General features: G+C 36.6%; 1 pseudogene; it reads right to left on the bottom strand.

Annotated features, from left to right (window-relative positions):
- Positions 1-106,741: 106,741 nt before the first annotated feature.
- LOC140498473 (GTP-binding nuclear protein Ran pseudogene) lies at positions 106,742-107,394 on the bottom strand (annotated as a pseudogene).
- Between the last annotated feature and the right edge of the window lie 36,785 nt (positions 107,395-144,179).

Raw genomic sequence — 144,179 nt, 5'->3', positions numbered from 1 at the left:
TGGAGTAGTTTGTCATTTCCTCATTTAAGAGATGGTGAACTGAGACAAGCAGGGATAAGTGACCTGTCCAATGTCACACATCCAAGAACTATGTGAGGTCAGATTTGACCTAAGGAAGACAAGTCTTCCTGATTCTAAGCCCAGTGTTCTCTACTCTACTCCACCTAGCAGCCCTTTCTGATCTTGTTATTAGTTCAGATATAAGACAATTAATCTCTCATGTCCACACATTTTTCTCTGGCTACTTTCCATGCCTAGAATGCTCTTCCTTCTCATCTCTTATCTCCAAGTTTCTCTGAATTCCTTTAAGTCCCTGCAAAAAAATCTACCTTCTATAGAAAGCTTTTCCAATTTCCTCTTAATTTTAGTGCCTTCTTTCTGTTGATTACTTTCTATTCATTTGAAACACAGGCTGTTTATAGATATTTGTTTGTATCCCCCTCCAACCGCCATTTAATTATGATCTTTTTGGGGGCAGAAAATTCGTTGTAGATTTTTTTTGTATTTCTAACCTTACCACAGAGCCTAACACACATTAGCTACTTTAAAAAAACTCATTAAGTAACTAATGAAAAGTGTAGCAGAGAAAGAAGTTCTGGCCATAGAGAAGGCAAATGTCATCCAAATTTTGTAAATATGAAAACTGGATATAATCTACAAACTACGTTTTGATGAGCTTTAATTGTATTGCTGACAAAATTGGAGAATACATCACCATTTTCATCATCACCAGGTTCATGACCATTAACATAGTTACACCTTATATAATAATTTAAAGTTTTTCAAATCATTTTTCAAAGCACAATGGATCTTATTCAATCTTCAAAACAACTTTGATAATTAGGTGCTATTACTACTCCCATTTTATAGATTAAGAGATTGATGCTGAACAAATATTAAGTGACTTGCCCAGCTTGTAAATGTCTGAGGCAGGATTTGAACTCTGATCTTTCTAGAAAGGGAAATAATGAACATGTATGTCTAGCAGGGCTCCATCAATAATAACTCACAAAAGGGAATGAGAAAGATAAGGGTAGAATATAGTTGTTATGAAAAGGGTCTAGAAGTTTTAATGGACTGCAAGCCCTATTTGATGAACAGTGTTCTAGGAAAGACAAAAACAGAACCAAAGGAAACCTAATAAAAAAAGAAGCAAAACAAAGATGACCTAATAATATCCTAGACTGTATTAAGAGAGATATAGTATACAAAATGCAGGAAGTAATAGTCTGATATTGTCTGCCTTGCCACATCTGGGATATGGTGTTTAGATCTGGGCATCACCAACTTTTAGGAAGGACAGAAAAGGTTAGTCTATCAAAAAGAGACCAAAGGACTGGAAAAGATATTATATGGGTCATTAGGACAAAGTATGAATGCTTATGAGAAAACACACAGCAAGAAAGGGTGTGGCAAATTTCCAACCCAGGACAGACTGGAAGGTTGACAGGAAGGATCTATTGCACAAAGGACTGGAGGATCACATAGCACAAACTGCACAGTGCACAGGATGCACAAGTACAGCCCCCACCACAACAAAGCTAACCAGGAAGCCCAGGGTGGTCTAAAACAGCAGCAGCACTGAGGAATCTCAAAGATATTAGCCCAGAACTGGAGTCCAGTGGAACTGAGCAAATAACATTCAAACACAGAACCTCAGGTAACTGCAGCAGCCACTCATGAGAATAACAGCCCACTGACTAAATGTCTGTAAGTCACCTACTTGAACTTTGGGAGAAAAGATGGCAGAGTAATCTGTAAATGCTCTACCCCTCCCCTTGTTGACCTTGAAAACTCCAGAGACTATATCCCCAGGAAAAATCTTGGAACAGTGGGATCAGCTGAAGAGGTAAACAGACTTTTAGCCAATGAGGTTAGGAAAATCAAAAAGGGGGGTCCGTCTTGCAATGGCTGAAGGAGACCAGTTGAAGACCAGAGCTTTCCTGCATAGCTCCACCTCAGCAAACTGGGAAGAGATCCTGAACCCCATAGGAGTGGAGTCCGTAATCATCAGCATGAGAATCCCAGCCATGCCTCAGCACAGCCAAGGGAATTGGAAAGACACTAGTGCAAATGGGGTTCACCAACTACTGAGTCTACCTGTGCTCAGGAGAGACCTCCTATGACCAGACCACCCCTCCACCACACTTAATGCACCTAGCTTCAGGGTAACTCTGGGGAAACTTAGAAACACTTCTCTTAGGCTCTGTTTTGTCACACCAGTTAACTCAGCACCAGGTAAGCTGCTACAGCATTCTAGCTTCTAGGTGAAAGAAGCAGAGATCACAATACACAAAGCCTCAAGTTTTACACACAAGAACAATGGGACAGAACCCCCTGAGCCCCAGAAGCAGGGATCCACTTTAAAAAACAGGAAAAGAGTGATTATCATGAGCAAGAAGCAAACCAGAAAAGATAAGACCAAGAATCTTTCTATGGGGACAAGTACCAGAACATGAATACCAAAGAAGTCAACATTGAGATTGTACTTTCATTTGAAACTTCAAAAGAGAATATGAACTGGTCTCAAGCCCAAAGGGTGTTCATTGAAGAGCTCAAGAAGGATTTTAAAAGCAAAGTTAGGGAAGTAGAAGAAAAACTGGACAATGATTTTAAAAATATGAAAAAAGAAATCATGGAAGAATTTAAAAGGAAAATTGGACTAATAGAAAAGGAAGCACAAAATTAACTGGAGAAAATAACTGCTTAAAAGGAACAATTGGGGTGGGGCAGAGCCAAGATGGCAGAGTAGAAAGACGCACATACACATAGCTCTGAACCCACAACCCATAGAAGATCTGTAAATAGCAACTCACTACGAATTCTGCAGCACCAGAGGCCACAGAACATTGGAGCAAAGGTGATTTCTGTTCCAGAGGGACCTGCAAACCTCTCGCAAAAGGTCCATTGCGCCACAGACTGGGTGCAGCAAACTGGGAGCCAAGGACAGCCCTGCTGCAGCTGCGGCACAGAGAGGAACAGATCCAAGCAGGCTTCAGGGATGGGATCTCCAGTGGCTGCGTGGGTCCCTCCACCCACAGGTGACAGGGGTCAGTGAGAGAGTCTCTTTGGCGGGTCGAGAGGGGAGTGGGGTGCCCCCATAACTCAGGCCCCCTCGGGAGGAAGCAGCAGAGGTGGGAGCAGACAAGGGCTCCCTAAGCAGGCAGGAGCCTGGATCCATTGTTGAAGGTCTCTGCATAAATCCCCTGAGGGAACTGAGCCCGTGAGGCAGCCCTGCCCTGACCTGAGCAACGGAACTTAATCTCACACTGAATAGCAGCCCTGCCCCCGCCAAAAGCCCTGAGGCTGGGGAGCAGCATTTGAATCTCAGACACCAAGCACTGGCAGGGCAGATTTGGAGGCCAAGTGGGTGTGAAGAGAATATTCAGAAGTCAAGTCACTGGCTGGGAAAATGCCCAGAAAAGGGAAAAGAAATAAGACTATAGAAGGTTACTTTCTTGGTGAACAGGGATTTCCTGCCTTCCTTTCTGATGGGGAAGAACAATGCTTACCATCAGGGAAAGACACAGAAGTCAAGGCTTCTGTATCCCAACCCACTCAATGGGCTGAGGCCTTGGAAGAGCTCAAAAAGGATTTTGAAAATCAAGTTAGAGAGGTGGAGGAAAAGTTGGGAAGAGAAATGAGAGACATGCAGTCAAAGCATGAACAGCACGTCAGCACCCTGCTAAAGGAGACCCAAAAAAATGCTGAAGAAAATAACACCTTGAAAAATAGGCTAACTCAATTGGCAAAAGAGGGTCAAAAAGCCAATGAGGAGAAGAATGCTTTCAAAAGCAGAATTAGCCAAATGTAAAAGGAGATTCAAAAGCTCACTGAAGAAAATAGTTCTTTCAAAATTAGAATGGAACAGATGGAGGCTAATGACTTTATGAGAAACCAAGAAATCACAAAACAAAACCAAAAGAACGAAAAAATGGAAGAGAATGTGAAATATCTCATTGGAAAAACAACTGACCTGAAAAATAGATCCAGAAGAGACAATTTAAAAAATATGGGACTACCTGAAAGCCATGATCAAAAGAAGAGCCTAGACATCATCTTTCATGAAATTCTCAAGGAAAACTGCCCTGATATTCTAGAACCAGAGGACAAAATAAATACTCAAGGAATCCACAGAACACCGCCTGAAAGAGATCCAAAAAGAGAAACTCCTAGATTCATTGTGGCCAAATTCCAGAGTTCCCAGGTCAAGGAGAAAATATTGCAAGCAGCTAGAAAGAAACAATTCAAGTATCGTGGAAATACAATCAGGATAACACAAGATCTAGCAGCTTCTACATTAAGGGATCGAAGGGCATGGAATAGGATATTCCAGAAGTCAAAGGAACTAGGACTAAAACCAAGAATCACCTACCCAGAAAAACTGAGTGTAATACTTCAGGGGAAAAATTGGTCTTTCAATGAAATAGAGGACTTTCAAGCATTCTTGATGAAAAGACCAGAGCTGAAAAGAAAATTTGACTTTCAAACACAAGAATGAAGAGAACCAGGAAAAGGTGAGCAGCAAAGAGAAGTCATAAGGAATTACTAAAGTTGAACTGTTTACATTCCTACATGGAAAGACAATATTTGTAACTCTTGAAACATTTCAGTATCTGGGTACTGGGTGGGATTACACACACACACATGCACACACGCACACACACATAGAGACAGAGTGCACAGAGTCAGTTGAAGAGGATGGGCTCATATCTTAAAAAATGAAATCAAGCAGTGAGAGGGAAATATATTGGGAGGAGAAAGGGAGAAATGGAATCGGGCAAATTATCTCTCATAAAAGAGGCAAGCAAAAGACTTTTTAGTGGAGGGATAAAGAGGGGAGGTGAGAGAAAAACATGAAGCTTACTCTCATCACATTCCACTAAAGGAGGGAATAAAATGCACACTCATTTTGGTATGAAAACCTATCTGACAATACAGGAAAGTGGGGGAGAAGGGGATAAGCAGGATGGGGGGATGATGGAAGGGAAGACATGGGGAGGAGAGTGCTATTTGAGGTCGACACTCATGGGGAGGGACAGGATCAAAAGAGAATAGAAGTAATGGGGGGGCAGGATAGGATGGAGGGAAATATAGCTAGTCTTATACAACACAACTATTATGGAAGTCATTTGCAAAACTAAACAGATTTGGCCTATATTGAATTACTTGCCCTCCAAAGGGAAGGGGTGGGGAGGGAGGGACGTAAAGAAGTTGGAACTCAAAGTGTTAGGAACAACTGTCGAGTAATGTTCTTGCCACTAGGAAATAAGAAATACAGGTAAAGGGGTATAGAAAGTTATCTGGCCCTACAGGACAAAAGAGAAGATGGAGACAAGGGCAGAGAGGGATGATAGAAGAGAGGGCAGATTGGTGATACGGGCAATTAGAATGCTTGGTGTTTGGGGGGGAGGGGACAAAAGGGGAGAAAATTTGGAACCCAAAATTTTGTTAAAATGAATGTTAAAAATTAAATAAATAAATTATTATTATTATTTTTTTTTTAAAAAGGAACATTTGGACAGATGGAAAGGGAGATGCAAAGCTAGTGAGGAAAACAATTTGATAAAAATTAGAATTGGGCAAGTAGAAGCTAATCACTCTATGAGACATCAAGAATCAGTCAAATAGAATCTAAAGCATGAAAAGATAGAAGAAAATGTAAAATATCTCATTGGAAAAACAATTGACTTGGAAAATAGAAGTAGGAGAGAAAAATCTAAGAATTATTGGTCTACAAGAAAGTCATGATGAAGAAAAGAGCCTAGACAATGTCTCCAAGAAATCATCAAGGAAAACTGCCTGGAAGTCGTAGATCCAAAGGGCAAAAATTGTCATCAAAAGAATTCACCTTTCACCTCCTGAAAGGGATCCCAAACTGAAAACACTAAGGAATATTGATGTCAAATTCCAGAACTATCAAGTGAAGGAGAAAATACTGCAGGCAGTCAGAAAGAAACAATGCAAATATCGAGGAGCTACATTCAGGATCACACAAGACTTTGCAGCTTCTACATTAAAAAATTGTGGGGATTGGAATATAATATTCTGAAAGGCAAAGGAACTGAGACTGCAATGAAGGACCAATTACCCAGCAAAATCAAGCATAATATTTCAGGTGAGGAGATGGACATTAAATGATATAAGGGATTTCCAGACTTTCCTGATGAAAACACCAGAGATCAATAGAAAATTTGATCTTCAACCACAAGTGTCAAGAGAGGCATAGAAAGGTAAACAGAGGGAAAAAACCTTGTTATTCAATATGAGAAAGCTGTTTGCATTCCTATAAGGCAAAATGATACTTCTAAATCTTGAGAATTACATATTTATTATGACATATAAAAGGGATATACCTAGATAGAGGGAGTGGGTATAAAGGAAATGATGTGATGATAAAGTTGTGAATTAAGGGTATGAAGGGACTGTAACAGAAGATGTGGGAAGGAGAAGGCAGAAAAAGGTAAATTATATCATAGTAAGAGACACAACAACATATTACAGTAGATGGAAAGTAGGGAGAGAGATGAGCATTATTTGAGATTTATTCTCATCTGATTTGGTTCAAGGAGCGAACAATAAATTCAGTTAAGTATACAAATTGAACTAGCTATATAGGCAGTAGGAGGGGAAAGGGGAAAGCAAAGGGAGGGGAGGCTAAAAGGGAGGGAAGAAGTAGTAAGGGAAAAGGGAAGTAAAAGGTAGGGAAGCTGAAAGAAAGGAGGGAAGACTGAGGGAGGTGGTTGTCAAAAATTAAAACTTTAGGAGGTAGAGCCAAGATGGTGGAGTAGAAAGATGCACATACTCTAGCTCTTCCTCCACAGCCCATAAAATACCTGTAAAAAATGACTTTAAAAAAATTATAGAGAAGCAGAAGCCTCAGAATGACAGAGTGGAGGAGATCTCCAACCCAGGGTGACCAGGAAGGCCAACAGGAAAGGTCTGTCACACCTGACTCAGAGCAGAGAGCAGCCCCATCTTGGCTGCACAGTACTGGGAGGAGCAGGATGAGAGCAGGCCTCAGGTGCAGAATCCTCAGCAGCAGTGAAAGTTCACAGATCCATCAACCCACAGGCACCAGAGGAAGCTTCAAAGGTAACTGAGAGAAATTTTTCACCTCTGTGACAAAGGATCAGGGTCCTTCCCTAGCCCCGACCCCAGGTGGTAGGAGCAGCAGTGGGCAGAAGTGGGCAGCTGGAGCCCTGGCAGGCAACAGCAGGCCTCCATTTCTGGAGACCTCAGCATAAAGTCCCTAGGAGAATTTAGCAGCTTATCTGAACCTCAACCCTGAGTGGCAGCTTGGCCCCTGCCTAAAGGTCCTGGGAGAACTGAGCAGCTGATCTGAATCTCAGTCATGAGCCAAGCCAGGAACTAAACTCCTTTCCCTTGATTGTACCACCTAGGAAGAACTGAGATCTTACAGGTCCCCAGAGTATACACTGCTCTTGACAAAGGACCCAAAATTCAAGTAATTGGTTGCGACAATGCCCCATAAAGGGTAACAAAATAAGAATATAGAAGGTTATTTTCTTGGTGAACAGGTATTTTCTCCCATCCTTTTGGATGAGGAAGAACAATGCTTACCATCAGAGGAAAATATAAAAGCCAAGTCTTCTGCATGCAAAATCTCCAAAATAAATATGCAATTGTCCCAGGCCATGGAAGAGTTCAAAAAGTATTTTGAAAATCAAGGAAGAGAGGTGGAGGAAAAACTGGGAAGAGAAATGAGAGAGATGCAAGAAAAGAATGAAAAGCGGGTCAACACCTTGCTAAAGGAGACCCAAAAAAATTCTGAAGAAAATATCATCTTTTGCAAATCAAAACAACTCTGAGGTACCACATCACACCTATAAGATTGGCAAACATGACAGAACAAGGAAATGATAAATGCTGGAGAGGATGTGGTAGAGTTGGAACACTAATTCATTATTGGTGGAGCTGTGAGCGCATCCAACCATTCTGGAGAGCAATTTGGAACTATGCCCAAAGGGCTACAAAAATGTGCATACCCTTTGACCCAGCAATATCGCTACTAGGACTATATCCCCAAGAGATCATAAAAATGGGAAAGGGTCCCACATGTACAAAAATATTTATAGCAGCACTCTATGTAGTTGCCAAAAACTGGAAGTCAAGGGGATGTCCATCAATTGGGGAATGGCTGAATAAATTATGGTATATGAATGTAATGGAGTACTATTGTGCCATAAGAAATGATGAACAAGAAGACTTCAGAGAGGCCTGGAAGGACTTATATGACCTGATGCTGAGTGAAAGGAGCAGAACCAGGAGAACTTTATGCACAGCAACAACCACAGTGTGTGAGAGTTTTTTCTGGTAGACTTAGATTTTTGTAATAACACAAGAACTCCTGAAAAAAAAAAATCCCAATGGTGGACCTCAAGGCAAAATGCCTTCCACACTCAGAGAGAGAAATATGGAAGTCACTCACATAATGTAGCAGATCATGTTTGTGTATGTGTATCTGTTTGTGTATCATGTTCTGATTTGTTATACGGATTCTTTCATTTATCTTAGTCTGACTACATAGCATGACTATAGTGAAAATATACTCAATAGGAAAGTATATGTAGAATCTATACAGAATTGTATGCAGTCGTGGGGAGGGAGGGAGGTAGTGGGGGGTGGGTGGGGAGGGATAAAATCGCAATTGTATGGCAGTGATTGTCAAACATTAAAAAAATAAAAAAATTAAAAAAAAAAAATATCATCTTTAAAAATAGGCCAACTCAATTAGCAAAAAAGATCCTAAAAGCCAATGAGGAGAAGAATGTTTTAAAAAGCAGAATTAGACTAATGGAAAAGGAGGTTCAAAAGGTCACTGAAGAAAATGATACTTTAAAAATTAGAATGGAACAAATGGAAGTTAATGACTTTATGAGAAATCAAGAAATTACAAAACAAAACTCAAAGAATGAAAAAAATGGAAGAAAATGTGAAACATCTATTGGAAAAATAATTGACCTGGAAAACAGATCCAGGAGAGACAATTTAAAAATAATGGCACTACCTGAAAGTGATGATCAACAAAAGAGCCTAGAAATCATCTTTTATGAAATTATCAAGGAAAACAATATCATTACAAAACATATATGTTCCAAGTGGTATAACATCCAAATTCTTAGAGAGGTTAAAAGTGTTACCAGAAGAAACAGAGAGCAAAACTATACTAATGGGGGACCTCAACCTTCCCCTCTCTGAACTTCATAAATGTAACCTCAAAATAAACAAGAAAGAAGTTAAGGAGGAAAATGAAGCTCTGGATAAGGTAGATATGATAGATCTCTGGAGAAAATTGAATGGGGATGGAAAGGAATATACCTCCATGGCACATATACAAAAATCAACCATACACCATGGCATAAAAACCTCACAGTTCAGTACAGATAGGCAGAGGCAGTCAATGCATGCTTGTCAGATCATAATACAAGAAAAATTATATGTAATAAAAGGCCATGGAAAAATAAACTAAAAGTTAATTGGAAACCAAATAATCTAATTCTAAAGAAGGAGTGGGTTGAACAAGAAATCATAGAAAAAATCAGCAACTTCCTTCAAGAGAATGACAATAATGAAATAACCTACCAAAACTTACAGGATACTGCAAAGGCAGTTCTTAGGAGAAGTTTTATATCTTTAAATGCCTACATGAATAAAATAGAGAAAGAAGAGATCAATGAATTGGACAAGAAGGTGAAAAAGCTAGAAAAATAACAAATTAAAACCCCCAAGAAAATACTAAATTAGAAATACTGAAAACGAAAGGAGAGATTAATAAAATTGAAATGAAGAAAACTATTGAACTAATGAATACAACTAAAAGTTGGTTTTATGGAAAAACCAATAAAATTGTTAAATCTTTGGTCAATTTGATTTTAAAAAAGGAAGAAGAAAATCAAATTACCAAAATAAAAAATGAAAAAGGTGAATTCACCTTCAATGAGGAGGAGATTAAAACAATAATTAGAAATTACTTTGCCCAACTGTATGCCCATAAATTTGACAATCTAAATTAGATGTATGAATATTTTAAAGAATATACGTTGCCAGATTAACAGAAGAGGATGTTGAATACTGAAATAACTGTGTCTCAGAAAAAAAAATTTAACAACCCTAGGAAAAAATCTCCAGGGAGAGATGGATTTACAAGTGAATTCTATAAAACATTTAAAAAACAGTTAATTCAAATACTATGTAGACTATTTTGGAAAAATTGGTGAAGAAGGATTCCTACCAAATTCTTTTTATGGCACCAATATAGTTCTGCTACCTAAACCAGGAAGAGTAAAAACAGAGGGAAAAAATTATAGACCAATTTCTCTAATGAATATAAATGCAAAAAATTAAATAAGATATTAGCAAAAAGAATACAAGAACTAATAATGAGAATAATACATTATGATCAAGTAGCTTTTATGCCACTAATGCAGGGCTGTTTCAAAATTAGGAAAGCCATCAGCATCATTGAACATACCAGCAACAAAACTAGTAAAAACCACATAGTTATCCCAATAGATTCAGAAAAAGCCTTTGACAAAATACAACACTCATTCCTACTGAAAACACTGCAGAGTATAAGAATAAATGGAGCTTTCTGTGAAATAATAAGCAGTATCTACCTAAAGTCATCAGCAAGCATTATATGCAATGGGGATAAGCTGGATGCATTTCCATTAATATCAGGGGTGAAACACGGATGTCCATTATCACTGTAGCAATAAGAGAAGAAAAAGAAACTGAAGGAATAAGAATAGGCAAAGAAGAAACTAAGTTGTCACTCTTTGCAGATGATATGATGATATACTTAGAGAAACTCATAGAATAAAGTAAAAAAACTACTTGAAATAATACACAACTTTGGTAAAGTTGCAGGTTACAAAATAAATGTACATAAATCACTTGCATTTCTATATATTACTAACAAAGCCCAGTAGCAAAAGATAGAAAGGGAAATCCCATTTAAACCTATGGTAGATATTATAAAATATCTGTGAGTCCAACTGCCAAAACAAACTCAGGGACTGACTATATGAACACAATTACAAAACATTTTTATGCAAATGAAGTCATATCCAAGTAAGTGGAAAAATATCAGTTGCTTGTGTGTAGGCCAAGCTAATATAATAAAAATGACAGTCCTATCTAAATTAATTTACCTATTCAAGGCCATACCAATCAAACTACCAGATTATTAGTTTCTAAAGTTAGAAAAATGATATCAAAATTCCTCTGGAAGAACAAATATCAAGGGAATATTTAGGGAACTAATGAAAACAAATGGTATGGAAGGTGACCTAGCCCTCTCAGATCTCAAATTGTATTATAAAGCATCAGTCATCAAAACTACTTGGTACTGGCTAAGAAATAGAGGTGTACATCAGTGGAATAGGTTATGTACTCAAGACACAGTATTCAATGAATATAGCAATCTCTTGTTTGATAAACTCAATGACCCCAGCTTCTGTGATAAGAACTCACTTTTTTGACAAAAATTACTGGGAAACCTGGATAACAGTGTGGCAAAAACTGGGCATAGACCAATGCCTGACACCATACACAAGAGTAAAGTACAAATGGATACAGGATGTAGGTATAAAGACTGATACTATAAACAAATCAGGGGAGCAAAGAATAGTGTATTTGTCAGATTTATGGAGAATGGAGAAATTTTTGACCAAACAAGAGACAGAGAATATTATGAAGTATAAATTGGATAATTTTGATTACATTAAATTGAAAAGGTTTTGCACAAACAAACCCATTACAACCAAGATTAGGAGGGAAGCAGAAAACAGGGAAAGAATTTTTGCAACCAGTGTCTGTGATAAAGGTCTCATTTCTAAAATATGTAAATGATTGAGTCAAATTTACAAGAATACAAGTCATTCATCAATTGATAAATGGTCAAAGCATGTGAACAGGCAGTTTTCAGAGGAAGAAATTAAAGCTATCTATAGTCATATAAAAAAAATGTTCTAAATCACTGTTGATTAGAGACATGCAAATCAAAACAACTCTGAGGTACCTCATCACACCTACCAGATTAGCTAACATGACAAAACTGGAAAAATAACACGTTAGAGAAGATCTGGGATAATTGGAACACTAATTCATTGTTGGTGGAGCTGTGAGCTAATCCAGCCATTCTGGAGAGCAGTTTCTAACTATGCCCAAAGGGCTACCAAAATATGCATACCCTTTGACCCAGCAATACTGCTTCTAGGACTGTAAACCAAACAGATCATAAAAATGGGAAAGGATGCTACATGTACAAAAATATTTATAGCAGATCTCTTTGTGGTGGCCAAGAACTGGAAATCAAGGGGATGTCCATCAATTGGGGAATGGCTGAACAAGTTGTGGTATATGAATGCAATGGAATACTATTGTGCTATAAGAAATGATGAACAGGAAGACTTCAGAGAGGCCTGGAAGGACCTACATGAACTGAAGTTCAGGGAAAGAAGCAGGGTCAGGAGAACTTTGTACACAGCAACAACCACAGTATGTGAGGAATTTTTCTGGTAGACTTAGCCCTTCACAGCAAGTAAGGACCTAAAACACTTCCCAATGAACTCTTGAGGGAAAACATCTTCCACATTCAGAGAAAGAACTATGGAACTGGATCACAGAATGAAGCCGACCATTTTCTCTTGTGTTATGTATTGTTTTGTTTTGTGTTCATGGTTTCTCTAATTCATTTCAATTCTTCTATACAACATGACTAAGGTGAAAATGTATTCAATAAGAATGCATGTTTAAAATGTACATAAGATTGCACCCCATCTAGGGGAGAGAGGAGGGAAGTTGGGGAAAGAAAGGGGAAAAAATCTAAGATATATGGAAGTGATGGCAGAAAATTAATTAATTAATTAAAAAAACACACATACATTTTCCTATATTTAAATATTTGAAGAGTTATCATATCAAGTAATAATGAGTGCACATTTATATAAAATTTGTGAAGTGCTTTACAGATTTTATCTCATTTTATTATCACAAAACTCTGAAAACTAAGGGCTGTCATTATCCACATTTCACAGATTAGGAAACTGACATTGATAGATTTTAAGTAATTTGCCCAAGTCACATAGCAAATGCCTGAAGCAAGATTTTAATTTGGACCTTCTTGATTTCAGGGTCAGCAGTTTATCTACTTAGTCCCCTCCCCTTAAGGAAAACAAGCGAATAAAAATTTAAATGCAAGATTCCTACTTCATGATAAAATTATGGATTTTCTATAACATTCAAGCAATTAATTATTCAAAGATCTCCTTACATCTTTACTTCCTATGGTTCTCTGTGTCTCTGTGTCTCTGTCTCTGTGTCTCTCTCTCTGTCTCTGTGTCTCTGTCTCTGTCTCTCTCTCTGTCTCTCTCTCTTTCTCTTTCCCTTCTTTCTCTGTATCTTTCCCCATTCCATCATGTTTCCCATCTCTTACATTACTTTACTTGGTTTCCTTTATTTCTCCAATCTCTCTCATTCTATCTCCATTATTTACAGGAACACTTTCCCAGTCTTCCTGCTCTGAAGGTCCACATTAATTTTCTGTAATCATTTCATTTTTATGATAACTTTTAACTCCTATAAGTTTCTTCTGGGTTTGACAAGCTATATGTTGTTCTTTCCTTCAAGACAAGATCGTTCCTTGCCTTTCTGCAACCTTTGATCTGCTAGCTTTTCTTTTCAAATCATCAAGTGTAGTGTGTGTATATGTGTTTTAATATTTTAAATGGCTTTCTTAACTTAATTTATCTTCATTTTTTTCCAACTGGGTGATAGGGCCTGTTTTTAAATTTCTTTCCCATTTTACACATTTCATAACAGCAGCATTCACAATAATTCAAAGAAAGCATATTTCATTTCCTCCCTAAAATGGATTTTTATTAAACCATCATTATATTTTTTTCATCTTTTTCTCTCCCATAACTTAAGCAGTATAACTACTCAGGCCTATATAAACAACAGTCAGTGAGAAAATGTTATTTTATTTCCTATTTGGCAAAAAAGAAAAGTGCCTGCCAGAATCTTCATTTTCAAATTTTATTATTTTTCTTGTTGTCCTGGGTTTCCTGTTTATCAATTATATGGTATCACTAATCAAGAAATTGTGTGGGATATTTGACCCATAACAACCCAGGATAAGAAATATATTTAGAATGGGCCAAATTCTTTGGTAGGAAATAAGACCCTGACCTCCTCTGCACCCTGTCCTATTGTAGAATAAAAGCAAAGAGCAAAAAGCAAAAAAAGATTCCACAATGCTGGCAGAAAATATCTGAAATAAACCTTAACTCAAAAAAAAAAAAAACTTTCTCTAGAGATGTGGAAAGTGAGTTTCCATAACATCATTATTTTATCTGCACTATGTGGTTGCCACATTACAAATCCCGTTTAAAGCTGCATGGGAACAGAATGGACCTTTTTATGATTATTTCATCCAGGCTGGGAGACTGTGGCTCAGAAGGAAGTAAAGACTGGCCTTAGGTAGCCAAAGGTATGCTCCTCTTTAAGGAAGGCATTCATTGAAGAGTAAGAAAAATGGAGAGGATAAGTCACAGGTGCACTGTGTTATTTTTTTAATTATCTTCCCTGAGAGGCTGGGTTGGAAGAGTAGTGTTGTTCTATCTGCAGAAAAGTAAGCTAGTAGGTGACTTCATCATATTCAAATATTTTGGAGCTCTCAATATGTGGAAGATTGCTAAATTTGCTTTCTGTAAGAAGTAGAAAATTGTAGTTAGCCTCTAGGGGCTTACAGTCCAGTTGTGGGAAAGGGTATATTGAAAAAAGACAGTAGTATAATGCAACATGCTCTGAGTCAAATGATTGGTTGAGGTAAATGCCCCCCAAAGATCAGAGGGAGCGTGGCTAGATAGTAAGTTTTACCTAAAGGTGGTTTTTAAAAATAAGAACAACTCTCCTAGATCATCAGTTTTAACTAATGTTGATTTTTAAGAAAAAGGAATGATTCTAAGTAGTTATGTTGATTTTCTGTAAACTATCTGTATGTATACATGTGTTTGACAGGCAGGAAGAGAATCAGACAGAGAAAAAAAAAGAAAGAATAGTATAGAATAAAGATAAATTAAAAAACCAAATCAACTTAAGCGGATGCCTGTGTTTGAGGCTCTCCTCTGATAGAATCTGTTTAACTTAGTAGAGGGAGTTTTCTTTACCGGGGATATTCCTACACTGATAAGCTTATAAGTATATACACACAAATAATATCCTGAGTTACATAAGAAGAGATTTTTGTCGAATTTAAAACTGGAAAAGACTTTAGAGGTCATATATTTCATTGACCTGGTTTTCTTTTGGAGAAAACTGAGGCCCAGACAGATGTTAGTAATGGTAATAGTAACAAAGCTAAAACCAAGAGCCAAGTCTCTTAGTTTCTTTAAATCTTAGTACAGTTTCCATTCTATTGCGTTATGCTACCTCTCCTTTTATTTTGACATAGGTAAAAACTCCCGACTTCAACTTACTTCAGCAAATATTTATTAAATCTATGTGGTACACTTTGTGAGTCACTGTAGATCTGATACAAATAATCCAATCCCTGTCTTCAAGGTGCTCCCATTCCCCTGGAATTCAGGAATTGCTGGAATGTGCTATGAAAGGAATCTAAAGAGCCATCATCTCAGATGTTTAACAAGAAAATAACAAGACAAACGGAGGTAAGCTAGTCAAGGTAACCTCTTAGGTTCTCACTAATTCTAGCATTCTATACTTCTAGATTTGGTTTATGCCTGAAAGAATTTCTGTAGCACTGGAATAGTAAAGCAGTAGGCACTAATTATTTCTCAATATCTCCAGATCTCCTCTATTCATATAGGCTCTGATTATGACAAAAACTAGAACAGATCTAGAGAGGAAAATGCAAAAAATCAGCACATACAGGTTTACATGGTTGCTGGGTTTTTGTTTGTTTGCTTGTTTTTAAAGATGAAACGTGTTCTGTTAGCTTAGATGGCAAAGTTTGACACTGATACATGGAGTCTTAGCTAACGTGTCCATTATGCTTCCATAAAACAGGTACTCACACACAGGCTTAGGCCTGGTTCCACATAAGCAGACTTTACTGACAGGGACTAGCAAGTTTCTTTATTTGGTTACAAGATGGGAAATACTAAAAGGTAATACCTGCAGTATTTGGGATTATAGAGCAGAGACTTTTCTTGTAAAAGTTTCCCCTTCATCCTGTTTTCTCTGCCCAAGAGGCCAACGTGCTCTGATGAAGTTTATAAATTCAGGGACAAGAGATAGCAACAATTCTTCTCCAATGAATTTTCCAAAAAGTTTGCTCCTTATAAAATACCATCATCTTTTTATCTTAGGATTTCAAGGTACTACTCCCAGGGAACCTTATAACTCCTCTCCTCATAAAAGCATGCTCATTGCCAGTGCCATAAACAGAAGGATGGCTTTCCCTTAGGAGTTAAAGAGGTAATTCTCATGCCACCTGGATCAAAAGCACGTGCTTGTCCAATTTTGTTGTCTCCCCATTTTCACAGACTGCTCTCTTCATTGCCACTATTCGTGATTCATCATATCTTAGGTCTTCAAATGCTCATCAATTATCTTGGCTCAGAATGAGAGCTGAAGTCTGGCTCCTGAAGAGAGTGTTCTCATCAGCAGAGGTGACAATAGGGCCTCCTAGGATAGGAGACTGCCACCAAAGTCACTTTCAAACTTGCAAATGACATCATTTAGAACTGTAATGAAGAGAAATGCTGCCAACATGTCTCCTTGGAAGTAACCCTGCCGTGGACCCAGTGAATCCTCGAGACAGATATCAGTTTCTAAACACTGGAAGAGTAGCAGTAAATCTAAAAGGCCAAATAGTTTGGGTTATTAACCATACATGATACAGAAAATTCTCTACCTCAGCAAAGTCAGGAATGATGGCTTAAAAGATCTTATGAAACAAAGCAAAGAAGTGAAGGGACTGATGAGCTGGGTTATATAATAAAAATTATAAGAGTTAGCTATAGAGGCCAATACAATTCTTGTCATTCAGGTTATATGATTGAGATTGTGCATATTCTTTCTCCCTCCCAGAATGCTCCCCTCCTTTCTTCCCTCAGCTCTCCAATTCTGATGCACAGGCTATCAGTCTTGCTCAAAGAGTGGAAATATGTCACTTAACTGAGATTAGGAAAATAGAAAGTTAGGGAAAAACTTACAGCTGAATATGGTGCACAGAAGTAGTTAGATCACTAGAAGGAAGGAAAGAGCTGAGTGCTTTGGTGTAACAATCAATCAATGAATACTGCATGTACTTATATCTCAGTTACTGAACTATGGGACATGGCATTAATTAAACAATCTTTGCCTTAAAGGGGCTTATATTCCCTTGGGGAAAGAATATATGTACATAGTTTGCTACAGTCTTTGTTTTCTCCACCTAGGTTGCGGGGCAAAGCCTAGAATCCCAGGGTGTATGCTTCCCTCTAGGTTTCTGATGAATTCAATTCAACATGTCCATGAATTCAAACCCCACTATGTATTCAGTACTGTCCTGGGCAGAATGCTTTGTGCTGATGAAAACCTGTGTTGCATATCATGTTTCCCTTAGTGCTGATGAAATACTTTGTTACATATCATGTTTCTTTGCCCCCCCACCCCCATCCCAGGGATGAAATTTATTTTGAAGATGCTTTGTATAGTCTCGTGTGTTCATATGCATGTATGAGTTTGCCTCTGTATGTTTAGTATGTCAAAAGTTTAATCTGGTCGACACTAGAACTTTTCTCCGTGTTGAGCTTACTGAATTAAAAGTGAGATTGAACTTGTGACCCTGATCTCTTTATTATAGTGCTTTAGTCAACTGAGCACACATACTCAGACTTAGACAATTCCCTTTCACTTGAGGAAATGTATCCATTCAAAGTATTTGTTTATGGAATGACATTTTGAGTACTTTGAATTCATTCACTCCTTTGTTCTTTTGTTCTCCTCACAATCTATCCTGGACACCACCACCAAATTATTCTTCTTAAAGGAATGTACAACCCAGGGATGGGGAACCTGCAGCCTGTAGGCCACATGAGGCTTCTAGTTTCTTGGGTGCATATTTTGACTCCGTCCCAGTATTACAGAACAAATCCTTTTATTAAGGGGATTTGTTCTATGAAGCTTATATCCAGTCAAAGGGCCACACATGAGGACCTAGAGGGCCATATGTGGTGTTGAGGCCACAGTTCTCCACTCCTGGACTATAATTCTTATCCAAAGCCCATTGCTATGGAAGCTTCTCCTAACAGACAGAGATAAATGCCTTGCCCTATATGAGGGACAGGGCATTCCTAGTAAAAGGGAGAGTTTCAGTTCTCAGCACATCCTCCTATGATCCCTTTTCAGAACTTTCCAAGTGAGAGTCCACTTGGGTCTCCCTTTAGAGACTTTCATTTTGAGAGTCTTCTTTGAGCAGCTAGATGGCTTCTAGCTTTGAGTGAGATGAAAGAGATCAACCTCATTTCAAGTGACTGAAGAAAAAGGCTCTGGGAAGACATGAGATGAGTGGGTAGTCTCCATATCTCCAGCCTGTTTTCTACTCTAGAAAGTTCGGGGAGTTTCCATTTGGGTGAGATCAAGGACACTCTCTTGGTTAAGATGAGTTATGTCACCACCAGTAGTCAAACTTCTTCACTCTATATTGTTTGATAGATATCCTTCTATGTATACCATCTCTGATTTTTGTTTTGCTATGATGTGGAGAAATGGGTTTCTTTGCTATTCTCTATGTGTGTTTATCATGAAATTGGTATTAAGTGGGAAAAGGTCAAACCCCTGATATAGAGCTTGGAATCTCCTTTTTCTCCCTAGAAAAAACAAAGCAACCAAAAGTTAGATGACCCTCAATCATAGTCCTAGATAAGTAATATTTAATGGAACAGATAGATAACCTTCTGTCCTGGTACTCTCTCTCTCATTCTGAGGAGAACTGAGTAATGACCTCCATCCCCAATCTCCTGTTTCCCTTCCTGGCAGGAATGAAAGTTACCCTTAAAGAAGGGTAGGGGGAGAACAAGGTAGAGATGTCTATTTTAGCTCCTTTCAGTCCAAAAACCATGATATACCTTTTGCCACATAAAGGTTTCTACACATGTGAGATCCATTCTCTTTCTATTGCTATACGTTTTCAGAGTTTTATTTCCTTGATAAAAGAGGTGTCAGTGGTTCACCATTTATGCACAATAAAATCAAAATTCCTTAGTTTATTATTCAAAGTCATTTATGATCTGGCTCCAGTCTAGTCCTATTCTTCCCATAATTCAGTCTTTTCCTTCAGCAAAATTGATACACTCTCTGTTTCCAACTCTATGTGACTTTACTAGGACTGTTCCCCCTGTCCAATATGTATCCCTTTTCCTTCCCCATCCTTCTTTCCTCCTTTCTTTTCTTCTACTCCCAAATTCGATTTATCTCCTAAAGCCCCGTTCAGGTGACCTTTTTCTCACATGTAGTCTTCCCAAACCATTCTACTTCCCAGTCATCTCTGTCTCTTCTGAAATCAGAATACCACTTAGGAATAATTGATCTTGTAATACCCATTGATGGTTTCACATCATTGTCTCTATTTGATTATGTAACTCTTCATCTGTGGTTATAAGTTCCTTGAAGGTAAGGATTGCCGCTTTTTTTATACCTCCCACAATACATAGCATTGTATATTGTGCAATTGGTACGTGATCTAACTGAATTTTATGAATATATTTTAAATGAGGTTTAAAAGATTAAACAGCAATGAAGAAATACTGTCTATATTTAATGTAATTTGTCATAAAAAAGATCCAATGTTGCACAGTGTCCTATTTTATGTTTTCAGACAATGAGAGAGAGAAAAGCCAAATCCATAAAGAACCCATCATTCTGTTGACTTATATAATTTGTGTAATTTGTTTTCATGTGTACATGCTATACTCCTTTTATATTATGAAATCTTTTACTTGGAATTTTGAAGACATACATATGTATGGGAAGGATCCAAAGTTTCCCTATGTAATCAAGAATAAATTGTTTATACCTGTCATCTCAGTGCATATAAGAGATAGTGGTAGAGGTAATGGAGATTGAATAAAAGATCTTGAAATAATGATAATATCATAAATGTGCATAGTACTTTAAAGTTTAACAGGTGTTTTCCAATGCATTTTTTCATTTTATTGACTTAATATTCCTGTGAATAGACAGAACAGATATTATAACCTTATTTTGCAGATGAAGAAAATTAGAAAGGTTCAGTAACTTGCCAACAATAAGTAAATATAAAGTGACAGGATGATTGCCTAGGTTCCTTGATTCTTATTCTTATTCTTTGGGCATCTGCATCTAGTTTTTATTAGTGGAAAGGTTTAGTGTTAAATAATTTCTTTGTTAGGCCAGGACTCCTGTAAAAGGTAGATATCATATGACATACTCTTAATATCACCCTTAATACTAGTATCTTCTCTTTGATACACTACTTATATACTCAGTATTTAAGGACTTAATTTGCAAAAAGGTAAGAATCCGAATTCCTCTTTTGACACTAACTTGCCATGTGACTGAACAAGTTAGTTAACCTCTCTGAACCTGAGTTTTCCCATATGTGAAATGATGACATTATTGACCTCAATTCATAGAGCTGTTGTGAAGATCAAATGACATGATGTTTGTAAACTCCTGTGTAATCCCTAAAGAATTATGTAAATGTCGGTCTTCGTCATTATTACAAATCATCACTATCATTATCTTAGTTTTCTTATCTTTTTATGGGAGTCAGTCAAAAATTATAGAATGACAAATCATCATGCTGTCTTGATTCTTTTATATTTAGTGTCTGACAGACATTTGGAGAGGTAGATAAAAATGACTCTGGTGTGTTGTTGAATAAATGTATTACGAGGTGAGTTCATATATTGTAGGCTCATTTCAAGCATCCTCTATGCAAATCCAGTAGGAGACAGAATATTGAGAACATATGGATCTCATCTTGTTATTAAATTATTTAGATCTTCTTTGCTGTCTTTATGGTTTGAAAGCTTTTTATTCCATTTAGTTTGTAGATTATGATTAATTGATATGATAATTTCTGTTAAAGGCAATGTTGTTAAGATTTCCCGCATCAGTGTTGTGCATGATTATAAGCAACAATTCACTCTGTGAAAACGCTACTATTCAAATCCTTATGACATATAATAATCTCTCTTCATAGCATGATAACTTTTGTCTATCCATCAAAGAAAATTGTGTGTTTTTGATGTATAATTCTTTTTACCTCAGTCATGTTTTACTAGATATCGATTAGATGCTAAATGTTTATAGGCTAAAGCTATGTTTTGTATATCTACCGTTCCCTGGCATAATATATATTGGCTGCTCAGTCTGGTTTCTTGTCTCTTTCTATGGCAATGATTTTGTCCTGAAATGCCAACATAAATCACACTTGTCCACAAACGTATTCAAATTACTTACTCATTTATTGTTTTTGGTGATATGACATTGACTGAGTTCATGTAGATATTGTCCATGGAGAGCCTTGAAATTCATGTTTTGAGTCTTAGCCATTTCATGGGGGAAATTCAAAGACAGACTACTTTCAGTTATTGGAAAATGCAATATTATATATCTGTTTTTCATTCCTTACCAACCATTCAGTAAATTATGCCTTTTGGTTCCAAAAATATTATATAGGTCTATCAACACACTTTGTTTTTTTTTATTGAAGTATAAATCTATAGCTACCTTATGTTGACAAGTTCTGGGTTTTGTTAGTACTAAACAGTTTCTGGTGAGGATGTTTTCTAAATTTGATATGGTCCATTTAACAGATATGAAACTGTACAGTTAGATGGGTACTGCTTAACTCTCAACTGCTTTAAATGTATTCTTCCCTTTCAGCTTCTGTTTCAAAATGCCAGTAATTCACTTGTCATACGCAGACACAGCTTTTTCTTTGATAGCTTTATTAATATTGTATGTTGCCTGGGGATGACCAGGATCCTTAAAGGTAACACCTTCATTCATTGGCTATAATTTGACCCCTGAATTTCCTTTGGTACATACTGCAGTGTTTATAGTTATTGATTCCAAGGGATTTATTTATGTGTTGGCATAAAGACTTCAAGAAATAAGATACCTGTCTAATGTATTTTTCAGTAGATTCCTATACTTTGATGTCATCTATGTACATTAAGTGATTAATAAATTGTTTTGGTTTTACTCTCTCTTTAACTTGGAAATAATAACTAGTTCTATTCAGGAGTGATAGTAATAGATTCAAAGCCAGAAAGAGGCATGCAAGGCTTTATATACATCCCCAAAAATTCTTCATGTCAATTTCTTTTGACATTATCATGTTAGTGTTCTCTTCCATGTGTACATGAGTCAGTCAACAAGCATTTATCAACAACTACTATATGACAGGTCCTAGGATGTAGAATAGAACACAAAGACAACAATAAAACCATTTGTGTTCTTAAGGAAATTGCATTCTAATAGGGCAGAAAACATGAATTCATATAAAGTTACATAATATTTATGAAATTAATTCAAATTGGTCAGAGAAAGGAAATACGACTAGAGGATCAAGAAAGGATTCAGGTAGAAAATGGCACTAGAGCAGAGTCTTAAAGGAAGCTAAGATCTCCAGTATGCAGAGGTAAGGAGACAGAACATTTCAGTCTTAGGCGGTGGGCAATTTAAAGAAAAATAGAGATAGGAAGGAGATGGAGACATGAGGAATGGTAAGTGTGCCAGTATATTTGGATTACAGAATGTATGTAAAAAAGTAATGTGTGAGAAGAATGGAAAAGTAGGAAGAGGACAACTTTTAAGAGATAAATAGAAAACAGATTATGTTTGATCTGTAAGGCAATATGGGGATGCTGGGTTTTGTTGAGCAGGAGTGATGATAGATAGGGTCATAATGGTGCTTTAAGAATATTAATTTGGTGACTGTGTGAAGAATAGATTGAAGTGGAGGGAATTTTGAGGAATGGAGACTATGTAAGAAAGTATGGCAATCATCTACGTGTTAGATGATGAACAACTGCTACTAGCTCCTTGAACATAACTGAAAAAGTATGCATGAGAGATGTTATAGAGATAGAAGCAAAAATATTAGGCAATCAATTGAAAATGTGTGTGAATAAGAATGAATTGACTGAGAAAAATAATGGCATTGAAGTTATGAACCTGGATACTTGGTAGAAAGTTGTCCCCTTGTTTTTTGTTCACCATTCTCGAATCTCTTTCATATATTTGTACTAATTGAATAAGCTGTGAGTACAGAACTGAGTCAAAGGCTTCATGATAATCAACAGAGACATTACAAATGTAATGACATTTTTAGATAGCTTGATTAATTCTCACAAAATATATTTTGTCTTCAATCAATATATTAGGAATTTTGGAAGTGTTATAGAGTTTTTGAAGGATACAAAATGTGAATGTTCTATATATAGTAAGTATTTCATCCAACTTGTATTTTCATTATATTTGGATTTCTTTCAAGCATATAGACAAACAAAAATGTTTCAAATCCATCTTCTCAGTGGCTTCTCTCTTTTAATTTCTTTGTTTCTTAAGTCTGTATAATTATTTTGAATTGATATTGAATGGTTGGTTTTATTCTTTGTACCACCTTGACTCTTTTTTGTCACCTTGATGGGCTTTTCCTTTCAAATACTGATTGAGGGTATCAACAACTTGGATATACTTTTATTTTTTTCAGATTCCATTCTATAGGTGTATTTTTCATGACTTTTAAATGGGCAGCAGTATGTTCAGGTTTTCTGTTTCCTTTATAGGCTAAATATTGATATAATGTTTCCATGTCTTTCAGTTCATTGATAGCATTCTTAAAACACTTTTGCCGTGGTGATACAGTATTAAATAACTGTTCTTGGGCACATAGCTCTACTATAACAATTGCCATGGGCAGATAATATAATGTTTTTATATCCTCTGTTAAATATTTTTGAATAATACTTTTGTTCAAGATGGTTATGGCAAATTCATTCTAGTTTGAATTACTTAAGTACCAATAAGAATTAATAATGAATCCCATGAAGTAGTCACATGTATTTGAATATATTATAACTATATAAAATATGGTCATTTGATCTAGTTAAAATAGAAATGTGCAGTACAAATTCAAATGATGATACTCTTTCAGAGAATTTATCATTCTTCTTAATTGGATCCTACATGTGGATCTATTAGTTGGATTTGTTTCATCAAACTTCAAAAGGGCTTTCCAAAATTGCATTCTAAGCATCTCTCTCTCCCTTTGAAAAACATTTATGATATGAGCATTCTTTTGTCATTGGTTTCATAATCTTGTAGTGCTTCTGTAATTTGTATTAAGTATAGCTTTCCAGTGCCTTCAGGTTCTTCAGATCCCTTTGAATATTTGCCTTTTAACTCTTAATTCATTTAGTATATAGTTGGGAATGAAGCCTGTTTGCTGATCTTTAATACCTTATGCTATAGCTTGGAACTGAGTGTATTTTGTCCCCAAAGCAATACTATAGTCTACTAACATCTTTTTTTTCAAATTTTGTCACTATAGTTTAGTACTGTCTCATACCTAACCATTCATATTTTCACTCAACTTACGAACACTTCTGGGTTATTGATTTTAATGATTAGTATCTTTTTACTGAGGCATTTTCAGGAAGTAGGATGTTGTTATTTCTGATTTGTTCCAAGGGATTTTTGTGGTGATAGAATATTAAAGAGTATCAATGACTCTGCTATCCTCCTTGTTTAGTAGATTATCTCAACAGTTTTTAGAAAAAGTCTGTAATTCTATTCATAGGATCATAGATTATAATGTTATGGAGTTGTAACTGGAAGAGATCTCAGTAGACATCTGATTCATGTCCCTCACTTCACAGATGAGGAAACTGAGACTGAGACAGGTTAAATGAATTCTCCATGGCCATGAAATCTAGTAAGTATCATGGGCAAGATTTGAGCACTGATGTTGCTGACTTGAGGCCTACCCCTTTAGCCACTACACCATATGTCCTCTATTCTTATTGAGGTTTGTTTTTTGTTTGTTTGTTTGTTTGCTAAGAAGAGTTATATCATATCAGTCAAGGTAATAACCCAAAAAGTAATGTCTCCACAGAGCAATTAACAAATGTTTCAGGGTTCCATACTGGCCTTTATAGATACTGTAGTGATCTCAGGGCACACAAAGTATCCTTATATATAATGCTGAATGATTTTGCTTCACTTAGTCTTTGTTTTCTCTTTTCCCCAATGACATGGATTATGGGATGGACTTTAATGTGGTTGATTTTATCATCATATCATCATTATCATCATCATCATCATCATCATCATCATCATCATCATCATCATCATCACCCTGACTTTTACTATTGAGAAAGTAAGATATTAACTACTTTCTGAAACTAAAGAATTTTCATCGTTCACCTTGTTGATTCTGTATTTTCTCTTGCACATGAGCAGTGGACATACTGCCTCCCTGAAGAATGAAAGAGCTACAGTATTTGTTGGTGCTCCAGGCTGAAGGAAATTGAGATCCCAGCAGAAGATCTATTCTCCTGAGACACTAACCCAGTTTTGCACTAGCCAGATTTTCAAATAAATATGCACATTCAAGGTAGCTTTCCAAAAGCCGCAGGGGACCTCTAGGGAACTCTTTGTAGTTTTCCCCAGCATAGCTTTTGCACCTTTGTGTGTTACTGAACAAATATTTTACAGAGAGAAAAATAACAGCAATTTGTTCTACCTGAAAAGAGACTCAACCTACACTATCAAGATAGCAGAGCTTACTGGAAACTAAATATGCTTGCCTGGTTGTGGGTATGTGTGTTTGTTTTATTTTGTAGGTATGTGTGTGTATGTGTGTGAGTGAATGCATGTATATGCTTGGATGTGCATTTCAAGTGTGGCATTATTCATGCTATTTACCAGAACACTTTTAAAATGGAAATATAGCATTCAGAGTTTATATATTTCCAATCTGTTTTCTAATCAATAGTTCACTAATCCAGACAATATTCCCATGGCTTCTAACAAACAAACAATTGAAAAGTACTCTGGAAATATCAAGGACTGCTTAAATGCAAATAACAAATGGATAAATGGTAATTTGGGATAGGTAGTAGTGGGGAAATTGACTAAGTGGAGTTCACAGACCTGAAGCTTCCCTTTAATTGCCAAAATGGAACCTAGAAAATCAATCAATCATTCAATAAGCAAATATTAATCACCTAGTAGGAGTTGGAGATACAGGTACAAAAAATGAAAAAATTGCTACTTGCAATAAATTTATATTCTAATGGGGGCAACAAGACATATATGATCACATACAGACAAGAGAAATAGAAAATTAATAAATACAAATATATACAAAGTAACAAAATGTAAAGTAGTTTGACAAGGTTCATAGAATAGTGCTAAGGTTAGAAATTAAGAACCTTCAGGAGGCAAGAAGAGTTTCTCCAATTAGAATTATGAATGAATGAATGCACAAGCACTTTTTTGGCATTTACTATATAAAAAGCACTGTGCTATGTGCTGGTGATAAAAACATAAAAATAAGAGAGTCTTTGTTATCAGGGAGCTCACATTGTAATGGAGGAAACAATGTATGTATAAAGTTTCAAATACTAATGTTAAGACAACTGACTGTGCCAAGGACTTCAGAGGCAAGACCTTTCTCTTAGGGGTGTTCAGTAGCTGTGACCCTAAGAAGAGATATCCAGAGACTCTATGGGAGCTACTTCTCAGGATTATGAATGAAAAGACAATACCGTAAGTAAGACTATAGTGAACTTGTGGGGAATTGGAAGGGATGTGCTGCCACTCTTAAAACTCCTAAGCTTACTATTCATTAGCAGTTGATCTTAGCGCTAAAAAGGACTGTGGGCCCTTTTTCCACAGTAACTGATTCACTCAAAAATTGCTATGGGTTCAAAAAAGAAGCAAGACTGGTTATTTGGATGACATTATTAATTTCACGGGTCATGGGTTTAGTATCCTAGGTTATCTCTATGGAATCTGAGAATAAGTGGTCAATTTCAGGCTGGCCATTTGCCTCACTTGACACATGATGTGTCCCTTCTCTCCCTCAGGGATCTTTCTTCCTTAAGCTAGACTGGCTTGCCTCCCCAGAAGATCAACAATTGCTAGAGATGGCAGTCACTTTTTCAATAGGAGTTGCTTCCCTGAATTACGACTGCCAGGGCCTGAATAGGAAACAGGGTAGCTTGTCTAGATTTCAATCATAGCTTGTTTGGCCTTTTGAACATGGATGATACAAGAATTTGACTGTTTCACTATAGATATTTTTTTTTTATGGTAAATTATTTTATTTTTTTTATTAAATTTTTAATTTTGGGTTACAAATTTTCTCCCCTTTTTCCCCTCCCCCCCCCCAGACCCAAGTTTTCTAATTGCCCCTGTGACCTATCTGCTCTCTCCTCTATCCTCCCTCCCTGCCCTTGTCTCCGTCTTCTCTTTTGTCCTGTAGGGCCGGATAGCTTTCTTGACCCCTTAACCTGTGTTTCTTGTTACCCAGTGGTAAGAACATTACATTTGGTCCTAACACTTTGAGTTCCAACTTCTTTAGCTCCCTCCCTCTCTGCCCTTTCCCCTTGGAAGACAGGCAGTTCAATATAGGCCATATCTGTTTAGTTTTGCAAATGATTTCCATACTAGTTGTGTTGTATAAGACTAACTATATTTCCCTCCATCCTGTCCTGTCCCCCATTACTTCTATTTTCTTATGGTCCTTTCCCTCCCCATGAGTGTCGACCTCGTATTGCATTCTCCTCCCCATGCCCTCCCCTCTATCCTCTCCCCCTTCCTGCTTGTGCCCCTGTCCCCCACTCTCCTGTATTATGAGATAGGTTTTCCTATCAGAATGAGTGTGCATTATATTCTTTCCTTTAGTGGAATGTGATGAGAGTAGATCTCATGTTTTTCTCTTGCCTCCGCTCTTTATCCCACCATTAATAAGTCTTTTGCTTGCCTCTTTTATGAGAGATAATTTGCCCCATATAACTTCTCCCTTTCTCCTCCCAATATTTCTCTCTCAATGCTTGATTTCATTTTTTTTTTTAGTATATGATCCCATCCTCTTCAATTCACTCTGTGCACTCTGTCTCTATGTATGTGTACGTGTGTGCATGTGTGTGTGTGTGTACTCCCACCCAGTGCTCAGATACTGAAATGTTTCAAGAGTTATAAATATTGTCTTTCCATGTAGGAATGTAAACAGTTCAACTTTAGTAAGTCCCTTATGATTTCTCTCCGCTGTTCGCCTTCCTATGGTTCTCTTCATTCTTGTGTTAGAAAGTCAAATTTTCTTTCCAGCTTTGGTCTTTTCATCAGGAAAATTTGAAAGTCTTCTATTTCATTGAAGGACCATTTTTTCTCCTGAAGTATTATACTCAGTTTTGCTGGGTAGGTGATTCTTGGCTTCAGTCCTAGTTCCTTTCACCTCCTGAATATCCTATTCCATTCCCTTCTATCCCTCAATGTAGAAGGTGCCGGATCCTGTACTATCCTGATTGTATTTCCACAATACTTGAATTGTTTCTTTCTAGCTGCTTGCAATATCTTCTTCTTCACCTGGGAACTCTGGAATTTGGCCACAATGCTCCTAGGAGTTTCTCTTTTTGGATCTCTCATGCGGTGTTCTGCGGATTCCTTGAATATTTATTTTGCCTTCTGGTTCTAGAATCTCAGGGCAGTTTTCCTTGATAATTTCGTGGAGGATGAAGTCTAGGCTCTTCTTTTTATCATGGTTTTCAGGTAGACCCAGACTTTTTACATTGTCTCTCCTGATTCTATTTTCCAGGTCAGTTGTTTTTCCAATAAGATATTTCACATTATCTTCCATTTTTCGAATCTGCGCGGTATGTTCTGAGATATCTGTCTTTCTCGAAAAGTCCAAAGCTTCCATCTGTACCATTCCAGATTTGAGAGATCTATTTTCTTTGGTAAGCTTTTGAATCTCCTTTTCCATTTGGTTAATTCTGCTTTTGAAAGCATTCTTCTCCTCATTGGCCCCTTGCACCTCCCTTGCCAGCTGAGTTAGGCTAGTTCTCAAGGTGCCAATTTCTTCAAGATTTTTTTGGTTCTCCTTTAGCAGGGAGCTGATCTGCTTTTCATGCTTCTCCCTTATCCCTCTCATTTCCCTTCCCAGTCTTTCCTCCACCTCTCTAACTTGATTTTCAAAATTCCTCTTGAGCTCTTCCATGGCCCGAGCCCATTGGGTGGGCTGGGGCACAGAGTCCTCGATTTCTGTGTCTTTGCCTGATGGCAAGCCTTGTTCCTCCCCATCAGAAAGGAAGGGAGGAAGTGATTTTTCTCCCATAAAGTACCCTTCAATAGTTTTATTTCTTTTCCCTTTTCTTGGCATTGTCTCCCCCTAGTGGCCTGACCTCTGAATGTTCTCCTCACATCCACCTCGCCTCCTGGTCCTCCCAGGCAGCATTTGGGGACTGAGATTCAAATGCTGCTTGCCGCCTTAGGATTTTTGGCGGGGGCAGGGCTGTTATTCAGTGTTAAATTAGGCTCAGGTGCTGAGGTCAGGGGCAGGGTCGCCTCTCTGGCTCAATTCCCTCAGGGGGTTTATACACAGACCTTCCACAATGGATCCAGGCTCCCGCTCGTTTGGGGAGCCCCCGTCCGCAGCTGCCTCTCAGCCCCCACCTCCCGGGGGGTCCGAGCTATGGGGGCACCACGCTCCCCTCTCAACCCGCCAAAGAGACTCTCTCACCTACCCCCATCAGTCACCTGTTGGTGGGGGGCCCGTGCAGCTGCTGAAGATCCCGCCTCCGGATCCCTCTCAGAACTTTGTCTCTCGGAGCCTCGGCCGCCGTCACCACCGCAGGTCCGGGCTGGGCACCGTGTCTGCAGTGCAACGGACCTTTTGCGAGAGGTTTGCAGGTCCCTCTGTGGGTGGGGGCACCCGCGTGGCCGCTGGATCTCTTTCCCACAGTGTCGCTGCCGCGGCAGGGCTGCTCTCCTCTTCCCGCCCAGGCGCCCAGTCCCCGGCGCGAAGGTTCCCCCTGCGAGAGGTTTGCAGGTCTCTCCGGAACAGAAATCTCCCTCGCTCCAATATTCCGTGGTCTCTGGGTACTGAATTCGCCCTGGGTTAGTCCCCTCTGCCGTTCTGTGGTTTGTGTGTTCTGAGCTATGTGTATGTGCATCTTTCTACTTCTCCATCTTGGCTCCGCCCGTAGATATTTTCTTAAAGATTTTGTTTTTCATTTCTTCCTTCTCTCTCCAGTGGGATTGGAGGAGCAGGGAGAGAAAATAAATGCCTGTTAATTTAAAAAAAAGTTTTCAAAATATTTTTAAAAATTAAAGATGTTAGAGATTATACAGTCTAACTTTCCGTTTGACAAATGTTGAAGCTGAGACCAAGAGATATTAAGTGACTTTTCCATGGATAATAAATAGCAAAGTTAAGTTTTGAAACCATCTGTTCTCGACTCCAAATCCAGAACTCTATGCTTTTGGTTCTTTCATTTCTGAATAAGTGAAGAATTCTCCAAAACTCTTGTCCTACTAATTCCTCTTTCTGCCATCTTATTTTCCCCTTGCCCATCACCTTCTAAGCTCCTTTGAAGAAAGATATCATCCTATATGTTCACTGAAAGCACGACCCATATCTTACCTAGCATAGGACAAGATTAATAGTATGTATTTAAATGAAAACTTGCTATTTTATCCTTTAATCTCTTGTTCTTTTTCTTTCCTCTCTTGTACCACTTCTAGACCCCAGCACAAAGGAATTGGTCTTAATTCAAAATTAGGAGGGTGCATATGATATTTATTGAGGTCTTTTGTATCTGCTTAGTGACTACTCTGATCCCTGACTATGCAAATTCTCACGGATGCACCTTCAGTGCTTCAAAAGTTAAGTATAGAGTTGGAACTGGTGGAGTGGTACCCTAGAGTGGGAGACCAGCAAAGCCGAGCCAGTGAGAGCCACTGAGAGCCAGATATCAGCACAGCAGCTCCTGAGACTTTCAGCCCGCAGATTAAACATCAGTAAGTCACCTACTTGAGCTTCCAGGAGCCAGGATGGTGGAGTGATCAGTAAATGCTCTCTCCTCCCCTCTTGATGACCATAAAAGAACCATAAAATATTTCCCCAGAAAAATCCTGGATCAGCAGGAACAGCAGAGAGGGCAAATAGTCTCATAACACCTGAGGCTAGGAAATTAGCTAAGGGGGATTCCCCCTACTGTGGTGGAGACAAACCGGAAGGACAGGGGACCCAGGGCAGAGAAAATTCCCACTAGGACACAGGCAAGTCTCAGCGCCAGGACAGAGCCCCAGGAGGAGTGGCAACCTGCACCAGCATCTAGGCATGGCTCAGCACTCCAGGGGATACGGGAAGACAATAGGGCAGTTGGGATCACCATCCCCTGAGCTTGCCTTTGCCTCAGTTAAACTGAGGAGATCTCCTGTGACCAGACCACTCCTCCCCCACACTTAACAAGCTAACCCCCAGGGGTGATCTGGGAAACACAAAACAAAAACCTGCTTTTAGCTTTTTCAACACCAAGTTCTGCAGCTTCTAACTGAAAGAACCAGAAGCCACAACACACACTCAGCATCATGCATAAAAAATAGCAAAATAAGTGTGAAAAAACCATGGAATCTTTCTATGAGGATAAGGATGAAAACACAAATACTAAAGAGGTCAGTACTGAGATTGTACTTAAATCTGAAACTTCAGAAGGGACTATGAACTGCTTGCATGCACAAACAACTCTCCTGGAACAAATGAAGAAGGAAATAGAAGACAAATTGGCCAATGATTTTAAAATAATAAAAAAAAATTCACTGAAGAAAACATCTCTCTGAAAAGGAAAACTGAACAAATGAAAAAGGAAGTATAGAAGTTAATTGGAGAAAATAACTCCCTAAAAGCAACAGTTGGTCAAATGGAAAAGGAAATGCAAAACCTAATTGGGAAAATTGGACAAATGGGAAAGGAAGTACAAAAATTAACTGGAGACAATAACTCCTTGAAAGGAAAAATTGGACAGATGGAAAAGGAGATGCAAAAGTTAAATGAAGAAAACAATTTGATAAAAATTAGAATTGGGTGAGTAGAAACGAATGACTCAATGAGCCAGCAAGAATCAGTCAAACAAAATCTAAAGAATGAAAAGATAGAAGAAAATGTAAAATATCTAGTTAGAAAAACAACTGACCTGGGAAATAGATTCAGGAGAGAAAATTTAAGAATTATTGGCCTGCCAGAAAGCCATGATGAAAAAAAGAGTCTGGTCAATATCTTCCAGGAAATCATCAAGGAAAATTGCCCAAAAGTGCTAGATTCAGACAGCAAAATAGTCATCGAAAGAATCCATCATTCACATCCTGAAAGGGATCCCAAACTCAAAACCCCAAGAAATATTTTTGCCAAATTCCGGAACTATCAAGTGAAGGAGAAAATACTACAGGCAGCCAGAAAGAAACAATTCAAATATCAAGGACCTACAGTCAGGATCACACAGGACCTTGCAGCTTCTACATTAAAAGATTGAAGGAATTGGAATCTAATATTCCATAAGGCAAAGGAGTTGGGACTACAACCAAGGATCAACTACCCAGCAAAGTTCAGCATCACATTTCGGGCAAGGAGAAGGTCATTCAACAAAGGAATGGATTTCCAGACCTTCCTGACAAAATCGCCAGAACTTAATAGATAATTCGATCTTCAAATGCAGGTATCAAGAGCATCATAAAGAGGTAAACAGGGGAGAAAAAAAAAACAACTTGTTACTCAATTTGGGCAAACTGTATACCTCTCTAGAAGGGAAGATGACACCTGTTAATATTGAGAATTGTGCATCTATTATGAAATATAAAAGGGATATACGGATATACATAGAAGGAATGGGTATAAAGTAAATGTTGTCATGTTAAAAATATGATTTAAGTATGTAAAGGGATTGTAACAGGAGGTGTGAAAAGGAGGCAGCAGAAAATGGTAAATTACATCACAGGAGAAGTACAAAATTACAATAGAGGGAAAGAGGGGAGGGAGATGAGCATTGTTTGAGAGGTACTCTCATCTGATTTGTTTCAAGGAGGGAACAATAGACTTAAGTAGATAATCCTAACTAGCTCTATAGGCAGTAGGAGGGGAAGGGGGAAGAAAAGGGAGGGAAGCTAAAAGGGAGGGAAGAAGTAATAAGGGTTGAGGGGAGTAAAAGGGAGGCTGAAAAAAGGAAGGGAAGGCTGTAGGAAGAGGTGGTGAAAAGTGAATACTATTGAGGAGGGGAAGGGAGATGGGAGAGCTAAAAGCACAAATGGTGGAAAAGAGGATGGAGGGAAATACACAGATTATAATCATAACTGTGAAAGGAATGAACTCTCCCATAACACGGAGATGGATAGCAGAATGGATTAAAAGCCATAATCCAACAATATGTTGTTTACAAGAAACACATTTGAAATGGGGAGGATATACATAGGATAAAGGTCAAGGGTTCGAGCAGAATATATCGTTCTTCAGCTGATGTAAGAAAAGCAGGAGTAGTAATCCTAATCTCAGACAAAGCAAAAGTAGACATAGATCTAATAAAAAGAGATAAGGATGGAAACTATATCCTGCTAAAAAGGCACCATAGACAATGAAACAATATCATTACTAAACATGTATGCTCCAAGTGGTATAGCATCCAGATTCTTAGAGGAGAGGTTGGGGGAATTGAAGGAAGAATTTGACAGCAAAACTGTACTAGTAGGGGAATTCAACTTCCCCCTCTGTGAACTTTATAAATCTAATCTCAAAATAAACAAGAAAGAGGTTAAGGAGGTAAATAAAACTCTGCATAAGGTAGATATAATAGATCTCTGGAGAAGACTGAATGGAAATAGAAAAGAAAATACCTTTTTCTTAGCGGTATATGGCATATTTACAAAAATTGACCATGTACTAGGGCATACAAATCTCATAATCCAGAGAGGAAAGGCAGAAATAATCAGTGCATCCTTCTCAGCTCATAATGCAATAAAAATTATATGTAATGAAAGGCCATGGAAAGCTAAACCAAAAATCAGCTGGAAACTAAATAATCTAATCCTAAAGAAGGGGTGGGTTAAACAAGAAATCATAGAAACAACCAACAACTTTATTCAAGAGAAAGACAATAATGAGAGCCTACCAAGTCTTATAGGATACTCCAAAAGCAGTTCTTAAGGGAAGTTTTATATCTTTGAATGCCTACATAAATAAGATAGAGAAAGAGGAGATCAATGACTTGGGCATGCAGCTGAAAAAGCTAGAAAAAGAACAAATTGAAAATACCCAAGTAAATACCAAATTAGAAATACTGAAAACCAAAGGAGAGATTAATAAAACTGAAATTAAGAAAACTATTGAATTAATAAATAAAACCAATAGTTGGTTTTATGAAAAAACTAATAAAATTGATAAATCTTTGGTCAATTTGATTGAAAAAAAAGAAAGAAGAAAATCAAATTACTAATATTAAAAATGAAAGGGGTGAACTCACCTCCAATGAGAAGGAAATTAAAACAATAATTAGAAATTACTTTGCCCAACATTATGCCCACAAATTTGATAATCAAAACGAGATGGATGAGTATTTTAAAAAAATACAAATTGCCCAGGAGAGGAAGTTGAATGCTTAAACAACCCCATTTCAGAAAAAGAAATTGAATAAGCCATCAATGACCTCCCTAGGAAAAAATCTCCAGTGCCAGATGGATTTACAAGTGAATTCTATCAAACATTTAAAGAGCAGTTAATTCCAATACTATATAGACAATTTTTGAAAATTGGGGAGGAAGGAGTCCTCCCAAATTCTTTCTATGATACAAATATGGTTTTGATACCTAAACCAGGAAGAGACAAAACAGAGAAAGAAAATTATAGACCAATTTCTCTAATGAATATAGAGGCAAACATTTTAAATAAGATTTTAGTAAAATGAATACAGCATTTTATCAGGAGAATAGTGCATTATGATCAGGTAAGATTCATACCAGGAATGCAGGGCTGGTTCAATATTAGGAAAACTACTATCATTATTGACCATACCAACAACAAAACTAACAAAAACCACATGATTATCTCAATGGATGCAGAAAAAGCTTCCGACAAAATACAACACCCATTTCTACTAAAAACACTGGAGAACGTAGGAATAAAGGGAACTTTCCCTAAAAGAATAAGCAGTAGCTTCCTAAAACCTTCAGCAAGCATTATATGCAATGGGGATAAGCTAATTGCATTTCCAATAAGATCAGGTGTGAAACAAGGATGTCCATTATCACCACTATTATTTAATATGGTACTAGAAATGTTAGCTGTAGGAATTAGACAAGATAAAAAAATTGAAGGAATAAGAATAGGCAAAGAAGAAACTAAGTTATCACTCTTTGCAGATGATATGATGATATACTTAGAGAATCCCAGAGATTCAAGTAAAAAACTACTTGAAATAATAAACAACTTTGGAACTTGCAGATTACAAAACAAACCCATACAAATCTTCTGCATTCCTATATATTAGCAACAAAGTCCAACAGCAAGAGATAGAAAGAGAAATCCCAGTTAAAGCTAGGGTAGACGCTATAAAATACTTGGGAGTTTACCTGCCGAAACAAACCCAGAGATTATATGAACACAATTACAAGACACTTTTTGCACAAATAAAGTCAGATTTAAGTAAGTGGAAAAACATCAGTTGCTCATGGGTAGACCAAGCTAATATCATAAAAATGACAATTCTACCTAAATTAGTTTACTTATTTAGTGCCATACCAATTAAACTGTCAGATAATTATTTTCTAGAGCTGGATAAAATAATATCAAAATTCATCTGGAAGAACAAAAGGTCCAGAATATCTAAGGGACTAATGAAAAGAAATGCTAGGGAAGGTGGCTTAGCACTAGCAGACCTCAAATTGTACTATAAAGCATTAATTATCAAAATCACTTGGTATTGGCTAGGAAAGAGAGAGGTACATAAGTGGCATAGACTTGGCATTCAAGACACAGTAGGCAAGGAATATAGCAACCTCCTGTTTGATAAACCCAAGGACCCCAGCTTCCGGGATAAGAACTCACCGTTCAACAAAAATCACTGGGAAAATTGGATAAAGTGTGGCCTGAAACTAGGCATAGACCCATGCCTGACACCGTACACAAGAACAAAGTTCAAATGGGTACATGATCTAGGTATAAAGATTGATACAATGACAAACTGGAGGAGCAAGGAATAGTGTATTTATCAGATTTATGGAGAAGGGAAGAATTTTTTACTAAAGAAGAGGTAGAAAGCGTTATGAAATGCAAGATGGGTAATTTTGATTACATTAAACTGAAAAGGTTTTGTACAATCAAACCCAATGCAACCAAAATTCGAAGGGATGTAGTAAATTGGGAAAGACTTTTTACAGCTAATCTCAGGGACAAAGGCCTCATTTCTAGAACATATAGAGGACTGACTCAAATACAAAACTATACTAGTCATTTCCCAATTAATAAATGGTCAAAGGATATGAACAGGCAATTTTCAGAGGAAGAAATTAAAGATATCTATAATCATATGAAAAAATGTTCTAAATCACTTTTGATTAGAAAGATGCAAATCAAAACAACTCTGAGGTACCACATCATACCTATAAGATTGGCAAACATGACAGAACAGGAAAATGATAAATGTTGGAAAGGATGTGGGAAAGTTGGAACACTAATTCATTGTTGGTGGAGTTGTGAGCTCATCCAACCGTTCTGGAGAGTGGTTTGGAACTATGCCCAAAGGGCTACAAAAATGTGCATACCCTTTGACCCAGCAATATTGCTACTAGGACTGTATCTGCAAGAGATCATAAAAATGGGAAAGGGTCCCACATGCACAAAAATATTTATAACAGCACTCTTTGTAGTTGCCAAAAACTGGAAATCAATGGGATGTCTGTCAATTGGGGAATGGCTGAATAAATTATGGTATATGAATATAATGGAGTACTATTGAACCATAAGAAATGATGATCACAAAGACTTCAGGAAGGCCTGGAAGGACTTATATGATCTGATGCCAAGCAAAAGGAGCAGAACCAGGATAACTTTGTGTACAGCAACAACCACAGTATGTGAGAGTTTTTTCTAGTAGACTTGGAACTTCGTAATAACACAAGAACTTAAAAAAAAAAAATTCTCCATGGTTTTCTAAGGCAAAATGCCTTCCGCACTCAGAGAAAGAACTATGGAATTCATTCACAGAATGTAGCAGATCATGTTTTTGTGTATTTGTGTGTGTATTATGTTTTGATGCGTTATATGATTTCTTTCATTTATTTTAGTTCATCTACATGGCATGACTATAGTGAAAATGTATTCAATAGGAAAATATATGTAGATCCTATACAGAATTTTATGCTGTCTTGGGGAGGGAGGGGAGTGCTGGGAGGTAGGTGTGTGGGGGTAAATATCTAAGTTTTATAGTAGTTGTAGAACATTAAAAAACATAAATAAAGTAATTTTTAAAAAAAGTTGAGTATAGATTGATTCCTTGGATACCCAATCCTGCTTTCAGTGCCCTGGAAGAAATTGCTGTGTAAATGAATATTACATCAAGCTCTAATCTAAAGTGAACAGTTCTCCACTTAATTTATCTTTCTTCCAAATGCTTCCTATCTAATTAATCTGGACCACCTTGTTCTCTTCCTTTCCTGAAATCCTATAGACCTTGTTATCAACAGCACACAATCAGCTTTTCATTGCACAGTCTTTTATTGCTCCCTAACTATTCCATGTGGGTAATTGTGTCCCTCCCAGACTGTAAGTTGAGGAAGGTAGCTGCCATGCCTTTAACCTCCTCTTCCTGTATTTATTGTTCTTCCTGTATTTATTGTTCTTGTTCCTGACACACTTCTGGTTGACATTAAGTCAATGATGAATATTAGCAGCTGACAGACTGATTAAACAACATTTGCATATATCATAATGTACTTAATAGCAAGTTTACCTGTACCAAGGTACACAAACCCTTTAATCACTGACAAAAAAAGTACATCTTTTAAAACCCTGAAGGTACGACCAACTAGATCATAATTTCCCAACATTCATGCCATGTGCAAAGCCTTCAGTGTTCCAAATGAAGCTCTGTGTGTCTGTCTCACTTCTCAGCAGGTGTTACATTCATCACTCTTAATGATTCACCATTGACACAGGGATCCTCCCTTGAAATGAAGGTAAAGATAGGCTTCTCAGGATCAGCTTCAGACTTTCTCCAGATGCTACTCCCAGCTTCTAGTCTGAATTTCATGATTAGCTCTCATTCTAAGTCTGTGTTTCTTTGTGCAGAGGAAAATCAAGGTCAAAGTATGTATGAGTTGAAATATCTGGATTATGGATTCAAAGTTACATTTTTGCCTGGATGCAAATAATGATTTAAATAGCAATGCAATGTATTCATGGGGCATTATGTTATATTTTAAAGATATTTTGACAGCAATAAATCAGCAAGAATTTATTAAGTGCTTATAGCATTTACGGCATTATTCTAGGTTCTGTGGATTCAAATATAAAAAGTCAAAAAAGTGTATGCCCTTAGGCACAGAACTTACATTCTACAGGCAAAGACCTATATAAGCATATACAAAATAAAGGTAAGGAAATTAAAGACATTTAGAGGGAGAGGGAATTAGTAAGATTATCATGTAGAAGTTAGAATTTCAACTTAACAATTCTAAGAGTCAGGGGTGAAAAAGAAGCATAGGTGGGGATAGTGGGTACAAAAGCTTGGAGATGGGAGTTGGAGTGTCACATGTGAACAACAGCTGATAAAGTAGGTAGAAATAGGCAGAAATTGCAGAATAGAAAAGTTTTATGCAAAAAGAAAGAGAAAATTTGGGGATAGCCTATATACCCAGTTTATTTATGGTTGTGTGGATTTTATCTCCCCTGTTCTACTGCAAGTTCCTTGAGAGAAGGAATTATTTTTTTCCTTCTTTTCTTTTCATTCCCACCTTAGCATAGTGCTGTCATAAACTAGGTACTAAATAAAAGTTTGTTGACTGATAAACTGAAAACCTACTTTTCTACAACTTCCACATTTTTCACCTATTTGTACCCTCTGGGACTAAGCAGATGAAACATTCTCCTTTAGTCAAACCACATCTTGAGTCTTGTTTTTCATTCTTGATATCACATTTTAGGTATAATGTTAATAACATGGTTAATATCTGTATTAGAAGTAAGCCCATTTAGGAAGTCCCCAACAGTGAGAAACATGCTCACCTTAAATAAAGAACAATATTTGTTGTGAAATCAGGAAAGCCTTTATTAATCTTTATGTCCATGTCCATTCCCCCGAATGGATGAGTAGACTCCCCAGTAAGGTTACAGGAAGACTACCGCACATGCAGGAAGATGGGGCTTCTTATACTGTTTTCTGAACTTTGGATCTGCCATGACACCATCCCCTGGCCATGTGACTCCATGATCTCCTCTCTGATAGGTTCTTCCTCACATAGCTCCTTGGGCCTGAGCATTAGTTTCTGACCTCTAGTTTGTCCATGCTAGATCACAACCTTTATCACCTAGGAAGGTGGACAGCAGAACTTTCTTACTTTCCACATCTGAAGAAGAGTGACAAGTATGGTGAAAGGGCTTAAGATGATATGATAAGAGAATTAGTTAAGGGAATTGAATATATTTAGCCTGGGAATGAGAAAAGCTAGGAAAAGCATGATACCAACTTTGTAGAAGTCCATCACACACACTTCTGATCAAGTAATTTCCTTAAGCACATATGACCTTATGTCTCCTACTCAACCAACTCTAGTAAGTTTCTGTTGCCTCTAATAAGATGAGATAATATTTCTGTATGAGCTGAGCACAGCATCTGACACATAGTAGGTACTATATAAATTCTTATTCCCTTCTTTCAATTTACTTCACCCCAAAAGAAAAAAAAAATAATCTTCTGCTAAGCTTTTAAAACTTCATTTTAACTGGTCCCAGACTATATTGTTATTCATTTAGTATATGTTTATTTTTAAAATTGGCTTGCTTTTGTATTTTGAATTCCAAATTCTCCCCTCCCTCCAGTATCTCCCTGACCACCAGAGAATACAAACAAAATTATATCAATTATACATGTGAAATCACGCAAAACATATTTCCATATTAGCCAAAGCACAAAAAAAAGAAAAGAAAGAATAAAAAAGATAAAATTATATTTTAATTTTCATTTGCTCTCTTTCTGGAGATGAATAGCTTTTTTCCATGATGAGTCCTTTGGAATTGTCACAGATCATTGTAATGATCAAAGAAACCAAGTCTTTCACAATTAATCATCAATGAGGTTATTGTGCACAATTCTCTCCTAGTTCTTTTCACTTCACTTTGTATCAGTATATACATATATATATATATATGTCATATATATATATATATATAGGTCTTGCAATTATTGTTGTTAGTCTTGTTCTTGTTTATTTTCTGAAATAGACCCTCAGCTTTCTTACAGAACAATAATACTCCGTCATAATCATATGCCACAACTTGTTCATTGATTCCCCAATTGATGACTATCCCTTCAATTTCCATTTCTTTCTCACCACAAAAAGAGATGCTATAAATATTTTTATGCAGGTGGGTCCTTTTCAATTTCCTTTGATCTCTTTGGTATACAGACATAGTAGTAGTACTGCTAAATCACAATTCCACAGTTCTACAGTTTGATAACCCTTTGGACATAGTTCCAAATTATTGTCCTGAATGGTTGGGTCAGTTTACAACTCTACCAAGAAGTTATTAGTGTACCTATTTTCCCTCATCCCCTCTAGCATTTATCCTTTCTGATTGGTGTGAGGTAGTAACTCAGAGATCTTTTAATTTGCTTTTCTCAATTCAATAGTGATTTAGAGCATTTTATATGACTACAGATAGTTTTGGTTTCTTCAGAAACTGCCTATTCATATCCTTTGATGATACATCAGTTGGAGAATTGACCTTTTTTTCAAAAATATATATTTAATTTAGTTCTTACATATTTGAGAAATGAGGTCTTATTAGAGAAACTTGCTGTATTTTTTTTATATTACTTCATTGTCTATGGTACCTTTTCCAAAATGCAATTTCCCTGATTATTGCTTTAAATTAGGTCTATTTTTTGCTTTTGTTTTTTCTAAGATCATGATTACTACCCTTACCTTTTTTTTTTCTTCAGTTAAAGTATATGAGATTCTGTTTCAGCCCTTTATTTTAACTCCCTGTGTGTCTTTCTGATTCAAGTGTGACTCTTATAAACAACGTATTTTTGGATTATTCTTTCTAATCCAGTTCTGTTATCTGCTCCCATTTTTATTGCTGAGTTCATTCTAGTCACAGTCACAGTTAGGATTATCATCTATTTCCCTGCTTTCTATTTTCTTCCATTTACCATTCTCTCTCTACTTTCATCCTGTCCCACCTCAAAAGTCTCTTTTGCTTCTGACCACTGTTCCCCTTAGTTTACCCATCCTTTTATCCTTTTATCCTTTTATCAAATCTCCCATATCTCTTATCCCCTTTGGGATATTTCCTTAATATCTATACCCCAGTGAGTGTGTACATATATTCATCCCCTTTGAAACAGCTTTAATGAGAGGTAGTTCAGGCATTGTCCGTGTAATGGCAAGTAAAATAGGATCTTTTGCTGTTTTTGTTTTAGTATAATCAAGAACCATAATATCTATTTGAAGGTGATTGGGGAGGATCTTTCCTACCCATTGATGGGCCTGACCATTGTGGGAAGCTTGATTAGGGGAGTTTTTTGGTAGCAGGGTCCTAAGTACCTTTTGATTTTTCTATTGAGGTACTGGGTCAGAGGGTTAGGCCCTCTGGCTCTAAAGCAGTGTATAAAGACTCTGAAGGTGAGGTTTTACTTTGGGGCTTAGATTTTGGAAGAAAGTTTGAATGTCAGATGAGATTCTGAGAAGCTGCTAAGCAGCACCCTGGCTTTGAAAACGCAGATATTGATGTTTCCATGTTTATAGTCAGGCAGTTTGGAAGGATTGTTGATTTTTTATTTCTTTGAAATTTTGACTTTGATTTTCTCTGATATCTATGCTTGGTTAAAGTGATTACTAACCCCTCAAAAGTTGCCTTTCCTTTTATGAGTGTAGATCTAAGAACTTGTGATATCAGGTCCCCCTGTGTATGTTGGGGTGCTTGCTGATACAGCCTGCCAGCCCCTCCCCCATTTTCCTTATGATATAAAAGCTCGGCCTTGAGTGTCCCTTTTATGTGAAAAAAAATTTCTCCATTCTACCTTTCCTCTTTCTTCTAGTGTATCCCTCTTTCTAATCTTTTTTAGGGATAATCCCAATGTAATCAACTCATACTTGTAACCCTCTGCTATGTAGACTTCTTCTAACTGTCCTAATAATGATAAGTATCATCTTCCCATAAAGTAATGAAAACAGTTTAACTTTACTGAGTTTCATATGATTACTCTTTCATGTATGCTTCTGTTTGGTCTTGTGTTTGAATGTCAAATTTTCTATTCAGCTCTGGTCTTTTCATCAGGAATGCTTGAAGTCTTCTATTTCATTAAATATTATTTCCTCCCCTCTTACCCCGCCAAAGGATTATACTGAGTTTTGCTGGGTTAGTGATTCTTGGTTGAAATACTAGCTCCTTTGGTGTCTGGAACATTTTATCCCAAGCTTTCTGCTCTTTTAATATAGTAATTGTTACATCCTGTGTTCATTGTGGATCAATAGTATTTGGATTTTTTCTATCTGGTTGCTTGTAATATTTTTTCCATGACCTGGCAATGATGGACTTTGGCTATAATACTCTCTAACATTTTCATTTCAGGATCTGTTTCAGGATGTAATTGGTAGATTCTTTCAATTTCTATTCGAACCTCGAAATCTAAGATACTTGAAAAGTTTTTCTTTATAATGCCTTGAAATATGATTTATAGGCTCTTTTATTTATCATGGCTTTCAAGTAGCTTTGAAGACAGCTAGTTTTATGTTGTCTCCTGAGTTTGGTTTGGTCTTCCCTGCCTCCATGGTAGCTCATAATGGTTGGGTTTGCTTTTGGTTTTTTTTTGTTTGTTTGCTCATTTTTCAGTCTATTTGACTTTGAATTTTATCTTAAAACTCTATTCTCTTAGGTGTGGGAAGGCATGCTCCCAAGCTTTAGACTAGGGTGGTTCTAAGGCAGTATGATCCAAGGGAAGGTATTGTCACTGTTATCCTGATCTGTATTCTGGTCTTTAACCAGAAAGGGCCTCTGCTTCCCTGGGTCTGAAAGCAATATCCCTCCTCTCTTCCTTGGAATTGAGATCAAAACATTCACTCCCTTGTGAGTGATTAAAAAAGCTCCTCTTTGCCTGGAACTGTAACCAGGACCCTCTTCTTGTGGAGCCACAGGTGTTAGTGCTCCTCTTTACCTTGTAACTGCACCCAGAAATATTAATGAGCAATAGAATTGCCAATCAGTGTCAGCTGCACCCAATTTCCAGTAAAGGGTCCCCCATACCATCGCGTAACCAGTTATCCAACTCCCTGACTGTTTCTGGACTGAGAGCTCAGAAAGCTTCTGCTGTTACCAGAGCTGACTTCATAGTCTATTTATTCCCTAGATCAAGTGCTTTTAATAATTGAACACATTATCATGTCCACTTTAAGTCTGTTCTTCTCTAAATGAAACATCCCCTTTTATTTTAGTCAATGCTTGTATAACCTGGTCTTTTGTCTTCTCCACATCTGAGTAACTTATTTTAGGAAAATTTATTTCTCCTAATATTGTGGGCAAATTTTTAGCCAAAATTATTCAGCTATTTGAGAGGAAGAATGGATAGAGAACTGCCTTCAGAGTTTTAAAAACCTGGGTCAAGTTCTAACTCGGATATATAACTTTGGGAAAATCATATTCTCTCAATGCCATAGATGAGTCTCTAAGATTTCACCTGTTGAATAGTTTTAGAACTATGTTGGTAGAGGTTTCTACATTAGATGTTCCTACACCAAAGAACTAACAATTCCACTTAAAAATACAGCTGATTGTCATGCCTTCCTACTTCCCTTGTCTTATGTTGGTTGAGTTATATGTATTGAACAACCTTTTCTCCACTGGACTCAATGTATTTCCTACGGTCTATTTGGTACACAAAGGAAAAAGAGAAGTACTCACCAAGGTCTTTTTGAGGGTACCAAATTTAGATTTTTTTTCTCCAAGTCTAAAAGTTACATTTTAATTACAGTGCAATAATTTGAGGAACACCGGTAAGAGGGAAAACTTTTAGACCTTTTGTTCTTTAGTGCAGTCAAGGGAAACCTCATTAGAGAGGATTTTCTTAGTTAGCAGGGCTCTGAGGTTAATGAGCTGTGAGTGATAATATATAGTAGTAATCCCTCCTGGCAGTAACAGGTTGTATTTTATACATTCCTTAATCTCAATGGGAAAGGAGGTGATGGGAGAAGGTGAAAAGGAAAACAATTTAAGGGACACGGGGATACTCCAAAAAGCCTACTCATTGTTTAGATCTTAATTGAAAACATTTTACAAAACTTTTAGAGAAACAGAAAGATAAGTTTACAAAACTGTAGAGAAAAATAACACACCACCTACGGATTTCAGCTATTTAAAATAAAATGGTTGCCTGTTGCGATTCAGAAATTGGGGAAGGGAAAGGTCTTATTTAATTGGATTAACTTCCCATATCTTGACTTCCTTTCACTAATATATAGTTACCCTTTGTTGTAATATTAGAAGCATGTAGTATCTCCCTGAGCCAGTTCAAGGAGGTCAGTTTCCAAGGGAGGATGACTGAGTAAATCATATTAAAACTGAATATGCTTGCAAATTTCTCATGACATCATTCCAAAGGGATTACTCTCTGAAACCTATATATGTTCTTGTTAATATGCATTTCCCAAATGGTTTTGGTTCTAAATGTGCTACAATGAGCCTTTATATCTATATGTAAGCTTTTACACATGTCTTTTGGCTCTTTTTATCAGCTGTTGGTCACTCCATATAATTCAATTCCTGGTATAATTCAACTCCTGGAACATATCAAAGGTTTAAGAAAATGTTGTGTCATTTTAAACTAAATTTTGGGCTCATTTACTGATATACAGCATTTTCAGACTATGTACCTTTGATTACCAAGTCCTGAATTGGAAGCAAAATTTCAAGGCAATTTCTATACCCACGTCCTGAAAATTTTGCTAACAAGAGAAAAGGAGAGTGAAATGACCTTAGACTGAATTCAATGATTCTCCATGACCCATAGTATTAAGAACAAATTTATAGCCTACAATTCAATGTCCTGCAATAATTGATATCAATCTACAATTTATAAATTCATCTACTACTATTTTCTTTCATAAATCATCCACAAAACAAAAGCAGGTTACTTCCAGTCTTCCATGCCTATGGTCATGACACTCTCCCCTCTTAAAATACTGTCTTCTCTACTCCCATCAATCAAAATTTTTTGAGGCCTAGTCCAAATTTCAGCTCTTCCATGATGCCTTTCTTTATCACCTCAGAAGGGAGTGATTTCTTCTCAGAATTTTTCTACTACTGATTGTCTTTCCCATTCAGATAAAATGTAAAGTTTGCTGCTTTATGTTATTTGTCTTGATATTTTATATTATTTTTTAGATTGTTTGATTCTAGAGACCAGAGATTACTGTGGAGGAAGTGAAATTTTGTGCCAACTCTCTCTTTTATGATTTACATTTTTAAAGCACCTGCTTGTTTGTATATCAATTGTTCTCAGACACAGCCATAGTTGCTGAGACAGTAACTTAATGTGGTTTATTTCTAATACAGGGGTGATGTAATGGTGGGTCCAATTGCTTGTCTTCATGAAAGTTATTTTCAGTGTGGCTCTTGTGTAGCCCAAATCTATTATTTTTGTAGTCTAGTAAAGTCACCTGTAAGATAAGGGGAATTCAGAAAATTGTCCTGTATCACTTAATCCACTCTCAATAGCTGAAGAATTACTAAAAGAGGAAGCCTGAGAAAGAGGCTTCTCTCTGTGAATTTCTCCTTTCTTCTCTATCTCTCTTAGGAAGAGAAGAGGAAAGTAGGAAATATCTGCCTTCTTTCACATTTCTGTCCAAGTACTAATAGATTTATTAGAAAGTGATTGCGTGTAAGACCTGTCATTTTGACTCAAAGAAAAGAAAGTCTAAAGTTTTATCTGTCTTTCTATCTGTCATCTATAACTATCTATAATCTACCCAACTCCTATACTAGATTTCCTCCAATTTTACCTTTATGAAATAAAATTCATATCACTTTATTCCCCATATCCTGTATTTTTCATGTATTTTTCTTTAATGGGAAGATCTTTCTTATTCATTAATAGGCCCTTGTGACCTACTTGAGTCACATGGAAGCCCGAGTCACATGAGTCTGTGGAGAGAGGAGTTTGCCCAACTGGAATAGCAGGAAGGGTGGAACAGAGTTGAGAGGAAGTTGGACACAGCAGTTAGAGCTGAGGGAGAGAGACAGGAAGCAGGTAGGGAACAGTGAGTGTTTGTTTGTGGGAAGGCCCTAGCAGGAGGAAAGCTTGGGCATGGTGGTGCCCCCTGCATTGTTATTGTGTATAGAATTCTTTGCTGCTATGATGGATTTGGCTTTCTGGTATTTAAATAAATGTTTTGATTCTTTCTTCAATGTGGAGAGTCTATAATATTTTGCACTTCAGAATAATGCCAACATATTCATAGCTGCTCTAGGTGCTGTGAATATCATGTTCATGCTACAACCCCTTAGGGAACCTTTTATTAACCCATTGTATCCTTCAAAGATGCCTTGCTGTAACCTGAAAACATGAATAAAATCAGGGTCAAATGTGAAATTGAAGGAATGAATGCATATTATTTTCCCTGGAACTTTCATCCCTACTTTCATATCCTACTCTGATATCTAGAATTCCTTCATTTATCCATTCACTTCTTCAACAAAGTCTTATTTAGCACCAACTACATTCAAAATATTGGAGATACAAATTCATATACACAAAAATATGAGAATTTGCTCTCAAGTAGTCTATAATGCTGTACAAATCTGATTAACACACATGTGGTATAGAAAAAAGCAAAGCAAAAAAAAAAAAAAAACACTGGCCTGAATTCCAGAAATTGGTGTTCATGTTCTGAATTTGTCAATAATTATTTATGTGACAAATCATCTAACTCTGTGGAGCTTAGTTTCTTCATCTGGAAAATGAAAGGTTTGGGATGGATGATCTTTAAGGGTCACTAAGGTCAATTTAGATGTACTATGGAATATTTAAAACAGATTAATGTATAATAAATCTGAAAAGTTGGCTGAAGTTAGGCTGTGAAGTTCTATAAATTCAGAACAAAAGATTTTGTATTTGATACTAGGGATAATAGGGAGCCACTGGAATTTTTAGTTTCTTGAATGGTCAAATGATATGATTAGACTTGTGTTTTGGGGGTATTACTCTGATAGCAGTGTGAGACTAAGTAGAGACATCACTTGAGGCAGGCATGTGAATGAAGATAAGGGATTAGATATGAAAAATGGACAAGACCTGACAACTGACTGAATGTATTGGGTAAAGGAGAATGAAAAGTTAAGCATGATGCTGATGTTGCAAAAATGTGTAACTCTAAGTATGGTTGGTGTTCTCAACAGAAATAGGGATATTAGAAGGAGGATAGGAGAAGGGTGAGGATGGACGTGTTTGAACACGTTGACTTTAAGATATAGATAGATTGTCAAGTTTGAAATGCACTATAAGAATACATCATCCATACAGCAATGGAAATGATTTTCCTAAAGGCTAGGTCTAATCATGTCACCTCATTACTCACTAAAATTCAATAGTTCAACACTCTTTATAATCAGGCCCCTTACTACCTTTCCTTTATTCTTACGCCTTACTCTTTCAAATGCATTCTATAAACCAGGCATAATAGACTATAATAGTTGTTATCACTCACACAGGATGACCAATCTTTAAGCTCCTTTCCTTTGCCCTGGATATGCTTCCCTGATTTCAAACCCTCCAACAAGCTGAGAATGTTCATTATCAAGTCCTCTTCCAAATTCCTGATTTTCTTTATAATCCAGATCAAAAGTTCCCTTTAGCAGAGGGTCTTTCCTGTCCTTCAACTGCTAGAGTCTTCTTTAAGGTAACTTCAGTATCTACTCTGTATCTTTCATGTATGTGTGCATGTATATGTATATATGTGTATCTATACATATACATGTATATACATATGTATATAGAATAATGTGTGTGTTGTCTCCTCTCTTAGAATGTATGTTCCATGAAGAAATATATTGCATTTTCTTTTGTATTCTTTTGAGTTCTTTTGCTTTTTTCTTTATATTTCCAAAAACTAACACAATGCTAATATAGTAAGTGCATGATTATTGGTTGATAGAACCACTGTGAAAACCCAGATATTGGTTCTTACCTCTCTGATAAATATGGTCAGACAGCTGGATCTGTCTGCTGATTTGTTAGACATTTGGAAACGTCTGTTGATCTTTGATTTCTCTGTATCTTCTCCAAATTTCAGGGTGCTGACTTTTTCCCCTGAACTAAGTGAATGATACATATGCTTGATTAAAGTGATTGTTGAACCCTCAAAACTTGCCTTTCCTTTCAGGAATACAGATCTAAGAAGTTATTATAGCAGGCCTCTCTATATATGTTGGGATGCTTACTGTCACACCTTCCTTCTCCATTTATTCAAATCCTATTCCATCAGAACCCAACTTAAACCTCATCTTTTCCATGATCAGAACACCTTACCACTACCTCTTCTTCCTCTGAACCTTAGGATCTTATGATTATCTGAACTCTTCATTTGGTAATTTGTTGTGTGCCCACCCTGTGGCAAATTTTCTCTACTCTAATTTGGCCTGTTATTTAACATTTGCACTGTGATTCACTATTCTGTGTGTTTGTTTTAACTGTGCAAATAAACTGTAAGCTACTGGAAGGTAGCCACCCTGTGGCTTATTTCTTTGCATATCTGATAGCATTCAGAATAGTTTAATACAATTACCCTTCAGCTGTATATCCGGGGGCTGATGAATTTATATCTAGATTTTGCAGATGTTGCCATTCTTTCATTGTTGCAGCACAGTGTTTGAAAACTGTCACTACTTCAAGGAGAAAAAAATGCCTCTCTATGTTGGGAAACCCAAATCACCTTGAGGACAGCCCTAGGGGGATGCATGTTCTGAAATAACCCTAGCAGCAGAAACAGTATCACCTTCAAATAAGAAGACTCATTATGTCCAGTCGATATTAAGAATATCTATTTTTGGCTAATTGAAAATGGTTGGTGTACTATTTGGGGCTTCTATCATCACTTACCTGGCTCACTGCCATGGAGAAGTCAGGAGGCAGTTGACAAGAAATAAGTTTTGTATCAGTTACAATATCTCAGATGTGCTCCTAGATAGATAGAGGAGGGTGGGGAGCTATCCAGGTCATTTGAGGCATTTTGATTGAAGAATTTAAATATCTCAGATAGAACTGGTTGAAATAAATTTGAAATAAATTATAATATTACCACAGAGTCCTATTGCTGGTGACAAGAGGACAAAAAAAAAAAGAAGCAAAAACAAGGTGTGTGTGTGTGGGGGGGATGTTAATAAAAGAATAACTGGTTGGTAATATTTTAAAGGGTAACCAATGCTTCCTAGCAGCTGCAGTAAGACATTAAGTAATAGAGCACAGTAATGTTAACAGCTCTCTTGGTAAGAATGGTAAATGAAATAAACCCTAGCATCCGGTGTATCATTAATCTATAGTGAATAATGGCAGTGGTAGTGTAAGGAGATTAAAAAGGGCATTGTAAACATTTGTGGCTGTATAATATACAAATTAAAAATGTGAGAATGCTTGCAGCTGCATAATCTACAAATTAAAAAGTGTAATAGCATAGCATTAATTACTGGCTGATCAATTCCTCCATAATTGCTGGCATGTAGATGAACAATTATAGGTCCGAAATGTTATTCGAGAAAGAGACATTGACCTTGGAACTGTAAGAAATGATACTCTGTTATAAGGTAATACAAGCTCTGAGGAAATCCGGCTGGAGTATTTGCAGTTGCCGCCAGCTTTGTGCAGGCCTCTAATAGCCACACTATTTCTTCTGATTATTGTACCAGAAAGGCTAGAGCCTTTTTTCTTTTCTTTTCTTTTCTCTTTCTTTCTTTCTTTCTTTCTTTCTTTCTTTCTTTCTTTCTTTCTTTCTTTCTTTCTTTCTCTCTCTTTCTTTGTTTCTTTCTTTCTCTCTCTCTTTCTTTCTCTCTTTCTTTCTTTCTCTCTTTCTTTCTCTCTTTCTCTCTCTCTCCCTCTCTTTCTTTCTTGCTTTCTCTCTCTCTCTTTCCCTTCCTTCCTTTCTTTTCCTCTTTCTTCCTTTCATTCATTTTTTCTTACCCAGTGATTTTCAGTCTTCTAAAAGGGGATGATCAGGCTTCATTTCCATGTTCAAATACCTTATTTTTCAAATGAAAGAAAAATTTTAAAAAACAATCACTTTAACCCTGGTGGCCAAAAAACTTCATGGAAAACCAAAAAGGCAAATCTTACCTAAATACAAATGTTTTCTAGCTGTGATTCTAACTGTGAGTAAAAAAAACTGTTGTTGTTTTTTTTTTTTTTTCTGGTCTATTTGGGCTGATTGAGAAATGCTTGATAAATGTACAATATAGCCAATTGGGAACTAGGACTTAAAAGAACTACATCAAAGGCATTAATTTTGCATATTAAAGAAAGATGTTGTGTCACTGAAAGTCAAAACAAGAAGGAATATTATAAATCTAAGCTTCTCTTTTTGGATAAACTGAGGTGTGGAGTGCTTATGTATTTCTGCCTGAGGTCACATAAAAAATAATATCAATAAGTCAAGATAAATCAATTGCTATGTATGAAAATTTGTTTTCCTAGTAACTAGAAAAAATGGAACGAGGTAGAATTAAGTCAATCTGGTGGTGCAATATGGAAACAACACAGAAGCTCGAGATGAATTTTTTCTTTGGTTATTACTCTTGATGGAATGTTCCAATCATGAAATGTTCTGATAGCTATGAGGAAGGAAGTTGTGTCTATGAATCACTAAGACAATCATAAGACGATATTTGGAATGAAAATCTGTGTGTGTGCATTTGTACACGCAGATATGCATACATATATGCACATATGTATGACTGGCTATACATGTTTATATATGCTATTGTTTGTTTTTTGTGAAAAACTAAAATATTCAGCCTTTTACTGATTTCATTAAATTGACCACTCTTTTGATAGAAATGATAAAATGAAATAATTCCTTTAGAATTTGTTAGACACAGATCAGTAAGCATATGTCTATGTGTCTGTATGGATGTGTGCATGTATGTATACACACACATATAATTTTCATCTCTAAGGTTTTTACAGTCCTTAAATGTTGTGAAGGCATCCAAACAAAAGGGTTGAACTTTCATTTAATAAAGTGAGAAAGATCACAAAATACACAACCAAAGAAATCTATAAGTAGGGGGGGCAGAGCCAAGATGGAGGAGTAGAAAGACGCACATACACATAGCTCTGAACCCACAACCCATGGAACAGCTACAGGGAAGTAACTCATGGCGAATTCTGCACCCAGAGGCCACGGAACATTGGAGCGAGGGAGATTTCTGTTCCGGAGAGACCTGCAAACCTCTCACGGGGGTCCTTCGTGCTGCGGACTGGACGCTGGGACTGGGAGCTGAGTGTAGCCCTGCCACGTTGCGGCACCGAGAGGAAAAGATCCGAGAGGGCTTCAGGGAAAGGATCTCCAGCGGCCACGTGGGTCCCTCCACCCACAGAGGGACCTGCAAACCTCTTGCAAAAGGTCCGTCACACTGCAAATGCAGAGCCCAGCCCAGACCTGCCATGGCCGCGGCACCAAGAAAAGCAGATCCAAGCAGGCTTCAGGGACGGGATCTCCACCGGCCGCACAAGTCCCTCCACCCACAGGTGATGGGGGTCGGTGAGAGAGTCTCTTTGGCGGGTCGAGAGGGGAGTGGGGTGCCCCCATAACTCAGCCCCCCCCCGGGAGGTAGCAGCTGAGAGGCGGCTGCAGACCGGGGCTCCCCAAGGGGGCAGGAGCCTGGATCCATTGTGGAAGATCTGTGCATAAACCCCCTCAGGGAACTGAGCCTGAGAGGCGGCCCTGCCCCAACCTCAGCACCTGAACTTAATCTCACACTGAATAGCAGCCCTGCCCCCTCCAAAAGCCCTGAGGCTGGAAGCAGCATTTGAATCTCAGACCCCAAACGCTGGCTGGGAGGAGCAGGAGGTGAGGTGGGTGTGAGGAGAATATTCAGAGGTCAAGTCACTGGCTGGGAAAATGCCCAGAAAAGGGAAAAGAAATAAAACTATTGAAGGTTACTTTCTTGGTGAACAGGCATTGCCTCCCTTCCTTTCTGATGAGGAAGAACAACGCTTACCATCAGGCAAAGACACAGAAATCAAGGCTGCTGTGTTCCAGCCCACCCAATGGGCTCAGGCCATGGAAGAGCTCAAAAAGAACTTTGAAAATCAAGTTAGAGAGGTAGAGGAAAAGCTGGGAAGAGAAATGAGAGACATGAAGTCAAAGCATAAACAACAGATCAGCTCCCTGCTAAAGGAGACCCAAAAAAATGTTGAAGAAAATAACACCTTGAAAACTAGCCTAACTCAATTGGCAAAAGAGGTTCAAAAAGCCAATGAAGAGAAGAATGCTTCCAAAAGCAGAATTAGTCAAATGGAAAAGGAGATTCAAAAGCTCACTGAAGAAAATAGTTCTTTCCAAATTAGAATGGCACAGATGGAGGTTAAGGACTTTATGAGAAAGCAAGAAATCACAGAACAAAGCCAGAAGAATGGAAAAATGGAAGATAATGTGAAATATCTCATTGGAAAAACAACTGACCTGGAAAATAGATCCAGGAGAGACAATTTAAAAATTATGGGACTACCTGAAAGCCATGATCAAAAGAAGAGCCTAGACATCATCTTTCATGAAATAATCAAGGAAAACTGCACTGAGATTCTAGAACCAGAGGGCAAAATAAATATTCAAGGAATCCACAGAACATCGCCTGAAAGAGATCCAGAAAGAGAAACTCCTAGGAACATGGTAGCCAAATTCCAGAGTTCCCAGGTCAAGGAGAAATCATTGCAAGCAGCTAGAAAGAAACAATTCAAGTATTGTGGAAATACAATCAGGATAACACAAGATCTAGCAGCCTCTACATTAAGGGATCGAAGGGCGTGGAATAGGATATTCCAGAAGTCAAAGGAACTAGGACTAAAACCAAGAATGACCTAACCAGCAAAACTGAGTATAATACTTCAGGGGAAAAATTGGTCTTTCAATGAGGATTTTCAAGCATTCTTGATGAAAAGACCAGAGCTGAAAAGAAAATTTGACTTTCAAACACAAGAATGAAGAGAACCAGGAAAAGGTGAACAGCAAAGAGAAGTCATAAGGGACTTACTAAAGTTGAACTGTTTACAATCCTACATGGAAAGACAATATTTGTAACTCTTGAAATATTTCAGTATCTGGGTACTGGGTGGGATTACACACACACACAGGCACACACGCACACATACATAGAGACAGAGTGCACAGAGTGAATTCAAGAGGATGGGATCATATCTTAAAAAAAAATGAAATCAAGCAGTGAGAGAGAAGTATATTCGGAGGAGAAAGGGAGAAATGGAGTGGGGCAAATTATCTCTCATAAAAGAGGCAAGCAAAAGACTCATTAGTGGAGGGATAAAGAGGGGAGCTGAGAGAAAAACATGAAGTTTACTCTCATCACATTCCACTAAAGGAAAGAATAAAATGCACACTCATTTTGGTATGAAAACCTATCTTACAATACAGGAAAGTGGGGGAGAAGGGGACAAGCAGGGTGGGGGGGATGATAGAAGGGAGGGCATGGGGAGGAGAGTGCAATTCGAGGTCGACACTCATGGGGAGGGATAGGATCAAAAGAGAATAGAAGTAATGGGGGACAGGATAGGATGGAGGAAAATATAGTTAGTCCTATACAACACAACTATTATGGAAGTCATTTACAAAACTACACAGATTTGGCGTTTATTGAATTGCTTGCCTTCCAAAGGGAAGGGGTGGAGAGGGAGGGAGGTAAAAAAGTTGGAACTCAAAGTGTTAAGATCAACTGTCGAGTAATGTTCTTGCCACTAGGAAATAAGAAATACAGGTAAAGGGGTATAGAAAGCTATCTGGCCCTACAGGACAAAAGAGAAGAAGGAGACAAGGGCAGAGAGGGATGATATAAGAGAGAGCAGATTGGTCATCGGGGCAATTAGAATGCTTGGTGTTTGGGGGGGGAGGGGATAAAAGGGGAGAAAATTTGTAACCCAAAATTTTGTGAAAATGAATGTTAAAAATTAAATAAATAAATTTAATTAAAAAATAAAGAAATCTGTAAGTAATGAAAGCTCCTTCTCCTAAAATCATGAATATACTTACTTGCCTGTTCTATCTGTTCAATACAATTATGGAAATCTAAAATACACAATAGATATTTATTTAGTTTCTCTGAAAAGATATCTATTGCAAAAATTAAGATATTGGGGAAGCAAACTGGGTTGACATTTACATTATTAAAAAAATAAAAAGTATTCTTTTAGATTTTAAATTGTGATGTGCCTTACCAAAACCCATAAAACAGATACAGTACTGGAAGCAAATATTTTCAGGAGCTTCTAACAGAAACTCCTGGTTTTTGTGGTTATCAAAATAATTAGCATTTATATTATTATAGAGGAATTATGCTAAAATAAGAGTCACTATAGAGAAGTTAGTGGTCATTAGCATTTAGATGATTGGCCTGGAAAGTCCATAAAATACTTTCTGTCATAGATTGAAATACAGAAGTTAGTAAGACTTGCATTTTTGTTTGTATATTAAATCTGATTGTAACATCAAGTACTCCATAGGAAAGAAATCGTGACATAGCAAAGAAAGCACTGATTTATAGAGAGAGAACCTGGGCTTATATCCCAATTTTGTGACCTTGAATAACTTGACCTCACTGTACTTCACTTTCCCTATCTGTAAATGATGGTGATGATATATGCTCTATCTACCGCAAAAGTTCTGAATGAGGGAAGACTGGAAGATTTTAAAGTTCTACACAAATGTGAAGTAATTTTGATAATGGTACTCATCATAAAGTTAGGCTGTCCTGGATGCCTTTTAAGAAGGAATTCATAGTGTGAACCCTCTAAAGTCCTGAACATCATGGAATCTCTCATTTGCATTCTAAGACCAGCATTTTAACTTGGGTCCACTAAAAGACTTTTTATTGTTCACTTATTTCAGTCATGTATGACTCTTAGTGACCCCATTTGGGATTTTTTTGGCAAAGATATAGAAGTGGCTTACCATTTCGTTCTGTAGCTCATTTATAGGTGAGGAAATTGAGGCAAATATGTTTAAGTGACTTGTGCAGGGTCACACATCTAGTAAGTGTCTGAGTCCAGATGTGAATTCAGGAAGATGAGTCTTTCTGACTCCAGGCATCACATAGACGCCCTTAAGGTAGAACCATTTGATTTTATATTTTAGTTGTTTCATACACACCCCTCCTAATAAGAGCTAGTTTGGCTACTTCAAAGAAAATGCTTCACAAATTATTTTACCCTCATAACATCATATGAGGTAGGTGCTATTACTTTCATTTAAAGTTGAGGAAATAGAGGAAAAGTAAATTAATTTGCTCAGGGTCATACAACTAGTAATTATCTAATACCACATTTGAACTCCAGTCTTCTTGGCTCCAGATCCAATGCTCCATTCACTATTTCATCGTAGCAAGGAGAAGATTTACTGGGCAGAGTGGACTAGAACAAAAATGGTTTCCAGGAAAATGAAAGTGAAGAAATGTCAAGATATGGAATTAGAATACCTAGCATTTCTAACTGAATTCAGGTGACAAAATAAGTAATGGGAGAGGAGGGAAGTGTTTGTGATTCCTGAGTTATTCCTGAGTATTTCTGAAAAAAAAAGTGTTAAGGAGAGGAGGAGGAGAATAAAAGATTCAAGAATAGGAATAAGCAAACATTGTTCTGATTTTTTAAAGGTTAAAAAGGTGATCTTCAAATTATTAGAGGGCAAAATTGATTCTGTTTCCTAAAGAAATTTTAGAATATTTTATTCATGGATAATTTATGGGAATTTAGAAAGAAAAGCAGTCCCAATCAAACTACTAAATATTATTTTATAGACTAGAAAGGAAAAATAAAATTCATCTGGAAGAACAAAATATCAATAATATCAAGTAAATCAATTGAAAAAAGTATAGTAAGATGACCTAACCATAACAGATCTCAAACTATATTATAAAGCAGTAATCATCAAAACAATGTGGTATCAATTAAGAAATGGAGTTGTGAATCAGTGGAATAGTTTAGTTACAGAATATACAGTAGTAAATGGCCATAGTAATCTAATGTTTGATAAACCCAAAGATCCAAGGTTTTGGGACAAGTACTCAGCATTTGACAAAAGTTGTTCAGAAACCTCTGAAAAGTTTGGTAGAGAGTAGGTATAAGTCAAAACCTCACACTGTACACCAAGATAAGGTCAAGATGGGTACATAACTTAGAGATAAAGTGTGATACCATGGGCAAATTAGGTAACATAAAATAGTTTACCTGTCAGATTTATGGAGAAGGAAAGAATTAATGACCAAACACCAGATAGAGAGCATTATGAGATATAGAATGAATAAGTTTGATTTTATTATATTTTTTAAAAAGGTTTTGCACAAACAAAATTGATTCTGCCAAGATTTAAAGGAAAACAGAAAGCTGGGGGTGGGGGACTGACAACCTTTTTCACAAGTATTTCTGATAATTCATCATTTCTCAAATATATAGAGAACTGAGTCAAATATATGAGTTAGTCCACAACTGAAAAGTGGTTACAGAACATGAATAAGTAGTTTTGAGAAGAAATCAAAGCTACCTATAGTCATATAAAGATGCTCTCAATCACTATTGATTAGATAAACTAATATTGAAAGAACTCTGAGGTACCACTTCATACCTATCAGATTGGCTAATGTGAAAGGAAAGGAAAACGCTGAATGTTGGAGGGGATGTGAGAAAATTGAGACTCTATTGTACTATTTATGGAGTTGTGAACAGATTCAACCATTCTGGAGAGCAATTTGGAACTTTGTCCAGAGAAAAAAATTTTGCATAACCTTGGACCCAGAAGTACCACTACTATATCCCAAAGAGATTAATAAGGGGGCGGATTCAAAGTGACAGTGTAGAAACAAAGGACCTACTCAAGCTTTCCTCCCAAAGCCCTTAGAAAAACTCTAAAAAATGACTCTAAACAAATTCTAGAATGGCAGAAGTCACAAAATGACAGAATGAAACAGATTTCCAACTCAAGACAGCCTGGAAAGTGAAAGTTCTCTCTCACCAGGCTCAGAATGGAGCATAGTCCACTATGGATCACACCAGCACTGATGGGACTGGAGTACGCATCTGGGCACTGAATTACCAACAGCTACTTGTTGCTTCCAGATTTCTCAACCCACAAATGCCAAAGACAGCTTCAAATGTCAATGAGAAAGGTCTTTCACCTAGGTGAGAAGGCAGCATGGTTGGGCACCAGTCTCAGTCCCAGGGCTGTGACAGCTACTTTTATATCAGCAGCCACTTCCAAAGCTGTCACTCTACAAACCTTGGGGGAATTGAGCAATGGATCTGTGTCTCAGTTCTGAGTGATGGTCCTTGGGTAAGGAGGAACACTGGCTTGGCAGAACTGGTGGAAGCTGTGGAGAGACAATCCTACTCACAGATCAAGGGCATAAAAAAGTGCTTGTTGCTCACAGACCAGAGTACTGGCCCAGGGGAGGAGTAAACACCTCTCTCTTGACTATGACATTTTGGAGGAACTAAGAACTTACAGGTCTCTACAGACATTTCAGAGAACAGCTGCACAAAACCTCTGAAGCCTAGGGTAGTACGCCCTCCACTTGACAAAGAACTCAAAAGTCAAGCAATTGGCTGGGAAAATCCTCAAAAAGGGAAAAAAATAAAACTATAGAAGATTGCTTCCTTGGTGAAAAGGTATTTTTTCCCATCCTTTCAGATGAAAAAGAGCAAAGCATATGTCCAGAGGAAGATAGAACTGGAGGAAGATGGAAACATTAAGACTTCTACATCCAAAGACTCCCAAAAAATATGAAATGGTATCAGGCCATGGAAGAGTACAAAAAAGACTTTGAAAGTCAAGTAAGAGAGATGGAGGAAAAACTGGGAAGAGAAATAACTTTTAAAATAGACTAACCCAAAAAGGCAAAAGAGGTTCAAAAAGACAATGAAGAGAAGAATGAAATAAAAAGCAGGATTGGCCAAATGGAAAAGGAGGTCCAAAGGCTCACTGAAGAGAAATAGTTCTTTAAAAATTGGAATGGAACAGATGGAAGCTAATGAATTTATGAGAAATCAAGAAATTATAAAACAAAACCAAAAAAATGAAAAAATAGAAGAAATGTGAAATATGTCATTGGAAAAACAACTGACCAGGAAAATAGATTCAGGAAAGATAATTTTAAAATTATTGGTCTACCTGAAAACTATGACCAAAAAAGGAGCCTAGACATTGTCTTTCAAGAAATTATCAAGGAAAGCTGATCTGATATTCTAGAACCATAGGGTAAAATAAAAATGGAAAGAATTCACTGATCACCATCTGAAAAAATCCACAAAGGAAAACAACAAAGAATATTGTTGCCAAATTTCGGAATTTATCAGGTCAGGGAGAAAATACTGCAAGCAACCATAAGGAAATGATTCAAGTATCAAGGAACAGCAGTCAAGATCACAGAGGAACTTGAAGATTCTCCATTAAAAGATCCGAGGGATTGAAATATGATATTCCATACAGCAAAGAAACTTGGACAACAACCAGGGATCAACTACCCAGCAAAATTGAACATAGTCTTTCAGGCAAGGAGATGAGCACTTAAAAAAAAAAGGGATTTCCAGACCTTCATATTGAAAAAGTCAGAACTCAGTAGAAATTTGATCCTCAAATACAAGACTCAGGAGAGGCATAAAAAGGTAAGCAGAGGGAAAAAAATTTAAAAAAAAAACCCGTTTTTGAATATGGGCAAACTGTGTACATTCTTATAGGAAGGATGATACTTGTTAATCTTAAGAATTGTGTATTTATGACAACATTTTAAAGAGATATACAAAGATAGAGGGTGTGAGTATAAATAACCTGATATGATAATAAAAATCTAATGAAGGGTAGTGAAAGGACAAGAGAAAAGGAAGAGGTGGGAAAGGGTAAGTTATATCACATGAAGAAGCAGAAAAGCATAGTAGAGGGAAAGAAGGGAGGGAAACAAATATTGTTTGAGCTGTACTTTCATCTGATTTGGTTCAAGGAGGGAATAAAATTCTCAGTTAAGTATATAAATCTAACTTGAACTATAGACAGTAGAATGGGAAAGGGTAAAGAAAAAGGAGGGGTGATAAGAAGAGAGGGAAGAAGTAGTACGGGAAATTGAAAATATAAAGGAGGGGGGCTAATAGAAGGGAGGGAAGACTGAGAGAGGCAGTGGTCAAAAGTGAAATTCTTTGGAGGAAGGGAAGGGAGAAGGGAGAAATACAAGTGTAAAGTGGGGGCCTGAAACAGGATGGAGAAAAAGACACAAATAGTAATCATAACTGTGAATGTGAATAGTGTGAACTCTCCTATAAAACAGAGACTGATAGAAGAATGGATTCAAAACCATAATCCTACAATATCTTGTTTATGAGAAACACATTTGAAACAGGGGTTGCACACAGGCTAAAGGTAAATGGCTGGAGAAGAATATATTACTCTTCAGCTAAAGTAAAAAAGAAGCATGCATAACAATCCTAATCTCAGACAAAGCAAAAACAAAAATAGATCTAATCAAAAGATATGAGAAAGGAAACTATATCCTGCTAAACAGCACCATAGACAATGAAGTAATATCATTAATAGACATATGTGCAACAAGTGGTATAGCATCCAAATTTTTAGAGGACAAGTAAAGGAAATTACAGGAAGAAATAGACAGCAAAACTATACTACGGGGGACCTCATCCTCCACTCTCTGAACTTGATAAATCTAACCTCAAAATAAACAACAAAGAAGTTAAGGAGGTGAAGAGAATTCTGGAAAAAGTAGACCTCTATAGAAAACTGACTGGGGATAGAAAGGAATATATCTATTTCTCAGTGACACATTGCACATACCCAAAATTTGGCCATGCACTGCAACATAGAAACCTCAAAATCCAGTGCAGAAAGGCAGAACTAATCAATGCATCCTTTTCAGATCATAATGCAATAAAATTATATGTAATAAAGGTCCATGAAAAGATGGACCAAAAATTAATTGGAAATTAAATAATCTAATCCTAAAGAATTAGTAGGTCAAACACCAAATAACAGAAACAATCAGCAACTTAATTCAAGAGAATGAAAATAATGAGACAACATACCAAAACTTATGGGATGCATCAAAGGCAGTTATTTGGGGGAAGTTTTATAACTCTGAATACTTACATTAATAAAATAGAGAAAAAGATCAATTAATTGGGCATACAACTGAAAGAGCAAGAAAAAGAACAAATTGAAAATTCCCAATTAAATACCAAAGTAGAAATACTTAAAACCAAAGGAGAAATTAATGAAATTGAATTTAAGAAAACTATTGAATTAATAAATAAAACTATTAGCTAGTTTTATGAAAAAAAGCAATTGATAAAACTTTTGGTCAATCTGATTTTTAAAAAAAGGAAGAAGAAAACCAAATTACCAACATCAAAAACAAACAGGGTGAATTCACACTCAAGGAAGAGGAAAGTAAACAATAATTAGAAGTTATTTTGCACAACTATATGACCATAAATTTGACAATCTTAGTGAAATGGACAGATATTTACAAAAATATAAATTGCCCATATTAGCAGAAGAGAAATTTGAATACTTAAATAACCCCATCTCAGAAAAAAAAAATGCACAAGCCATCAATTCACTCCCTAGGAAAAAATCTCCAGGGCCAGATGGCTTTACAAGTGAATTCTATCAAACATTCAAAGAAAAATTATTCCCAATACTATATAGAATACTTGGGAAAACTGGCAAAGAAGGAGTCCTACCAAATTCTTTTTGTGATACAAATATGGTGCTGATACCTAAACTAGGAAAAGCCAAAACAGAGAAAGAAAATTATGTATCAATTTCCTTAATGAATATAGATGCAAAAATTTTAATTAAGATATTAGCAAAAAGATTGCATCAACTTAAAATGAGAATTATACACTTTGATCAGATTGAATTTATGCCAGGAAGGTATAGCTGCTTCAATATCAGGAAAACTATCAGTTTCAATGATCATATCAACAACAAAACTTACATAAACCATATGGTTATCTCAATAGATGCAGAAAAAACTTTTGACAAAATACAACGCCCATTCTTATTGAAAACACTGGAGAGCATAGGAATAAATGGAGCCTTTCTTACAATGATAAGCAGCATCCACCTAAAACCATTGGTAAGCATTATATGTAATGACGATTAGCTAGATGCATTTTCAGTAAGATCGGGGGTGAAAGAAGGATGTCCATTATCATTACTGTTATTGACTATGGTACTAGAAATGTTAGCTTTAGCAATAAAAGAAGAAAGAGGAATTTTAGGAATTAGAATAGGTAAAGAAGAAACTAAGTTATCACTCTTTGTAGATGATATGATGGTATAGTTAGAGAATCCTGGATAATCAAATAAAAAATTACTTGAATTAATGAACAACTTTTTCAAAGTAGCAGAAAACATAAACCTATATAAATCATCTACATTTCTATATATTACTAACAAAACCCAACAGCAAAAGGTAGAAAGAAAAATCCCATTTAAAGTTACTATAGACACTATAAATTTTTTGTAAGTTTATCTGCCAAAACAAACTCAGGGACTATATGAACCCAATTACAAATCACTTTTAACACAAATAAAGTCAGATCTAAGTAAGTGGAAAAGCATCAGTTGCTCATGGGTAGGCCGAGCTAATATCATAAAAATGACAATTCTACCTAAATTAATTTGGAGGAATGGATTGCAAAAAAAAGGATGTGGGAGAATCTTAACACTCAGTAACATCTATATCTGTCGGAGGTTACAGCAGAAGTCTCTGAGCTTTTAAGGAGCTACTTCATTTGTGAGAGAAAGCATTGAAAGAGAAGAGAGGATGGAGACAGAAAGATGCTGTTACTTCCTAAAGTTCTCCCAAGTTCAGAGAATCTAGTTTGGAGATGTAGACTCTGTCTTTTAGTATTCTATATCTTTTGCTCAGAACATAGCTCAGACACCCTACGTGTAGTCAATACATGATCATTACATTGATTAGGATCCATTTACCATCTAGTTCTTAGCACCTAACAGTGCTAAATTTTCCACCATGAGGAGCTGGGGCATGAAATCAACTTCCTGCTGAGTCCAAAGGCATAGGAGTCACCCACCCACATTTCTAAGAATGCTAATCTACTACCACATTGTAAGCCTATGAAACTTTCAATTCTCAAAGCCAAACAATGCTATGCACAGATCACAACCCACCTTTCTAGGCAAAATTAACACAAATGCGTATGCTGTTGTTTGCTGCTGCTTTCTGACATTGACACATATTTTAAATGCTTCCACAAGTGTTTGAAATGTGTTGTTTTCGAGGACATGAACGTGAACCAAGGCCAAGTAGCAAGTGGGTGTGTTGGCTATAAATCTACTCAAGACATAAATATATGCATATTGAATTTTTCATCAGTAGGCCATAAAATACCTACCTTGTTGAATGTGCTATTTGCAATGTGCAAAGTTCATACTGCTAAGGAAACCATAACTTTTACATTAATATTTTATTCTGTGACATACAGAAAGATGAGTTTATTTCCCCTACATTATTGCAGGATATTATTACACAAAAAAATATAGAAATGTATCAAAGGTTTCATGTATGTAATGTAATTTGTATGTAATCTGTGCAAGAATAGAGAACAGCCTATTAATCAATCAAAAAGAATTTGTAAATCACCTACTATGTTTCAGATCCTTGCAAGGAAATGGTTTATATTCAACCAATCAGCCAACCAGAATTTTTAGTGTTTATTATATATCAGGAAGTGTGGATACAATCTAACAGACCCTAGGGACAAATAAGTAAGGAACCAGAAGATTGTAGAGTGGATGAGGGCTCAAAAAGGCTGGAAAAGTAGGAAAGAATCAGGATGTAAAGAGCCTTAAATGCCAAACAGTCAAGGCATAAATTTATTAGCAAGTGTGTGTTCATCCTTCTTTGCCAAAGAAGACCATGCCATCAGAGAAATGATGACATGACTTGCACTTGACTTTGTTTTGAGTGAGGGAGGGCTATAGAGGTCACCAGCCCCACTTCTCCTCCAGAGCTGTCTGAATCCAGTGACCAGATATTCATCAGGATGACTGGAGATGACCCAGGATGAAACAATTGGGGTTAAGTGACTTGCCCAAGGTCACACAACTAGTGAATGTCAAGCATCTGAGGTGAGATTTGAACTCGGGTCCTCCTGACTCCTGCACTGGTGATTTATCCACTACACCACCTAGCTGACCCTATTTGCAAGTATTTATTAAGCAACTACTATGTGTCAGACACTATACCATTGCCTAAGGATACAAGAACAAAGAATGAAACAATCCTTTTCCAAAATGATTTTACATTCTAAGACGTATACAGAAAATTTAAATATACAACAAAAAATGCAAAGTGAAGAAATAAAAATATATGCAAAGCACTTAAATATAAAGTAGCTCAAGAGGGAGGGGACTAGATGTTAAGGGAATCAGGATAAGCTTCATGTAGAAGAGAGATTCCATGAGGGTAAGATAAGGATGAAATGGATTCCAGGTATAGAGTGTGGGCAGTGTAAAAGTATGGAGGCATGAGGAACATCTTATTGTGGGAGGAAGAGAGGCCAATGAGGTAAGACTGATGAGTATGAGAGAATGTTATAGGTTACAAGAAGACTGGGGCAAGGTTTGTTTTAATTTGTCCTAGCGCTTAAAGCAAGTCATTGCTATTGGTTGATTAAAAGAATAATATGGTTTAATTTTCATTAAGCAAAATTACTTTGGCAACAATATGTAGAATATGCTGAAGTGGAGAGACACTTGAAACTGAGAGACTTGAGGAAGGGAAATCAACTGGGAATCTGTTGCAAAAAATGTATATGGGGGAGAGAGATGGCAGAGCCAAGATGGCAGAGGAACAGCATCTATTTTCTAGAGCACTGCCCTGAAGCCCAGCCAAATACCTGCAAAAACTGCAAAAGTTTTGTTCTAAACAATATCTGGAAATGCAGAACCCGCAGGATGATGGAGTGAAGCAAATCTCCAGCCCAAGACAGCCTGAAAAGTCACTGGGAAGTGTGTATCATGCCACTCAGGGGCAGGGCACAGTCTATGGGGCCACACTGGCACAGATAGGACCTGAGCAGGCCTTGGGGAGACTGAACCTCTCACACCTGTGGTAGTTTCCAGACTTCAGGACCCCAAAACGTCTAGAACAAATTGAAAGGTCAATAGAAAAGTCTGTGAGACCAATGTGGGAGAGTGGAGTAGTACGGCCCCTACCCCAGGGCAGCAGAGGGAAAAGGGGACAGAGGAACTCGCAGTAGCCACAGCAGCAGCAGCGGCAGAGACAGCAAATGTTTCTGGAGCTCTAGACTCACAGATTGTGGGGAAATCAAGCAGTTCATAGTATATCCCTCACCCCTAGTGGAAGCAGAGATCGACCTTGACAAAAGTCAATAAATTACTGGGTAAATGAGCAAAAATCAAAAAAAGAATCAGATTATAGAATCTTACTTTGGTGACAAAGAAGACCAAAACATGCAAACAGAAGAAAACAACAAAGTCAAAGCTCCTCCATCCAAAGCCTCCAAGAAAAATATGTATCAGTCTCAGGCCACGGAAGAGCTAAAAAAGGATTTTGAAAATCAAGTGAGAGAAGTAAAGCAAAAAGCCATGATCAAAAAAAAGAGCCTAGAAATAATCTTTCAAGAAATTATCAATGAAAACTACCCCGATATTCTAGAAACAGAGAGTAAAATAAATATTGAAAGAATTCATTGATCATCTCCTGAAAAAGATCTCAAAAAGAAAACTCCTAGGAATATTGTAGCCAAATTCCAGAGGTTGTAGGTCTAGGATAAAATATTGGAAGCAGGCAGAAAGGAAAAATTGGAGTATTGTGGAAATACAGTCAGGATAACACAAGATCTAGCAGCTTCTACATTAAGGAATCATGGGTTGAGGAATATGATATTTCAGAAGTCAAAGGAACTAGGACTAAAATTAAGAATCACTTACCCAGCAAAACTGAGTATTATACTTCAAGGGAAAAAAATGGGCATTTAATTGGACAGAGGACTTTCAAGCATTCTTGATGAAAAGAGCAGAGCTGAATAGAAAATTTGATTTTCTTTTTTTATAATTTATTTCTTTATTTAACTTTTAACTTTCATTTTCACAAAATTTTGGGTTCCAAATTTTCTCCCCTTTTGTCCCCTGCCCCCACCCCAAAACACTGAGCATTCTAAGTGCCCCTATCACCAATCTGCTCTCTCCTCTATCATCCCTCTCTGCCCTTGTCTCTATCTTCTCTTTTGTCCTGTAGGGTCAGATAACATTCTATACCCCTTTACGTGTATTTCTTATTTCCTAGTGGCAAGAAAAGTACTCAACAGTTGTTCCTAAAACTTTGAGTTCCAAAATTCTTTTCCTCCCTCCCTCCCCACCCCTTCCCTTTGGAAGGCAAGCTATTCAATATAGGCCAAATCTGTGTAGTTTTGCAAATGACTTCCATAATGGTCACATTGTATAAGACTAACTATATTTCCCTCCATCCTATCCTGCTCCCCATTATTTCTATTCTCTCTTTTGATCCAGTCCCTCCCCATGAGTGTCGACCACAAATTGCTTCCTCCTCCCCATGCCCTCCCTTCCATCATCCCCCCCACCCTGCTTATATTCTTATCCCCCACTTTCCTGTATTGTGAGATAGGTTTTCATACTAAAATGAGTCTGCATTTTATTCCTTCCTTTAGTCCAATGTGATGAGAGTAAACTTCATGTTTTTCTCTCACCTCCCCTCTTTATCCCTCCACTAATAAGTCTTTTGCTTGCCTTTTTTATGAGAGATAATTTGCCCCATTCCATTTCTCCCTTTCTCCTCCCAATATATTTCCCTCTCACTGTTTGATTTCATTTTTTAAAGATATGATCCCATCCTCTTCAATTCACTCTGTGCATTCTGTCTCTATGTGTGTGTGTGTAATCCCACCCAGTACCCAGATACTGAATAGTTTCAAGAGATACAAATATTTTCTTTCCATATAGGAATGTAAACAGTTCAACTTTGAGGAGTCTCTTATGACTTCTCTTTGCTGCTTACCTTTACATGCTTCTCTTCTTTCTTGTGTTTGAAAGTCAAATTTTCTTTTCAGCTCTGGTCTTTTCATCAAGAATGCTTGAAAGTCCTCGATTTCATTGAAAGACCAATTTTTTCCCCTGAAGTATTATACTCATTTTTGCTGGGTAGGTGATTCTTGGTTTTAGTCCTAGTTCCTTTCACTTCTGGAATATCCTATTCCATGCCCTTCGATCCCTTAATGTAGAAGCTGCTACATCTTGTGTTATCCTGATTGTATTTCCACAATACTTGAATTCTTTCTTTCTAGCTAGTGGCAATATTTTCTCCTTGACCTGGGAACTCTGGAATTTGGCTACAATGTTCCTAGGAGTTTCTCTTTTTGGATCTCTTTCAGGCAGTGGATTCCTTGAATACTTATTTTGCCCACTGGTTCTAGAATCTCAGGGCAGTTTTCCTTAATTATTTCATGAAAGATGATGTCTAGGCTCTTTTTTTGATCATGGCTTTCAGGTAGTCCCATAATTTTTAAATTGTCTCTTCTGGATCTATTCTCCAGGTCAGTTGTTTTTCCAATGAGATATTTCACATTCTCTTCCATTTTTTCATTCTTTTGGTTTTGTTTTGTGATTTCTTGGTTTCTCATAAAGTCATTAGCCTCCATCTGTTCCATTCTAATTTTGAAAGAACTATTTTGTTCAGTGAGCTTTTGAACCTCCTTTTCCATTTGGCTAATTCTGCTTTTGAAAGCATTCTTCTCCTCATTGGCTTTTTGAACCTCTTTTGCAAATTGATTTAGCCTATTTGTCAAGGTGTTATTTTCTTCAGCATTTTTTTGGGTCTCCTTTAGCAGGGTGTTTATTTGTTTTTCATGCTTTGCTTGCATGTCACTCATTTCTCTTCCCAGTTTTTCCTCCACCTCTCTAACTTGATTTTCAAAATCCTTTTTGAGCTCTTTCATGGCCTGAGCCCATTGAGTGGGCCGGGATACAGAAGCCTTGGTTTCTGTGTCTTTCCCTGATGGTAAGCATTGTTCTTCCTCATCAGAAAGGAAGGGAGGAAATACCTGTTCACCAAGAAAGTAACCTTCTATGGTCTTATTTCTTTTCCCATTTCTGGGCATTTTCCTAGCCAGTGACTTGACTTCTGAATATTCTCTTCACACCCACTTCACCTCCAGATCCTCCCAGCCAGTGCTTGGGGTCTGAGATTCAAATGCTGCTTCCCAGCCTCAGGGCTTTGGGTGGGGGCAGGGCTGCTATTCAGTGTGAGATTAAGTTCAGGTGCTGAGGTTGGGGCAGGGCCTCCTCACGGGTCTTAGTTCCCTCAGGGGGTTTATGTGGAGACCTTCAACAATGGATTAGGGCTCCTGCCTGCTTGAGGAGCCCTGGTCTGCTGCCACCCCCACTGCTGCCTCCCGAGCGGCCCTGAGTTATGGGAGCACCCCACTCCCCTCTCGACCCACCAAAGAGACCCTCTCTCTGACCCCAATCACCTGTGAGTGGAGGGACCCGCGAGGCAGCTGGAGATTCCATCCCTGAAGCCTGCTCGGATCTGCTCCTCTCGGTGCTGTGTGACTGAGGCAGGGCTGGGCTTGGCTCCACATCTACAGTGCGATGGACCTTTTGCGAGAGGTTTGCAGGGCTCTCTGTAACAGAAATCTCATCTGCTCCACTGTTCTGTGGCCTCTGCTGCTCCAGAATTCGCCAGGAGTTCTTTTTCACAGATATTCTATGGGCTGTGGGTTCGGGGGTGGTATATGTGTGCCTTTCTACTCCACCATCTTGACTCTGCCCCCCAGAAAATTTGATTTTCAACGGAAAAATCAAAAGAAGCATGAAAAGGTAAGTAGGAAAGAGAAATCATGAGGGACTTACTAAAGTGAAACTGCTTACATTCCTACATGGAAAGATAATATTTATAACTCTTGAGACTTTTCTCAGTACTAGGGTAGTTGGAGGGATTATGTACATATAGACAGAGAACACAAGGTGAGTTGAATAGGAAGGAATGACATCTAAAAAATAAAATTAAGTGGTAAGAGAGGACTATATTGGGAGGTAAAGGAAAAATAGAATGGGATAAATTATCTCTCACCTGAATGATACAAGAAAAAGCTTTTTTAATGGAAGGGAAGAGAGGGGAGATGAGAAGGGAAAGGTGAATCTTAATCGCATCACATTTGACTTCAGGAGGGAATAACATGCACACTCAGTTTGCTATGAAATTCTATGTTACACTACAGGAAAAAAGGGTAGAAGTGGATAAGTAGAGGGGACGATAGAAGGGAGGGAAAATGGGAGGAGGGAATAAATTTGAAGTAAATACTTTTGTGGAGGAAGAGGGTCAAAAGAGAGAATAGAATAAATGGAGGGCAGGATAGGATAGAGGGAAATGTGGTTAGTCTTCCGCAATATGACTTTTATGGAAGTCTTTTGCATAACTACACATGTGTAAGATATATTGAATTGCTTGCCTTCTAAGTGAGGATGTGTGAAGAGGGAGGAAGGGAGAGAAATTGGAACTCAAAATTTTAAAAACTAATGTTAAAAATTGTTTTTTACATGAAACTGGAAAATAAGATATACAGGCAAAGGGGTATAGAAATCTATCATGTCCTCCAAGAAAATAGAGGGGATGGGGATAAGTGAAGGGAAGAATGTGATAGAAGAGAGGGCAGATTGTGAGAAGGGGTAATCAGAATGCATACTGTCTTGGGGTGGGCAGAAGGGAGAGAAGGGGAGAAAATTTGCAATTCAAAATCTTGTGGAAATGAATGTTGAAACTTAAAAATAAATAAATTAGAATTTTAAAAAATGTACATGGAAAGTTTTCCCTTTAGTTTTCTAGAATTTATATAATGTTTAATTAAGAGCTTAAATTGAGGTAGTGACTAGGCCAATGGAGATAAGGGCTAAGATACAAGAGATGTTGTGAAGAAGAAAATGCCTTGATTTGACAACTAATCATACATGCAGAATAAATGAAGAGTCCAAGTTAATGTGCAGTTAATGAATCTGAGATCCTAGAAGGATAGTGTGTCCTTCAATAGAAAGGGGGATGTTGGAACAAAGGAACATTTAGAGGGGAAAGATAATGAGGTCAGTTTTAGACACGGTAAGTTCAAGTTATCTTTAGAATATTCATTTTATTTTTTAATTTTATTTTATTTTCAGCTCCAAATTCCCTTCCTTCCACCATTTGAAAAAGCACAAATTAAAATACCCATTATACATGTAAGGTCAGACAAAACATATTTTCCACATTATTCATTCCCTCCCCCAACAAAAAAATGAGAGAAAATATGCTTCAATCTGCACTCCAAGTTCATCAGTTGGCTGGAGATTGATAGTATTTTACATAATGTTTTATTATTCACTTGTTTCAGTCCTCTCCAAATTCTTGTCACCTCATTTGGGATTGACTTGTCAAATATATTGGAGCGATTTGTCATTTCCTCCTTTTGCTTTAATCATAATGTCTTTGGAATTGTGGTGGATCATCGTGTTGATCAGAGTTACTAAATCTTTCCAAGTTGTAAATTTCTTTTCTCCTGGTTCTGCTCACTTCAATTTGCATAAGTTCAAATAACTCTTCTCAGATTTTTTTCCCCGAAATTATCCTATTCATCATTTCTTAGAGCACAATTAGCAATCAAACCATATTAATATACCATAACTTGTTCAACCATTCTGAAATTGCTGAGTATCCTTACATTTCTAGTTCTTTGCTGCCACAGAAAGAGGTGCTATAAATATTTTTTAGGGAAGATATTCACTTTGAAATATTCAATAAGCTACTGAAGTTGTGAAATTGAAACTCCAACAAGAAAGTAGTCCTGAATAATGTAGCCTTTGAGTCATCTTCCTGGAGATGATAGTTAAACCCATGGGAACTGATAAGGTAATCTTCAGAGAGAGCATAGAGGGAGGAAACAAGAATGCCCAAGACAGGATTTCTGGAACATCCAAAGTTAGATGATGTAATGTAGATAAATGAGACAAGAAAGGAGACTGAGATAGAGTGGTCAGGTAGCAGGCAAAACAGAAGAGAGTAATGCTACTAATCCCCAAAGAAGCAAAATTACCTGGTATTTGAATGTGCTCAATTGCAAAAGAAAATGAAGAAAAAATTGAAAACTAACCTGATAGGGATTAAAAGTAGAAAGAAAAGTCCATTGGAAGATTTCATAAATAAGAGATTGTTGTTAAATTTGAAGAAAGTAATTTCAAATGAATTATGAGGTGAGGAATGGGAGTGGAAGCAGTGGGAGAAGAAAAAAAATTCCCAAGGAGTTTGAATGAAAAAGGTGAGAGATATAGAATGATGGACTGATGACAGAGTAGTACCTAGTAAAGTTTTTAGTTTTTTTGTTTTTTTGTTTTTGTTTTGTTTTGTTTTTTGGGTGGAAGAGACTAGGAATTGATTGAAGGTAGTACATAAAAAATCAACTGACAGAGGTTGAGTATTCAAGAAGAGCAGGTGATTGGGGATTAAATCTTCTAAAGATGGAAAAGCGTGGGGTCATGTGCACATATAATAACACTACTTTAGCCTTGTGAAAAAAGCCAAATCTTTTTTGGTGACTAGGGAAAAGAAGGACAATTTGGAAGGGGAGCCAGGTTTGAGATGAAAACAATGGGAGAAAAGGGAATGGAATCATAATGTTCTCATTTTTTTACTTTTATTTTTTTGTTTGTTTATTATTATTTTACTTCTTTTCAGTGTTCTATAATCATTTCATATAACTTAGATTTTTTCGTCCTCCCTTCCCCTCCTTCCCTCTTCCCTCCCACCTCCCTCCCAGAGTCCTCATACAATTTTTTATAGGTTCTACACATAAATTCCTATTAAATGCATTTTCACCTTAGTCATGTTGCATAGAAGAAATAAAATGAATGGTAGAAATCATAAAACAAACCAAAGCATAATACAAAAGAAAATGATCTGTTACATTCTGTGATCAAATTCCATAGTTCTTTCCCTGGACGTGAAAGGTATTTTGCCTTAAGGGACCACTGGAAGTATTTTAAGTACTTGCATTGCAGTGAAGTTCTAAGTCTACCAGAAAAAATCATTGCACCCTGTGGTTGCTGCTGTGCAGAAAGTTCTCCTGGTTCTGCTCCTTTCACTCAGAATAACTTCATATAACTCTCTCCAGGCCTCTCTGATGTCTTCCTGTTCATCATTTCTTGTAGCACAGTAGTATTCCATTACATTCATATACCACAATTTATTCAGCCTTTCCCCAATTGATGGGGATCACGTTGATTTCCAGTTTTTGGCCACTACAAAGAGTGCTGCTATAAATATTTTTGTACATGTGGGACCTTTTCTCATTTTTATGATCTCTTGAGGATACAGTCCTAGAAGCAATATTGCTGGGTCAAATGTTATGCACATTTTTGGAGCTCTTTGGGCATGATTCCAAACTACTCTTCAGAATGGCTGGATCAGCTCACAGCTCCACCAACAAGGAATTAGTATTTCAACTTTTCCACATCTCCAACATTTATCATCATCCTGTTTTTTCATGTTAGTTATTCTGATAGGTGTGATGCGGTGTCTCAGAGTTGTTTAGATTTGCATCTCTCTAATAAACAGTGATTTAGAACATTTTTTCATATGACTGCAGATAGCTTTGATTTCTTCCTCTGAAAACTTCCTGTTCATATCCTTTGACCATTTATCAGTTGGGGAATGACTTGTATTCTTGTACATTTGACTCAGTTCTCTCTATATATTTTAGAAATGAGGCCTTTATCACAGACACTAGTTGCAGAATTTCTTTCCCAGTTTTCTGCTTCCCTCCTAATCTTGGTTGTATTGGTTTTGTTTGTGCAAAAACTTTTCAATTTAATGTAAACAAAAATATACATATTGTACTTCATAAGGCTTTCTGTCTCTTGTTTAGTAAAAAATTCTTCCCTTCTCTACAGATCTGATAAATACACTATTCCTTGCTCCCCTAATTTGTTTATAGTATCAGTCTTTATACCTAGATCATGTACCCATTTGGACTTCACTCTTTTGTATAGTGTCAGGCATTGGTCTATGCCTAGTTCCCACCATACTGTTATTCAGTTTTCCAGGTAATATTTATTAAACAGTTAAACAGTTAAAAAATTATTCCAGAAGTTAGGGTCCTTGGATTTATCAGACAGTGGATTGCAATATTCACTGACTACTATGTCTTGGGAATCTATTTCACTGGTCTACCCTTCTGTTTCTTAGCCAGTATGAAGTGTTTTTGATAATTGCTACTTTATAATACAATTTGAGATCTGGTAGAACTAAGCCAACTTCCCTATTGTTTTTTTTTTTCCATTAGTTCCCTTGATATTCTGGACCTTTTGTTTTTCTAGATGAATTTTGATATTATTTTTCAAGCTCTACAAAATAATTATATGATAGTTTGATTGGTATGGCACTGAATAAGTAAATTAATGTAGGTAGAATTGTCATTTTTATTATATTGCATTGGCCCACTCATGAGTAACTGATATTTTTCCACTTAATTAGATATGACTTTATCTCTGTGAAAATTATTTTGTAACTGTGTTCATATAGTCCCTAGGTTGGTTTTGGCAGGTAGACTCCAAATATTTTACAGTATCTATGCTAGCTTTAAATGGGATTTCTCTTTCTATCTCTTGCTTTTGGGGGTTGTTAGTAATATATAGAAATGCAGAAGATTTGTTTGGCTTTTTGTAACTTGCAACTTTATCCAAGTTTTATTTATGTATTTATTTATATTATTTCAAGTAGTTTTTTTGCTTGAATCTCTGGGATTCTCTAAGTATATCATCATATCATCTGCAAAAAGTGATAACTTAGTTTCGTCTTTGCCTATTCTTATTCCTTCAATTTCTTTTTCTTCTCTTATTTCTACAGCTAACATTGTTAGTACCATATTGAATAATAGTGGTGATAATAGACATCCTTGTTTTACCTCTGATCTTATTGGAAATGCATCTAGCTTATACCCATGCATACAATGCTTGCTGAAGGTTTTAGGTAGATATTGCTTATCGTTTTACGGAAAGTTCCATTTATTCCTATGTTCTCCAGTGTTTTCAATAATAATGAGTGTTGTATTTTCTCAAACTCTTCTCTGCATCTATTGAAATAATCATGTGGTTTCTGTTTGTTTTGTTGTTGATATGATCAATAATACTAATAGTTTTCCTAATATTGAACAATCCCTGCAGTCCTGGTATAAATCCTACCTGATCATAATGTATTATTCTCATGATTAGTTGCTGTATTCTTTTTGCTAAAATCTTATTTAAAATTTTTGCATCAATATTCCTTAGAGAAATTGCCTTACAATTTTCTTCCTCTGTTTTGGCTCTTCCTGGTTTGGATATCAAAACCATAGTTGTATCAGAAAAAGAATTTAGGAGGTCTCCTTCTTCCCCAGTTCTCCCAAATAGTCTATATAGTATTGGAATTAACTTTTCTTTAAATGTTTTATAGTATTCACTTGTGAATCCATCTGGCCCTGGAGAATTTTTTCTAGGGAGTTCATTGATGGCTTGTTCAATTTCTTTTTCTGAGATGGGGTTATTCAACTTCCTCTTCTGTTAGGGCAATATTTTTCTTTTAAAATAATCATCCATCTCATTTAGATTGTCTAATTTTAGAGCATATAGTTGGGCAAAATAATTTCTTATTATTGTTTTGATTTCCTCCTCATTGGAGGTGAGTGCACCCTTATGATTTTTGATATTGGTAATTGGGTTTTCTTCTTTCTTTTTTTAATTAAATTGAGTAAAGGTTTATCAATTTTATTGGTTTTTTTACAAAACCAAATCCTAGTTTTATTTATTAATTCAATTGTTTTCTTAATTTCAGTTTTATTAATCTCTCCTTTGGTTTTCAGTATTTCTAATTTGATATTTACTTGGTGATTTTCAATTTGCTTTTTTTCAAGCTTTTTCAGATGCATGCCCAATTTATTGATCTTATCTTTCTCTATTTTATTAATGTAGGCATTCAAAGATATAAAACTTCCCCTGAGAACTACTTTTGTAGTATCCCATAAAACTTGGTAGGTTGTCTCATTATTGTAATTCTCTTGAATGGAGTTGTTGATTGTTTCTATAATATGTTATTTAATCCACTCATTCCTTAGGATTAGATTGTTTGGTTTCCAATTAGCTTTTGATTTATGTTTCCATGGTCTTTGATCACATATAAGTTTTATTGCATTATAATCTGAGAAGGATGCATTGACTATTTCTGCCTTTCTGCACTGGATTTTGAGGTTTTTATGGCTTAGTATGTGGTCAATTTTTGTATATATGCCATGTACCACTGAGGAAAAGGTGTATTCTTTTCTTTTTCCATTCAGTTTTCTCCAGAGATCTATCATATCTCCCTTATCCAGAGTTCTATTCATCTGCTTAACTTCTTTCTTGTTTATTTTGAGCTGAGATTTATCAAGTTCAGAGAGAGGGACGTTGAGGTACTCCACTAGTTTAGTTGTGCTGTCTATTTCTTCCTGTAACTCCCTTAATTTCTCCTCTAAGAATTTGGATGCTATACCACTTGGAGCATATATGTTTAGTAATGAAATGCTTTGTTGCCTAGGGTGCCTTTTACTGGGATATAATTTCCTTCCTTATCTCTTTTGATTAGATCTATTTCTGCTTTTGCTTTGTCTAAGATTAGGATTACTATCCCTACTTTTTTTTTTTTTCAGGTGAAACACAATAAATTCTGCTCCAACCTTTTACTTTTGCTCTATGTGTATCTACCCTTTTCAAATATGTTTCTTGTAAACAACATATTGTTGGATTATGGTTTTTAATCCATTCTGCCAGCCATCTCCGTTTTATGAGAGAGTTTATCCCATTCACATTCATAGTTATGATTACTCTTTGTGTCTTTCATTCCATCCCCTTTCCACTTGTTTATGCTTTTGGTTCTCCCTTCTCCCTTTCCCTTCATAATAGTTTTAATTTTTGACCACTGCCTCCCTCAGTCTTCCCTTCCTTCTTTCAGGCCCTCTCTTTTTTAATATCCTTTCCCTTACTACTTCTTCCATCCTTTTTAGACTTCCCTCCATTTACTTTCCCCCTTCTTCTCCTGTTGCTTGTAGAGCTAATTGTATTTCTATATTTAACTGAGTTTGTTGCACCCTCCTTTAATCCAATCAGATAAGAGTACCTCTCAAACATTACTCATCTTCCTCCCCTCTTTCCCTCTACTGCAATATATTTTTGTGCCTATTCCTGTGATGGAATTTATTTTTTTCCTCCTCTTTTTCACATCTCCCATTACAATCCCTTTGCACCTTTAAATCACATTTAATATCATCACATCATTTAATTTATGTCCACTCCTTCTGCCTATGTATATCCCTTTTACATTTCATAATAAATATACAGTTCCCAATATTAACAAGTATCATCTTCCCTTATAGGGATGTAAACAGTTTGCCCATACTGTGTAATAAGCTTGTTTGTTTTTTCCCCCCCTATTTACCTTTTTCTGCCTCTCTTGAGACCTGTGTTTGAAGATCAAATTTTCTGTTGAGTTCTGGCCTTTCATCATGAAGGTCTGGAAATCCTTTATTTCTTTGAATGTCCATCTCCATGCCTGAAATATGCTCAACTTTGCTGGGTAATTAATCCTTGGTTGTAGGCCCAGCTCCTTTGCCTTACAAAATATCATATTTCAATTCCTATGATCTTTTAATGTAAAAGCAGTAAGGTCCTGTGTGATCCTGACTGTAGCTCCTCGATATTTGAATTGTTTCTTTCAGGTTGCATGCAGTATTTTCTCCTTCACTTGAGAGTTCTGGAATTTGACAGTGATATTCCTTGATATTTTTCATTTGAGGTCCCTTTCAGGAGGTGTATGGTGGATTCTTTCGATGACTCTTTTGCCTTCTGGATCTAGGACTTATGGGCAATTTTCCTTGATGATTTCTTCAATGATATTGTCCAGTTTCTTTTTTCATCATGGATTTCTGCTAGACCAATAATCCTTAGATTTTCTCTCCTTTATCTATTTTCCATATCACTTGTTTTTCCAATTAGATATTTTACTTTTTCTTCTATCTTTTTATTCTTTAGATTCCATTTGACTGATTCCTAATGTTTCATAAATTCATTAGCTTCTACTTGCCCAATTCTATTTTTTATCAAATTGTTTTCTTCAGTTAACTTTTGCATCTCCTTTTCCATCTGTCCAATTGTTCCTTTTAAGGAGTTATTTTCACCAGTTAGGCTTTGTACGTCCTTTTCCATTTTTCCAGTTGTCCTTTTTAAGGAGCTGTTGTTTCAGTGAATTCTCTTTTTCATATTTTTAAAATCATTGGTCAATTTTTCTTCTATTTCTCTAATTTGGGTTTTAAAATCATTCCAGAACTCTTCCAAGAAGGCTTTTGGTTGTTCCTCCCAGTTCTTATTCCCTCCTGAAGGTTCAGATGGGAGTACAGTCTCAATGCTGACCTCTTTGGTATTTGTGTTTTTGTCCTTGTCCTCATAGAAAGATTCTATGGTCTTTTCTTTTATACTTTGCTTTTTACTCATGATAATAACTCTTTTCCTGGTTTTTAAAGTAGATCTCTGAGTCTGTGACACAGGGAGCTCTGTCCTACAATTCTTGTGCCTAACACTTGAGACTTTGTGCATTGTGGCCTCTGGTTCTTTCAGCTAGAAATTAAATGCTTCAGCTTACCAGGTGCTGAGCTGACTGGTGTTTGAAAGCAGAAACTGGCTAGGTGTTTTGGGGTTTCCTGCAATTACCCTGCAGGTAGCTCATTAAGTATGGTGGAGGGGTGGTCTGGACACCTAAGGCTCCTCTGCTGAGCTAGAACATAGCAAGCTCAGCTTTCTGCGCTAGTGTCTTCCTGATTCCACTGGTGTGCTGAGGCACACCTGCCATCCTGGTGTTGGCAGTTGCTGGCTTTACCCCCCTGGTATTCAGGATCTTCATCTGGTTTGTTGAGGTGGAGCTGTCTGGGACAGCTCTGATCCTACACTGGTTGCTTTTGGCCACAGCAAGAGGAACCATCCTGAGTGATCTTTCTAGCCTCCCATGCTGAAAGTCTGTTTACCCTTTCTGCTGCTCCCACTGTTCCAAGGTTTTTTCCAGGAAATAATCTCTGGACTGATCTCTGCCATCTTGTCTCCCGGAACCATAATCCCTCTTTTTTTTTTTTTTAATTAAATAAGAAGTGGCTCTTTGGCAGAGAGAAGGGTGCATGGATAGGTGGAGGTTTGCCAGGCTTGAGGAAGTGAGTGAAAGTTTGATCTAAGTGGTAGTCAGGTAGCACTGGAATTTTTTTAAGTGAATGTGTGATTTACTCAGAAATATACCTTTGATATATCTCTTTGGCAAGAAAGAAACAAGGCAGGGAGAATATTTAGAAAACTATTGCAGTGATCTACACAAGAGGGAGTGAAAACCTGAACAAGGGTAATAACTATGTGAGTATTAAGAAGGAAATACATAGTGCTAATCATAAGATTAATTTATCATTTTATAGTATGCTGATTACCCTAAACATGGTTTTCCATTTAATTTTTTCAAATTTATATATAATACTTATAGGAATAGCAAACATTTATACAATACTTTCATATTTTAAAAGAAGTTTATATTTTTAGCTTTTTTAATCTGCTCCACATCCTCTAATGTAGTCACTGAAAAATTACTGCCTTCATTTTACTGATAAGGAAACTGAGACATATAAATATTAAGAATTTTTTCATGATCCTACAATTTATAAGGGTCTCTGGTGAGATTCAAAGTGTAGCGTCTTCTGACTTCAAATCAAGCTCTCATTTCTATGCAACATCAACTGTTGATTTTTTGACATCTGTATCCAAAGTATTCAGTATCTCCTTTACAAAGGAGAACTTGTATGTAAGGAGGCAGTGTGGTGAAAAAGAAGGAAATCCACATTCACAGTAGGAAGACAAACTTCAAATTCTAGCTTTGAGAGGTATCTCTATATGTGTTTGTTCATATATGTATACATATCTATAATCAATAATTCTAGCACCCAAGCCTAATTCAATAACAGAGGAGATATCCAAGACTGATTATCCACAGACTTTGGGTGAAATCGTACAGGTAGGTGATAAATCAGAGTACGCCCCAGAAGAAGGTTATGTAATGGTCACAGAATATTCAGAGGTAGCAGGCTGAACTTAGACAAAGTTATTAGGGCTTTGTACTGTGCATATCAGGGAGTATAGTGTAGGAGCTGGTAGAGGACCACAGGTTGAAGGCTGACTGGTCTGGAGAATCTCCTCAAGGATGAAGTGTAATCCACGTATATGCTATGTTGCGAGAAAGTCCTCATCACCTTATACTAATTATGCCTCTACCTGCTTACTCCTTGCTTGACTTTGGAAAAGCAATTTCACTTCTCTCGTCATCAGTTAACTCATTTGCAAAATGTATGTGTGAGGAGGTAAGGGTGTGCTTCTAGCTCTGTAATATCTCATGATATCATATACACTGTTATTTATGTTTGCGTTTATTTGTGAGTCTCTAAAACGCTGAAATATTAGTGACCATTTTTTAAAAATTGTTTAATTCTGTGAGACTATGACAACGAAAAAATCAGTCCAATTTCTGTTAAATACATCTTAAAGAAGTTGAACTACTTTAAATCAAGAATGGGAAAATTTTCATGGGGGATAGATGTCAGTTTCCTTTGGAGACTGGACTTTGTTTTTAGATTCTAACCTAATGGCATCACTATGATCTATCCTTAATATGAAATAACACTTGCAATGGAAAAAAAATGATGTTACTCAAGAAAGTATTTGAAGAATGAATTCTTTCAGAGTTTAAAAACAGATAATTCAGCTATTTAAAAAAAAATTTAGGGGAAGCAACGGTCCTGAATGCCAGGTACCATGTCCCTGCAGACAGCCCTGATCAGAAGATTAGTTCATTATGGGTAAAAATGTGAATTTTATATCCTTATTAAGAGTAAAAGGATTGATCCTCAGCTCAAAAGGAAGTTTATGTTGCCAGGTAAATAGGAGCTTGTTTAGATCCTCTCTGCATCAAGAGAACCTGCAATATTTGCTGTAAGCATTTTTCCACATTTGGCTATGAAAAATAAGGAAGAATAAAATGCATAAATTGTACCAGATGTTTCCTTAACTTATCCTATGAAATAATTTTGATGGGTGGTTATGAATTCATAAGTAATGTTTACTTCTGAAATGCCATAATTGCTTCTGGAACTATTTGAGGCATTTTGAATTGTGTCTGTTTTTATTGTAATATGGAATTGTATTGCTGTTTTACGAAGTGGCATCTTTTTGATGTATGGGGGTATGGGATCCATTTGTTATCCATCATGAGGAAACCAGATAAGTAAATATTACAACTATAACTGAAATGATTCTTTTTTACATGAATAAATGAAAACCATTTAGAATCCAAAAGCAGAAACACTCTATCTGCAGACTGACAAATTGTATATCGGTGTGGTTTCAAAAATCAGAGTCTGGCTCCTACAATGAGGGTGAGGGGAATGACTGCCTCTACCATGATGAGGTTTCTAGGATAGAGTAGCTATTTCCCTGCAGGTGGAGTGGAGATGCTCTGAAAACACACACAGACACACACACAAGCACACAGACACACAGACACACACACACACACACACACACACACACACACACACACACACACCCTCTATTAATGCTGATCACAATCCACCTGTATAACTGTCCCTTCATCTCTAATTCTTATCCACATACTTCCAGAAGTTCCTGATACAGAGTGTACCGAGGGGTGTTCCTTGCTTTCTCCTAATATAGGATGATAGTAATTGTCTATTGATATCCCTGAGAAGTGTAAGGACAATGATAACAAATAAGGAGAATAAGAAAACTAGATCTATGTAATCATATCTGAATTTAATTACTTGGGACATAAACATGTATTCCTCTTGAATTCTCATAACCTGAACTACTTTGCTGAATGGTAGGAAACCTACAGGACCAGTATGGTGCTACAAATAACATTGAAATATCCCCATAAAGAAAAAATCAGATTAAATTCATGGAGTTATGCCTCAATTATCCTAAAGGTATGAACTGTATCTCAAGGCTCTGAAAGCTGCTCTGGTAGAAGAAGAAATACAACAAAACTGATAATTCTTTCAATTTGTGTTCTTTGAGATATTCAGGCAGTTCTGATACCAATTTAAGGTGTGATTCTCTCAATCCATAAACTGCTCCCTTGGAAAATGTAAACTTCAGCACTGATCAGACCTCTGGTGAACTCTTACTACCAAGAAGATGTAATTGACTGAATCTGAAAGAATTAATGTTTCCCAAAGTTGTTAATGATCTGGCAGAGAAAAGTGCATGTAATATAAGACTTCATATTAGGGAAAAGTAGCCTTTGTGCTACAACCTTATAATAAGCTGTAAAATACTTTTTATCTCGGTGTGGCTCCTAACATCTACCTGCTAATGATTATTCATTAATAATTGTCCCACAATATATTTTCCAGTACTATGTAAAAAAACTTATGTAGACAGGTTAGAGTCTTATGCTAAAGAACTTTGAATGTCAAACAGAAGAGTTTGATTTGATTGTCAAGGCAATAGGGAGCCATTGGTGCTACTTGAGAAGAGAAGTAGCTCTGCCCAATCTGGGCATTCAGAATATCATTTTGGCAATAAAACACATTACTACATTGATTATATCAACAAATGTCTATCTCATTCTTCACTTCTAACCTATTATGCTTCTGTCAAGAAGTGAGAAATATTTTTCATCATTAGTTTTTTGAACTTACTTTGGTTACTCCTAATTATTAATTTCGAACAATGTTTTATTTTGTTTTTAAACATCAATTTTACAGCAGTTTGACAGATAGGGGGAACGTTCCATACAGGAGGTGGTTTCTAAACTGGACCTCAAAAAGGAGTGAAGAAATTTCAAAAGGTTGAGATGTGAATTTTGCCAATCTTAAGGAATGGAAAGTCAGACAAGACAAGATAAGATTGGGAATTGGTAAGTAAACTTCCTTTTCATGAAGGAGCAGTAGAATAAACAAGTCAAAAGGTGAGAGTAAAATAAGTTAAAGATCATATAGAATACAAAGACATAAAATGTGCTTTTATTTTTATTTTTATTTTATCTTCTAATGGGAAGGTACTTAACATGTTGGAATAAGGGAATAAAATGATAAGGAAATGAGAGAAGAACATGGAGAGAGGGAACCTGGTTTTGCCTTGTGGCTCTGTTACTTCCTGTGTGATCTTCGAAAGTCTCTTCACCTATCTGGGCTTCAGTTTCCTTTTATGTACAATAAGGACTTTGGCCTCTGTGCTTTCTGAGATCCGTTCCAACTCTGAATCTATAATTGTATAAGAACAGTGTTCTATAATTTTCAGGGAAGAACTAAAGGCAAAGAGACTATGTGGTAAACTTTTATAATAGCTTGAGTCAGAGGCAATGTGATTGTAGGCTATGTATGGTGATAGAAATAGGAGTGGAAACGAGCATAGAAAACAGATTTGCAGATGAAGGAGTGTAATCAAAGATACTGCCAAGATTTTGATCCTGTGAGCCTGGAAGACTGATATGCCATGAAGATAAATAGGGAATTTGGAAGGAAGATATGTTTTGAAGAACAGACAAAGAATTCAATTTTTGAGGATTAAGTTTGTGAGGCTGGAGTGCCATCCAAACTGAGATATCCAGTAGGTAGTTGGAGGTTACATAGCACAATAGGGAGAAAATAGAAGCCAGAGTCACAAAGCCTGGGGTAATGATCACCAAAATCTCATCCAACTTTATAACTATGATTTATGATCCTATTTGTTAGTTGGAAATGTGTAACTGGAGCCTATTGAAGAAGTGAAGCATGGGGATGTAAATGTGGGAGTAATCTGCATAGAGGAAATAAATGAAATGATTATTGTATGTGATATAAGCAAATGTGAGAATGAGGAGAGAAGCAGGCCAAGGAAAGAGTTTTGGAAGGTGTGATCCAAGTCCAGGTATCTCTTGACTCCAGGGTCAGTACAATATCCATGACACCACACAGGCTGCAGAGGTCTGGCATATGGAAAATGGAATCACTGAAGAAACAAAGGTTTTGATCTTCTGAGTATCTCAATTTATTAAGTAATGCATGTCAATTGTGCAACAAATTGGGACCAATCATTTTCATCAACTTTGGCATTGAACCTTTGGTACAAGGACAGGCAGATTTTTTATGGTTTAAAAACAACTAATTAAATAAGACCAATTAAGTAAAAGAAAACAATTAACCAAGATATAAAATTAAGTAAACTGATTTCTAATTGGAGGAAAGTTTAGGAATTTTCCAAGCTGGAAGAGTGAGAGTTAATAGGTACAATTGCCTTAAATAAGTAAAGGAGATGTCCCACTTCCCCAATTTTCTGTATTCAAAGGAACATGGACACAAGTACTGGGGTCAAATTCAGATAAGACATATGGGTTGCTTGAGATGTATAATTGTGAGAAAATGTCTTTTATCAGTTTTCAAATCTGACTAGGTTTCTAAAAAGCATAACCTAGGTCAGAAGTGGGGAACCTGGGGCCTCAAGGCTACATGTAGTCCTTTAGGTCCTTAAGTGAGGCCCTTTGACTGAATCCAAACTTCATGGAACAAATCCCTTTAATAAAAGGATTTTTTCTGCAAAATTTGGACTCAGTCAAAAGGCCACACCACATGTGGCCTCAAGATTGTAGCTTCCCCAGCCCCTGACCTAGGTCCTTAGTTAACAGTCTCCAAGCAGTAGGTTGAGGTGGTCTAGCTTTGCAGTCACACCAGGCTACTTTCAAACAGTGCAATAAGATTTTCTTACAATTCCCACAAGTGAATAAAGTTCCCTCAAAAGGCAAATTACACTCATAACTGAAAAGAAAGGTAACTGAGCTAGCTCCAGAACTGAATCACAAGATGAAGTCATTGTGGTTCACTCTATTCCCACTACCACTTGCTGTTTTAATACCCTCAGTTCTCTCATAAAAGAAATAGTGAAAATGATTGATGAAACCCTGTCCCCAAAGAGATGAGTAAAGAAAAGTTACTAGAGAAAGGTTAGCCTTGACAAGGAGGAGGTATGCAATATTTTGAGACTGGAGGAAAAGATGAGTGAATTATGAAAAAAGTCACAGTGAGGTTCTGAGGTAGGAAAGAGAGAAATACTTTCCCTTCATCATATATGAGGTCTTCAGTGTTCTCAGTAACTATGACTTGAGGTCATCTGTTGACATGTCTTTGTTGGGTTAGGGTGTGTGTGGATATGAAGAATTTTTAGGTGAGTGCTTAATGAAAGGGAAGAACGTTTACAATAACTTCCAGGGAGACTAGGAATCATGGGATAAACCAATCATTGATTTGGGTTAGAGTAGTTGGTAGAAAAAATGGGACTGAAAATAGACCCTGAATTATAAGCAGACTTGGAGGCAAAAAAAGGTCTTAAGAATTTTCTAGGTAGGTGGAACATTATGGATTACAGCTTGGAAACAGAATAACCATATTATGTATAGGGTTGTATAGAGTCCATATATGTACTGACCTCACTTCGGTATTTGATTGTGAAAACTTTAAGTAGCAAACTGAGGATTTTTAACTTTAGCCTGAAAGTAAGGGAGATGACTTGGTTTTAGTTCTCTTACTTTCACTCTCTCCCTTAACCAAGAAAACAGTCTAGGAAACTCATATAAAATAGCGTGGACCCTAAAGGGATTTTGTAAACAAGGGTAAGAGAAAGTAGGAAATGAATCCTCAGTCCTTTTGTACTCTCAGATTTTGTTTGCACAATCTCATACCTATGAAGTAGAATCTCTCCCAGAATTAGCATGGCATATGCCTCACAGTCATTGCTTACACAAGGAAATTTTATTACATTTGACAAACCATAATTCTCTCTTCTCTGTGTCTGTCTTTGTCAATCTATCTCTGATTTTCCCCTCTCCCTGTCTGTCTCCGTCTTTTTCTTTATTTCTGTGTCTGTCTGTTTTTCTGTCTGCCTCTCTCTCTCTCTCTCTCTCTCTCTCTCTCTCTCTCTCTCTCTCTCTCTCTCTCTCTCTCTCTCTCTCCTCCACTACCCCTGTGATGGTCTGTATGATGGATGCAAGGGATTTTTTAGGCCCTTAGAAGAAGGCGCTGAAAAAGCCAAATTGGCCTTAATGACCTACCCTTGGGACCTAGTAGTAGTGGTGACATTTTTTTCTTCCTGGGCCACTTTACTGAGCCCCTTTTCTTCACGTCATGATTAATATCTGCAGCTACACTTCATTCCCTCTTCAGCTCCACAAGGTGGGTAAGTTTAATATATAAGGGGATGTGATGGTGGTATAGGTGCTTTGGAGTATGAGTGTTATATGTGTGTGTGTGTGTGTGTGTGTGTGTGTGTGTGAATGTGTATGTGTATTGAGTGAAGTATGGCTTGGAAGTCACAGATGGCACATTAGAAAAAAGAAATATAGTAAAATGAGTAAAATATATTCTCATTCACAATTTCCTAGAGGCCCCTTGGTTGTTAATTGAAACTTTTGTCTACTTTATTGAACAATAAAAGTGACAGCAACTACTCCCAGGTGTCCTTCAGTATTAAAAAGAGGATAAAGGGTTCCCAGCAAAGGTGACAGAAATTAATGCGGTGAGCCCAGCTATCAAACATTTTGATATGTGAATTGCCTGATATTTCTATAATGCTGTCTTATGATTGGAAATGTTATCGCTTCTATTGAATCAATAGAAAATGTTAAAGCTCCGAGGAACCCCAATTACAAAATAAAGCTAGAAGGTTAACATCTGGGACCAGCAAAGATAGAAACAATTTCTATTGTCATACCTTCCTGACAAGTAAATGTCAGAAACATAACACCTTCCCCTAGTCTCAGTATAGAGCACATGTAAAAGAGTGATTGTAAAGCTGCCTCAAGTCAAATCACCTGTCATCCCAGCTTTGACATGGAATTACTTTTGTTTTATGCATCTATTAACCTTGAACTATCAGCATTTGTTTTAATGTTCCAGCCTGAAGTGACCTAAATGTACTTTTAAATGCACCCAGTGCAGCAGCTGGCAGCCTGGAAGGAGTAGGAAAGGGGAGGGAGTGAAGGCTGACCCCCTCATATTTGGAATTACCAGCCTTAGCAGCAGGTAGATTAGGAGGTGACCATTTCCCTGAGTACCAACTCCAGCATTTTGCAATTTGGCTTTAAAGAGGTGTGTCCTTGAATATTGGTGGCTTTTCTATCTTAAAGAAACCCAAATTAAGATGAAAACACTAATGCTTCGCACCTTGAGCCGTTGTCAAAGAACACTTTATATATCAATTCACACCTGAGTACAGATTAGCAAGAATAATGTTAATAACTCATAAGGCTTAGAAAGTATTTTCCTCACAGTTACTGTTTGAGAGCCCAATTGAATTAGCCCTATTTCACAGATGAGGAAAATGATACAACTGAAGGTGTTATGACTTTCCTAAGGTCACAATGTTAGAAAACTTCAGTCATTACTCAAATCTCTCTACTCCGAGTTCAACATGTATATCTATCTATAACATGTATATCTATCTATAACATGTATATATATCTATAACAACTTGCCATATTAAAAGTAATGACAAAGCTGAGTGGAGGACACAGGTCTCTCTTTCCTATTTTGGACTCTGTCCACTGTCTCCCCTGGGGAACTTTCACTGTACTTTCACATGCTTTGTTCATTTTCTTTCCCGTGTCTTGTGGGTAGAACTCCATGATGCATAGCCTACTTGGCATGAGGATTTCCAGGGGTGATAGGCTGATCTCTCTCCATTACCACAAGTGTACCTTACCATACAGTCTATTGAAATATCTACTGCTGTCTTCAATTGGTCAATTAGCATTCATTAAGCATCAGCTATATTCTAGGCACTGTGCTAGGAAATGAGAACATGGGGTAAAATGAAGGTATGTTTGACTTCAAGTACCCTACGTTCAGTTTATATATTAAATAAAGAGAAAATAAATACCAGGAAAAATATACACACATACCATATGTGTATGTATGTATATACGTGCCTGTACCTGTGCATGTGCATGTGTATATGTGTGTGTATATATGTGTGTGTGTGTGTGTGTGTGTGTCTGTGTGTTCTGGGAAAGGGTAGGCATTAGTAGCCAGGAAGATAAGGAAAGGATTTTTGTTTTTGAGCCATTGGGGTTAAGTGAGTTGCCCAGGGTCACACAGCTTGTAAAGATCTGAGGCCAGATTTGAACTCAGATTCTCATGACTCCAGGGCTAGCACTCTATGCCATCTAGTGAGAAAAGGATTTTCAAATGAGCTGATGAATTATAAGCTTCCTGGAGGCTACAATGATGGCTATAGCAATTTCTGAGCAGAATTATCAAACTGGCAATGTTGGTCTTCAATACACACTTCTTTTTATGAATCATTTTTCCCATTTCCCAGGATCCCCTTGCCCTCCCAGGATTCACTGTGCCCCTACTGTTTGTCAGGAGGAAAATGAGCAAATCAAAGTAATTCGTAACAATTAATAAATTTTGAAGGGGTTGAAGGGGGATACTGGGGATACTGTAACATTTAAATGAGGACCATAGGCAGATGCTAATGATTAATGCAGGAAAATTTATCACTAAAGTTAAAATTTGATTGCCTGTGTAAACTGAACGGGAGATATTAATTTCCAGTGGGGCCTTCCTTATGCTCTTCCAATTACATACACAAAATCATAGAATTACAGAATTAGAGAGTTGGAAGGGACATCAGTGGCCATCTATTCCAATACACATGTAAAAGAAGGGCCCACTCTGTAATGCTTGAAAATTGAATCTGCAACCTCTGCTTCAAGATGTCCAAAGTGAGAGAATCCAGTATCTTTGAGAATACCCATCCTACTTCTGGACAGTTCACATTTTTAGCAACATTTTCCTAACATCAAGCCCAAATTGGTCTCTTTGCAAGTTCACTTTCTCCTCATATAATACCTTTCCAATTCTTTCACAGTCTAATTACAATCCAATGTATTTCTCCCACTTCACTTTCCTTCCTTCTCCCTCATCCCTCACCAAGTCTCATTTCTGTTTCTTTGGGAGCATTTCATTCTCCCTAATAACAAAGATGAAGAGAGACATTCTTGGAGTCCCTTCACCACCTCCAGGAGGGAGACCAGCTGACTAATTACGTTAAAAAAAAAAAAAAAAACAAAACCTTTAATTTTCACCTTTACTCTGAGCACCTGGCTAAAACTTTTATAGCCAATTATCACCTCAATAACTTGACATCCCTACTCACCTTTCTTTCCTTTAAGTCTCAATCATTTTATCTCCATTTTATCTTATACTAATCTATTTGTTGTATCAATTTGTCTCACCTACCAACTGAGACATTATAAATTTGCTTTACTGCTTGTTCCATTTACATTTTCTTAGTGATCTTGCCTTTTCTTATCAATGTCATGCTTCTTTTCCTTCTTGAAATCACATCTTCAGTACGTACTGGCTAATCTTCCTCTATCTTCGTTAATCCTTTACAGTCTTCTTAATTGTCCTTGATTTGTTTTCCTCTTTCGACCCAGAAGTAGAATCTGAACTAGTGTATTGTCTTGGAATTTGTTCTCCTACAAACTTACCTGAATTTATCGCAATCCCACCCTCAACATTCAAACCCTGAGTTACTTCACTAGTCTAAACCCTTTCAAGTCACCAATGTCTTGTTCTTCTCCTTCTCATTTTGTCTTATTATACTCATTATACCCCCTTCTTCTGATCTCTCTCCTACACTTTCTCTCATAGAAGCATAACTTGTACACTCAAAGTGAAAGCTATAAGTGACATAAACCAGATTCAGTCTTAGAGTGCTATAACAACAATATATATGCATATGTGTAGTTATGCTTCTGTATGCACATAGATGGGTTTTGGTTGCAACCTGAAAACTGTTTATACATACACATATAAATGGATAGAGATCTATCTGTTCATCTCTGTATCTGTCTTCTTGTGTTCCCCTCATCCCCTCTCCAATTTGACTTTTCACTGTATCTCTCCAAGGAAAACAAGGAACCTTTAACTTTGAAGGTAGTACTCAGCATAAGAACTGTGGAATATGCCTTATTTACCCTCAACAGAAAAAACAAAGGACGATAGACATACCTGTGCCTATAGATCAGGGGTGGGGAACTTGGGGTCTCAAGGCCACAGATGATACAGTAGGTCCTTTTAGTAAAAGGATTTTTTCTGTAAAACTTGGACTCTATCAAAAGGCTGCACCCAAGGACCTAGAAAGTCACTTGCGGCTTCCTGGCTGTAGGTTCCCCACCGCTACTACAGATAGCTAAAGCTATCTGTGTTTAATATGTTTTACCCTTCCCAGGAACCTTTGTAGTTCACTAGATTCATTGTGGTACCATGGTGTTGAGGTTCCCCTTAAATGGAAGGTACCCACAGCCTTAGAGATTTGAATATTTTTGTTCCCTTTGACTAGCACAGCCCACATAAGTGACAATAGTTAAAAGCAAGGTATTACTCCTTCACAAGAAATAATGATACTCTCATTTGATACTTTAAAACTATTTCCTGCTTAGTACCTGAACTACTTCACCAGTTCAAGAAATTAACAATGTCCAGGAATTTGAATTTCTCCTTTCTTTCCAGGATGTTTCCTTTATGCTGGATGACCTTGAGTCAGAAAAATCCTCCTCTTTATTCAATGAGTTTAGCCCTGGAATTCCTACACTAGGCCAGGAATTCCTCCTTTGTTCTATTACAGACTGAGTCTTTGCAAACCATGGTTTCACCCTCTAAAACTTTATAACTGACATTTCTGTCTGTTGCAATTCCTGGGGCCACACGGTTTCCTAAGGCATTTGACTTTTTGGAGGAGCCTGCAACTCTGCATAAATAAAAATCTTGCTTAGAGATTTCTACTCTGATGTGATTTACAGACATAGTATAATGTTTTCAATATCAAACAGCTAGTGCAGTGAATCTCCAGAATTTGGCTATATCTCACCTATAATGACATATAAAGAATGACATCACAGTTTACAATTATGCTTATAAACTAATGTTCCCTGTATCATCATCATAATGATCTTCTTCTTCTCCTTCTCTTTCTTCCTCTTCTTCCTCTTCTTCTTCTTCTTCTTCTTCTTCTTCTTCTTCTTCCTCTTCTTACTCCTCCTCCTCCTCCTCCGCCTCTTCCTCCTCCTCTTCTTCTTCTCTTCTTCTTCTTCTTCTTCTTCTTCTTCTTCTTCTTCTTCTTCTTCTTCTTCTTCTCCACATCCCATTCAAACTGACTTTTGGTACTCAATTTCACCATGTACTTTCATGCTTCAATGCCTTCCTGAAGGTCACCCTCATGTTTAGAATACACAACTTCCAAATCTCTATTTAATTTCTCTTTTTGAAGGGATCATCTTAAGTGTCACCTAATCCATGAAGCTCTTACTGATAGTAAATATGATTGCATCCTCATCAAACTTGCTTAAAGTATTTGGTCTGGACAGCTCCTTCCCCCTCCCACACATGCTGTTTTACTTAGTATCTTATTTATTTGTTTGAGTGTATTATCCCATATATTAGACTATAAACTCCTTGTGGGGAGTGACTTTATTGTTTTTCAACTTTCTATTCCCCGGGTCTAGCTCTAGCATAAAGTCTGCAGTTACATACAAAATATTTATTGAATTGAATTTGTTAGATATTAGTTGATTTAATTATTTTATAGGATATTACATTAAGTTCTAGCAATTAAAAAATATGATACATGGCCTGTGCCCTAGTAAGGATTAAAATGTCTTTGAAAAGGGAGCATATGAAAAGATAGCTAATTAACCATATAAGATAAAATATTTTGAGTGGCAAGTGAATGGCTTAAAATAAAAGTTTTGAGAGAGAAGTAACAGTGAGAACTAAGGAGTTTGAAGTAGACTACATAGAGGAAACGTGTATGTGAGTGTGTGTGTGTATATGTGTGTGTGAGAGAGAGAGAGAGAAAGAGTGAGAGAGAGAGAAAGAGAGAGAGAGAGAGACAGAGAGACAGAGACAGAGAGACAGTGACAGAGAGAGACAGAGATGGAGACAGAGACAGAGAAAGTTTTATTTGGGTAAATGTAAGGAATGGTGACATTTAAGTAACAGTTCACCTTGCACAAACATGATAAGGGTGCCAGTATAGGACTGCTACATTTTTTTAAAAAAAATACATATAATTAATTTGTTTTTTTCTGTTTTCAACATTCACTTTCGCAAGAATTTGAATTCAAAATTTTCTCCCCATCTCTCCCTATGTCCCACCTCAGGACTGCATGTGCCCCATTCAGCACTTCCTCCAGCCTGTACCCCATGGTGTTACCCCCCCCTTCTTCTGTCCCCTTACCCTCTATTTTCCTGCAGGGCAAAATAGATTTCTATACCCCATTGCTTGTACATCTTATTTCCCAGTTGCATGCTAAAATACCTTTTTAACATTCATTATTAAACCTTTGAGTTCCATATGCTCTCCCTTCCTCCCTCCCCACTCCCCCCCTCCTTAAGAAAGCAAGCAATCCACTATAGGTCATACATGTATAGCCATGCAAAATACTTCTCCAATAGTTACGTTAAGAAAGACTAACCACAATTCCCTCTGTCCTTTCCTGCCTTTCATTTATTCCATTCTCTCCCTTGACCTGTCCTCCCACAATGGTGTTTGCTTCTGATTATCTCTTTCCCAAATTTGCTCTCCTTTCTACTATCTTCCTTCTCTTATCCACTTCCCTCTTGCCTTCCTACAGGGTAAAATAGATTTCCATATCAATTGAGCATGAGTTCCTCCCTCCTTAAGCCAAATCCCATGAGAATAAGTCTCACCTATTGCCTTCATCTCTCCTCTCTTTCCCTCCATTGTAAAAGCTCTTTCTTACATCTTTTATATGAGATGATCCACCACATTCTTTCTCTCCTATTCCCTTACTCCTAGTACATTCCACTCAAAAGAAAATTTTATTTTTTTGATATTCTTCCTTCATATTCAGCACAACCTGTGTCCTCTATATATGTGTTGTACATATGTATGTAGGTATGTGTATGTGTGTACTAGTGTGTGTATGTGTGTGTGTGTATTCCCTCTAATAACCCTAATATTGAAAAAGATCTCATGAGTTAGAAATATCATCTTTCCATGTAGGAATGAAAACAATTCAAATTTAATAAATCCCTTATGTCTTCTCTTTCCTGTTTACCTTTTCATGTGTCTCTTGATTCTTGTATTTGAAAGTCTATTCAGCTCTGGTCTTTTCAACAATAATGCTTGGATGTCCTCTATTTTATTGAAATTCCATTTTTTTCCCTGAAGTATTATACTCAGTTTTGCTGGGTAGGGGATTCTTGGTGTTTAATCCTATCTCCTTTGATGTCTGGAATATCATATTCCAAGCCTTTTGATCCTTTAGTGTAGAAGCTGTTAAATCCTCTATTCCCCCACAGTCTGTAAGCTAAGAGCTCCAGAAGTAGATGCTGCTATGTCAGTTGCTTCAGCCACCCTCTCTCCCTCTCCCTCTCTCCCAGGTGAAAGAGCTTTCTCACTGATCTTTAAAGCTGTCTTTGGTGTTTGTGGGCTAAAAAATTTGGAAACTTCAGAAGCTGCTCGTGATTCAGTGCCCAGAATCTTGCTGCAGTCTGTCTATATCAGCATGGCCCATGCTGGGCTCTACTCTGCTTCACACCAAGCCTGGTGTGAAAAACCCTTCCTGTCAGCCTTCCAGGCTATCTTGGTCTGGAAATCTGTTTCATTCTGTCATTTTTTACCTTCTGCTGCTCTAGAATTTGTTTAGACTCATTTATTACAGGTACTTTAAGAGGGTGGGAGGAGAGGTGGAGTAGGTCTGAGCTTCTACATTGCCATCTTGGCTCCACCCTCTGGACTGCTACATTTTAAGGATTAAGAATGACATGGGACCAAACTTTGTCAAACTAGCAACTTCCCATTACTGGCTGAACATTTAGACACCACCTAGAAAACCATTCTGAATGTTTCTGAATCATCAGTTACACAGCATCAAGGACAAAGCATTGTAGGAACTCTTGTGCAGGTAGCTTTTGTATCTAAATGATTATCCATGTCTCCAACTTACTTTGCTAAATTGAAGCTGATAGAATTAACCAGCTCTATTCAGGAATGAATTAATTCAAGAAAAGCTAGAGGAAATTTTCAGCCAGTCAGATAGTAGATTATCCCTCTTCAATGACGTATGCACATGGTAGAACAATCTTGGTAAAAAAGGGATAACTGTTTTCATTACTCTACTCTTCCACTCAGCTACTAAAGTGGCCTATAATCAAGCATGACCCAACATTTGGGGCTTGCCTTCAAAACAATCCACAAAAACTAAGATTAGCTTAGACTTGCTCTGTTCAAAGAACAAGATGGCTGATGCCTACTTCTATTAACCACAGTAACATAAAAAGAAAATTGTAGTAAGTGCTTTCATTTTTCCAAGAGCAACTATAAAAGTACTGTCCATCAGAGTGAGGACTTACTGTCCTGGTGAAATAATGCCTGTGGCCTAGAAATGAATAATTATAGCAGCACTGATTCTGCAAAATTCCCTTTGAAGTTAGTAAAAGTTTACTTTGAGTTAGTCTGAAGAACTAGAATCTGATCTTAGCAATATTTCTCTATTTCAGGCTATATGATGTTTAGAAAGATGTGTACTCCAGAAGTGATTGGATGAGTGTATCACTAGGTAAGACTGTTTCAGCACACTGTGTTGGGGATAAATGTAAAAAGACATAGCATTACTCATACGGTAAAGCTTTAATTCATATTTATGCCAAGTGTCCAGCACACCAAATTGTTTATTTTCTCTGTTATATTCTCAGATTCCTAAATCAGTGAAAAGTGAGTGTTTTCTATAGTATGAAACCCTATCATCCAAGTGCTTTAAAGCACTTGATTTTCTATGAGAGTCAGTTAAAATTAAATCAAGGCTCATTCATATGCCCTATTCTTTCATTTTTTCAACTTTACAGAATTACTGAGGACAGGTATACATATTACATATGGATATATAAATATATTCATTTCATTTAATAACTGGTCTATTAGTCATAGTCTCACAGACCAAGTCATTTTAACAGTGAGATAAAAAATGGGTTGAAAGTCTATCAGTCTATCAATAAAACGACAGTTGAAGTATAATCTAGAATCTAGGGATAGAGACAAAATATAGCAAAAGAGAAGAACAGGATTTAGCTTCTCATTTTATCCATGGTAGTCACCTCTTTTTTACTTAGGATTCCTTTATAAAATGTTCTCATCCAAGAGATACAAAGGACCTCATTATTTCTGGGGTTAAATTGAGGAACTAAGCAGAATGATTTAAACTGCTGTGCATTATATGTCAAGCAAATTGCATATCACATAAATTGATGCCTTAAACATAGTGAACATTTAAATATTTCTTGAAGGCATGAAATTCAAGCCCATTCCCAAACTTCCCAAATTATCGTTTCCCTATACATATTAGTGGTGCATCTATTAAGAGAGAGATCATATTCTAACATGTGTCCTCAGAAACATTTAAATCACAGGAAGTTCAAATATTATCAAAAATTATAGAATGTTAGGTTTAAAAGGGATCCTAGAAATCATCCATGAAATGATAGAGAACTAGATTTGGAGTCAGAACTCCTAGGTTTGAGTTCAGTTTTGTCTCCTAATTGCATGAATGAAAACAAGTAACTTTCCCTTTGGGGATCTTAATTTCATCTCTAAAAGTGATGAGAATGGAAGAGATAATCTTACAGACCCCAGTTGGCTCCATGATTTATTTTACCACTCTCCTCATATAAATTAGAATTTTAAAACCTTAAGAAATGAAACAGTTTGCCCAACAGGACATAACTAATTAGTGGTGGAATATCATGCATGTTTCCTAACTAGTGCTCGTTTCATTATGTTGCATGAACAAATCCTGTACATATCACAGGGTGGAGCTCCTTGATCCCTTCAGGGGAGATAAGCTATTGCACCCAGTCCTCTCCATCTACTCCTATCTTCCAGGATAATCTGTTGGCTACTAATATGAAAGATGAACAGATATACAGTTTACTGAAGCAGGTGTATCTAGACTGTGAAAAGCCCAGGAACAAAAGTCAAGGTCCAGATCCTAGACTTCCTCCACAAAGAATGCTGCCTTAGGGAATTACAGCCACTAATCCAATTCCAAAAACAAATAAACAACCCCAAAATGTTTTCCTCAACTCCAGTATCCCTGCAATACCTCATTCAATTCCTTAAAAGGAGCTTTTTTCAAGGAAATATTATAAAATGAAGTAAGCACTTAATATTAGTATCTTCCATAATTTGACAAATTTTATGCATCAAGAGCCTAGCCAAATAGGCAGTGAACTCGACATCAGTCTTGAGGTGCCAGTAGGGAGAGCTGGTTCAAATGTGAAAGAATTCACTTAGACCTTCTTTTTAGCCAATGGGGAACTTTATTGCTACAAAAGCACATGGACCTGACATAGCAAGGAGCTAAAGAAAGGCACTGATTTAAAAAGAGAACCAGACTTATATATGCAAAAAACTATATAGCCTGCAGGATGATGATGTAATTTTTAGGGTTTCTAATGGGAGTTGGAGATCTAGGGACAGGGTAAGTAAAACAAAGTGAGGAAGGTAGTTGCTTGCAAGATAAGAAAAGATGAATGACAGGATAGGGAACACAGATAAGGGAACAAAAGCAATTCTTTAAGTACAAGTTGCATGGCATTTCAATATAAGGGGGCAAAACCATTAGGATACCCTCAAGTTACAGGATGGGTTATGAAATGAGCCTCAAGTACCTCAGAGAGTCTGAGAAAGTGACCCTTACTGACCCTTAGGGCACTAATTGTATCCACATCATTTGGACATTAAAGTTTAATATCATACTTGTTTTTATTTTCTCCATCAGTATTCACCTGAACTTCATATTTAGATTATCTCTTGGTTCCACTTGAAGAGGGCCCCGTTCTTTTTGTTTTGTTCCAAGGTAACATTTAGCTATTCTGATAAACTACTAAGTGCCTATATGTGAAGATGTGAAGCTGTGCTAATATGCTACCCCTCTTAGATAACATCTGTGAATTTTAACAGAAGCCTTAGGAGACAATCCCTTAACCCAAAGGAGGATTTCAACAGTGATAGTTTCAGAACCTGTAGGAGAGCTATTTGGAGAGCAGGTTGGGTTTCACAGGGCCCCTCATCACATATTCAGTTATTTTGTTCTCCTAGTAATGGATGCCTATGTGGCATCATGAAGAACTTAAGTACAGTATTTGAGAGGTTAAGGGACTTGCCAACAGTCAAAAAACAAATAAGTGTTAAGGGTCAGATGCAACTTCAGATATTTCCTCATGCCAGGATCAAAACTGACCCCCGTGTATCACACTACTTCTCCAAGCAGAAGACTTGACCTAATTCCAGGTCTTTCAGTGTTTAAGTACTTTTCCAGTGGTAAACAGCAAACTAATTTAGAATGCATTATTCCACTTTGTTTCCCCACTTTATCTAGTACAGTTCCACAGGTATAGTAGTTGCTCAGTATTGTTGCCCCTGTTCTTCCTCTCTTCTAGAAAAGGACCAATGACATCATGAAGGTGATGTCCTGACTTGCCAAAGAATGGGATTTAAGTAAGGCAGAGCTACAGAAAGTCATCAGCCTCACTCTCTCCTCCAGAGTCACTGAAGTCCAGTACAAGCAAACGTCAAGAAGACTGGTGATGTCCCAGGAGCAGGGGGTGACCTTAGCCTTTCTAAATTAAGGTCTTCTCCCAGTAGCAGTTTGTCTGATGCAATGCCCATTCAATAACTAAGGGCCAGATAAAAATGGAGAAATAAGATGACCTAATTTACCATCACAAAAGAATCAATCTGAAAGGGAAGACCTTCTGAGTCTCTGGCCAAAACAGGAAACAATTGCTATCTACGCTCATTCTAAGTCATTAAAAACTTAAAAAATGATGTGCACAGTGCATATTGAATGAATGAATTAATGATGTCATCAGCACAATGCCTGGAACAATAAATGCTTATTGAGTGATCAATACAGAACTTATATAGTCTCTACTCTCTGTGCCATTCACAAAATTTTCATAATCTTTCAATATTCAGCTAAAGTCCTTATTCCCAAAGAAGCTTTCTGTGAACACCTCAGTTTTCACTGATTGATGTTTTCTCTAAAATGAGCTTATGGACTGAGTTTCATTGCTTGTTATATTAAATTTTATTTAAAAATATATATTCTGCTTACTGATCTCTTGTACAAATATGTTTGACACTATTTAACTCTTGCATAGTGACTTAATTTTAAACACTAGCACAAGAAATTCCAACATCCAACTCCAAGCATTTTTTAATGGTTATTCCTCATGTTTAGAATTATATCCTCCGTTTATCTCTACCTCTTGGATAAAACTCCCTTAAAATTTCTTCTTATAAAAGAAAGGATTTCCCCAGTCCTTTAAAATCTTAGATTACCTCCAATTTATCTTGTAAATTGTCAGTTTGTGCATAGTTGCTGTATGTAGTTGTTACCTTCATTAGATTGTAAATTCCTTAAGAGCTAGGACTTTTATTTATTTGTTATTGTTTTTTTTTTCCTGTTTATATGTCCACTGTTCAGCACAGTGTCAGGAGCATAGTAAGTATTTGATAAATATCTGTTGATTCAATTTGGCTAGAATTTATTGTCCCAATTAGATCACAAGATCCTCAGATTATCCATAAGCATCCTTACAGGTAACATGACAGTGCAGGGACAGCTGTTTTTTGAATCAGAAACACCTAGGAGCTAATCTTGTCTCTGAAATACTTGGATTGTTCAACACTAGATAAATCATTCATTTCAATCCAATTTCACACACACACACACACACACACACACACACACACACACACAATGTATTAAGCTCCTAATTTATGGAAACATAAATTCTGCTAAATTCTTGAGATAAAATGAAAGAAAAAATGGAACCATTCTGCCCTTAGGAAGTTTAAAATCACTTTGGTGGAGAGAAAACATATATATTGTGAAAAATGCCTCTCAGAGCTTCCCACAGGCAGATCTCTTCTGAAAAGTTCTTCAGGACACTACTGATACTGAGATTTCATTGGAAATTGCCCAGGATTGGGTGGAAATAGATTCTTCTGCTTAGACAGCCCAAGTCTGGGAGTGGTTTAGTTTGGTTGGGGAAGGTATTTCATCTGTTGGGAGATGGGGGGTTATCAGCCCCTGTTGAAAAGGTATTGTATGGAGGGCAGAGCCAAGATGGCGGATTAGAAAGATGCACATACGCTACCTCCGAACCCACTGCTCATAAAATATCTGTAAAAAAATAACCACCGGCAAATGCTGGAGCAGCAGAAGCCACAGAAAAATCTCTGGAGATTTCTGCTCAAGACAGCCTAAAAACCTCTTGCAAAAGGTCCCTCTCGCCCCAGACCCAGAGCAGAGCCCAACCCTGCCTTGGCGATGCTGCGCGTAAAGGGGCAGATCCGAGCAGGCTTCAGGGACAGAATCCCCAGCGGCCATGCGGGTCCCCCACCCACAGGCAACAAGGGTCAGTGAGAGGGTCTCTTCAGTGGGTCAAGAAGGGTGTGGGGTGCCCCCATAAATCAGGCCCCCTCAGGAGGCAGCAGCGGAGGCGGGAGCAGACCAGGGCTCCCCAAGCAGGCAGGAGCCCTAATCCATTGTTGAAGCTCTCTGCATAAACTCCCTGAGGGAACTGAGCCCCGTGAGGAGGCCCTGCCCTGATCTGAGCACCTGAACTTAATCTCACACTGAATAGCAGCCTAGCCCCTGCCCAAAGCCCTGAGGCTGGGAAGCAACATTTGAATCTCAGACCACAAGTGCTGGCTGGGCGGATCTGGAGGCGATATGGGGGTGGAGAGGACACTCAGAATTCAAGTCACTGGCTGGGAAAATGCCTAGAAAAGGGAAAAAAAATAAGACTATAGAAGGTTACTTTCTTGGTGAACAGGCATTTCCTCCCTTCCTCTCTGATGAGGAAGAACAATGCTTACCATCAGGGAATGACACAGAAGTCAAGGCTTCTGTATCCCAGCCCACTCAGTGGGCTCAGGCCATGGAACAGCTCAAAAAGGATTTTGAAAATCAAGTTAGAAAGGTGAAGGAAAAACTGGGAAGAAAAATGAGTGACATGCAAGCAAAGCATGAAAAACAAGTAAACACCCTGCTAAACCAGACCCAAAAAAATACTGAAGAAAATAACACCTTGAAAAATAGGCTAACTCAATTGGCAAAAGAGGTTCAAAAAGCCAGTGAGGAGAAGAATGCTTTCAAAAGCAGAAATAGCCAAATAGAAAAGGAGATTCAAAAGCTCACTGAAGAAAATAGTTCTTTTAAAATTAGAATGGAACAGATGGAGGCTAATGACTTTATGAGAAACCAAGAAATCACAAAACAAAACCAAAAGAATGAAAAAATGGAAGAGAATGTGAAATATCTCATTGGAAAAACAACTGACCTGGAGAATAGATCCAGAAGAGACAATTTAAAAATTATGGGACTACCTGAAAGTCATGATCAAAAAAAGAGCCTATACACCATCTTTCATGAAATGATCAAGGAAAACTGCCCTGAGATTCTAGAACCAGAGGGCAAAATAAGTATTCAAGGAATCCACAGATCACTGCCTGAAAGAGATCCAAAAAGAGAAACTCCTAGGAACATTGTGGCCAAATTCCAGAGTTCCCAAGTCAAGGAAAAAATAGTGCAAGCAGCTAGAAAGAAGCAATTCAAGTATTGTGGAAATACAATCAGGATAACACAAGATCTAGCAGCCTCTAAATTAAGGGATCGAAGGGCATGGAAGAGGATATTCCAGAAGTCAAAGGAACTAGGGCTAAAACCAAGAATCACCTACCCATAAAAACTGAGTATAATACTTCAGGGGAAAAATTGGTCTTTCAATGAAATAGAGGACTTTCAAGCATTCTTGATGAAAAAACCAGAGCTGAAAAGAAAATTTGACTTTCAAACAGAAGAATGAAGAGAAGCATGAAAAAGTAAATAGCAAAGAGAAGTCATAAAGGACTTTACTAAAGCTGAACTGTTTACATTCCTACATGGAAAGACAATATTTGTAACTCCTGAAACTATTCAGTATCTGGGTACTGGGTGGGATTACACACACACACATGCACACGCACACACACATAGAGACAGAGTGCGCAGAGTGAATTGAAGAGGATAGGATCATATCTTAAAAAAATGAAATCAAGCAGTGAGGGAGAAATATATTGGGAGGAGAAAGGGAGAAATGGAATGGGGCAAATTATCTCTCATAAAAGAGGCAAGCAAAAGACTTTTTAGTGGAGGGATAAAGAGGGGAGGTGAGAGAAAAACATGAAGTTTACTCTCATCACATTCCACTAAAGGAAGGAATAAAATTCACACTCATTTTGGTATTAAAACCTATCTTACAATACAGGAAAGTGGGGGATGAGGGGATAAGCAGGGTGGGGGCGATGATGGAAGGGAGGGCATGAGGAGGAGGGAGCAATTTGAGGTCAACACTCATGGGAAGGGACAGGATCAAAAGAGAGAACAGAAGTAATGGCGGACAGGATAGGATGGAGGGAAATAAAATCAGTTCTTACACAACACTCCTATTATGGAAGTCATTTGCAAAACTACACAGATTTGGCCTGTATTGAATTGCTTGCCTTCCAAAGGGAAGGGGTGGGGAGGGAGGGAGGAAGAGAAGTTGGAACTCAAAGTTTTAGGAACAACTGTCGAGTACTGTTCTTGCCACTAGGAAATAAGAAATACAGGTAAAGGGGTATAGGATGGAGACAAGGGCAGAGAGGGATGATAGAAGAGAGGGCAGATTGGCACACAGGGGAAATTAGAAGGCTTGGTGTTTTGGGGTGGGGGGAGGGGACATAAGGGGAGAAAATTTGGAACCCAAAATTTTGTGAAAATGAATGTTGAAAGTTAAATAAATAAGTAAATACAAAAAAAAAGAAAAGGTGTTGCATGTGACCTAAATCTGATATTCAAGACTCTCATTTTAACATAGCCCACCTCCCAGTGTGTTGATCAATCAGAGTTGATTGGCATCCCTTAGGAACACCTACTCTTTCAAAGGGCATGTAACTCTGTGCCCCCACTTCCCAAATTGAGCCAGTTCTGGGCTGTAACTCCCATGCAAAGCATGTCTCCAGCTTGTGAGAGAAATAAAAATGTGGACTTGACCTAAAACGTTTGTCTCTTTCTTGGAACAAACTGTTTTGGGAGTCAACAACATATATAATTAAATAGTACATATACACACAGTAATTTACAGAACTCTGGGTGAAACTATTTCTGTGTCAAACCATAGGGCAGTTAATTATCATAGCCTTCACAGTAACAATAGTATTATGGATTTAACTTTCAACCCTTTAACGAGGGTGAGAAGGGAGTTAGGAAGTATATACCTGGCAGTAGAAATATAGATGTTGAGTGTCTAGTCCTGTAGGATAATCAAGGCAGTGGTCCACAAAATACTTGTCTCCAATTCTCTTCAAGACTGACTCTCTTCCAGGTCTCACTCCAAAGTTATATTTTTCTATCATTGAATGACCAAGCTAGATAAATTTAGATGTGCTTATCTCCAAGTTGACCATAGTGATGATTCTATTTTTGCATTACATTACTCTCAAAGATAAGATAATAGGTCATCTTGAAGAAGTATCCACATCAAAGAAATAACAAATTCTTTAAATATTAACATATATAGCCATCTAAAGATATTTAAAATTCTAAGATTTTTAGAGTAGTAATATGTCACCTGATTAGAGGAAGATATTTTATTCATATTTTCTTTCAGACTAGTTCATGTTTAATAAATGTTCATTGAATTATACTCTCCTTTAGAGTAAGGACAAAGTCTCATATGCCTTGGTTGTTCTAACATCTAGTATAACTCTGTTTTTACTGAGCCCTTGACACATGTTTGTTGAATGAGTCAATGAATGAATGCATGGAAATGACCACATGTGCTGGTTTATTCCTTCCTATATCATTTTAACATGGTATCATGGAGACACAGGCTGGGATTCAACATGAGGTATTAAATTTTGGCTGTGGAGAGAAGAATTTGTTAAATGATTTCTTACACTGAGAATTGTCCAGATGAAATGAAGATGATGGTGGCAGGAAGAGAAATTACTTCAATGATGTCTAAAATTCATTTTACAACTATTGCTATCATATTTATTGCCATTTTTATTGAAAGCAATATATTTTCTTCAGAACCGACAGTACTTGCATATGCATTATTGCTGAATTGTAGAAAAATGACTAGCATCATTCGAGGATAGCCCTGGGCAAAACTGTGAAGGAGGTGAAATGTGTCTCTGGAATCCTCCTCTGGCTCCTTCTTGTGGTCCTCTCTCTCCTTTAAGTGCTATTCCTCTGCTTATCAACCAGTGAGCTAATATTGCCTGCTGACTGCTCAGAGGATCCCTCCCTCTACCAGCTTTATTCACAGTTCTCATGGATTTGAGCCTGCATTTTGACTTGGATTTCTTTGCTACTCAAAATTTCAGGTCAATGACATAATTTTTGTCTTCAGAAAATAGCTTTACTACCTACTCCACATATATCTTAGGTATGCAAACTTTCAGATTGTTTAGGAGTTCACAGTGTTCAGATCAATATTGTGGTTAATTTATTTTTCCTTTTTTAATCTCCCCAGTTCTCATGCTGAATAAAGTATGATAGAAAGGTAACACCCAGCTGAAGAAAGGTATCAAACAGCCAACCAATGAATACTAATTATTAAGTACCTACCAATTGTCTAGTATTGTAGTAGGCACTGTGATAAAAACATAAATAATGAAATAATACCTACTTTCAGGGAACTTAAATTTTGATAGAAAAGTAAGCAAGCATAAAGAGTATAAACCTAAATTAAATATCTACACAAAGTACAAGGCATGCCAGAAAGCATATTGACATTTTAATCTATTGATTTCATAGTTTAAAATAAACTAAGACTTTTGACATATCCTGCAGTTAGGAAAATTAGAGGGTATGAGGAGGCAACTAGTAGCTGAGAGATCAGGAAAGGCTTCATGCAGACTGTGATAGTTGAGATACATAAAAGGAAAGGATGAAGCATTAAGAAAGGAATACATTGCTAGCTTAGGGACAGTGAGGAGTAGGCAACCAGGGCCAATGTATAGAGATAGAAGATGTAGTACCACATGAAAAGAACAGAGAGAACAATTTGGATCAAAAAATGTGGGGTGGTGATGTGTGCTTGTGTGTGATGTCAGTCCGAACAATTAGGTTGGGTCCAGGTTGCATATGGACTTAAATAAGAAAAAGAGTATGTAGGAAGCTACTGGAGTTTATTGAGTGGGGGAGTCATACGATTAGATGTTAAGTGCTTAAGGAAAATTGTTTTGTATATGCAACAGACTGGCATGGTGATAGACTTAAGAAAGAAAGATTAATTAGAAAGTAAATTTGGCTAATGAGTCCAGGTTAATGTTGAGGTTACAAATCTGAAGTAAACAGTGGCTAAGTAACAAGACTATGGATCAGAAGGCTTGAGTTCTAGTCCAAATGCTATTAATTCCCTGGGTGATATGAAGTCAAACACTTGACCTATCTAGGTCTCTCTTTGGCAAAATCAAGGATATGCCATACATATCTTTTTAATTCCATAGAATAACTGGAGAATTATTGGTTTATTAAGAGTCTCATTGCATTATAAGGATGGCCATCTTTGTATATGTATATGTATTTCCCAATGAAAATGTGTTCCCCCTGAAAACACGAACAATATTTCTATCATTGAAAGCACCCAAGGTTTATAGTAACTGTAAGGGCTATTAAGCCAGTACCTATATGAATCCAGAGAGTGAATTGTATAAGCATTTAGAATGTACTGGTGATAAAGGGATTCATAAAAGTTGTTACGCTGATTTTATGTTGATGGATGTTTGAATATAAGGTGAATTATTAACCAAAGGCAAGTGAAGCTAATGTGTAAGTGTTATGATATATGTGTAATTGAAAGTGATTTCTCCTCAGCAAGATGGAGAATAGAGGTGAAAGTGAAACAATAAGTGAGTTCAAGCAAAGATACTAATACAGAGAAATCCATTTACCACACCCCTTTGTGTGAAGCTAAGCATCACACAATGTCAAGGGATTGAACAGCAACCAAAGTATATCTTTATTTTAAATCTACACAGGGCCTCAAACACTTTTACAAGCACCCTATTGGGCTGTCCTTCCCTTGTGCTTCTTAATTGCATTTGCACAATCCCTCTTCTTCCTCATTCTCTCCTATTATCTCAGCTCACTCCAGATTCTCTGCCCCTTTCTCTTTCCTCAAGTTATTTCCTGTTGCTATCCCTGAGAGGTGATTGGCTCCTTGAATCAATTTCCTTATAAGTGTGAAGAATATAAAGCCTTGGATCAATAGTCATGCAGCTTCATTTTACATCAGCCTCTTGGGATCAAAGGATCTCTGTGATGGAAGTTACCTCAGAAGCCATCTACTCCAGCCCTATCTGAACCATAACCCCTTCCATGATATCACTAACAAATGATCATCCAACCATTGCTTGAAAACCTTCACTGAGAGTAAATACGTTGCCACCCAAAGCAGTCCACAATCAATGCTGATCCAATGTGCAATCCAATAAGCAACTACTACATAGAATAAGATACCATGCCAGGTTCTAGGGACATAAAAGCAAACAGAATCAACAACTAAAACAACAATAACACAGCCTCTGCTTTCTACTGAGGGGGGCTGCAACACGTAAAAACATATTTATATTCATGATGGTTTCAGAACAAAGAGAACAGTAGCATTCAGGGGGTAAAGAATGGTTTCTGTAAATAGACTGTACATGAACCAAACCTTGACGAAGTCAGAGATTCTAAATGATTGAGGTGAAGTGAGAGTTTGGATCAGTCTTATAAAAGCTCAGAGGCAGAACATTAAGCCATCCTACTAGGTCCTACTTATCTTTTAACTTTCACAAAATCCTAATTGCTGAGCAGGACTGAAAAAAGGGAGAGAGACGTACATGGGAAAGATCTCAGATTTCCTTTTCTCTCATCTTAATTCTTCATTTTTTCTGTTTTTTTTTTCATCCCCTTGATCTTCATGCCAAACTGAAGCCACCTTTGCTTGTCTGAATTTCCTTAAAATGGGAGAGAATCAAGAATACTGTTTTTGAAGATGTACAAATTTCAAGTGAGAATTTAGATCCAATTATAATTTGTGTGATATTTCTTAGAGAAATTGGAGTAGACTAGACTCTGTTCCATAAGAATATATTGTTTATTTTTTCAAAGTGCCTAGTACAATGCTTTATACATATTTAAGGGCTTAACTAGGCTAGTCTTCAGATGACAGTCATATAAACCATCACCAAGATTATCCTTTAAACATCCTCACCATGCTAGGACCAACTGAAGTTTGCAAACCTTTCAAAATGCAGGATCACCTTCATGACCCAGTAATGTATTGCAAGAGAGCTTCAGTAGAATGCTGTGTATATAGCAGATACTTAAAGAATGTTTATGAATTGAATTTGTTGAATTCATGTGGTTATTTGCTTGTGAATTCATGTATTTACTGCTTTCTCAATATAAATGTGTTTTGCTTGATAGTTTCTTGTTTCCTTTTTGGTCTACATACCTTTCAACCCCAAATAATTCTAGATTGATGTGACACCTAAGATGCTCTAGTCATTGCATTTTTTGTGTGATAAGGGGGATGGGTAGAGGCCAGATATAAACTTTAGGAGTGGTAAGAGATTATTGAAGGGGAAGAGGAGAAGCCTCTCTATATTTTATGTAGTTTCATAGAAAGTAGAAATGCCATGCATAGTTCTTTATATTAGGAAAGTGACAAAATGATCCCAGCAAAGCAAAGCAGCAGGGAATGATTTAACATAAACAAGTCACCAGTTTGATTTGATTAGGGAGATAAAGATATATTCCAAACTGAGCAACATTCAGAATCTCAGCTGAGTCTTTACTAATCAACTCAGCAACATCTTGTCCTTAAATAGCTTTATTTTAAGAATTTAATAATCACTTGGGGTAAAATTACACAAGCAAGAGCAGAAGCTAAGAATAATGAATCATATTCAGAGGGGTCAGCAAACAACTCCAAAAGTGAGTTAAGGCTTGATATTAACACTGCCAATACAACTAACAAACTGCAAAAGGAGGAGGGAAGGAATGGAAAGAGGAAGGGAAAGAGGAAGGGAAAGAGGAAAGGAAGGGAAGGGAAGGGAAGGGAAGGGAAGGGAAGGGAAGGGAAGGGAAGGGAATAAATGCTCATGATATGAAATGGATGATAAATTTTTGAGTAGGACTTATTTATATCAAAGATATAAAGATCTTCTGAACTCTGTAGACAATCTCATTTTATTTTCCTTCCCTCCCTTTCTTTTCCCCATGATTGATGAAACCCCACAGTTCCTTGATCTGAGCTATTAGACTGTGTTTTGCTTCAGAGGAAGAACCCATAAAGGGTTATGCCCACCATTTAGCAAGTTTCAATGAGGAAGGTATGGAATGACCTGAGTTTCTTTGGACATCATTGCCCATCACCATTGTATCCTAGGCAAAATATGCTGAAGGAAATAGAAGAATTTTTAATAATAATAAAATTATCATTATAATTCCTGTACATTTTGACTAGATAGCATAAGAAAAGATCAGAAACAGTTTCAGAAAAAACTGGAAAGATCTGTATGAAATTTTATGCACAGTGACATGAACAGAACCAAGAGAACAACGTCAATAATAATGACATTATTAAGAAACAGACCTTTGAAAGGCTTGAGGGCCCTGATTAAGGCAATGACAAACCAGGATTCCTATAGACAGAAGATGAAATGTACTTCCCATCTCGTGACATAAAGGTGATGGAGGCAAAATGAAGAACAAGACAAATAGTTTTGGACATAGTCAATTAAAGAATGAATATATTTTTGATAGGACATGCATATTTCTTGTGTTCTGTTGAGGGGGAAAGCTGGTAAAAAGTGAGTTTGGTAAACTAGCCCGCCTGGGTTTGAACTCTACCAGGAACAAAAGGAACACAGGAATGCCAATCATGACAATGGTTTACTAATCTTTCAGGGAAAATTATACGGGTGGCAACGAGTTGGCAGTTTACAAGTCATCATCTTCATCAGGGAGCACAGTTGTCTGAGCAATCTTTAAGTCCTGCTCATACTGTGAGACCAGTGCTGGATCTATGACAACCTCTGGAGGTGCAAGAGCAGGCATGGTAACAAACTCCAAGTTAGGGTCTCCAATAAGTTTTCTAGCAGGCCAAAGGAAAGGCTTCTCAAAGTTGTAGTTACTTTTGACTGAGATGTCATTGTACTGGAGATTCTTCTTCCTATGGAAGACAATTGATTTCACCTCAACTTTTCTGTCCTAAATATTCACTTTGTTGCCACACAACACTATAGGGATATTTTCATATACTTATACCGGATCTCTATGCCAGTTAGGTACATTCTTGTAAGTAACTCTTGATGTTACATCAAACATTATAATGGCACACTGAGCTTGGATGTAATAACCATCTCTCAGACCACCAAATTTCTCTTGGTCAGCTGTATCCCATATGTTGAATTTAATAGGACCTCTGTTAGTATGGAACACGAGAGGATGGACCTCAACACCCAGGGTGGCTACATACTTCTTCTCAAATTCACCAGTCAAGTGATGTTTACGAATGTAGTTGTTGCAGTACCTCCATCTCCAACTAATACAAGTTTGAACTGCACTTGGGGTTCTCCTTGGGTGGCCATCGCGATGGTTCTTTACTGCACACTGGCACTTTGCCTCGGTCCCACCTGGACTCCTGGTTGGCGTGTGCCTATGATTATCTTTAGAAAATGAAATTCAGGTATGAGAAAGAAGAATGCTCTGGAAGAATGAGAAATGGAGCAGAATGGGATAAATTACCTGACATAAAAGAAGCCTCAAAGAGATTTTGCAAAGGAAGAGGAAAAGGGGAAGTGGAGAGGGGAAGACATGAACCTGCTTTCATTATAAGTGGCTCAAAGATGGAATAATATACATAGTCATCTGGATGTAGAAAGATTATCTTATCATACAGGAAAGTAGAAAGAGAAGGGGATAAGAGAAGAGAGGTAGGAGGTGAAGGCTGATAGAAAAGAGTGAAGTTTTGGGGAGGTAAAAGTCAGAAGTAAAGCACTTTTGAGAATGGACAGGGTAAATGAAGAGAGACAGTAGGATAAACAGGGGGAAACAGGATGGAGGGAAATACAGAGTTGATGATCATTACTGTGGGGAAAAAAATTACAGTGAGTTTCTCTGGAAAAGATTTCATTTCTCAAACATACAGAAAAGTGAGTCAAATTTGTAGAAATAAGAGGTATTCCTCTTCTGCCAAGTGATCAAAGGCCATGAACAGGCAATTTTCCGACAAAATAATCATAGCTAGTTAGAGTCATATAAAAATGCTCTAAATGACTACTTATGAGAGAAATGGAAAATTAAAACAACTCGAGTTTCTACCTCACGCCTTTCAGATTGGTTAATGTAATAGAAAAAGAAAATGACAAACACTGGATGGGACATGGAAAAATTAAGACACTATTGGTACTATTGGTGAAGTTTTATACTGATTTAATCACTCGAGAAAGCAATTTGGAATTATGCCCAAAGGGCTATAAAATTATGCGTACCCTTTGACCAAGCAATACCACTACTAGGTCTGTATCCTAAAGAGATTACAAAACAGGAAAAGGACCTCTGTGTACAAAAATATTTATAGCAGTTCATTTAGTGCTGACAAAGATTTGGAAATTGAGGTGATGTCCATCAGTTGGGGAAAGGCTGAACAAGTTGTTTTACCTGACTGTGATGGAATCAATTGTGCTATAAGAAATCATGAGTAGGATGGTCTCAGGAAAAAAAAAAAAGAAATTAAAAACCATGGAAAGAAATTTACAGGAACTGATGCTGAATGAAGTTAGCAGAACAGGAGAACACTATACACAGTAATAGCAATAGTGTATGATGATTTATTATGAATAGTTTAGTTATTCTCAGCAATATAATGATCCAAGATAACTCTATAGGACTTAAGATGAAAGGTGCTATCCATCTCCAGAGAAAAAACTGGTTAGCAGATGCAGATCAAAGATACTTTTTCTTTCCTTTATTTTTCTTGGGTTTTTTGTCTGTATTTCCTTTCAAAGAATGGCTTACATAAAACTGTGCTTTGTACAACGACACATGTATTACCTATGTCAAATTGCTTACCTTCTCAATGGTGGGAGAGAGAAGAAAGAAAGAATTAGGAATTCAAAACCTGAAAAAACATTAAAATTGTTTTAAGTGTAATTCTGGAAAAGATATGAAATAAATAAATGTATATGTATACAATCACACACACACACACACACACACACACACACATATAACAAGTGAGACTAAATTAAGAGATATAGAAAGACACCCCTCCCCAACCTATGCTTCATGGAGGTGGGATATTCTACACATTTCACGTGGTTTTTTGTTTTGTTTTTTTTTTACTTTTTTCATTGTACTGTTCAGTTGGCCTGACTACTTTTTCTTCTCTTAAGAAAATGCTATATGTAATGTAGAATGTCTTTCTGCGAGGAAGGAGGCGAAATGATACTTGGAATAACTATGATGATGTAAGAAACTATATTAAAAAAATAACCCTTGCTCATCAATAGATCAGATTTTGGCAGGGGAAAATATAGTCGAAGACAATAAATTGCAGAGCAATTACCATTATATAATTGGTACCATAAGTTTTCTTACTGGAGGTTTCCTTCAGTGAAATCACAGATCCTGAACAGTACAGTATACATAGAACATACAGATAAATTCAAAATGCAAAGAACCAGTGTGGTGCTGTGGAGAGAGAGACAACCTTGGTTTCAAGTTCTGATTCTGATACATATACTAGTGGTTAGACTATGGACAAGTCAGATAATTTTTAGTACCCTGGACAATAGTACCAGACTGAAAATTACAGATAATTTGCTACCCTTTTGGCAGTTTCCAGACTGAGACTACAATATTTGACTAAAAATATAACTCTGCTCATCCCATAATTCTCACCTCATCCCCCTCCTTTACACCACTTAAAAAAAAGAAAAGAAAGAAAAAAGAGCCAATAAGAAATTTATGAATTTAAGTTCTACAACTTCATAGACTCTTAGAATTTAGAAGGAATCTCAGATGTCACCTATTCCTACCCACTACCTTCTTTGTCATCCAAGTGAATTTCTCCCTTCTTTGAATTTTTATACCATGTATAAAATCAGTATACATCAATTCAGTTCAATCCAGCAAGTATTTTACAGGGCCTACTATGTATGTCACAAGAACTGTGAGAACTAAATGGGATACAAAGTAAACAAATAACAAACAAAAATAATAATAGTCCCAATCTTTGATGAATTTATATTATGCTGAGGGAGGAGTGCCTGAGGGAGGAGAATCTGGAAAGGGACTATAATATACATATAATATACATTTAGTATATATACATATAATATACATATATACATACATTTAACATAAAATACATTCAAAGTAAATACTAAATACAGTTTTGGAGGAGAGTACTAATTGGGAGTTATCAGGAATCCTATCCTTGAAAGGAGCTGAAAACTCCAAACAGCACAATTGAGGAGGAAAATGATTCTAGAAATGAGGGAAGATCTTGCCACATCAGAAAAATAGAAGATCAAATGTCCTGCATGCAAAATATCATGTAAGCAGATTGACTAACTGTTGTGTGTGACTCGGAGAATAGCAGCATCAGCCCAGGAAGACTGGTTGGAGCTAAGTGGTGAAGGACTTTAAATACCAAAGAGAGAATGATAACACATTTTAGAATCACAGATCTAGACCTGGAGAAGACTCCAGAGCCTTTCTAGTATAACCTTCTCATTTTACACAGAAGGAAACTTACACCTAGGGAAATAAATTGGCTTGCCTAAGATCAAAATGATGGGGTGGTTGGGTGCATGTGCTTGGGCCCCAATTCTAAAATCAAATTTCTCTTTAAAAATCACATTTCACCCTAGCCTCAAAACACTATCCCAGGCAGTTTCTTCCCAGCCCAAGGACACAGCCTGCCCTAGCAACAGCCATTCTCTCCCTTGCTGATACAGCACCAATCATGGGAATCCCAGACTTAGGCATACATATGCTCCCTTACATTTAGCTTGTCTAACAAGACATTGATGAGAGCAACCTATTATTCCTGAGTTAATTCTGACCACTAGTTGACTTAGTGATGTTTCAGGCCTAAAACCACACCTCCAGGTAGCCCTTCTTTGAGTTATTTCCTGATAAACTCTGGGTAAAACACCTGCAAAGTAGATACCAAAAGTGCATGTTCCTTTAAGAACTAACTGCTCTCTAATCCCACCCTGAATCACCGAATTAGCGTATTTGGCACACACTTCACTACAGAATATCCTATACAAACTTTACCTGTATTCCTCTAAGGTTATAGGTTCCCTAATAACTCTTGCACACTGAAAAGTGCAATAAACCTTTACCTTAACCTCAACAATGCTAGAGTCTGCGAATTATTTCCAGGTAACCTGCCCCTGGTCCCCTGGTATTTGTGGGGGTTTCACCCACTCCTTGCAGCTCTCATTAACACAAGTAGTATCAGAGATATGACTTGAACTCATATCCTTTGACTATAGATACAGTAGTCTTCCTACCTTGTCTCACATTTCCTATTTGATTGCATTTATGTTTTCCTGTAGACTCACATGATTTTATAATTATTTTCTAATGTATGTATAATTATTGTTTTCAGCAATTTTTAAGGTCCTCTTCATTAGAGAACAAGCCTGTCTTAATCTTGTTTTATATTCCCCTATTTTTAAGGACATTGTTAGTTCCAAAACAGAGACAGCTAATGGATAAATCACAGTATTTAATGTTAGATCTAAATTGAAATTTCTTCTGTTCCACTTAATTGCTGTGCAGCCTTGGGTGAGTCACAACTGCTCTGTCTTTGTTTTCTCATCTGTAAAATTAGGGAAAGCATACTTGCACTACTTGCCCCAAACATTTTTTGCAAAGAAAGTATTCTGAAGTCTAAAGAATTATATAAATGTTAGGTTTTTTTTTTTTTATTGGTGCTGGAGCTGTTTCCAAACTACTAGCTGATTTATTAAGAACATGTTCATTATAACTTGGTTGCTCTTGTTTGTTTTCTTACTATTAATAAGTACATAGTTATTCAACATTCAAGATGGTTCAATGACATGCTAATGTTACTCTGTGCCACAGTTTCAAACACCAACTCTATGAATATGAATCCAAAATTTCTATTAGCTTCATATCTAAATTTCACTCCTATGTCACTAATTACCTTTAACACATCCCTTTATTGAATTATAAGTTCCATGAGAACAGGGACCATATATATATATATATATATATACACACATATATACATACATATATACATATTATATATACATATTATATGTCCTCTAGTGACTAACATCATGCTCTACACACAGAAGATGCTTCATAAGTGCTGAAATAAATCTTAATTAAAAGTCATTACCAAAAAAAAGTACTTGGGGAGTGCTTTATGAAAGCCATGAAGTTTAATTTAGGGTTTAAAGAATGAGTAACAATTCCAAAGTTCATTCTTAACATAGGGAACAAAAACATATATGAACAAAATCATAGCAGAAAGCTAGAAAGTAAGTATCGAAGATAGCAACTAGTCCAGTCTAGCCAGAATGTATAGTGCTAAGGACAGTCACATGGATGGGACCACAGAATGAAGAAATTGAAAATAAATACAGAAAGTAGAGTGTTGCTAGATTCAAAGGAACTTGAAGGAAGCTAGTCAAGAGGGCTTGAGCTTTAATCATTGTGTAGTAGAGAGTCACCGAAAGATTTTAAGCAGAAGTGCATGACCACATCTGTTTGTAACATGACTTTTGTAGTACTATGAAATATATATTGGATGAGGAAACAGTGTGAAAGCATATTGACAAACTGTGATAAAAACTAGGTGGATAGTAACGAAAACTATTACCTGAATGATTACTTTAGGAATAGACAGAAGAGGATGAAGGATAAGTAAAACTAGGAAGGTAGACTCAATAGAATCTGATGACTGGTTGGCTATCAAAGGAAAAGGAAAAGGAAAACTAAACAGGTTAAATGATTAGTGATTAGAGACCCCAGAGGAAATAATTTCATTCAGGTTTGGGGAGAGAGTCAAAAGCTAGTTTATAAAGTTCTGAGAAGCAAAAACTTTTAAGAAACATAAGGAAATATATATTTGAGGTGTAACATCCAGAAAAGAGAAAGTTAAGGCAATATTTAGAATAATTTAGGGGATTTAGACATAAAGGGTAATATCATAAGCAAATTATGGGAGCATAGAAAAGCAATATTTGTCACATCCATGGATAAAAGGGAGACGTTCATCACCAAATGAGAGATAGAGAAGATCATGGGAAGTATGTTTTTTTTTTTACATCAAATTAAAAAAAAAGCATCTCACAAATAAAACCAGGGCAGCCAAAATTAGAAGAGAAACAGAAATTATATGTGTGGGGAGGGGTGAGTTAGAGCAAATATTCTATTTTCTGAGAAATGTCTCATTTTTAAAATATATTGTAAAACTGAGCCAAATTTATAAAAAAAATTAAAAAGCTATTTCCTGAAATGGTTTAAAGACTATAAACAGACAATTTTCAGACAAAGAAATCAAAGCTATAAATAATTATACAAATGCTCTGAATCACTAATATTTAGAGAAATTCAAATTAAAATAATTTGGAGGCACCACTTTATACCCATTGGATTAATTAAGATAACAGAAAAGGAAAATTACAAATGTTGGGGGGGTGTAGGAAAATAGGGATATTAATTTAATGTTTGTGGAGTTGTGAACTGGTCCAATCATTCTAGAGAACAATTTGAAAGTATGGCCAAAGGGCTATAAAATTGTTCATACCTTGGATTCAGCAATTTTGTTATCAAGCCTTTCTTTACTACAAAGGAATTAAAGAAAGGAAAAGCATAGGTATATACAAAAATGTTTATATCATCTCTTTTTGTGGTGGCAAAAAATTGGAAGCTGAGGGTACACATGCTCATCAATTGGGGAATAACTGAACAAGTGGTGGTATATGATTGTGATGAAATCCTAATGTGCTGTAAGAAATGATGAAGGGGGTAGTTTTAAAAAAACCTGAGATTTCTATAAACTGATGCAAAGTGAAGTGAGCATAACCAGGAAAATAATATAGATAGTAACAACAGTATTCTAACAATTATTAACCAGGAAAGACTTATTTTCTCTACTCAGTAAAATGATAGACTATAGTTTCAAAGGATTCATAATGAAAAATATGATTCACCTCCAGGGAGACCACTGATGAAACCTCATTGCAGATTGAAGCACACCTTTTCACTTTATTTTCCTTTCTTTTTTTATGCAACATGGCAAATGTAGAAATATGTTTTATATGATTTTATGTGTGTAATAATACTCATATTTCTGGCCTTCTGAATTAATGGGGAAGGGGATAGAGGAAAGGAGAAAATTTGGAATTGAAAATATAAATAAATAATAAAAGAAACAATGGAACATGCAACAAAAAAAAACGGGAGAGAAGAGAAAGAAAAGAATAGTGATGGATGCAGTTAAAGTTAGGCATCAAAGCAAAGTTAAGGATCAGAGTCCAGGCAGTCAGTCAAGATGTAGGCAGCAAACCACTGTTCTTCAACCAGAATTGTCTTAATTTGTCTATCATAGGGAATGAATGCCAGAAAAATTAACTTAATGCATCTCTATGCCACAGTAGTATGTTATCTTATCTTAAAGGCATTTTCTTGCCTTAACATCTGCTAGAAATTTAAAGGACTTATTTAACATTGACTTAGAGGACCATGAGCTATATGAAGTGGTTGCAACAAAGCTATGGAATGCTCTGGCTTACTTCATACTTAATATTGCATTAAAACCTATTATTGCTTTTCTCTGTTTTTAGAAATACATTGATTTTTCATCCATTCATTCCACATAATCATTGTGAAATTGTGAGTGTTCAAAATAGCCATTAATTTTAACCAAATGGCTAAGATTCTAAACTCAATGAGCCTAGTTCTTGCTTTTTTTTGTATCTCTCTATCTCTGTTTCTCTCTGCCTTTCTGTGTCTCTGTGTTTCTGTGTTTTTGTCTCTATCTTTCCACCCATGTCTCTTCTGTCTGTTTGTCTGCCCCTGTCCTCCCTCCCTCTCTGTTTCTGTCTCTGTCTGCCTGTCTGTCTGCCTCTCACCAAACAATTCTCCATTTTATTTATAAATTTACTTCTTTTTTTTTGGGGGGGGGGGCTTGAATTTCCCTTTATAAGTTGTGCTCAGTTTAGCTTTTTATCTTTAGAAGAAAAACAGGAATAAATGAGTATTACTCTCAGTTCTCCATACCAGTGGTATGCTATTTATTGGGACAAACTAAGAGGCTGAGTATGATGGCTTCTAAAGCCTCTTCGAACTCTAAACTTATGATTGTTCATAATCCTCCTAGAAAAGAGGAAGTATGTGGGAAGGGTGAAACTCATGGATAAAGTTCTATTCAAGTTTTCCCTTAAGTTCCTCATTTTCCCCCAAAATTCATCACAAGGCTTGGGGGTAGTGGTGATGGTGGTTAATATCTGAAATTATCAATGTCTTTTCACTGATAAATAAGACACTTTCATCACTTGTGAAATTGAGGATCGAATTAATTGTATTTTGAAAGTACTTATATTTTATAATATAGCATGATGTTTTTATTTATTATTTTATAATTCAATTTCCTTCAAAGCACTCCTGTTACATAGTGTAAACACATTAATAATATGTTCATATCCCCACCCTAACTGGTGAATTATTTTTTTTCAGAACTCTATTTCAGGAATGTCTTGTCCATGCCTTATTTTGTTCTCTTATAAAAAGCAACCTCCTCCAGGCACACTAAGGTAACCTCAGTTCCACATCTCTCCCCTTTCCTTTGCCTTTCCCCTCCTCCTTCCAGTTCTGGAATTTAGAATCATGATGAAATCACTCTGCTATTGTTTCTCATCTGATGGAATATGCCAGTCTATTCCTTAAAGATTTTATTTTTTATATTAAAGGGACTCTCCTGGTCATATGTTCTTATGTATGCTATTTCTTTCATTAGAATATTAGCTCCTTTAGGGAAGGTACTGTGTTTGCTTTTATATTTGTATCCTTAGGTCTTAGCAAAGTACTTGATAATTCATAAATGCTTTAAAAATGCAGTTGTTCATTTCTTTTTATATTTGTATCCCTATTGCAAACCTAGAATGATTCCTAATATAGTATAGGCACCTAGTGTAATACACTTCTTGAATGGTGAATGGTTGATTAAACCAGTATTTTTGACAACTATTTTTGACAACAACTTGTCAAATATACAGTTATTATTGACAATTTCCATTATCACCATTTTCCAACTATAGCACCACTTTCAATATTTGATAGGAAATGTCTTTACACTAATTATTTGTCATTGTGTTCAGGTAAATTAGGCTTCTTGAATCTTACATCGGGTCAGATTTAAGTTCTGGAAGTTTTTTTCAAGTTAGAAAGGCTTTATATGATCATAGGACTATAGGCTTAGACATGGAAAGCATTTTGCAATTTTAAGACTGTTTTTATCTTTGAAGAGATGAAGAAAATGTGAAATCAAAAGTCATAGAAGCAGTAAATGACAAATATGGGACTTCAACTCAGGTCCTCTGACTCTAAATCTAGTCTTCTTTCCGCTAATTCCTACTGTCCCATAATTGCAGTTCTTGGATAGACTTACTTCTAACAAAGCATGATCGTAGCTAAGTATGGAGAATCTCATTCTCAATAAGTAACAAGATTGGCCATCAGGTGAATAATTCTTTTGACATGGGAACAGATAAGGAAACTGGGTCCCATAGAGATACACGGTCATATCCAAAGTCACATTTGCTAAGAAACTGAAGATTTAGGACTTAAACATCAGTCTTCTGTGTATATTTATCTGTAATTTTCAACATTTCTGGCTGCTCCTGGAAATTTAGCATAAAAGAATTACTCGACCAATATGGAAAACGCCTACATGTTGAAAACAAACTTTCTCTTTTTTCCTTCCTTCTGCAACCTGGTCTCCTTTTGTTCTCATATTAATTGTTTTTCTGTTAACAATTTTGTTCTTGCTCATTTGTTTTTCTTTGTTCTTTGCGGCACCAGGTTCTCCAGTAAAGTGAACCTGTAAAAAGAGAATAATATTCTAATAAATGCTGTGGTGTTGTCAAGTATAATTCCGTTCCCATCACTGTTGATCACCAAAATATCCATGAAGCTCTCTTGTTGACCATTGGATTCCACTTTATGAATGAAACTGAGAAGAAAACCCAGGATAGAATTGAGCTGGGTAAGAAATTATATATGAATTCATTGTTTCTCTCTGATTCTAGGATATACGTTGCTTATTAACTGATTGAAGGAAAAGCCTAAAAGGGAGACTGGAGATCAAATAAAGTTACATTTTAAAACATTTTGCAAAGTTTATTTAGCAATAAAAAGATAAACCGAATATGTTCTATTCCAGACTACCCATTTGATAAATATCTAAACTGAAATCCCATGAAATTTTTCCAAAATCATAAGTTTTGTTGAATCCGAGAAAGAATGCTTTGTTGATCATATTCCTCCATGAGTAGATAATTACCTAGCTCAAAGGTCAAGTGTTAAAATTGTGGAAATAGTGCCCAATAGTCACATGATGTCAAGCAAGACAATGTCACAACTCTAGCATGCCTCTCACTGGTCTTGGGAAACAGTGAGCTATAGAGGAAAGGACTAGAAAGAGGTTAAAAAAAATCTCATTTAGAAACCTAATCTTGATATATCTATACTACTCCATAGTAAGGTTGTGATGAGAGTACTTTATAAAACTTAAACCATTCTATAGTGAGGCAGGGTTGTAGGACAGATACAGGACTGATTTCCTTATGGGAATCGGAGAGTCTGAGAGTGTTTCCTTTGACTCCTTCATGACTCCATAGGCACTTGCTAAGATTAGAGGTTATGAAACAGCTACAGAGTGAGTTTCTTCATAGGAAGTTCCTAATAGCAATGAAATCATAAATCTAGTCCTCTTGTCCCAAAACCAAATTTCGATGTGCTTATATGTCTACATCTATGTGTGTATATATATATATATATGTATGCACATTATATATATATATATATATATACATAGACAAATAGACACATAATGATGATATATGCAAATATTAGCATAAGTACACATATATGGATATAATCGCAGAGATGCATGTACATATATATACATCTATGTACACAAATAATATATTTATGTATCTGTAGACAAAAAATGAGTTGATAATAATACTAATAATTGTATCACAAAGAGGCCATAGACAAATGGCTTCAGGATAAGCATAGCTGAGATAGATGTCTAGTAGTGCAGGAAGAATGAAATTTGATCTGGAAGTTTAAAAAATTACTTACCTTCGAACATAAGTCAAAGCCATGAAAAAATGTTATCCTGCTTATGGCAGCCTGGACTTTTTTTCTGACTCAGTCATATTGTGATAGAAAGGTATCTTCAATCATGTAATAGAAGAAAATCTCTTCATCATGAAAGTGACAGAGACATAATCACACACAGGCATCTGGTAAGCAGGTAGAAAAGAGAACTGGGAAACAGGGAATAGAAACCTAGGTAAATTGGAATAAGTCTAATTCACATTGCTTGTGAAATCCATGGCATCTGCATGGGTCTAAGGGAATGTTCTGAGGTCATATATTACATCAATGAATATTCTTTAGCCTTAGAAGTTCTGTGAAGGAAAAGTCATTGGAGAAAGGCCTGTCCACCGCTAGCTTGGAATAATAGGGAACTGAACTTCTAGGCTTCCTGGACACTTTGGGGGCTGATAAGAGATAATGAAAAGAGCTGTGGACTGGGAATGCAAGAAGTGACTATACTGCTCTAAATCTGATTTATTTTTCTTTCTATAATTCTGATTAAAGTCAATATATAAGTATATCAAGCAACCTATCATCAATCATTTATTAAGCAACAACTATGTGTCAGGCATTGTACTAAGTTCTAATGGTAGCTTAGATATTGTAATAGAAGAAAATCTCAAAATTCTTCATTGTCATTAATAGTCATTTGGTAGCTGGGTGGAGAGGAGAGCTGGGGATTGGGCAATAGAAACTCTTTCAATCTACGCTTTTTTTTTAAAATTTTTAGTTACTGAAAAAAAAATTCCTTTTACCTCCTATCATACTCAATAGCATGAATCAATCAAAATCTCCTTGGGAACAAAGCTGAAATGGACTGGGTAAAAATGGCAAGGTTGAAGGCCCTTGCCCTACTTCTCTCCAGAAACCAAATCATTGTGCTTTAAAAGTGGCATACTTTGTCCTTCATCCTGCCAGTAATCACATTGATCTAATACCTTCAACAACTCTTGCTTGAACTATAAAAATAGTTTTTTATTTGATTTCTCTATTTTTGTCACTACCCTCACCAATACATCCTCTGATGATCTGCTCCATTTAAATTCTCTAAGTACAAATCTATTCCTCACTACCAAAAATATTTTCCTGATCATTGATACTAAGATAAAATACAAACTGCTTAGTATAGCACTTAAAGTCTTCCATAACCTAGCTTCTACATACCTTCCCTGTATTTCAGATTACTTTCCTTCATGAACTTTCTTTTCCTAGATATTGCTTTTTTGCCTCCATGCTCCTTCATAGCTTTAAACAAGTGGCCCCTCAGTTCTGGCATTTAATCCCACCTCACTTTCACCTCTAAAACACAGATCAGGTGTTATCTCCTATACAAGATTTTTCATGATCCACTCCATAATTAGTGCTCTCTTTTTCTTGGAATCACTTCACATTTTATTTAGTACTAGTGGAAAAATAGAATACAGACTAGGGGAAGAAAAAAAAACCAAAAACATTCAAATTTAATAAGCCTGTAAATAAAAATTGCTGGGGGGAATAACTCCCTGTTCAAAAAGGATGCCTGAGAAAACTAGAAAGCAATTTGACAAAAAATTAAGCTTAAACCAAACTTTATACCATATGCCACAGTAAGGTCAAAATGCTTATGCAACTTGGATATTAAAGGTCACATCATTAAAAAAATAAGTAGAATAGAGCCAGATCAGATACCTTATATAGTTGTGTCTAGGGAGAGAGTTTACAAAAGAGAAAATAGATAATTTTAATAACATGAAATTGATTTTTTCCAGAATCAAAACCAATGTAACTATGATAAGAAGGGAAACTATTGACTGGGGGAAATTTTTTTTCTCAAATATCTATGATCAAGGACTGATACACAAGATCCATAGGCAAACAACACAAATATATAAGATCACAGACTATTTTTCAATTGATGTGGTCAAAAGATATAAACTGATTATTAACTACTTTATGAAAATTGCTCAAAATTATTAATAACAGAACTATAAATCAAAATAACTCTGAGGTTTCCTCTTACATTAAACTAGTTTCCAAAACTGATTAAAATTGGAAATAGTATGGATAAACCCATGAAAAAACAAATGCACTCATGTACTGTTTGTGGAACTGTGAACTGGTTTAACTGTTATCGCAAGCAATTTGAAATTACGCTAGGAAAATAATTAAAACATACAAACCCTTTTACCTACAGTTCTTACTGCTAGATACATGTCTTGAGAAGATCAAAGAAAGAAAAACATTTCAAGTACAATCAAAATACAAAAAGTGCCCCTTTTCTCTATTTGTAAAGAACTAGAAACAAAGTAGCTGGCAATGAACTAAGGAAGTGTGATATATGCATGAAATCAGAAATTAATACAAAAGAAATAGTGAAGATGAAAAATTCAGAAAAGCATGTATTTTATAAACTGATATAAAGAAACTAAGCATAAACAGTGAAATAACAAAAACAGTAATTACAACAGCATAAATGGAAAGCGTTATAAAGAATAAATCTGAATAATTTGTATTATTTGCAATCAAGGTTCAGGACTGATCTTGAAGCAGAGATGAGAGATATACTTAACTTCTTCCTTTGCGTAAGAAGACTGTTGATAGGAAGTATCACATGTGCTGTAAGTACTAGTTTTTTGTTTAGTTTTGCTGAATTCCTTTTTGTTTTCTTTTTCTTCCAAAACACTGTTATAAGCAAGGAGTGAATACAGGAGGCTAACAGGATTTATTTGTAAATGAAAATGATATAAAAAAGAAGATATCAATAAAATTATTTAAAGCATTAAAAAGTTGTTTCTCTATGGCTTTGCATATTCTTTGAGTTTACTTGCACATATCTATCCCTGTAATAGAGTGAAAGCTACCTGAGAGCAAAGACAGTTTCTTTTTTTGTCTTTGTATGTTCAAACACTAGCACATTACCCTCTATATAGTAAGTCTTTACTTAATGTTTATTGATTTTAATTGAATCAAAAGTCACAGAACAGAGGTCAGGATTGGTACAAAAAACTTCATGAAAGAAGTAAAAATAAAAAATAGTAAAGATTTGAATAAACAGAAGAAAAGGATTTTTTTTTAGCCCAAGAATGGTGAAAATATATGAACAAAGGTACACAGATGACAGGAAGTATGATTAGTATAGGGATCACTGAGAAGAAGATCCTAGTTCAAACAGAGAGTGCATTTTGTGGAAGGGTAGAGAATAATGTTGGATACACAGAGTAGGGTAAAAGGGCTCTCCATAAGAGCGGCCAGTGTCAAAAATTTAAACTGTATTCCTTGGGCAAAAAAAAAAAAAGTCATATTCCAACGAATCCCTAGCAAAATGGTTTCTTAGGAATATGTCTGGATATGATACAAAAGTCATTTAACTTCACCTTCCTTTCATACTGAATTCAAAAAGATATGATGTTGGTTTCTTTTAAAAATTTGGCAAGAACACAAATCTGCCAGTTCTAAGTGCATGACTAGTGGGCAAGATTTATGTCACTTGAAATAAGAATTTATATAGTAGAAACAAAGCAAAAGACCAATTGCAGAATGATGATTCAGGTCTTCCTCTCCTTGGCTGCTTAGTGGAAAATCACTTAGTTTGAGAACAACAAGGGTCAATGCTATAGTTCCACTCCTATACCCAGGCAGGGCTGGAAATCTATGCATGGGATTTGTAAATGGAACTTTTTACTAAGAGAATTGAATAATCATAGAAGTTTTGTTTTTGCATTTTTGTTTCTCTCATTTTTTTTTGTGATGGGGGACTTGGTTATAAGTCTCTTTTCTCTCATTTGGAAACCATTCTTATTCAGTTGCATTCTAGGACATGTAGCAATATTTCTAAATAGCTAATGTCACAGAAACAAGTTAGTGTTGTCAAATGTATAAATGCAATCAGTTATAGTCTTAAAATGATTACTGAAAACTAAGCCCAAAACTGACATCACAGTTCTCTTGAAGGACTACACATAACTTGTAAAGCTATAAAAGGTCAATGAAATGAAAACTGATTCTTAAAACTGAAGAGAAAGATAGGGAGAGGGAGAAAACAATATAAACCTTGCATAAAAACAAATATGCATCAAGCAATAGTGAGAGAAATATGAAAGGATCCACTGCAGAGCTAGCTTATAAAAAATTAGTTTTGTCAGTTTTCTCTAAGAAAAGTTAAAACACTGAGAGTCCGAAAGAGGTCTTAGCAATAATTTCCAGCTACCTCATTAAAGAAAAGAGACTGAGGCCCAAAAGAGGAAAAATGAATTCCTCTAGGACGCACAGGTAGTAGAAGAACAAGTATTCAAAATCAGGTCCTTTAACTTCAATTCAAATAAACATTTATTAAGCATCTACTAACTACAAGGTAAGAAATCCTTTGTTTCACTCCTCCTAATGTTTCTTATTGCTACCCAATCTTTTTTCTCTTTTCACATTCAAAATCATCTCTCCAGTTTTGTGTTTTTTCTGGATGATTTTCAAACTGGAGACTATGAGAGTCAATATCTTCTGGGATCCATTAGTAAAAATAAAACTAGACCCAGACATGCTGCCAGATTCTGTGGGAGTGATTTTTAGCTTCTGACAGTAAATTCTAAATAGATGGTGTCAAAATATGAAAGCAAACATTCTAACTTTCACATTGACAGAAACAGGGGGAAACATTTATTGTTTTTTCGTCAAAAACCCTCCCACAATTCCATGCTGAGTTCAATGGATAGTCTCTCAGTGCATGCTTTGGTTATTTTCTTTTTTTCACATTATAGACATTTATACATTAGGAGATCTTGGCATATTTGGGTGTTAACAATTCTTGTTCAGGGATGGGAAAGAGAGAGAATGTGTGTGTGTGTATGTGTGTGTGTGTGTGTGTGTGTGTGTGTGTGTGTGTGCGAGAGAGAGAGAGAGAGAGAGAGAGAGAGAGAGAGAGAGAGAGAGAGAGAGATTATTCCATTAAAAAATACTTTGAGGTTTACAAAGGTTTATCTTCTGTCATTATTTGATACACACAAAGGCATGGAAACCTAAAATCATAAATTTACAACTGAAAAGCAAGTTAGATGTCATTCCAGTCCAACCATAGATTTTTAAAATGAGGAAAATGAAACTCAGAGAAGACATGAATTTTTCAAATTTACAGAGACTGCAGGGATTAGAGTTGGGATTTTAATCTATTTCTCACAAAGAGAGTATTTTTCCTGCTTAAGAATGTTAGCAAATCTAAGTCAATTCTATGATTTTGCAGTTATTACTATAATTGTTATTATTGAAGTAAATATAGTACTAATAAATAATTTCAGTCCATTTTGAGCAAGATTTTGTTTTTGAGGGGCAAAGCTCAGGGTTTCATATGAAGGCCAAGTTGTACTACACGAGATCCCTTGTCAAGAAGAGAGTTGTATTCTAAATTTTTCCCCCACATACATTCATTATGCATGTCCCATATAGTAATTTAGCAAAACTCTCCTTGGATCCAACTATATGTTAAAACTCCAGAAGTTACCAAAGTCTTGGAGGAGCGGGGAGACAAGGTACCTATATTTAGTGACTAGAAGCATAACGTGTACATTGCGTGTGCTGAAGTCAAGTCAAGAAGCATTTATTAAGTCCTTTTTATACATCACACACTGGGCTAAGTACTGGGAATAAAAATACAAGCAAAAAAGAAAAACAACCTGTGCCCTGGAGGCATTTACATTCTAATGGAAGAAGACAACACAGGAAACAAAATTGAAAAGTGATGTGTGGGTGATAATAGTGGAGAAAGTGGGGGAGAAAATTAATAAAAAGGAAAGGACTGAAGCCTGGAGATGCATAAGGGAGCATATCAGGCCTGGACACCTGACTAGAGGACAAGGACTTAAGAGAAGAGTAATTTTCTAGGGTTAGAAAGCTGCAGAAATTACTGGGTAAAGTCAATTACAGCATGATGGATAAAGAAATCTGGTGAATCAGGAATGCAATCTAAACAGGAATGAAACATTGAGGGTTTTGTCAGTTTGTCAAAGAGGACTTCATTTCATTTTCTCTCAAATGCTTTTAAGCTTCAAAGAGTTAACATTAGAATTTTATTTACAATATTATTTTCTACCTTTTTATCCTTTCCTTGGATTGACTGTAGTCCCTCTCAATAATATTACATGCTTTTCAATATCATACTTTTTTCTACTTTTCTCTTTTCTCTGGTTGCCAGGATTTACAATAGATCTCTTGCCTTCTCAAGTGACCACTTTCACATCCATCCTCAAATTTTGTAAACTTTTTTACTTTCTATTTTTATTTTATCTCAAGTTCCTGAGTTCCAGAATTCTGAGACTGGATGTACTGTTAAAGGATCTGAAGTAGATATAAGAACCCAGAGGAAAGTGTTGTTAGTTACAAGGGGGCCCTATCCTCTCGCAAACAACTTGTCCCTATCCACATAGACCCTGAAAGTGGTTGGGAATGTTGGTAGGCAGAGATATAGCCCCAAGTTTTGGACAGTGATGGGGAATCTGTCACTTAGATGGATGGGCTCATGCCAGGGCACTGAGAAGAGTCTCAGAGTTCTGCTCGTTGGCTGAGTTATCAATCCAATCCATAGAGAAAAGAAAATGAGGTGGGGGGGGCAGTCTTGAATGGAGAAGATTGAAAATTGCTTCATCACATAGACATCATATGTTGAGTTATTAAATAATGAAAAGTTTACCAAGGAAGATAATGGACTGCCTGTCCATAGCTATACAAACACAGGATGGAGATACAATCTTCTTGGACTTAAATACTTCTTTCAAACAAGTCCTTTCTTTCATGTACCTGCTATAACTGGTTTGAAGTTCCTAACTCAAAGTATGGGACTTCGTGCCCCACTATTAGTGATGAGGTAGAGTATCCCACTATTAGTGATGAGGCATAAAAATCAGTCAAGAGAAAGGGAATGCATTAATATATAATGTCAAGATTTGATGCATCAATAATTACATTACTGTGAATATTCCCTTCATTGATGGAAATCTCAAACTATTCATATGTATTCTGCCCATGTAATCCTTGTCTTTTTCCCCATAAATACTTCATTAATGATTTGACCCATGTTGGGGCAGCTTTTCCCTTAGTCTTTTAATTTGTAAAAAATAATCTGGGCAAATGAAAGTATGACTTTGAGCAAGAGGATAGACCGGTAACATATCAGTAGATGTTTAACAAGCTCTCAGAACAAAAACAAAATATTTATGTATAAAATGCTTTTAATTTTAGTCTATAATACTAACATTTTGTAGGAGAGAGAGTCAAGATGGAAGACTAAAAGCAGAGACTCGCCTGAGCTCAGCCCAAACTGCTCCAAATAACATTAAATAATGATGATAAAGAAATTCTAGAGCAACAGAACCCACAAAATGAAATAAAAAACTACTTGAAATAATAAGCAATTTTAGTAAAGTAGCAGGACTAAAAAACCCTCATGAATCACCTGCATTTCTATGTATTAATAACAAAGCCCGACAGCAAGAGACAGAAAGAGAAATCCCACTTAAAGTTACTTGAAACACCATAAAATATTTGATAGTTTACCAGTCAAAAAAAAAAATACTAGAGACTATAAGAAAATAATTATAAAAAACTTCACACAAATAAAATCGATCTAAATAATTGGAAAAATTTCAATTGCTTGTGGGTAGGGTGGGCTAATATAATAAAAATGACAATTCTACATAAATTAACTTACTTATTCAGTGTATTGGTATTATATACCAATCAAACTACCGAAAAACTATGTTATATAACTAGAAAAATAATATCAAAATTCATCTAGAAGAACAAAAGGTCCAGAATATCAAGGGAATTAATGAAAAGAAATGCTAGGGAAGGTGACCTAGCTATAGCAGATCTTATATTGTATTATAAAGCAACAATCATCAAAACCACTTGGTACTGGCTAAGAAATAAAAGGATAGATCAGTTGAATAGGGTGGGTATACACGACACAGTAGTCAATGACTGTAGCATTCTACTATTTGATAAACCCAGGGACCCAAATTTCTGGGATAAAAACTCACATTTGGCAAAAACTGCTAGGAAAACTACATAATAGTCTGAAAGAAACTGGGCATAAACCAATGCCTGACACCATACACAAGAATAAAGTCCAAATGTGTACCTCATCTAGGTATAAATTCTGATACTATAAACAAATTAGGGGACCAAGGATTTGTTTATTTGTCAAATTTATGGAGAATGAAGGAATTTATGACCAAACAAGAGATAGAGAACATTATGAAATGCAAAAACGAGTCATTTTGATTACACTAAATTGAAACATTTTTGAACAAACAAAGCTAAAGCAATCAAGATTAGGAGGGAAGCAGAAAACTGGGAAAGAATTTTTGCAACTAGTATCTGTGAAAAAGACCTCATTTCTAAAATGTACAGTGAACTGAGTCAAAATTTACCAGAATATAAGTCATTCCCCAATTGGTAAATGATCAAAGGATATGAACAGGCAGTTTACAGAAGTAGAAATTAAAGCTATGCATAATCATGCGGGAAAATGCTCTAAATCACTATTGATTAGAGAAATCCAAATAAAAACAACTCTGAGGTACCACATCACACGTATCAGATTGGCTACCAATGACAAAACATGAAAATGATAAATGTTGGAGAAGATGTGGGAGAGTTGAGACACATTCTTGGTGGAGCTGTGAGTTGATCCAACCATTCTGGAGAGCAATTTGGAACTATGCCCAAAGGGCTATAAAAATGTGCATATCCTTTGACTCAGTCATACCATTTCTAGGGTTGTAATCCACAGAGATAATAAAAATGGGAAAATGACACACATGTACAAAAATATTTATGGCATCTCTTTTTCTGGTGGTCAAGAACTAGCAATCATGAGAATGCCCATCAACTGAGGAATGGCTGAACAAGTTGTGGTATCTGAATGTAATGGAATACTATTGTGCTATATGAATTGGTGAACAGGTGGATTTCAGAAATACCTGGATAGCTTTATATGAACTGATGCTGAGTGAAGTGAACAGAACCAAGAGAACGTTATACACAGTAACAGTCACACTGTGTGAGGACTGTTTTTGATAAACTTAGCCCTTCATAGCAATGCAAAGACCTAAAACATTTCCAAAGGTCTCATGATGCAAAATGTTATCCACATACAGACAAAAAGCTATGGAGTAAGAATGTAGAATGAAGCTGACTATTTTCTCTTTTGTTATGTTTGGGTTTGTTTAGTCTTTCTCATACTTTTTTTCATTCTTTTTAATTCTCCTATGCAACAGGATTAATGTGAAAATGCGTTTAATAAGACTATATTGGGAGAGCACATATAAGATTACATACTGACTTGGTGAGGGATGTGGAAGGGAGGGGAAGAAAATCTAAAATTTATGGAAGTGATTGCTGAGAATTTAAAACAAATAAATAAGTTTGAGGGAAAAAAGAAATTATCAAGTTAAATTACCTTGATATTCTAGAACCAGTGGGTAATATCACTGATCACTTTCTGAAAGAGATGCCAAAGTGAAAACTTCCAGGGTTATTATGGACAAATTCCAGACATTCCAGATCAAGAAGAACATGCTGCAAGTAGCTGAAAAGAAACAATTCAAACATTTTGGAGCCACAATCAGGATAGCACAAGATTTAGCAACTTCCACTTCAAAGGATCAGAGGGCTTGGAATATGATATTCTGGAGTGCAAAAGAGCTAGGATTAAAACCAAGAATTACCCTCCCAGCAAAACTAAATCTAATAGAAAAAAAAATTCAATGAAAAAGAAGACTGTCTAGCATTCCTGATGAAAAAACCATAGCTGAATAGAAAACTTGACTTTCAAATAAAAGATGCGAATGAAACATCAAATGGTAAATGGGAAAGAGAAATTAGAATGGATTTAATAGAACTGAACTGTTTGTATTCCTACAAGGAAAATGATATTTACAGTTCCTAAAATATCTTTCTCTTTATTAGGGCAATAAGGAATATACATAGACACAAAGAAGAGGAATTAGTTGGTTGTGATGGCATGATTATCTAAAAAAAAAATGAAATTGTGTTATGAGAAAGAAGAATGTATTGGGAGAATGGGAAATGTAGAAGGAGAATGGGTTAAGTTATCTGACATAAAAGAAGCCTAAAAGAGATTTTGCAGCAGAGAGGGAAACGGGGGAGGCAGGGAGGGGAGCACATGACTTACCCCCATCAGAATTGGCTCAAAGATGGAATAATATACACACTCAAATAGGTGTAGAAAGATATCTCACCATACAGGAAGGCAAGATGCAGAGAGAGAGTAGGATCAACAGGGGGAAATAGTATGGGGTGGAAACAGTGTTGATAATCATTATTGTTAAAAAATTATAGCAAATTTCTCTGGAAAAATATCTAATTTCTCAAACATATAAAAACTGAGTCAAATTCATAAAAATAAAAGTCATCCCTCTATTGATAAGTGGTCAAAACTGAACAGTTTTCATCAAAGTAATCCAAGGTAGTTATAGTCATATAAACATATTCTAAATCACTATGGATGAGAGAAATACGGATTAAAACAACTCTGAGTTTTTATATCACACCTTTCAGATTGCTTAACATGACAGAAAAGGGAAATGACAAATGTTGCTAGGAATGTGGAAAAATTAAAACACTACTGTACTATTGGTGAAGTTTTATACTGATTTAACATTTCTGGAGAGCAATTTGGAAGTATGCCTAAAGAGCTGTAAAACCTTTTGATCAAGCAATACCATTCTTCTAACCCAAAAAATGATTTTAAAAAAGGAAAAGAGAACAGACAGATTTATAGAAGCTCTTTTAGTGCTAAGACAAATTTGGAAATCAAGGGGATGTCCATCAATTGGGGAATGGCTGAAAACATTGTTGTGTATACTTATGATGAAATCTATTGTGCTTTAAGAAATGATGAACAGGATGATGTCAGAAAAAAAACATGGAAAGACTTATATGAACTGCTGCTGAATGAAGTGAGCAGAATGGTCGAATATTGTATGAAGTAATAGCAATATTGTATGATGATCTACTATGTATAACTTAGCTATTCCCAACAATACAATGATTTCAAGACAATTCTGTAGGACTTATGATGAAAGGTTCTGTCCATCTCCAGAGAAAGAACTAGTAGAGCCTGAATGAAGAACTAAGATACTTTTTCTTTTGTTTTTAAATTTTTTGTTGGAGCTTATCTGTGTTTTCTTTTGCAGAATGTCTTACCTAGAAATGTATTTTGCATGACTACACATGTATAACCTATATTAAATTGCTTGCCTTCTCAGTGTTGGTGGGGAGGGGGCAGAGAGCAAATTTGGAACTGAAATTTTGAAAAAAAAAAGAATGTTAAAATTATTTTACATGTAATTGGAAAAAATAAAATATTAAATAAGATTTTTTAAAAGATCAAAAAAGGCCAGACATCAACAAAACAATTGATCTCACCCCAATTTGCCAATTTCCAGGTTATGAATGCTCATATTGAAAAGCTATCAATTTTCAAAAGCCAGCATGATTTAACTACAGTGCACTCCTAGAACTTGACCAAATACATTGTTGGGTTTTCTTTTCAACTCTGTTTCTCCATCCCACTTTCTGTAAGAGACTTTTCCTGGTTCTCAATGCTTTTATCATTTCTCTGAAGTCATCTTTCATCTATAAATCTTGTATGCACATAGCTGTTTGCATGATGTCTCCCCTATTAGAATATGAACTCCTTGAGAACTGGGATTGTTTTCATCATTCTTAGTATACCAAACACTCAGCACAATGCCAGGTACATACTAAGTGCTAAGTGAATGATTGTTCACCCCATCATGAAATTCATCAAAGGGTGTTTGTCTTTTCATCTCTCCAAAGTAAATGAACAAGTAAATAAACACTTCCTTCATGACCAAGACATTATATCTTTTTGCCTTGAAAGTCAAAGCAAAATGCTAGTTATTCAACAATTAATCCTTGAAGTTTCAACATCAATATGGCTCTTCTTTGAAGAATAATCATGGTACGCTTTTGATGGACTGTTCTCAATTCCTTTCTGATTCTCCCCATGGTCTAATTCTTATATTTTGTGATTTTTCTTTCTTGTCTTCTTGCCAGTGTTTCTTGAAACTTCCTGCTATCTTATTGAGCTCAATATTTCTTTTATACATGATTGCTTTTGGAATTCTTGCATTCTAGTTTTACTTTTTAAAAATATTTTCTACTCTTGTCCTTAAATAACAAGTTCTTTTTCTTAAAGAAATAAGAGAAAAACCTAGTGTTTAATAATCAGACAAGTGGGAGAATTATTAAAAGTAAATAATATTCTAAAACTTCATAGCCTGTGAGAACAAAAAGTGATTTCTTTTCAATTGCTCCTTCCTCCTCCTACTTACATTATGCAGGTGATGGGGTAGTTGGTGATCGAATACTGTGTGGTCCTAAACATTGTCCTCAGCAGAACTTAGTGAGGACAGCAGTCACTCCTCACTGAAGATTGCATTTTCTGCCTTTAATTATGATCCCCAAAACTCATAAAACTAAGCTGTTCATTTTAATGGCTGCATCATTTATTAACATACACAAATAGCATAGGAAATGCCAATAAACAATAAAACACTAGTTTAAATAATAAGCTATATTAACATTGTAACTGGAGTTAATTTTCCTTTTTTTCCCATCCTACCTTTCTCCCTTTTCAGAAGGGTTACAGAAGGGAAAAAAGAATTAAAATCAGTGGGAGCTTTCTTAGCAAAATGGTTTGAGAAATTAGGTAAGAAGAAATCCCACTTGACCTCATCAAGAATAGCTACCAATTTTGCTCTTCTCTGATTTTGAATTTGAACTCAGTTGCTCTCTAATCCCTTTGATTTTCTCAAATCTACTCTCTGTTCAGCAGTGTATCTCCATTCTCATCTTCTCACCTCTATTTAAATGTGATATCAGTTTACATTGTGCATTCCATTGCTCAAGATTCATGAGTGGCATCTTCTAAATCTTTGACCATCTCAGCTCATATAAAATTAAGGGCAGAACTCTCTCCCAGGCTAAAGACAAACAGAAACCTGAGAACTTTGGAAAATATATCCCAGTTCACCAAAGGTTCTACCAGTCTGGTTTATTAGGGAGTTCTTCCTAAGAAGTTCTGAACCTTGGTTATTTGTTTGCTTATTCTTAACAATATGGCCCCATCCACATATACACATAGTTGTTGACCCACTGATTTCTAACACAAACACACACACATCATTTGTTCCTGTCAGACCCATTTCTTCTGTGAAAACACCATAAAAAAATCTTGCTTCTGTGACAATGAGATAAACATTAGCCATAAATTTGAGTATTCATTTATTTTTAATTGGTCAAAGTCACACACATCCACAAAAACATCAAAAACATACATACACATGCACACCCATAATACACACCAATCAACACTACCAAAAAGTTCCTCAAAAGATAACAAAGAAGCAGAAAGGAAGATACATAGACCAAAAAAAAATTTCAGAACTAAAATAAAATTACAATTTTCCTTAAAAAAAAAAACACAACATTGGGTCTACTTTTTAAGCCATGTGAAAATACAAAAATATCTAGTTAGATCTGGGCAAAGTTCAGTATAATCACTTTCAAAATTGTCCTTCAGTCTCTGATAAATTCATTCATCGATACATTAAAGGTGTATTTGTTAAGTTCTTCCTAAATATCCAGCATTGCAATAAGGTACTAAGGTTTGGAGAGAGAAGAGATATAGAAATATGACATTTTCAATATTTCTTAAATTTTTCAATGTCAGTTACATTGTAGATTTGTTTATAATATCTGTGTGTTTATCTTTCTCTGCAAATATATTGTGTATCTAACTATGTCTCTATGCCTACCATTTGTTGTATTTTTCAGTGTTGGGAGTGGAAGAGTCATATGAATAAGTGTATCCATGTGATTGTTTCTAGGCAAAACAAAATGAAAAGAAACCAACATTTATACTTCATTTTTCTTCTCATTGTCCATTGTCTTTGAACCTTTTTATGTTTAAACGAATTATACTGACAGAATATTTTTCATCTGGAGCTGAAATCAAGTTTCTATGACATTTTCAAGGACCACCACGGGGACATGAAGCTTATTAATACCTTTGGTTTCCTCCAGACCTCTGATTCCATGGTTTTATTTCTTAATATATGTTACCATCCTTTCACAGTCTTCTCAACAAAAGTTGTAGAAGACTCCAGAATTGAAGGTCAATGAGAACTAAAAAATGAAATGTACCTTTTCTCAGAACACACATGCAATGAAATAATTCCAAGTTTTTAAGGGCATGAGTACTAGCTAAATTGTTGTTTAAGCCATGAGTGAATCACCCTGAACTACCCTTCATCTTTAGCTTCTGCATATGTATAACCTGGCATTTAATACAGATATCAGATCATAACCTAGGATAGAAAATGAAAGTTTGTTTTTTATCAGGATAAACAATAACACGTTTTCAAAAGAACTGATTTTTGGACATGTCTGTTTTCTTTTCCTTTCAAGGAAATAGCTAGCTTGCTCACATGGGAATCAAGATCATAGACTTCAACAATATGGTCCTCTGAACTAACCAAACCAGTTGCTAAAGCAAACTAGAGGAGACCCAGGTATACTCACTTGCAATTCTTTCGTTTGATTTTGATCTCCTTGAGAGCAGGTAATGTCTTTTGACTTTATTACTAACTCCCATGCTTAGTATACATAGTAAGCTCTTAATAAATGCTAAATGACTTTTAGCTAGCACTTTAGAAGAGAACATGTGCACAATGCTATGGTCTAATAAGTATCTCCTTACCATCTGTAAATTTCCTTTTTAAGACCCTAGGTACAGAAGAAGGAGAAGTGTTTATTGACCCTTCTTTAAATATAAATAAGAAAACCACTTGCTGCTCTTCACTGAAGAATTAAAATTGATTTTCTTCATACGGCTGTGAGATGATCCAGTTTGGGTGTGTGTGCAGTGGCCCTTATCACAAATGATGTTGCGGAAACGTCTTTGAAGAAAACAAAGCTTGGCAGCAACTGAAGAGCATTTGTGAGCAGAGATCAAAGTTCAAGACACCAAGGGACTCAGTGCTCCACAAAATGAAAATTGGAATTGTAGGGTTTGCCTAAAAGACCAAAGTAGCTCTTATCAATAGCCACAGCTATCTGAAGGTACAAGAGGAAGGGAAGAATGCAGAGGATTTTAAAAAGCACAGACCAAAATCCAATTTATAACATGAGGCTTCAGAAGAGTAAATATTCCTAACAGCTTGGAGGAGGTCTTTGTCTCTTTGTCGTCTTTCAATACTGTCCTACTATAGTGTGACAACAGCTGCTTCTAAGGAAATACAATCCTCTCATCTTGGCATAAGTTGTATTTTTTGCCAGGTATCAGAGTTGTCTTACTGGTGATTGACAAATGGAAAAAAGACTTAACAAAATAAACAAAAACCAGTAGTATGATATCATGGATCTATGAAGTATATTCATGATATCATCCAGGCAGTGTAGTTGCATAGCTATTCGTTCAAGGAAAGGTTATTGTCAAAGAGAGTTTAGGAATTCATAACATTGGTTGACCTTGTGCCTCATTATGATGTAGAGATGATGTTGCACTATTGGAGAAAATTTCAGTAAAACTCAGGCTCAGACAAGGAATTTCAAACCAAAAAGATGTTGATTAGGAGTCTGACAACCTATTGGGATCTAAGGCTTAACTAAATTACAAAAGGAGCTCATCACTCAACTCTGGTCACCAGCTGGCATATTTTTTGGATCCAGACACACATAAATCTGTTACTTACAGCTAAAAAAATGGCACTTAACCTGGTCTTCATGAATTTACAGATTTTTAAAAAAATATTTTGACATTTCAAAATAACTGGCTTTCTTTCTAATCCTATATATTTTATTTTGTGCATTTAAAATCACTATTCTGAGGGAAAATTCCACAAATTTCACCAGACTGCCAAAGAGATCTATGATGAACAAAACTGGTTAAGAATCCTGGGGTTTGAGAAAATTTGATATGCGTGGATGGAGAAAGAATCATCTCAATGATGAAATCACAGTGTTTTAGAAGTATTAGGATATAAATGAAGCATTTTTCCAATGCATCTCATTGTACTAGGTATTAATCTCACAGGAAACTCCTTAGTCATATGTCAATATCCTATAAAGCAGAATAAGGGCATGTAGTAATAACAGATAACATTTATACAACACTTTAAGGTTTTTAAAGTGCTTTACAAATATTACCTTATTTTATTTTCAGGACAAACTTAGGAGGTAATTGTTATTATGATCCTTATTTTATGGTTTAGAAAACAGAAGGCCAAAAGAGGATAAGTGATTTATTCAGTCACACAGCTACCTACCAAGGCTGGATTTAAAATCATGTGTTCATTTAATCTAGATTCAGCACTCTATACACTGGACCAATTAGCATCCTACTCTCAAATCAGAGCCATAATCTTTACCTCATATATGAGCCTTCACAAATAGGGCATATTTGCATTCCCAGGTGCGATTGTGCTTTAATAGTGTCCTAAAATACATACATTCTAGTGCAAGAGGGGCAGAATGCCTCATTATCCATTGCTCCCTTCCCAAGTGCTTACTATTTACATAAGTTCTAGGTAAAATCTCATCTTCTGCAAAAAGCTTTTCCCTTAATGTAAAGGCTTTATCTGTGGTGATTATCAGCAGTTTATCCTGAATATACTTTGTTTGTACAATGTTGTTTACATGGTGTCTCCTCCATTAGATTGTGAACTCCTTTGACAGTAAAGACTGGTATTGGTTTGCCCCCTCTCTCCCACCGTCTTTTGCATCCCAAGTACTTGTCACAGGCCTGGTTCAGTGGAGGAGCTTAATGAGGTGGCTAACAGCCCCATGGCACCCTGAGGGGAAAAAAATCCAGTGTGTCAATAAATGTGTATGCAATTGAGCCATACCCCCTTTTCCTCAATGAGTTGAGGGCAAAAAATTCAGTAATTCACAACTAGAGTTGGAATCAGGTGTTTCCAAAAATTCTTACTGACCTCAGTTTTACTAAAACATTCTTGACTCTTTGATGGTCAAAGTGGACAAAGGAGATTCATGAAGTAAAAAAATGGCCCATGGTCAAAAGAAATAAGCTTTATATTATTCTCTTCCGTCTTTAACATGTATAATGGCAGTGGGAGAAATGGGTTGGTATAAAGGAAATTCTATATACATGTGAAACTACCTAGATTCTACACACATAAAGTAGTTTTACAGATTTCATCTTTTTAAAAGGTTGAATTTAATCCTTTTTATTGTAATTTAAAATAACTATTAATAATAATATATTACACATATATGGTATTTTATTGCTTATGAAGTACTTTCAGTTACAAGTATAATGATTGACATTTTCACAGTTAAAGTTTTACATAATGTTTTCTCCACAGAAATCTTAGGTAGGATCATGACACGCTTTTGCCCATTTTACAGCTGAAGAAGCTAAGAATCAGAGAAGTTAAGCAATTTATCCAAGGCCATTGAGCTAGTCAGTGGCAATTTGAACCCAGGTTTTCTTACTTCAGTTCCAAATTTTTTTCCAGAGTTATATCCAGATGAATTTGGTAAAAGCTTATTCTTTTTGAGCCCAGAACAGAGCTCTAGGAGATAGAATTGAAAGCTTTTGAGTCTGATTTAACGTCTATATAAAGAAACTCCCCTAACAATTAGAGTCTTGCAAAAGTAGAAGGGACGTCCTGGGGTTTTAAAGATTTTAAAGTAGAGTTAAAAAGTTGGTAGAGGTTATTCTTATTAAAGTATGGATTGTACAGATGTCCTTGTTTAGTCTCTTCTAAATCTGAGAACCTGTGTTTTGTCTTATTTCTATTGATCTGTGCTGGTGAACTAAAAGACTTTGCAATCAAATGAGTCCTTTGTACACAGATTGCCCCTTATGCAAATTCTTATTATACTGACAGGGTGTCCATCAACAGTTAAAGGAAAAAAAAGAAGGAAGGGAAAAAGGAAGGATAAAAGGAAGAAAGGAAGAGGAGGGAGGGAGAGAAGAAAAGAAAGAAAAAAGAAAAAGAAGGAAAGATGGAAAGAAAAAAGAAGAAACATTCTGTCCTCAAGGAACTTAAAATTTAATAGAGAAAGAAAACATATAAAAGGAAGCTGTAAAGGGGTAGGGAGTAGCAAGATGTAGAAATCTGAAAGGGAGAAACTAGATGGGAAATGAAAAGATGACTGGCCTAGGCACCTTCTTCAAATGAAGTTCTTTGCCTCATCCTCCATATAGAGGGGCAGAGGGTACTGATGAGGTGTGAATACCAAGGCCAATTTGATCTTGAGGAAAGAATTGATGTGTATCACATATATAGCACTCTTGTTTCGCTTTAATTGCTTCATGTATATGAATCTATATCTTGCAAACTGATAGATAATTTCTTAGAATGCTGGTACCATATCACACCTTTTGAGGCCCCAAACTGCTCATACCACAGGTGACCAATAAATACTTTTTGATTGATTGATAGTATAGAGATGGTCAGATGTAGTTCCAGACCAATGGAAAATTTAAATTCAAGACTGACAACATTGTCAAAGTCAACACATTGCCAAAAGTTGAACACTCTAACTACACGTATCTCCACTGTTTATTGTTCAAATTAAGAGTAAGCATAGTTTGAATGAAGAATTATTAAGCTATTTGCATCAGCCATCAGGGGGGTAGTATGTTCAGAGCAATTACTTGTGCTGTAGAGTGACTGATAGACGTTTCGGTAGGGAAGTCCTAGATATTTTAAATCACTTCAATTTCTTATGATTTGTCTCTTCATTCTCTGCTCTTTGTATTTAAAATGTCAAGTTATTTTTTTGCAATGATTTACATGAGAAATATACAAGACCTCACCTATTTTCAGGGCCAAAACAATGCTTAGTACAGAAGACACTGAAAATCCCTGTTGGTTTATCAATTCACAGGGTTATAACGTTGGAGATCACTTAGGGTTATAACGTTGGAGATCACTTATCTAACCCAGACATTTTTGAAGGTTTAGAGAGATTAATGACTTACCCAAATTTGCATAGTAGGTCTTCTGATTCCAAATACATCTTTCTTTTCTTTGCATCATTATGCGTCCATACAATAAAGCTATAGAAGTTCAGAGAAAAAGCAAAGTTTAAAGAACCGACACTTATCAGCAGTCCATATAAATAGGTAATTGTATATATGTCCATCAGATTATTTTTAAGACATGTGTACCAAGCTATTGCTTGAATAGTGCATCAATTTTAATTTGAGTTCTTTCAGATCTCCTTAGAATGTCCTTTCATCTGAAGATCAAAGTTAATTTTTATTATTATCTGCCTCCCTCCCCTGATATATCTAAGGCAGTGATAGAGATATTTTCTTCCCAAAGGTCATAATGGATTATAGTATTGCAGCTAAATCTCAAAATGTGTTTGGGGGGACCAGTGTCCTCCATGTAGGACTATATTTCTTTCTTACAATGCAAAAGACCCCACCCTCACTCCCATCTGGTGTAATTTCATGCCCACCACAGAAGTTTAATAAATGTCTTTGGTGAGAGGTAAGCAGGCATAGAGCTATTGAAAAATCAAATGAATATTCCCCAGGTAGTTGAGTTTCATTCTTTGGTTGATGTTGAAGAATAAAAAGGAGGGGGAAGAGAGAAAAAAGGAAAGAGGCTTTGAAATGCTTTCAACTTTTTTCGAGAACAAGTCGTTCTGTTTCACTATAGTCTGAAAATATGTCATTTTGTGAGATTGATCCAATGCTGGTATAAAGAATATGTTCTGAAATCTCTTTTGGAAAGATTTATAATATTAACCTCAGGCTATTTTAAGACTCCGTCGATCTTTATGAAAATAGCCAGGAGATCCATTTGTTTTCCGTACAGTAGAAAATTTCTGTTACCTTTTGGCAACTATGATTGAACAAATGACTTTGGATCAAAGTGATTCAGCAGTGATGTGTGCAGGGTCCATAATCCAGGGGGATACAGACTCCAGAGACAGGCATTGGGGACCTGGACTGCACATTTGTGTTCTGGGCAAAGAAGTCTCACTTGATTTTCTATAGGCAAATGCCATTACAAAACCTGAGTCTAGGCACCAACACAACTGGTTGGAAATTGAAATAAGCCAAATCACAGATTATTTACGTTGTTTTGATTGTAGTTTTGTAGTTACAGATAAGTGAATCGATTGATTTGCCCCTCTCCATCAATGAATTAATTGTGTGACTAAATTAACAATTGTTAGTTAACAATTGTTAACAACTCAACTGTTTTTTGCTGTTGTTATGCTGTTGGCTGTTTAGATATAGCTTGAATACTAATGTGCTTGGAGGTTGTAGACTAGCATTTATTTTAGAGCTTCATTTGGAAGTGCTGTGAACTTCTTTAAAGAAGGACTTTTGGAACAATGAAAATAATATAATAATGAAAATCCTTAATCCTATGTTCTAAGTCATGTTCTGCTATAACTATCTGGGTAACTTTTGACAAGTCACTTAAACTTTCTGGTCTTTAATTTATTCATATATGTGTATGAGTTACCTTCCTGAGTGCATTCAGTAAATCAACAAATTTGATGAAAGCTTTAATGTCCTATGAATACTCTGATTTTTTTTGTGAAGTATGGTTCTCTTCGTTTAGGTCAAGAACAAACAATGTGAATGAGTGAGAGAATTGGTCACAACAATTGTTAAATAACCTCTGAGAGGATGATAATCCCATGTATGACATAGCAGTCAGTTCATCAGTGAGCTCAGTACAGAAGGGTGTATCTTTGTGATGGAAGATTTAAGTTCTGGAGTTGAAGATTCTAGTTCTAGGAAAACTTCTAACAGCAAATTGGTCCTTTGGGAGAACAGTTTGTCCTTTACTTCAATACTCAGCTTCTATTGACTGTATAATGGAAGAGAAAGGACAAATAGAAGGAATCCCATTCAGCCTGATGCTAACAGAGACACATTGTGGACAAACATTACTAATAGAGATACACTCATGAATTTAGAATAGCCACATGATGGAAGAAGTTGATTGAAGACATATGATCAGATATCTAATGAGCATTTATTAAGCATGTACTATGTGGCAGGCAGAAAGAAACACAAAAGAGAGTTCCTACTCACAGAAAACATCGAGTTTAATGGAGGAGACAACACACAAATAACTATCAACAAGATATAAAGAATAAATTAAATAAATAACACAGGGAAGTCAGCATCATTAAGGGGGAATCAGGGAAAGCTTTTTTTTCTGGAGATGAAGTTTTAGCAGGGACTTGAAGGAAGCCAAGGAAGCTAGGAGGAAGAGATGAGGATGGAGAGCTCCTGGCATGGGGTACAGGTCATGAAAATACTTGAAGTTGAAGTGTCATGTGTTATGAACATCAAAGAAGCAAATACCACAAGATTGTTTAGTACTTGGGGAAGAAAGAAAGACATGAAAAGACTGACAATAATGAAGGGGCTTGTGGTTTTACATTTAATTCTGAAGTCAATAGAGGGCCACTGAATTGGATTAAATACAGAAAACACATGATCAGACTAGAACTTTAGGAAGATCAATTTGACAGGTCAACAGAGGTTGGACTGGAAGGGGAGATACTTTTAGCAGGGAGACCAACTAGCAGGCTATTGCAATAACACAGGAATGGGGCTATGAGGGCTCAGAGCAGGATGATGATAGTATCAGAGAAGATAAGGTAGCACATTAGAGATATTATGGAGGAAGAAATGTGAGTACTGGACAATTAATTCAATATAGAGGGTGAGAAAGAATGAAGAGTACAAGAAAGCACCACTTTTTGAGCCCCACTAACTAGGAGGATGGTCATACAATCCACAATAATAGAGAAGATGAAAGATGGAAGGATAGGGAGGAAAAGATGGCTAAATAGAGTTAGGAATATATATTTATTTTTTATTTTTTATTTAACTTTTAACATTCATTTTCACAAAATTTTGGGTTGGAAATTTTCTCCCCTTTTGTCCCCTCCCCCCACCCCAAAACACTGAGCATTCTAAGTGCCCCTATCACCAATCTGCCCTCTCTTCTGTCATCCCTCTCTGCCCTTGTCTCCATCTTCTCTTTTGTCCTGTACGGCCAAATAACTTTCTATACCACGTTACCTGTATTTCTTGTTTCCTAGTAGCAAGAACAATACTCAACAGTTGTTCCTAAAACTTTGAGTTCCAACTTCTCTTCCTTCTTCCCTCCCCACCCCTTCCCTTTGGAAGGCAAGCAATTCAATATAGGCCAAATCTGTGTAGTTTTGCAAATGACTTCCATGATAATCGTGTTGTGTAAGGCTAACTATATTTCCCTCCATCCTATCCTGCCCCCCATTGCTTCTATTCTCTCTTTTGATCCTATCCCTCCCCAAGAGTGTTGACTTCAAATTCCTCCCTCCTCCCATTGCCCTCCCTTCCATCCTCCCCCCCACCCTGCTTATCCCCTTCTCCCCCACTTTCCTGTATTGTAACATAGGTTTTCATACCAAAATGAGTGTGCATTTTATTCCTTCCTTTAGTGGAATGTGATGAGAGTAAACTTCATGTTTTTCTCTCACCTCCCCTCTTTATCCCTCCACTAATAAGTCTTTTGTTTGCCTCTTTTATGAGAGATAATTTGCCCCATTCCATTTCTCCCTTTCTCCTCCCAATATATTTCTCTCTCACTGCTTGATTTCATTTTTTTAAGATATGATCCCATCCTCTTCAATTCACTCTGTCTCTATATGTGCCTGTGTGTGCGTGTGTGGGCATGTGTGTGTATGTGTGTGTGTGTGTGTGTGTGTGTGTGTAATCCCACCCAGTACCCAGATACTGAAAAGTTTCAAGAGTTGCAAATATTCTCTTTCCATGTAGGAATAAGAGTTCAACTTTAGTAAGTCCCTTATGACTTCTCTTTGCTGTTTACCTTTTCATGCTTCTCTTCTTTCTTGTGTTTGAAAGTCAAATTTTCTTTTCAGCTCTGGTCTTTTCATCAAGAATGCTTGAAAGTCCTCTATTTCATTAAAAGACCAATTTTTCCCCTGAAGTATTATACTCAGTTTTAATGGGTAGGTGATTCTTGGTTTTAGTCCTAGTTCCTTTGACTTCTGGAATATCCTATTCCATGCCCTTCGATCCCTTAATGTAGAAGTTGCTAGATCTTGTGTTATCCTGATTGTACTTCCACAATACTTGAATTGTTTCTTTCTAGCTGCTTGCAATATTTTCTCCTTGACCTGGGAACTCTGGAATTTGGCCACAATGTTCCTAGGAGTTTCTCTCTTTGGATCTCTTTCAGGCAGTGATCTGTGGATTCCTTGAATATTTATTTTGCCCTCTGGTTCTAAAATCTCAGGGCAGTTTTCCCAGATAATTTCATGAAAGATGATGTCTAGGCTCTTTTTTTGATCATGGCTTTCTGGTAGGCCCATAATTTTTGAATTGTCTCTCCTGGATCTATTTTCCAGGTTTTCCAATGAGATATTTCATATTATCTTCCATTTTTTCATTCTTTTGGTTTTGTTTTGTGATTTCTTGCTTTCTCATAAAGTCATTAGCCTCCATCTGTTCCATTCTAATTTTGAAAGAACTATTTTCTTCAGTGAGCTTTTGAACCTCCTTTTCCATTTGACTATTTCTGCTTTTGAAAGCATTCTTCTCCTCATTGGCTTTTTGAACCTCTTTTGCCAGTTGAGTTAGCCTATTTTTCAAGGTGTTATGTTCTTCAGCATTTTTTTTGGGTCTCCTTTAGCAGGGTGTGGACCTGCTTTTCATGCTTTTCTTTCATCTCTCTCATTTCTCTTCCCAGTTTTTCCTCCCCCTCTCTAACTTGGTTTTCAAAATCCTTTTTGAGCTCTTCCATGGCCTGAGCCCATGGTATATTTATTTCGGGTGTGTGGGATACAGAAGCCTTGACTTCTATGTCTTTCCCTGATGGTAAGCATTGATCTTCCTCATCTGAAAGGAAGGGAGGAATTATCTGTTCACCAAGAAAGTAACCTTATATAGTCTTATTTTTTTCCCCTTTTCTGGGCATTTTCCCAGCCAGTGACTTGACTTCTGAGTATTCTCTTCACACCCACTTTGCCTCCAGATCCACCCAGCTAGTACTTGGGGCCTGAGATTCAAATGCTGCTTCCCAGCCTCAGGGTTTTTGGTGGGGTCAGGGCTGCTATTCAGTGTGAGATTAAGTTCAGCTGCTCAGGTGGGGCAGGGCCACCTCAAGGGGCTCACTTCCCTCAGGGGGTTTATGTGGAGACTTTCAACAATGGATCTGAGCTCCTGGCTGCTTGGGGAGCCCTCATCTGCTGTCACCTCCACTGCTTCCTCCCGAGGTGGCCTGAGTTATGGGGGGAGCTGAGAAGACCCTCTCACCAACCTTTGGGGCCTGTGGGTGGAGGAACCTGCGCAGCTGATGGAGATTCTGTCCCTGAAACCTGCTCGGATCCTCTCCTCTTGGTGCTGCGCGGCCAAGGCAGGGCTTGGCTCGGCTCTGGGTCTGGTGCACGATGGACCTTTTGCGAGAGGTTTTCAGGGCTCTCTGGAACAGAAATCTCCTCAGCTCTGTTGTCCTGTGGCTTCTGCTGCTCTGGAATTTGTTCGGATTTCTTCTTTACAGATATTTTATGGGCTGTAGGTTTGGAGCTAGTGTATGTGTGCCTTTCTACTCTGCCATCTTGGCTCTGCCTCAATGAGTTAGGAATATATTGAGCTTAAAATGACAATAAGACATCTAGTTCAAGATGTCCAATAAAATTGAAGATGAGAGAATATATGTCAGGATAGAGATTACGGCTAAACAAATAAATAAAATCATATTTATAGAGCTGATAATCAAATCTATTGATGATGATGAGGTCAACAAGTGAAATAGTGTGGAGGAACAGGAGAAGGACCTGGACAAAACATAGGGGAACATCAACAGTTAATGGATACGAACTGGATGTGATCTTTTGAAGTAGAAAATAATGTTGACTATAGACTAAATAAAGAACTTTCAGGAGGGGAAAAAAGCTATGAATTTACTCTTTGATCACATGTGTTCTCTATATGTATGCCTCATTAACATCATACTCCAAATTTCAGGTTACTCTTTCTCTGGACTTTATATAAATGTGTAAAAAGCGTGCTCCAGGCTTATTTTAGGGAAAATATTTAAACCAACTGCTCTTACTAAACAACCATAACAAACACCCCTTTCTAAATGCTAATTAAGTGGCTAATATTCAGTGGGGAGCACATCACTGAGGCTTATAAGAGGCAGTGTTAGAAACCCAACCTTTCAGGATTACCTCAGGAATCCTGAGTCTAGAGAAGTTAGCCTGCCCTGGAGACTTGGTCTATCAAGGAAAGTGGGAGTTAGAGAAGTAGCCCTAGGATAGCAATGGAAGTTGCTACATGTGAAATGAAAGTGTTGGAATAAATGATCCGTAAAGTTCCTTTATATATGTAATATTCTAAAATTTCTTATAACTAAACATAATTCAATGTTCCTGATATCCATACAAAATGTAGAGGGATATTATTGATTGAAAGGTGATGATTATCTTCTTCCAATTTTCATTCACAATTTAAAATTCTCAGAGAGAAAGTAATACAAAGTTAGTAGATTTTTAAGGTCAAGATCACAAGATATTAAATATAATTTCATTTCTAGGACCAACAATTAATTAAAATTTTGTAAGTGGCTCAATTCTGTAAATTAAATAACTGTCATATAGACCTATTGCAAGTTATAGTTTTTAGATGTTAACTTATATCATTTTATGGAATTGAATTTATATAATATATTCAAAAATAATAAAACTGATTTCCCCTAAAATATTCTATCATTCAGAATGCTCAGACTATACATATATATACTAGATGCATGCTGGGTTTTTTGGCAGATGTGGCTAACTGATGAAAGGATTTTAATGAAAAGACATATATTACTTAAAGCAATCAAATGATCAGACTACAGATTTCAAATATTTGGAGAAAATGAATCATCTATCTACCTCTGGGAGTTGT

The sequence above is a fragment of the Notamacropus eugenii genome, chromosome 4, assembly GCF_028372415.1.
Source record: "Notamacropus eugenii isolate mMacEug1 chromosome 4, mMacEug1.pri_v2, whole genome shotgun sequence".
Classification (NCBI taxonomy): domain Eukaryota; kingdom Metazoa; phylum Chordata; class Mammalia; order Diprotodontia; family Macropodidae; genus Notamacropus; species Notamacropus eugenii.
This window is presented reverse-complemented; position numbering and strand designations above follow the sequence as displayed.